The sequence below is a fragment of the Archocentrus centrarchus genome, chromosome 14, assembly GCF_007364275.1.
Source record: "Archocentrus centrarchus isolate MPI-CPG fArcCen1 chromosome 14, fArcCen1, whole genome shotgun sequence".
Lineage (NCBI taxonomy): Eukaryota > Metazoa > Chordata > Actinopteri > Cichliformes > Cichlidae > Archocentrus > Archocentrus centrarchus.
The window spans coordinates 16,270,348-16,414,526 of record NC_044359.1 but is presented as its reverse complement, the minus strand read 5'-3'; the positions used below and the strand labels follow the sequence as shown (position 1 = coordinate 16,414,526).

At 39.1% G+C, this 144,179-nt stretch overlaps 3 protein-coding genes across 8 annotated transcripts; 2 read left to right on the top strand and 1 right to left on the bottom strand.

Moving 5' to 3' along the window:
• Nucleotides 1-24,735: 24,735 nt before the first annotated feature.
• pdlim4 (PDZ and LIM domain 4) lies at nt 24,736-69,802 on the bottom strand. The gene is made up of 7 exons (XM_030746542.1): nt 69,555-69,802; nt 60,522-60,673; nt 50,962-51,043; nt 37,612-37,877; nt 35,555-35,712; nt 29,393-29,531; nt 24,736-27,106 (listed from the first exon to the last, which is right to left on the bottom strand). The coding sequence occupies exons 1-7, from the start codon at nt 69,654-69,656 to the stop codon at nt 26,902-26,904; spliced, it is 1,104 nt and encodes a 367-aa protein (XP_030602402.1). The 5' UTR covers nt 69,657-69,802; the 3' UTR covers nt 24,736-26,901.
• A 27-nt stretch (nt 69,803-69,829) lies between these two features.
• On the top strand, nt 69,830-116,063 carry LOC115792119 (prolyl 4-hydroxylase subunit alpha-2). Of its 5 annotated transcripts, XM_030746529.1 has the most exons (16): nt 69,830-69,970; nt 70,102-70,113; nt 103,340-103,439; nt 105,619-105,715; nt 105,874-106,025; nt 106,879-107,016; nt 107,690-107,929; nt 109,025-109,221; nt 109,769-109,945; nt 110,355-110,425; nt 110,628-110,727; nt 112,151-112,204; nt 112,895-112,960; nt 113,633-113,701; nt 114,290-114,386; nt 115,546-116,063. In XM_030746529.1, the coding sequence occupies exons 3-16, from the start codon at nt 103,358-103,360 to the stop codon at nt 115,614-115,616; spliced, it is 1,611 nt and encodes a 536-aa protein (XP_030602389.1). In that variant the 5' UTR covers nt 69,830-69,970; nt 70,102-70,113; nt 103,340-103,357; the 3' UTR covers nt 115,617-116,063. The 5 variants fall into 5 exon arrangements, with proteins under 5 accessions (XP_030602389.1, XP_030602390.1, XP_030602387.1 ...); XM_030746530.1 differs by lacking the exon at nt 70,102-70,113 and having other exon boundaries at nt 69,833-69,970; XM_030746527.1 differs by lacking the exons at nt 69,830-69,970; nt 70,102-70,113 and adding an exon at nt 97,477-97,611.
• A 5,197-nt stretch (nt 116,064-121,260) lies between these two features.
• Nucleotides 121,261-143,216, top strand: jakmip2 (janus kinase and microtubule interacting protein 2). 2 transcript variants are annotated; one of them, XM_030746523.1, is made up of 24 exons: nt 121,261-121,425; nt 130,121-130,368; nt 130,571-130,825; nt 130,945-131,187; nt 132,078-132,287; nt 132,651-132,749; nt 132,915-133,061; nt 133,167-133,307; nt 134,624-134,680; nt 135,032-135,154; nt 135,321-135,449; nt 136,446-136,529; nt 136,869-136,931; nt 137,073-137,171; nt 138,091-138,192; nt 138,321-138,374; nt 138,457-138,522; nt 138,611-138,679; nt 139,127-139,204; nt 139,306-139,356; nt 139,784-139,936; nt 140,067-140,132; nt 140,505-140,581; nt 141,762-141,887. In XM_030746523.1, the coding sequence occupies exons 2-23, from the start codon at nt 130,240-130,242 to the stop codon at nt 140,553-140,555; spliced, it is 2,469 nt and encodes an 822-aa protein (XP_030602383.1). In that variant the 5' UTR covers nt 121,261-121,425; nt 130,121-130,239; the 3' UTR covers nt 140,556-140,581; nt 141,762-141,887. The 2 variants fall into 2 exon arrangements, with proteins under 2 accessions (XP_030602383.1, XP_030602382.1); XM_030746522.1 differs by lacking the exon at nt 140,505-140,581 and having other exon boundaries at nt 141,762-143,216.
• Nucleotides 143,217-144,179: the final 963 nt, after the last annotated feature.

The following is a 144,179-nucleotide window of genomic DNA, read 5'->3' as shown; positions in this document are numbered from 1 at the left end:
AGCTAAGACAGCTGGGTCAAGTGATGGCTTTTTAAGTAGAGGTTTAATTACAGCCACCTTGAAGGCCTGTGGTACATAGCCAACTAATAAAGACAGATTGATAATTTTTAAGATTGAAGCATCAATAATTGGAAAGGTTTCTTTGAACAGTCTAGTAGGAATGGGATCTAATAAACATGTTGCTGGTTTGGAGGAAGTAACTATTGAAGTTAACTCCGAAAGATCAACTGGAGCGAAAGAGTCTAAACAAATACCAGCAGTGCTGAAAGCAGCCGAACATGAAGATAAATCTTTGAGATGTTTATGAATAATTTTTTCTCTAATGTCTAAAATTTTATTTGTAAAGAAATCCATGAAGTCACTACTAGTCAAAGTGAAAGGAATACTTGGCTCTACGGAGCTCTGACTCTTTGTCAGCCTGGCTACAGTGCTAAAAAGAAACCTGGGGTTGTTCTTATTTTCTTCAATTAAGGATGAGTAGTAAGATGTCCTAGCTCTACAGAGGGCTTTTTTATAGAGCAACAAACTTTTTCCAGGCTAAATGAGCATCTTCTAATTTAGAGAGATGCCATTCCCTCTCCAGCTTTCGGGTTATCTGCTTTAAGCTGTGCGTTTGCGAATTATACCACGGAGTCAGGCACTTCTGATTTGAGGCTTTCCTTTTCAGAGGAGCCACAGTATCCAAAGTCGTATGCAGTGAGGATGTAAAACTATTGACGAGATAATCGACCTCACTAGGAGCCGAGTTTAGGTAGCTGCTCTGCACTGTGTTGGCACATGGCACTGAAGAGCATAATAATGAAGGAATTAGATCCTTAAACTTAGTTACAGCACTTTCAGAAAGACTTCTACTGTAATAAAACTTAGTCCCTACTGCTGTGTAATTCATTAAAGTAAATGTAAATGTTACTAAGAAATGATCAGACAGGAGGGGCTTTCAGGGAATACTGTTAAGTCTTCAGTTTCTATGCCATATGTCAGGACAAGATCCAGAGTATGATTAAAGTGGTGGGTGGGCTCCTTTATATTTTGAGAGAAGCCAATTGAATCTAACAATAGGTTAAATGCAGTGTTGAGGCTGTCATTTTCAGCATCTGCATGGATGTTAAAATCACCCACTATAATGATTTTATCTGAACTGAGCACTAAATCAGATAAAAAGTCTGAGAAATCAGACAGAAACTCTGAGTAGGGACCAGGTGGACAATAGATAATAACAAATAAAACAGGTTTTTGAGTTTCCCAATTAGGATGGACAAGACTAAGAGTCAGGCTTTCAAAAGAATTAAAACTTTGTCTGGGTCTTTGATTAATTAGTAAACTGGAATTGAAGATTGCGGCTAATCCTCCTCCTCGACCTGTGCTTAGAGCATTCTGACAGTTACTGTGACTCGGAGGTGCTGATTCATTTAAACTAACATATTCATCCTGCTGTAACCAGGTTTCTGTAAGGCAGAATAAATCAATATGTTGATCAATTATTAAATCATTTACTAAAAGGGACTTGGAAGAGAGAGACCTAATATTTAATAATCCACATTTAATTGTTTTATTCTTTGGTGCAGTTGATGAAGCTGTATTATTTATTGTTTTTGAATTTTTATGCTTAAATAGCTTTTTGCTGATTTTTAGCTTTGTTTTTTGGTGGTCTGGGAGCAGGCACCGACTCTGTGGGGATGGGGTTTTGGGGGGATGGCAGGAGGAGAGAAGCTGCAGAGAGGCGTGTAAGACTGCAACTCTGCTTCCTGGTCTCAACCCTGGGTAGTCAGGTTTTAGGGTTCATAAATTTGGCCAGATTTCTAGAAATGAGAGCTGCTCCATCCAAAGTGGGATGGATGCCGTCTCTCCTAACAAGACCAGGTTTTCCCCAGAAACTTTGCCAATTATCTGTGAAGCCCACGTCGTTTTTTGGACACCACTCAGACAGCCAGCGATTCAAGGAGAACATGCGGCTAAACATGTCGCTCCTGGTCTGATTGGGGAGGGGCCCAGAGAAAACTACAGAGTCCGACATTGTTTTTGCAAAGTTACACACCGAGTCAATATTAATTTTAGTGACCTCCGATTGGCGTAACCGGGTGTCATTACTGCCAACGAGAATAACGATCTTACCAAATCTACGATTAGCCTTAGCCAGCAGTTTCAAATTTCCATGAATGTCGCCTGCTCTGGCCCCTGGAAGACATTTGACTATGGTCGCTGGTGTCTCTAGCTTCACGTTTCTCAAAACAGAGTCACCAATAACCAGAGTTTGTTCCTCGGCGGGTGTGTCGCAGAGTGGAGAAAAACGGTTAGAGACATGAGAAGTTTGGTAGTGTACCCGGGGCTTCTGCTTAGGACTACGCTTCCTCCTCACAGTCACCCAGCCGGCCTGTTTTCCCTGCTGCTCGGGATCTGCTGGGGGGGAGCTAATGGCGGCTAAGCTACCATGGTCCGCACCCACTACAGGGGCCTGGCTAGATACAGGATTTTCCAGGGTGCGGAGCCGAGTCTCCAATTCAGAAAGCCTGGCCTCCAGAGCTACAAACAGACTACATTTATTACAAGTACCGTTACTGCTAAAGGAGGCTGAGGAGTAACTAAACATGTGACACCCAGAGCAGGAAAGTGCAGGAGAGACAGGAGAAGAAGCCATGCTGATAGTGAGTCGGCTAAGAGCTAAGCTACTAGCTGCAGCTAAGCTAGCGAATTTCTAAAAACAAATAAAGTCAATAATGTGAACACAGATGATTCAGTAAAGAGTGTGCTCTAGATAAAGTAGGTGAAGATTACACTAAAATATATTGTTATCCAGATAGATCGAGCTATACAGATTTAACAGCTAACAAACAGCAAAACACGACTGTGCTCCGGAACAGGAACAGGAAGTGATACAATACCGCAGTGAGAGCCAACACCAAGTGGCAGTGATCATGACACTCTCTTTATGCAGGAACATGTAACTGGGGGAGGATCTCCTCTTCTCTATGGTTGGGTTAAGGAGGGAGAGAAAAGGGGGGGTGTAAAAGAGTATAAGTACATTGTGTTTCTGTGTAAGATTCAGAACTCACTTACTTCTTAGTGTTTGGGTGACTTCTCCTCGTACGAGTAATAAACCATGTAAAGGAATCTTGTCTCTCTCATTTGATAAATAAATTTCCATAACAACAGCCATTTAAATACAGATAATCACTTTCTGTCAAATACGGATCACTTTTTGGCACAACACTGGTAGCACCCCCTGCCGCCTCAACATAAAAATGACAACCAGGAAACGAGGGCGATTCAATCGTGTTTAAGGGCAGCGTTTCCTCTACTACATACTGTCCAACCAACTTCCTAAGCTCTCCCCCACTTACTGGTTTTGTACAGAAGTCCAGCTTTTGCTGTTTGGGTGCTGGGGGGCTCCTGGATTAGCCGCAGTTCTCTGCTGCAACAAAATTGTAATTGTAATGAGTATGTAGCTATTAAGTTTTGAACACAAAAAAATTAGACAATTTTTGCCTCTCCTAGATTTTTCTTGTCTGTTTTTTATGTAATTATACACTGAGTGTAGAAGATATGGACTGGAAAATATAATGATGCTGTAGAATGAAGTCTTGTCTACGTGTATTTCAAATTTTATCAAGATGGCACAAAAACCTACTGTTTTGTAAAGGTTTTTGTGTGTTGATCTCCAGGCGTAGTCTCACATGTGCCACTTGGAGGTACCAAATGGCACGTGAGCCAGCCTTTGATATACAAACTTCAAATGGCTGTAATTCGTCAATGCTTCAACAGTACAGTCATCAATGAGGGCTCTAATCAAAGATAGAACCCTGAGGAATCCTCTGCTATACACAAATTTATTGATAGTGTGAATTAATTATAATTATAGACATATAAATCAGAGGTTGCCCTAATTTATAAAAGAAGGAAAATGTTAGGCCTTCATTCACAAAAAAACCCAGTCTATGTTCAGTGATTCCTTCACACACCCAAAATAAATAATTTGTATATTCATCAAAAGTTACAGTAAATGTAAACACTACATATTCACGTAAAATAAAAAAATCACAATCCTCCCAATAGTCCTTCTCTGATACACAACTTTCAACCCCCTCCCAAACAAATACCCCCACCCCCACAAACAAAACAACTTACACAAAGCATAAAGCTTTTTGTAAAACTTTAGACACTTACTGGTCAAAAAAAGCACTGAGCCATTGTCCTCATCCTGTCGTAATAAAACCTCATGAAAGCCTTATTGAGACCTATAACAACCTTCCCTCCCCCAACACTGCTCTTGTAAATTTCCATATGTAAAGCACACACACACACACAATATAAGTGGCGTAACAATAGCATATGGTGATATTTTCTGTGTAATGGTGCATGTCAAGCTCACCATTACATACATATTTACATCTAAACTGCATATAATATGAGGATGAGCTGAGAATAAAAAGTTACACGTTATCATGAATCGCCTTCAGAGTAACAGCTGTTCGTTTGTGGGATTCTGCAATAAAACCGGTCAAATCAGCAACGAAATCCTCTAATAAATAATCCACTCTTGTGAGTCATTTAGTCACTTTGTTGAAGAAATGTAGCCTGTTTTTGATGCATTCTGACAATCCGTTGGTCAGAAAAAGTATTGTAAACACTGTTTATGCACGACGGCGCACACACTCTTACTTCCTGCTCAGTTTCACGCACGGAGGACGCACTGACTACGCACTGACTACGCAGGAAGTTTATGTTCATTTGAAAACACACCCCATAGTGCCATATACCAACGTGTCAGGAATTTTATTGGCTATACATCTGTGGTTTTGGATTTTGGGTCAGAGTTGACCAATCAGAATGACTGGAGAACCTTTGGGGCAGGTCCAGAGAAGTCACATGATGCTGTCTGCTTATTATTGGCTCTGGAAAATCCATTTCATAACGTGATTGGCCAAATGAGGTGTCAATCCAATTCTGAGGGTCTAGTCTGTCATATAAAAGCATCGTATAAGTGGACTGCAGCGTTACTGTGACGCTATGAGGCTTCAAATTTGGAAAGCACTGCAAAAGGCCCGCAGGCGGGCTGCTGCCAGTTAACAGGTTAATCAGCCTCTGTTCATCCAGTGTGTTTTGGCCTGTAGGAGACTGCACAGGGAATGCAGTTTAGGTGTTTTGAAAAAGCTTATTGGACTGTTTCTTTCAGCTGGTGCAACAGAGTAGATTCCTTCACTGCCAGATGACGCACATCAATTAGTTAAACTGCAGGAATGTCTTAAAGACATAAAAGCCTGTATGAGCTCTAATTTCCTGCTTCTAAATGCAGATAAAACTGAAACTCGGCCCCACAAATCTTAGAAACATGGTGTCAAACCAGATACTTACTCTGGATGGCATAACTTTGGCCTCCAGTAACACTGTGAGAAATCTTGGAGTCATTTTTGACCAGGATATGTCCTTCAATGCACATATTAAACAAATATGTAGGACCGCTTTTTTGTATTTGCGCAATATTTCTAAAATTAGAAACATCCTTTCTCAGAGTGATGCTGAAAAGCTAATTCATGCATTTATTACTTCTAGGGTGGACTATTGTAATTCATTATTATCAGGCTGTCCTAAAAGCTCCCTGAAAAGCCTTCAGCTGATACAAAATGCTGCAGCTAGAGTACTGACAGGGACTAGAAAGAGAGAGCATATTTCTCCTGTATTGGCTTCTCTTCATTGGCTCCCTGTTAAATCTAGAATAGAATTTAAAATCCTTCTCCTCACCTACAAGGTCTTGAATAATCAGGCCCATCTTATCTCAAAGACCTTATAGTCCTATATCACTCCAATAGAGCACTTCGCTCTCAGACTGCTGGCTTACTTGTGGTTGCTAGGATACTTAAGAGTAGAATGGGAGGCAGAGCCTTCAGCTTTCAGGCCCCTCTTCTGTGGAACCAGCTTCCAGCTTGGATTCGGGAGACAGACACCCTCTCTATTTTTAAGATTAGGCTTAAAACTTTCCTTTTTGATCAAGCTTATAGTTAGGGCTGGATCAGGTGACCCTGAACCACCCCTTAGTTATGCTGCTATAGGCCTAGTCTGCTGGGGGGGTTCCCATAATGCACTGTTTCTTCTCATTCACCTTATTTACTTTGTTTATACTCCACTCTGCATTTAATCATTAATTGTTATTTATCTCTGGCTCTCTTCCACAGCATGTCTTTTCTCTCCCCTCAGCCCAACCGGTCGCGGCAGATGACTGCCCCTCCCTGAACCTGGTTCTGCTGGAGGTTTCTTCCTGTTAAAAGGGAGTTTTTCTTTCCCCACCATTGCCAAGTGCTTGCTCATAGGGGGTCGTTTTGACTGTTGGGTTTTCTCTGTATTATTGTAGGGTCTTTACCCACAATACAAAGCGCCTTGAGGCGACTGTTTGTTGTGATTTGGCGCTATATAAATAAAATTGAATTGAATTGAATTGAAACACATCTTCTCAGACACACCAGGGGGCTGCAAACAGGACTCGAGTGCAAAACCACGATTAGACGATTCATCTGCTGGCTCTGGATCATCTCCCATCTGCTCATGTGATTGTTCACCATCACACCTATCAATTTCCATTAAATCAGCCTCATCAAAATCCTCCTCATCCATGCTGTCATGCTCATCCTCTTCATTGTAATCAGGAAGTGTAGGATCATACTGTAGATGTAAGGAATATTGTCAATTTTGTGTGATAACTTTGGCTGCGTTTTCAATAACACTTGACAAAAAGTCTTTCCCCAATTGCTTGGTCCACTAACAACCATAGAACACGGATGCTGTAAGCCACTATCAAAGCACAAATCTAGTTTAATATCCATACGGTAATGTGGTGTAACCACTGAACATGTTTTATTGTACGCCACTTGCACTCTTTTCACATTAGTATCGTTCTTCACATGAAACCTCTTTATCGCGTGTAATGGTCTCAGAGATGCACACGTGCTGCTCTGCCATCAGCGTAATGACACTGTACCATAGCGACATCGTCAGAGATGAAACAAAACGGACTTACTGCAAAATAAACATGATCTGTGTGGAAAGTGTAGGGTCTGTGATTAACTCACAAGTTGGCATGTTGGACCTCATGCTGAAGCAACCCCAGAGGGAGTTCAATAGAAGTTTGTTGCAACTCCTGATTTTGCAGGGTCTAATCTTATCCCGTCTTATCCCATAATACTGCTGAATGTACATCTGTTTCACATTCTTGGGTTAGTCTGAAGCCTCCTGGTTACACTTCATTCATTTTTTAGGCCCGAGCCTCACGAAGTGATCGGCGAGGAGCCTATTGTATTCGCTCGCGCGAAAAACGAAAAAGGGTCAAAGTCGAGCGCTTCGTGCTCGACTTTGACAACGGACCCTCAAACAAGGTAGGTCAGGTCGAACGCTTCTCGAAAACGTATATATGGGGGTGAATGGAGCAGCCCATAATTGAAATCGTTAGCGTCATCAGCTAGCTTGCGCGACGAAATTGGGTCAATGACGAGCGCAACGCGCTGGACCTCATGACAACGTGCGTCGGGTCGAGACGTTTCCGAAAACGTATATATGAAGGTGACTGGATTGGCGCATTATTGGAATCGTTAGAATTGTTCATTATTATTATTCTTATTCTTTCTGAGTAAACGATCGCTAATTTGACCCCCTGAACATATACGAAAACTCACCAATTTTTCCATGCAAGCCAGGTCTGGTGAAACATTTTGTTTTTTTCTGGCGCCATTAAAAAACTCAAAAAAGTGGCGAAACAGCGCCCCCTAGAAAATTGAAATTTTGCATTCCTATGGGAGGGACGAAAAAAAAGTTGTCCACAGAACCACCAAATTCGCGTCACAAAAAGACCATATGAAGACTGACAAAAAATTACATTATGAAGTTGCCGCCTGACAAACAGGAAGTCGGCCATTGTGGATTGAACTTTGACCTTTGCCGAGTCACCATTTTTGCACACCTCGTATTTGAATCAACTTGTCCTAAGGCGTTTAACCGACTGTAACGAAAATCGCTCAGGATCATCTACACAAGTGGGGCATCAAAAGTTATTCGGGGTTTTATAGAATATTTAACGGTGTTGCCATGGCAACCGCATAAATTTGCCCTTCGTTTTTGTGTCTCGCCGCAATTTTCTTTGTGCATTCGTTCGCACAATCTTTGGCCGATCAGCCTCAAAATTTAATAACTTGTTTACTGAACCAGCCTGAACCCACAATTAGGGAATCAAGTTTCTAGTTGCAATAGCGCCACCTACAGAAGCAAACAAAAATTTGTATGGAGGTCCAGAATTTCAGTTTGTCTGAAATGCATCAAAATTTGTGACAACATTCCTGACATCATCCCGATCAAAAAAGCCAATCACACCCATACTCTACTTTCTACCGTGTTGTCATGGCGGCGCCCGAAATGCCCCATTTTATCCCTATGGGAAAAAGCGAAAAATCCCCCATACTAAAGTTTCTGCTTAGTTTGTCCGAAATACATGAAATTTGGTACACAGATTGCTGATGTCAGCCTGATCAAAAAAGTCAATCACACCTATGTCATATTTTGGACGCTGTTCCCATGACGATGCCAAAACTGTCCCATTTTATCCCTATGGGAAAAAATGTGAAATTTCTGCGATGGAAAAATGACCCTTGCTTTCTCAAAAATGCATACAAATGCCTGAAATTTGGTACACGCATTCTCCACATCTCCCTGAACATAAAACCTACAGGTGAAAAAGATGTAATATGTAAGACGTTGCCATGGCAAAGTCCGGAAAATGGCATCTTTTTCGTTGAGTTAGCCAATTCATCCATTTCAAAATTTCACATGTAGCAGCCAAAAAAACGGCTAAAACTGGCACGGCCGGAAAAGCACGGTTCAAATCGGCACCAGCGCTTGGGCGGCGGCCAGCGAGGGCCTATTATCGCCGCTTGCGGTTTTAATTATTCTTCGTATTATTCTTTCTGAGTAAACGATCGCTAATTTGACCCCCTGAACATATACGAAAAGTCACCAATTTTTGCATGCAAGCCAGGTCTGGTGAAACATTTTGTTTTTTATTGGCGCCATTAAAAAACTCAAAAAAGTGACGAAACAGCGCCCCCTAGAATTTTCAAATTTTGCATTCCTATGGGAGGGGCAAAAAAAAAGGTGTGCGCAGAACCACCAAATTCGCGTCACAAAAAGACCATATGAAGACCGACAAAAAATTACATTATGGAGTTGCCGCCTGACAAACAGGAAGTCGGCCATCTTGGACTGAAATTTGACCTTTGCCGATTCAGCATTTTTGCACACCTCGTACTTGAATTAACTTGTCCTAGGGCATTAAACCGACTGGCACCAAAATCGCTCAGGAACATCTTCACAAGTTGGGCATCAAAAGATGTGCGAGGTTTTATAGAATATTCAACGTTGTTGCCATGGCAACCGCGTGAATTTGGTCTTCGTTTTTGTCTCTCGCCGCAATATTGTTTGTGCATTCGTTCGCACAATCTTTGGCCGATCAGCCTCAAAATTTAATAACTTGTTTACTGAACCGGCCTGAACCAACAATTAGGGAATCAAGTTTATAGGTGCAATAGCGCCCCCTACAGAAGACAACGAAAATTTGTATGGAGGTCCAGAATTTTCGTTTGTCTGAAACGCATGAAAATTTGTGTCAACACTCATGACATCATCCTGATCAAAAAAGCCAATCACACCCATACTCTATTTTCTACCACGTTGCCATGGCGAAGCCAGAAATGCCCCATTTTATCCCTATGGGAAAAAGTGATATTTCTCCAATACTAAAATTTCAGCTTACTTTGCCCAAAATACATGAAATTTGGCTCACCCATTCACGATGTCAGCCTGATCAAAAAAGTCAATCACACCTATGTCATATTTTGGACGTTGTTGCCATGACGATCCCAAAACTGCCCCATTTTATCCCTATGGGAAAAAATGTGAAATTTCTGCGATTGAAAAATGACCCTTGCTTTCTCAAAAATGCATACACATGCCTGAAATTTGGTACACGCATTCTCCACATCTCCCTTAACATAAAACCTACAGGTGAAAATACTGTAATGTGTAAGACGTTGCCATGGCGAAGTCCAGAATATGGCATCTTTTACCTTGAGTTAGCCAATTCATCCATTTCAAAATTTCACATGTTGCGTGCAAAAAAACGGCTAAAACTGGCACGGCCGGAAAAGCACGGTTCAAATCGGCACCGGCGCTTGGGCGGCGGCCGGCGAGGGCCTATTATCGCCGCTTGCGGCTTTAATTACATTTGAAACTGAATTTTGCTTTCAAATGTAAACGTGACTTTCTGTTTAATTTTTTATTACCTTCAGCTTCTTTCAATATATACGGACAAGACTGATATAATCAAAAACTACAAAGCCATAATAATTCTGACTAAATCCTTATATCTGTATGTCCCTTGTTTGATATAAAAATCAAGTCAAGCATCAGCCAACAATTCATAGCTTGAGATGTTTTGTAAGGTGTCACTGTGAAGTTTGTCAGAATCATAATAACCACAAACAGTTTCAGTAAGCTGCAGACCATCAGCCAATGCCTTTAACCGCTGTCACACTGATGCAAAATTGGCTGCAGAGCCACAGGAGAGAAAATGCAGAAATTGTCTGCAATGCTCTGCAAGCGTCCACCAGTGTCTGTATAAAGGTGCTGCCTTATGTTTGGCTGTGGAAACAGTGCATGTGATGAGTACTTGTTGAGATCACAGTCAGTCAGTAATTCACATAAAGGCTCTGTAATGTGTGTGTTCAGTCCGCTAACAGTCAGGCTGAAGGTGGTAGCTAAAACAGACTGAAGAAATCTTGTAAAAATACCTTGGGTGTGACCATTTTTATAGCCCTTCCACAACTATTCGCAAGGATTTTTGGTGCAGACAAGCAGCCAATGCTGTGTTTGCTCTGCCATATCCACTGTCAGTACATCCTACCAACACAGAGATCTGCCACCATCAGGTCGTGCTTTGCATGTTATAGATCAGGGGTCATCAACTACATTTGTCCAAGTGCTAGAATTTTTCTTGGCAGACAGTGTGAGGGCCAGATGCTCTCGTAAAGTAAAATAAAATTAATATTGTATCCTAAGGAAATATTATAATTTGATGTTTTCCTTTCAAATTTATACTATTTTTTTAATGATTTGACATGCAAGTCTAACACTTAAATGTTCTTCTCTTCCTGTGAGCACAGGAAACAATAAAATGTTAAATGAGAGCAACATATTTATCTATGCACAATTTACTTTTCAAAGGCAATTTTTTTTTTTAAATGGATATAGGAATATATGAAGAGTTCAGATGCAAAACCCTCTAAATCTAACTCTGTCTGGTCACTTCTTTCAAAAGTCTCAACCCTCATTCCCACCTTTGTTCCAGTGACCTCAATAGGTCACATGAACCAATGGAGTGAAGTCCTACATTGGTTTCATCTGAAACCACTGATTGAAATGACCCATGCGTCCTTTCACACCTTGGCACATGTGATTATGCACATGTACAATAGAGGGTCATAACCACCTCCAGGGGACTAGGCCCACAGGGGTTTAAAAACCTGGGTCTCTCCACCATTTGGTTTGAGAACTGAAGAAGCCTTTTGGATGAGAGGTGAAACGTCTTCAAGAAACAAAAAGAAGTCCAGTTGCCTTTTTTTTTCAAGCTCCAGAGACTTTTAAAAGAGCTTTTTTTTCCTGGATCCTATGGTAAATTTTATCAATTTCATTTTACAGACATTTTTCATTTTTTCAAAACTGTAAATATAATAATTTGCCTACTTTTTAACCAATTATTTTTTATTTTTATTTTTTAAAAAACCTTTTATTAAACAAAGTTCAAAACAATACAACACCAGTATAAAAACAACTTTAGAATACAGACTCTCGTGGAGGATAACAAGCTGGGGGTGGGGGAGTTTGACAAGTTTGATCACCGAACATTTTTTTTTACACAAAACAACGCAAGACTCACCTCCAGCTGTGTTCACAATCTGATCACGCCCAACAAAAGCCGGCTGTTCACTGCAACGAGTGCTGAAAATACTTGAAGTCACATGGTCCGGTCTTGCATTCTGGCTAGGGACACGGAGGCTTCTAAGGGCAATGGGAAGTGGCGTTTGGAGGCTTTTGATAATTTAGACTAGTCAGAGATGGGTATTTAATGGGTTCCCATTTTGACTGCTGCAATCTGCAACCAAAACATTAATAATTAAAATGCCATTTATGAAATCACCTTTAAAATGTAAAGAAACTCAACATTATGATGGCAGTTTCATTAAACAGTAATGAAAGCATGACTTTCTCCATCTGCATAACTGCTCTCAGATAAAGTCCTTTTCAGTGAATTGTATATACCATGTTATACAAAAAAATTACTGATGCAAAATTTGTTTTCTATTCCCTATCAAAGTGTGTATAATAATGCTGTGTAAATCATTCTAAACATGTATATCAATGAATACTTCATAATTCAACATTATTTCAAATATCATATCATGTGTGTAGTATTAGACATAAATACGCTACTAATTATATAGGTTTTTATAATGTTAGTTAAAAAAACAAAATTTATGTTTATATTTTTTGTATCTGATCAAATTTAGTCCATATGGGTATATCTGAGTTTTAGCTCAAAGATTTTTTTTTCACTAATTTTTGTAATAAGTTTTGTAATCATGTGGCATTTTTCAAATATAATAAAGACTCTGTTCTCCTCGTGCTGCATTTAATTTGTGTATTTTGCCATAAAAATTATTGAAACAAAGTAAAGCATAAAGTAAAAAATGTCAATGCTGTTTTTTTCTTTAACATGCAAGAAAATAAAAGGGAGAGGATAAAATTTGATTTGCAAGTAATGCAGTGAACAGCATTGACCACATGATGGGGCCAAATGCATTGATAATTAATGAGCAGTGTGAAAGCGATTCATATTTTACAGTGCACAGTCCATTGCACACCAATCCATTCTGCTTTGTCAAAGAAGTAACATTATACTGATGATCAACTGACAGCATGGTTTTTATTTACCTAATTGGGCCTAATTGGTCCTGAATGCATCTGGGTAAATTGTGCTTTCCCGACAAAAAGTTAATGTTTCCCTTCTTTCCTCTGCAGGTTTATTGTTAATTCTGGATTTTTAACACAAATAGCATCAACATTAATGACAGATCTTCGTGTTATTTTTTTTCATCACTAGAATAACTTACAAACTTATTTTCAAGCTTCATGAAGGAATATGTCTGCCACTTGTTGGATTCAAGGTAGCAAGTGAGAAAGAAAATGGAAGGGACAGCAGGGTTTAATGGGCAAAAACTTTGAACCTTGTGCATAGTTTCTTCAAACTCTCTCTCACATAATTAATTACTCCACAGCATACTGTAGTTGAAACCATATCCTTCTACTGTGTCAGCTCATCTATATTGAGCTTGCACTCTTTTTAAGTTGCCCATTGCTTTGTTTTGTCCATGTTTCCAAATATAGTTTTCAGATTTCCTTCTTTTTATTATTTTAACTCCCTGTGTACTTGACATCATCCGTCAGTGTTTTTATGTTTTTACAAATGTGCTGAAATGAAAAATAAAATTTATAAAACTATTATTATTCATTTACACTTCCTTTGCTGAGAGATCTGCAGGTATGTATTTCCAAATGGGGATTTCTGCGCATACTCATTCTACCATCTTTTCATAAGCACCGTGCCAGCATTTACCCAAAGTCAGTGTTTGATACTGACTTTTTACTGAGGTCATGTGGAATAACACTTAAGATGTCCCAACTTTCTCCCCCTGCTTCTCTACCCTCCGTGTTTTATGGGGTGACTGCAGGAGAAAGAAGGAGGGCTTTCCCCTCTGTCTTACACCCCTCCTTTGAAAACATGTGGCCTGGGAATAATTGGGTTACAACTGCAGCAGTGTTGGCCTTGATTTGGAGAATGACTCCATTTACTTTTGTCTGACTGCCTGCTGCTCCCACAGCTGCAGCTTTTATCCTCTTTTCAGGATCAGGATTTTACTGTATAGGTTTGGCAGACAGCCAGATGAGAGAGTGGAACACAATCTGAGCATTGGTATAGTAACCCACATTCAGAGGGATGAGGTGGCAGAATATGAACCTTTTTTTTTTTTTTTTTTTTTAATAGTGAGTCACAATTTAAAAGAAAAAGTCAAGGATTGTTTTTAGGTTTTCTTTCTTTTTCATAAAATGAGAAAAAAGACATTATCTCAATTCCATTTTTTAAATAATATACCTCTGGATATATTAGGTCCCCTGGAGTCCCAGAAAGTCTTGCAAAGTTGTTTATATCCATTCAAACAGAAAACCAAAAGAGCGTTCTCATAGTTGCCTGTGCGACTATGAGAATGTTCATTAATAACATGTCCTGTCTGCTGTTTAAAACAATAGCTGATGCATTAGTTAACGTTCCCTCCTGGGCAATAAAAAGGAAAGGTGTTATTTTGTTTTCATGGTAACCTAGCAACAAACCCTGCCTGCTGATTGGATGATCCCATATAAAGGCCATCAGGGGTCAAGGTGCAGCAACTGGTCACCAGATATCGTTGTGTTCTTTTCTGCATGTCTCATACCACAGTTTTGAACCTTATGAACCAAGGTTGTGGCAAAAGGTTTCCTCATGCCATCTGTCTTTCTTATCAGAAACTTTTCCACCAGACAAAACAGGCCAAACCTTTTCCAATCCTCCTCCCATTTCCCATTTAGAACCCAGTAGCTGTTGGTTTCTTTTCAGCTGGGAATAGGATACAGGAGGGTCAAGGTCTCTGAGCACTGTAATTAATGTGAGCTCATTCATTTTTGGAATAAGCAGCAGCTGGGGCAGCTTGATTTCAGTCAAATTCTCAGGGTCAGTCAAACAATGAAGGTGCTTATCTTCAAACAAAGCCTCCTTAGTTAATGAAGAAAATAAACATAATGGCATGTCCATCTAACAGCTAATTTAAGATTCAAATCTAAGAAACAATTGAATGAAATGAACAATAAAAACAGCCTTAGAATCAGCCTGTTAAAGCAAAGTAAAATGAATTCTGAAATTGAGCTGTTATGTTTGTTGAAACACTGCACAGCTTTGCAGCTTTGATAGCTTTTCATGCTCTCTGCCCATCCTGAATAGCAAATGAATTAATTGGTGAAGTAAGCATTCATGCCAGTGTGGAGCACAATAAATCCAGTGTAATCTCTGTACAAAAAGGGAACCCACTTTAGCACACGGGCAGACCCTTCTGGAAAGTGTTGTGTCATCTGGGATTTCACAGTAATGAACCAGTGAATGAACCCATGTTCCAAATGGTCTGAATGGTTCAGTAGGCCAAAGGGGATAGTCAGCTAGGTAAGCCCACAAAAGCACAGTGCATGCAAACATTCAAAAATAAATACAAGAGGAAAAAACACATGTACATGTTTAGACACATGCATGATATATTTATGTAAGTAAATACATATGTGTATAGTTCTCTGTTCTCTTGTATACTATGATCCCCCCACTACCAACAGCAACACACGCATGCACGCAAACATACATACACACTTCTTTTATGCTCATGTCCAAAGAAAACCATGGAAATGCCAAGCAAACAAGTGCTCTCATTTGGCTTGCAGGCAGCTTGTTGGCTTGTTTCTGCACCAAGTTGCTGTCTCAGATGTGTGATGGGACATCATACAAGCCCGACTCAACCATTAAACTTCAGTATGGATGGTAAGGTAACCTAGATCGATCCACTTACCCTGGAGGTACTGTATTTGATGCAAAATTGAGCTGTGGGGTGATTTGTATTTTGGTCAAGATAAGTGCTTAACTGCAGTCAAGTATTGAATTTAAGTGTTTTTGTGATCTAACATGGTTATTTTCCTTAAGAGCCCTCGAATGCATGTTGGTGGGATTGTTGAATAGCAATGCATGTGCTTGCAATTAACTGCATATCTGAGCTGGGCAGAGTTGATCTCTCACATCCGCGCACTGCTATGATGTGTCCAAGGGCCACAGTGTTAAATTTTCATACTTTGTTGTCTAATTTTAGCACTCCCTCTGAATAACAGCGCAAACCAAACTTCTTAGTGTGTGCTGCAAAAACACAACATAATTTTTTGGGGGGGAGGCTATTTGCAGCATTTTTATTCCTATTATGGTTGTCATGTTGTTTTTCTGATTGTTTTTGGTTATATAAGATGACTTGAGGCAAAGCTTGACATGATGATTGTGGATGACAAATGTGGTGGTATAACAATTAGGGTATAATTCTCAGTAATGGGACTAATGTTGGCTTTTAGTAAACAGCATGGTCTTGAAATTACTACTTTTTCTATGTTGTTTTTTTCTTTGACAGCTGCAGATGGTCACATCCAAACTTTTGGGTGTTAGCTGTACCCCACATGAAAAATGATTGGAAAAAATGTTGCACTCTGGGCCCCAGACCAAACCCCACAAACCTGAACTGGCTGAGCATCTAAGAAAATGGATGGATTGATGGGCTGCTGTGACTCCTGTGTTTGCACAGTTTAATATGTTAATTCATTTTAATGTAATTAAAAGGAAAATTTCAGACACACAATTTAACATCCTTCTGTTTCAGTCATGAGCAAGACATAGAGTGGTAACAGATGCAGTATGCTCATGTGGAAGAAGACCCTGCTGACAAAAAGCAAAATTTATCCACTTGAGAAATTCATAGTCCAATTGGGGAGAGGTGCACCCCGACACCAGCAGGTGAACAGAGGCCTTGCAGACTGAATACCAATCTTGAAGCAGTTTGGATGCATTTGAAAAGGCTTCTGTAGAGCTACAATACATTCTTTACACGAATGTGCTGCCCCCCTGCTTACTTTAATGGATACCACTTTATTCAATAACTGGAGTTAGTTCAAGAAGTCCCACGCATAAATCTTCCCTCTGGTAATGTAAAGCTGTATTTTATGTTTAAATCACCTTTTGAAGTGAGTATGACTTGAAAAGAAAAGACAGCAATATGCTGAGAGTTTCTGCTCTTCTTCTTTAGGGCATCGATCAGTCAGCAGAGCGAGTCGATGCACCTGGACGGCAGATTCTCTTCCCATTCATATGCAGTACATTTATAACCAAGGATATGACTACATTAAAACTTTGTACCACTTTCATGGTAGGCATTATAGTGGGAGCTGTACAGTATGTCCACTTTACCACACCTGTATTTTTGAAGGATTTTTCATATACGGTTTTTCTGGGTGCTTTTTTGCAGCAAATATGTTTCCTGAGAGGTTGGTTAAAAGTTCTACTGATCCATTACTTGTGAGCTCTTATACTCACGCCTAACCCTTTATGCTCTTTCTTACCTTATGTCACATCTATAATAGTTCTGAGAAGAGTGCCACATGAGCCCTCTCTCATTGTATCCATTGTGCATTCATCGCAGCCTTTCACCAGAGAACATTCAAATGAATTTTTGAGTGCTGGGCTTCCTTCAAAATATTTTTCTTGTCCGTGTGGGATGACCTCTAAATGACATGTAGATGAGGTAAGTCTGAACCTCTGCCCTGAAACTAATCAATATTAATGAAATTCTTTTGCCTGGGTGGCTGCCAGCTCCTCAGGGCAGGGTCTATAATGGCAAAGCAGAGATAGCTGGAAAACCTGGTGATCCTTATTGTTTCACTCACAGACTCCTTTAGTCATTTCAGGTAACATACAAGGTTAAAATATGTCTTTATGATTGTTTTATCATAATGCAAATGAGAAAGCTCTGTTAGTTAATTAGCTCCATTTTTCCTTTATCTTTCTGTGAGTCCCATACACTTTATTCCAAGTAGGATAATAGAGTTCCGCACTGCAAATCTTAATTTAATGTGCTGAACTGAATTGGAAGTCTAGCATGAAATATTCACTCTTGAATGCACATGAATCAAACTTTGTGGCAAGTTTGAGTCATAAGTCTGAATGTGGGGATGAGCTCATGTTTGTTAGCGACATGGTCTAACTCCTTGGCTTCATCAAGGCAGTCTGCAGAAAACCTCGGCACATCTGTGGATCTATCAAACATTATGTCATATTAACACAACTGTAATTACACAATCCCTGTCATTTGCATTGGAATGGAGTAAACTCAGTGTGTGAGAGCGGGTGGTTTTCGAGTTTCTCAGTGTATTTCTTTAATAAGATGTTCATATTGTGGCCTGTAACTCTGAAAAAAATTTTATTTTTTTGGTCAGAGGCTCCTGTTTCTGGTGAAACAAAAGTAGAATCTGACCAATATCATTGTTTCTAAGTCTTAGAGAAGAGTTGCTCACCTTGTATATCTACTTCCTGTCTTTGTTCCTTTTATTGCCCAGCCTAACTATTTCCACCTGTGTTGTTGCCAGTTACCCATGAGTGTGTTAAAATGTTGTTTTCTTCAGTTTTGGTTAAGCATGCCCCTGCCTCCAACATTTGATTTACTGGACTTTCCTTTCAGCTTTGTCCAGCTTCCTTTGTTCATACTTTTTGTTTGTAAATAATTTTTTTTTTTTTCCGTCGAATCTCAAGAGTCAGATTCTTAGATTTGGGTCCAAATAGGAAATCTCTGACACCTTGACTGATTTGGTGGAATGATAAATGGACTGGTTCTTATGTAGCACTTTTCTACTTGAGCATACAAAGAGTGCTCACCCAGTCACCCATTCATATCAGCACTTTTTTCTACACCTAATTGCTTTCTGTCTAAAATTCACACTCTGATGAACCTATCAGAGAGAAACTTGGGGTTCAGTATCTTGCCCAAGGATACTTTGGTACGCAGACTGGAACCATAAGGGATTGAACCACCAATTTTCCGATTAGTAGATGATCTGCTCTATCTCCTGAGCTACAGCCACCCGATCTATAATCTGAAGGTCTCAGGCTTCTGCCTTTGTCTGCTTACCTCAGAGGAACAAAAGATGCAGTGCCACAGCAAGTGTGGCGAGTAGCCAAAAGATTAAACTAATAGCTTCCTCTACAACTCCCCAGTTAAGCTATCAATTGTTTAGTGTGTTTTTTTAAACTATTGCAGCTATGAGATGGACGCTGTCTTAACTTTACTTTTTGTGTGATTCATACTTCATGAACAAATCCAGCAACCCAAATAACTCAGGATGAACCCACCTCTGTCTGTCTCGCTGATAGAATTATGATTCTCTTTGCTCTGTACTTAGCCTTAGATGATTGTACCTCAAATCCAGTTGATTCAGAAGAACCAGACTGAGTTGTTTATGAAAATAAAGGCCTTCTTTCACTCCCATGTCTGGAAAGGATGGAAAACACAAAGGGGAGAGGCTGAGAAAAGTACAAATAATGTGAGAAAAAGCTGGCACCCATATCTGGCACTTGCAGGATCTATAATAAAAAGCCAAGTGCTGTGAAACTTTATATGAACCCACTATAGCAGCCACTGAAACATGTAGCATGGTCCTGTCAGGACATTGTTGGGACTAAGAGAGGGATGTTAAAAAAAGGTGTGGGAATGCATTTAAGAAATTAAGAGAAGCGAAGGAGAGCGTCCAGTGGGTAGGCTGGAAGAGATAAGGGAGGCAGGTGGGAGAAAGAACACGACAGGAGATTTCTTTAAAGCTTGAGATCAGTTTACATTCTAATGTTTTGCTCAGTTTATTTTTAACATATACTGTATTTTTTTTTTTAAAGGTGGCTATAGCCACCATAACATCACCCATTGGTTTATGAAGCAATTCTAGCATTGCATAAATGTCTTCAATTAAGACCCGTGACAGGAATGAATTGTGTCCAGTTCACGGAGTCGTGCAGATAATACGCTAGTCCATAAATTACTTTTTAAACTCATGAGACATTTTTGCAAAATTCAGAAAATAGCACTGTTTTCTCAGAGTAATAGAAATTATATTGGATGTGTACTGTTATGTTATAACATAATAATGTAATAATAAGTTTTATTACAGTTTTTTTTTTGTTTATTTGTTTGTTTGTTAATCAATAGAATATGTGACCTATTTAGTGATGGTTTTATTTGAAGGTTTATCTTTAAAATGATTTACTCTATTTAGTATTCACAGTCTTCGTTTATTTCTTTCATGCATCTTAACCATTTGTGTAATCCAGGATTATGGTGGGGTGAAGCCTATCCCATCTGGCATAGGGCGAGAGGCTGAGTGCACCCTGGACAGGTCACCAGTCAGTCATGCTCACATGCTCACACCAATACAGGCAACACCAATTAGCGTGACATGCATGTCTTTTGGATTGCTGGAGAAAGCTGGTTTCAGCTTAGTTTCATCAATAAACAAAAGTCAGAAACTAAAATCCAGATTTAGGTAATCCTCATATCTGACATAAAAAAATGACTCTCTTTCAATGAAGAATGGCTCCTGCTGCAGATGTTGAGCCACTGCCTCCATCTGTCATCAAATTACCTCATCCAGATTCAAGTTTTTGTGAGAGCATCTAAAACATGGAGCCATATGTTTGCTTTTTATATTCAATTTGATTTAAACAGACTTGAGGGGGCAGATATGTGTTGCACATGTCTGAAAAACCAAAAGATCTTCTAAGTAAAGCCTTCTTGGCAACTGCATGTCGCTACTCTGACCATTTATATTCTTTAGAGTAAACAAAATACCTCACAGGATATTCATTACATGTAGCATATGGCCTGTATATCTTTAACATCATGAATAAATATTGGGCAATTTTGGATCTGTCTTTGAATGTCATCTTATGTCATTTGTTTGTGCAACACTCTGGACTCTGTTACTCTCCGGTCAAGCTGGTCCAAACCTTTAGATACAAATGACATGCTGTTGACACAATTTCCAAGCACTTTATGTTTCTTGACAGCAAAATTAATTTGTCATTTTTGTTTTGTTTAAAATTGAAGTGTTAGCTCAGTTCAGTATAAGTAGTTCGGTTCAGGGTGAGGTGACATAAGATTAGTCAAACAAACTTAAGTAGTCAGAGAGCACATACAGTACCTCTGACAAAGGCTTCACAAATGACAAAACCTGACACATTTAATCTGTTTTGTTTAAAATAAGAGATGTCCATAAGACACGCGCCAAAAGATTTTTTTTTAATGTGTTCACGAGAAGGAAAAAAGTGAAGCGTGCCTATCACATTCCTCCATATTTTACTGAGATCTATCAAAACAAAATGTTTTTGCTAAGCTGGACAAATGTGACTGTGACTGAAAATATCCTCCCGTGGTTTGGCTCAAGAGGATGTGTTTGGTCTCACTTGGGTGTGAAGTCCAAACTTATTTCTCATCTAGTAGCTAAGTGACAGTGAGGTCATGCTGTTGCTGTCTCAAGATCAGTGACTGTCTCTTTCTAAATCCCTTTTTAATGAGAATCAAAGCAAAGGGAAATCCAAGCTTCATATCTTCCCAGGGCCAACTTAAACATTAAGAGAACTGAGGGGCTTTCCTTACACAACAGTCCCTGCAAACAAACCGTGGGGGTACACAAACTGTGTGGCTTTTCATGCTTTTGTGTAGAGTTTATCCCCATTCCCCATTGTTCTTTTTATACCCTATTGAAGAACTCTCATATGCATTCATAAGTAACAAAGAAATGCCCTTGCAGTCTCCCCAAACTGTGGCACAAGATTTTCTCCAAGTCTGAATGAAAACTACATTCAAACAAAACAAATTTGCTTGTAGCTGCATCAGCGACACACAGTCAATAGAACTGAACTTAGTAACAAAGCTTTGAGCGCTTTAATAGACACCAAAGTGCATGTGTTGTTGTTGTAAAGCTACACAGATTACCTCCAGACTCTTTAATCATACAGTCTTCCACAAAAAGCCAGACTTTACTTTAATGAATTAGGTTTTTGTGTGCTCTCTATAAAGGTTTTTGAATTATGGAATGTCTTCAATTTATCTGTGAGAAGGAATGGCTAGAATGCTGTTCTGCTGCATGTGCAGTCTCTTAAACCCAGATCCAGCTTGGCTACTCGTCCAGAGACACTCCACAAATCACGGCTGTCACAGGCAACAGATTGGTACTATATGGAGCACAAAATACAGAAAGTAAATAGGATAGAGTACAGGGTGCATCTATATGAGAAACAAAGAAATTGGAGAAAATGAAAAATTTTGTGTGTGCAGTAGATCATAATTAGATTCTGTATATGTGCAGAAAGAGCAGTCGAGTCAGGCTGCAGAAAGACACTGACACTGTTGCAGCCAGGGATTAAATATATTGCAGTGGGTGTTTTGTTCATTTTTTTATGATTTTTTTTTTTTCCACCATAGAAAGTATAGTGATTATTGTGAGACATGTATAATGTATGTGGAAGTGTTTTCCATACAGGTCAACATTTGGTAAGTAAGAAGACTGCATAGTCAGCATTCACAGTGTTAGTTTTTGATGCTGCAGCCTGCAGGGCAAAGCAAGCTGTGTTTCTGAGCAACTTGAAATGTTTATCTTGAAGAATGTTTATCGCTGAAGCAGAACTCATGCAACAGCTGTATGTCACACTGCCTGCTCTGATTACGCCTCACTGTGCGACTCTGGTAAATTTGGGGTGGGAAGTGCATCTACGCCAAAATTGAGGTAATGTTTGTAGCTATTTCACAAATATAAATGTGTCTGTTGCTGAACCCTTGCAGTACCACAAATATATATGTTTGACATAACTACTTTATTTCTATATTTCCCAGTACCATAGTAAAAAATAAATGAGTGTCATGCCTGTATGAAGGATTAGCAGCTGTGAAGTATTCTGGACATACTTTCTCTCTCTCTCTTTTTCTTCCTCTTCTGTCTTCTTAACCCTCAGGTGGATTGTGGGCTGGTGCTCTCTCTCTCTGCCCACCTGCAGGTGGAGTCTCTTCCTCCCAGGCTTTGTCCACACACCTGCTGCCCATTACCAAATCAGCTCATGGTTCAGCTGGTGCAGTTGTTCTCCACTAGATCGCCAATGCCACTGTGGTAAACAGGCCTACCTTGTTGGTATAGAACACTAGTGATTGCCAGCCAGTACCTGTATTTAGAATAGAATAGAACTTTATTATCATTATACATACAACAAAATTCCATTCAGAACAGCCATCCAAGATGAGGACAGACAAGACTAATATAGGGGAGAAGGTGTCTGCAGCTGCTTCCACTGAGGGCGTCGCCAGCACAATCAATCCCAGGAAGAAAGAAACAGACACACAATAGGGTGGTATCTATCTGTTCTCTGGAAACCTGTTTGACACCTGAAACTCCATTCCTGTTTCCTGATCCATGATTTCTTTGAGTTCTGTGGACACCACCTGTGACACATCCTTGATCTTTACAGTTAAATGAACCTGTTAAAGAAAGAAGGACTCACCTGCATCTCACATGCCCACCCACTGTCCACTGACCCTCTCGCTTCTCCTAAGGTATTCAGTAACAGTCCCACCTCAATCCCTGTTCAGGAAATAACAAGTAAGAATCTCTTCTCACCTCTAATAACTCACAGACTTGCTGGCACACTTTTGGCTGTTGGTGATATTCTCTCTCTCTCTCCTTCAGAGACCCAAGTTCACCTCCAATAAAGATTCTGCTATTCCAATCCACTCACCTCACCCAAGCAACCTGTTCAATAAACTTTAGTTCAATAAACCTTTAGTTGTTGTCTGTGTCTGCTTTGGGGGCGTCTGATTTGCAGTTAAACATGATAGTTCTTCATCACTTTGTGTGCTGCTTGTGCCCCTCCTGGAGCAGCTATGCATATACAGTATAAACAGGGTCTTAATTAAATCTGTTTAGCTACATGTCTATGTTGCCTTCAGTAGAGATGCACACTGATCAGCCACAACCTCAAAAACCACCTGCCTTACAGTATATCGTGCCACCAGAATAAGTCTGATACAAAGGGGTATGGACATGGGACATTACCATGCCCTATATTCATGTGTATAATACCTGTGTACCTGGATCCAATTGGGATTTCAGATGTTTGGAGTTTGAGTCATCTTGTTGGGCTTTTTTTTTGTTTTGCTTTTTAAAAAATTGTGAATAGGCCAAATATCCTCTTTGCAAAGAACACTGCCATCAGGAAGTACCATTGTTAGGTGAGAGGGGTGGGGTGGTTGGGTGGGGATTTAGGTGGGTTTGACAAAGTATTTTCCCACACGAATGCTGGCAGCCAAAGTTTCTCAGCAGCATCACCATTGTAACAAAATGACCAGTGCTATTCATTTCACCTGTCACTGATGGAGGCCCACAACTAACTGTACATATAACCACAGGGAATATTCATTAGATACATCCAGTCAGTGACTGCTGTAGCTTACAGTAGCACTGCGGACATGGATGAAAGCTTGGAAAAAGTTTATGCTTTTATCCTTGATACTTGAAGGATTTTAGAGATTGGTGCTTTGTTTTGGAGGCTTTTTTTTTTTGGTCTGGTCTGTGTAGATCCCAAATTTCCCACTGGTCAAGTACCATCTGCACATGCACAAAAAATAAGAACACTAAATAAAAAACTATGCATTTGATATCATATTTCAACTTGTTCTAGAAAGTTAAGAACTCATAAGAAGGTCATATAAAAGTGAAAGTGTCTAAAACAAGACTTTCTCATTATTTTTATTCCATTAAATGCTTTTGTAATGTGGTCTTGGTTAGAAGGCATATGTATTGCAGCCTTGTGGTCTGACAATATGCAATATAAAGAAACTACTGTGCCAGAATGAGAGTGTAAAATTAAGACAAATTGAATCTCTTGTGCTTTTGCACATTTTTGTGGTAAAACCCAGCAGTTAAGCCCAGGAAAGAATGTGAAAGATCTTGCCATCATAAAGTACTTTTCATTTTATTTAGAACCTAGAAAAAACAAGAGCAAAAAAGAAGATCCAGAACAAAAAACATGTGTTGGTAGAACAATAAGTTAAATACAAGAAGAGGTTTCGTGCCTCAGAAATCATTTAAAGAGTAGACACTGGGTATGCAAAGGCAAGTGAGTGACATGATCTATACTGTATGTTAAAGCAATCACAATGAAACAAATATGTACAATACCAAAGACACAATGTGGTAGCAATAGATTTTTTCACATAATTTACAAATAACTAGCTTGGACAGATACCAGCAGCTAAACATCACTGCTAATATCCTGAAAACAGACTGGATATCAGCGCTGTAAAATTTATTCCCATTTCAAATTACAAGAGTAGTTTTGTTAGAAATATTTCTAAAATGAAAGAACATCACCACCTCTCTGCACAGCGTTCACTCTATTACACAACAAGCTAAGACTGATTGCTACACTTTTCTTACAGAAAGATTTTCTGTCAAGAAAACAAAATACATGTCATCCCCTCGTTTCTCTTTCTCACCCCACCCCATTCCCTAAATTTATTCCCCCCACTTCTCTCCAAGTAAATGTAGAAATGTATTTCATTAGCCTTAAGGGTTTGGCTGTAGAAATCTGAATCCATAGTGGGAACTTCTGTCTTTTGCTCTCTTCCAGAAAGGAACTGTATGAATTTACAGTATGTAGTGAATCACAAAAAAAAGAAGGGGGAAAAAAAAAAGTAACAAAGTGAGTATTATTCCCACATGTTGTAGGCTGTGAAGTCCCATTTTACAAGTTCCTAACAGATTTCTGTAGCTGCGTCTCCAGTCTCAAATGCACACAATCATTTTTAAAAGCTGTCATGAGATGTGGGGAGCATACTGATGTCAACCTGAAGCCCCAATGCCCCGTGAACTCTGTGCTCTTGTGAACAGGAATTCTTCAGTGTGAGAGGTGAAATTCCTCTCACAGTCAGGTGCATAAACCACCCTGTTTGCAGATGTGTATCACCCCTGCTTAAAATGTCAAAATGCATGCACTGCATTTAACTAAGTTACTGTAGCAATAAAGTCTCATTTCTTCACATCTGGGGGAATTTTTTTTTTTTTTTTTTTAAAGTCAATTCCCAACAAGTTCTAGAGTTTCTCACAGAGCTTGCAGGATGTCTCCTGCAGGGATTTGTTTACCTTTCAGAAGGTGGTGCTTGCATAGCTGCATACGGAGGCATTTATTACAAGTAGAAGTTCAGCAAACCCAGTCACCAAAACATACTGACACATTCCAGACACTGTTAGAGATATTCTTCAACTGAAGTATTGCTTATTCTGTTTGCATAACTGACAAGTGAGCAGGAAAAAAAAGAGAAAACTAAACAGGAATGTTCCCCGGTTTTGCAACATGAAAAGTAAATTGCATAAATGTGAGTTAGAAATGCAAAAATCCATCCAACATGAGTATATTATTGAACTATAGCAAAGAAAGAAGCCTTTCAAACCTTAACCAGGATTTGAACAACATGTCACTTAACCTTACATGACGTGGAATATAATGTGGTGAGCAGAGAACTGTGAAAATTAGTCCCCAAAGCTTTAATAACCACCACCTCTGCAAAGTTCATCACATCACACACCACAATCAACTCAAAAATATTTTGTGATAATGCACATGGTGTCTTAAAGTTAGTGTAAGGCTCGAGCGGGATATTATGTTTGTAATAACAGCTTTCTTGCAATTATCTTGTTGCCTGCAGTATTACACTGAATATTCTGTTACTATGCAAGCAATGTGAATGTGCATATACAATTTTAATGTAAAGACTGGTTGAGAGATTAGGGCTACCAGATCATTACATACTGTAGCATAAAATGTTTAATGTTGCTTTTTAATGGTCTGGAGATTTGAGATGCTCATCAAAATAAAAGGGGGGTATTCTGTCAACAGATTGGGATATGCTCAATGAAAAAAGGCATTCATCAAGTCTGTCAGAGTGGAAGCACTGATCTGGGATCACTCAATCACAAATGTGACTCTCCTAAAGGCAAAACTGACCCAAGATAAGCATTCCTGCTTGACAGAGCCCAATTGGTGGAGGCTAATAAACTCAGTAGCCACATTCTACAATATTCCTTGTTTACCAGTTGTATTACAATATATGCACCCTCTTTATCTCAGACTAACTCCACCTTGGAGTTGGGGTACACTGCAACAACATCGTAGCCCTCGGGGGGTTGGACGCGAGCCTTTGCGTGGGTCTCGCAGTACAGATTGTCCTCAATAAAGAAGTAGCCTCTCTGCTTTAGGTTGATGCCACAGTCGTCACAAATGAAGCAGTCGGGATGGTAGAGTTTATCTCGGGCCTTCACGATGGTGCCACTGCATGAAAAGTTGAAAGGAGACAAAGAGGGTTAGCTGTACCATTAATGAATGTAACAAATATAAAAATCCTGCAGATGCAGCAGTGAATTACTGCAAAATTAAGTTCGTGCAGTCGGTTAGTGCTGCACGATCTACAGTTAGGTCCATGGCAATTTTTTTTTTTTTTTTACTTTGCCCCCTGTACGCCACCATAGTGGATTTTAAAACAAACAGTCAAGATGTGATTGAAGTGCAAACTTTAGCAAACAAAGTATCAAAGTTGCCATTTTTATACACAGTACGCCACTTTCAGAAGCTTTGCAGTGAATTACCTGCAAAGCACCCGGCCTGAAGTCTAGCATCTATGGAGATCACCTCCCTTGAGATGCCTGCCTGGCTTTTACTGCTACCTGTTTTTGGGTCTCTGTGTTCAGTTTTGGCTTCAGTAACTGAAACGCTGAGAAGAATATCTCACTTCTTTGCCTTGAGAAACTCTCGGCTTCCTATTGCAATACGTCTTGGGTCGTTATCCATTTGCACTGTGAAGAGCTGTCTAATCAGTTTTGCAGCATTTGGTTGAATCTGAGCAGAGAGTGTAGCCCTTCACACTTCACAATTCATCCTGCTACTTCTATCAGCAGTCACATCAACAAACGCTTGTGTCCCAGTTCCACTGGCAGCCCATGCCAAAACATTGCCTTATGTTTGACAGATAATGTGGTATACTTTAGAACAAGAGCTGTTTCTCTCCTTCTCCATACTTTTCTCTTCCCATAATTCTGGTAGAAGTTAATCTTGGATTCAACCTTCTGAAGAACTTTTTAAAAAAACTGAGCAGGTGCTTTTAGATGATTTCTGACAATGTCTAATTGTTGAATTTGGCCTTCCTGTTCTTGAGTGTTTGCACCTCTGGTTGTAAACACTATTTTCATTTTTGAAGGTGTCTTGATTCTTGTCTTCAACACAGTTATGATAGTTACATACAGTTTAATGGTTAAGAATTCCTCAACTACCATTTTTAAGACATAAATTGGAGCAATCCTGTTAAGCCTGTTATTCAGTCTGTATTCATTAATTCTATTTCCCTCTTTTGGTATTGAGGAAGATGCAAATGCATGAATATATGATTGGGAATGACACAGAATGATAAGCAAACTGCAAAATGCAGATTTCCTTTAAAGGCAGACTGACTTTTTGAAGGCAGGTTTTAGAGGGTGCCATCATCACAGAAGAAGTTAAGCAGAAATGAATGACCCACAGTTGTTCATCAAATGTTGCATTATCTATGCAAACCAGGAATTATCATGCTTTATAGCCAATGTAACCATGCAAGCATTTGAATATATCTAATCATATATTGCGTTTCACCTTGGAAGCAGAAAAGTTACATGTTGTTATGGCTACTTATCAGCGCCAGTGAATTTAAAAGAGCTTCACTCAGCTGTTTGGTGACAGCGGTGTTAGTGACGTTGTCCATTTATAGTCTCCAATTAGATTTTCCTTTCTGGACTGGGGACTGTGGCCAACGACCATTAAGTCATAAACCTGGTTCTTTGCTTTTCCAAAGTGACCACACGACTTGCAGGCTAAACTCCTGACACAGAGATCTATACATGCTTAAAGACTGTAAAAAACACTTAGGTCATAGTGGCTTTATTATACTGCATAAGCATGCACTATGTTCTCGTGTTAACAAGTAAAGTAAGCTTATGACATCACTTTTTACCTGCAGTTGCTTTTTTAGAGGGGGGATTACCGGTGTATGTGGTTAGTTTGGCAAAAGGTGTGTTCAAGTCACAATATGTGCATGAAGTGTGTGCATGGGAAAGGGTGTGGAGGACGTCTTGGTTTAATCATTAAAATGATGAATGGGAATAGAGCTTTCTGAGAGCTTATTGAAAGGCCTGTCGGTGCATGTTGACCTGTGAGAGAGCGCTTCTTTGTTTTCAAAATCAGGGACGAACCCTGACTCACCTCACATACTCTTAAACTTTATGGCAGCAGACTGAATGATAAAATAAGTGGGAGATATATAACTTCCAGGTGCAGCTCACAAGTATTTTAAGAGAAAATCGATTATATCTCCAGCGTCATGTTTAATTTATCTTACGCTGTCTGTACTGCAGTGTTGACCACAGCAATTTTCAGATGAATCAGTTTCATGGCTGGATACATCATAGTTCAAAAACTTAGAATTATGCCTTGAAATGTAAAAAGTAATTTTTAAAAAATATTTTACACCTTTCTTGACAGGAGATATTAGTATATACGTGAAAATCAATATAGGATTTGCACAATACTTACACAATGCCATTACAGCACCGTGTGCACTGGGGTAGTTTCTGAAGGCCAGACATGGGGCTGGGGATGGGGCTTGCCAACTTGGGGATTGGAGACCTGATGGGAGACTTTAGGTTTCTCATTCTCTCCGTTGGTGACACACCTATGAAAAACAATATACTGTTTAGAAACATACACTTAAAAAAATAAGCATTCAAAGCATTATAAGTACATCATGCTGCATGGATTCTAGGCACTGATATACCACAGCACTTCCTCTGTAGCCTTCTGGCAAGTGTATTTTATATATGTCTCCATATTCCTCTGCCTTCCTTTCAGTTAAAGTTAAGTTAGTTCTATTCTGCTAATTGACGATGAAAAGTCACATAAGTTCCTGAAAGGGCAGACTACAGGCAGTAAGTCTAGAACATAGTAGCTGTAAGGTCTGTAGTTTCTGATCCATTTTTTCACTATTTGTCAGATGTCCATGTGAGGTATACTTCTGCAAAGTGTATGTGAGATTAATTCCTTTGGCACTTGTTGGCACAACAGGCACACTGTGACAAATCAAAGTATGCATCTCATTAAGGACACCTGTGTAGTATTTTGGTTGTGTTATACTATACTATAGTATAGTATACGTGTATATCTTGTTCTGTTTTATAATGACATGCTTCTGCTGGTTTGTCCAACAGCTTTTTGTAAAGCAAATGCTCAGTAGCCACCTTAAACAAAACGCCCAAGTAATATTCTTACACTAACAACTACATTGAAATTCACATTTCCCCAAATGTGAATTCTGTTAAAACTGCAGTATAGTCATACACAGTAATCCTACAGACATACTGATATACTTTTCTGTTCTCTGTACATCACATTCACAGAATTCCTCCTTTTCTTTCTCTTTTGTGTGCCTGGCACCTTCCTGCGAGCTCCATTCAAGCGCCACATTGTGCAATGGCATTTCCTGGTAGGAATTCAGTCAACCTGGCTTGACACCAAGCAGGGAAAGCACCTCATGGAACTCAAATGATCACAACGACATGCTACATGCTTTCACGTCATGCATGTGAATGATGCAAGGTGGGTTGTGAATATATATTTCATACTGCTTACATATTGCTTAACAGATTTAGTATACAGCTTAATGTTAATTTAAATTATGATTTTTTTTTTATGATTTTATGATGGTGGACATGGGTTGCTGCCTTCCCATGGATGTAATTTCTTAATAGGAGTGGTTGCTAAGACCATCAGGCATTTAGCTATGCCTGACTGGAATTCACCAAAGGTCTAGAGCCACTACAATGCTCCAAATACGCCAAGGGTGTCCAAACTTGCGGCCTGTGGGCCACTTCCGGCCCCGCCCACTTCCAGTCCGCGAATTGATGTCAAAAATAACATACAGTTTGGCCCTTTAAGTTACTTTTCTGACATTTCGCCTTCCTCTCCAATTAAGAGGGTTAAGCGAAATGAAAGTTTGGACACCCCTGAAATAGGCAGCATGAGTAATTCTTCAGCCGAAAACTCTAATATATGACTTCTTTTTGCTGATGATGTGCCAGCAGAGGCCACTTAGGCCACCTATGAATGTCACTAATCACAATATAATTACTTTTCATCTGGCACTCTCCAATGCATGCGTTGGAGTGTAAATGTCAGATAAAAGCACTTAGCTTAGATACTCATGGAAGTGCTTGTGTGAATGGGTAAATGTAAACATGTTGTGTGAGTGCTCAGACAGAGTAGAAAAATGTTATATAAGAACTAGTCCATTTATCATTTCTTAATGGAAGCTTGACTTTCTAACAACGGGGAAGGCTAATAAACCTTTTTGTACTACAGTTAGAATAAGTGCAGAATGTAGTGCTTTTGAAATTCTTGCCTCTATTATACCTTTAAAAAAAAAAAAAAAACACTCAGGCCTGCTATATCTTGTTGCCAAGCACACCACTGTATCACTTGACTGAAAGTGACAAGATGGCCATTTGCAGCACATATCTCACCCCATCTAACATTCACATTGCAGTGTGTGTGTGTGTGTCCTATAATCTGTGACTAATGTCAACCAGACACACTGTAAAACAGGCACGCATATTGTTTCCCGCAATCCTAACGTAAGCTTCACAGAATTTAAGGCAGTGCGAATCACAATGTCATTTTAGACAACTACCGTGATGCACTGTTTCTACAACTCTCCAAGGATGTCTTGACTCGTTCCTGGCCATATATTGTGTAGGTTTGAATGCATCCAAGATGTTTAAAAGGAAGAATTCTGTCAAAAATAATGTGTTATGACAAAAAAGATCGGAAACGTTTTGGAAAGATTTGCTCTTATTATATGGGGCCACACATGCAGACAAAAAAAAAAAAAGAGAAAAAGATGTGTTAGAAAGTGTGGAAATATAAGCTAATTAATAGAAAAGTAACAAATTACAATGCACTGTTAACACCAAATATTAATTTAATCTGTTGATGTCATATCACTGTAAAATAAAAATAAGAATAAAAGATTATTTAACATATACTGCAATAAAAATGGGTTTTGGTCCAAAGTAAGGCTGCAGACAGTTACAGGGCAAAGCTCCACACTACTTGAATCACATATTTAGCCACACTGGATTAGAAATCTTCTCAGGGCATTTTGCATCTGTAGCTTTTTCTCCTTTTTTTTATGTTCACATTGTCTGGTTAATTAGGACCACAAATGGTTCATCTACATCATTTTTACCCATCTCAGTTGTGGTCATTTTGGAGAGGTCCATTAAACATCCCACATGTTAAATAACCCAAGGGTACTAGTGATATAACCCAAGAGCCAATCAGAAATGTGACGACTGTTATACTTTGTAAGTAAAACAGTCGTGATGATTGATGTGCTCTTTTAAAGAGCTCTTTTCTGAGAAAGGACACAGCCTGAACCCACTTTGGAAATTTCTTTAAACAAACACTTAAGTCTGTAGAATGCAGGGTTTTTTTTTTTTTCCAGGGGTCACTGGCACTGTGTTTATTTCTTTTTCCAACTGTTAAAGAAACAAAGCACCCCCCACCCCCCCCCCATCATATGGTCACCTCAAATTTCCAGCAGTGAAGCTGGAAATCATGAAATTCAATCTGCAACAGAGCAATCCCAGGACTTCGCATTGATCGGCAACTAAGTTTTTCTTATATTTGCTAAAACAAGACAGGTCCATGTAAAGGCCTGCTTTTTAACATTTACCCAGTACATTGACATGTACAATAAGTGGTCTTGTGTGTTTGAATGCATCTTTGCTGCTAAAAGAATGTCCTCTTGTGGAAAACAGGATATGTACTCAAGTGTAATGTTGCTGCAGTATTTCCAAAAACACCCTAACTTTCCTATTTAACAGTCACACCACCCCTCCATCCACATTGCTACCAAACCATGGAAGAGTCTGTGGAATTCTGGGTAAGCTGACACTTTGTTTGCTTTAACTTTAAAAGCCCTTGAAAGTCAACACGGCCTCTACATGAGCTTTATCCTCCAAGAGGGAACCAACTCCAGTGATCTAAGGCATTCATGCAAATGCAGGAAGTTTTAATTGTTTAATTAAAAATAATAATAATAATAATAATAATAAACAACCAAGCTGAGGACACAAGCAGGATCATTTCACACTATCACACAGACTAAATGGCACTTCCGTTCATCAACAAAGAAACAGGTAGCTTCATGAAACTTCATGACTCTCTGTTTCATCAAAGGTTTAGCCTGTCAATCAACCTGTCAGTCACTCAAGCTGAAATGCAGCTGACAACAGAAAAAAGAGGTCCCTTTTCATCTCCTTAATCCATCAGTGTGTCCTTTTTATGCAACCTCCTTCATACTCGTTAGCATCTGTCTCTTTGTTTCTTGTTGCTTTGTGTTATAAACAGTGAGAAATTACGGAAATGGAGTGGTTTGGCCCTGCCCCAGGTCTCCCAGCAGAAGTCTGCATTGTTCCCTCTCCTGTTAATTATCCTGTCAGCTTCCACATCAATGACCGATCCAGAGACCTGAAGCAAATATAGTTGATTCAATTCAAATAACTTTATATACTGCCAGTTCAGAACAACAGCCATCCCAAGAAGGGTTGACTTATTTCTTTGTTTAGTTATTTATTTTACTTTCCAAAAGCATTCTCCCCACAAAGTGTTAAGTTCTGCTGTTTTGACAGATGCTGCTGGCATCGCATAGATATGCATCAGTTGTCCTTAGGCTTTGACAACTGATGGCAGTGGCTCTGGCAATATGGCAAATTAATGATCTTCTTTTTCACTTCTTTTAAAGTACATATTTGGAAGTTGGAGGGGTGGTGACAGAATAAGTCACAAGTTTGTCTGCCAGCCAAAAATGGTTCCTGTCTCATTTAGGAGCTTTGTGTTTTGTTGATTAGTTTACTTTTCCATTTTTATGCTTGCCTACACTCCCTGTTTAAGTTTAGGCACCAAAACCACTCGGTTAGGTCCAGGGGAAATGATCATGTTTTGGTTAGAATATGTCCCTTGACATAATTTACCCTGCGCATTAAAGGCACTGCATCATTTTGTGAGTTATACAATCTAAACATGTAAAGATGGACTTCTGATGCAAAAACACAAACGAAGACACTCTCAAACAAAGTACAACGTGCAAATTTCATGAAATGCACCTCCAGGGGGAGTGATTATGTATTTTTTTCTTTAATTTATTTGTTGAATAAAAATATTTAAATTACAATAAAATAATTATCTTTAATTACCTTATGCAATGACTGTCTACAATGCAACACATCTGTTTAATAATGGTGTATATCCTCTTTGGGTGGGGGTTGGATTCTCTTATTTGAGTGAGAATAAAGCTAAAGAAAAATTCATACATTTCAACCTTTATGGAAAAGATTAAATAGTAGCTATTTAAGTGCAACTATGATTAAAGGACTTTTCAGAATCTTTAGTCACGGGTGACTTGAGCAAACAGGTCTGTTCTCTCACATTCATGCTATTTGTGTTTGAACATACCAACACTTTTGCTCTGTGTTAGTGGTAAACATGGGACCTGAAGAGAAGATTTTAGTTCCAGGAATTAGCCTTCCCTTGCTGCTATCAGCATCACATGACTCCTCCTCAAATGCTGGAATTCCAGGCAGTCAGAAGGCAGACAGGAAAACCATATTTCTCACTTTATTGTCCTTTGCAAAGTTGTTTTTGCAGTAAGTTGCCGTACCAAAACTCCCCTTGTCAATCCACATGTGCGCTATTTAGAGCACTTCATTTTTCTTCTACTTCCTTTGTCCTTTTTTTTTTTTTTCCCCACTTTCTGTCATTTTTCTTCTCCCTGTCTTCCTATCTGTCCCCTAACCTTGCTGTCTGTGTATTTCTATAAAAGGAAAAGTATGCTACTTAGACAGAGGAGTTCATAACAGTCAGAGAAAGACTGCCTGTGCAAGAAGTTCCTTTAACTGGAATCACAAGCCTCATTTGCATTAGAGGAAATAGTTGGTCTGAAATTTCCACTGTTTACGTTTACAGTTACATGTTACATAACAGTCAGCGATCCATGCACTGATGCATGTGGGCATGTGCAGATGCTTGCATTATACCTGTTTGGTATGTGGCAAAGACAACCATTCCATGAAAGCTGATATCACTGCTGAAAAGTAAAAATATAATCTTACTTGGTTTGGTTTCTTGCATAATTGGTTGTCTTAAATAGAGAAAAACCACTTAGGACTTCTTGAGATGCAAATGTTGCTTAGAAAAATTACTTTTTTAACCAACAATTCAAAGCCTTTTTGCTGTAAAATAGTATCTATTGGTTTTCATGCCAGCCAGCCAGCTATCATCCATTTTCTTCCGCTTATCATTTTCACTGTCATTCTTTCTGCTTAAAAACAAAATCAAAATTTTTTTGCTTTGAAGTGGACAAAGAATCTAACTGAGTTGAACACTTTGAGAAATTGTGTGGGATATTTTCTGACATTTAATGGGCCAAATGGTTAATCAACAAGATAATAGAAAAATGACAACTTTCACAATGAAGTCAATTAGTGGAACGATGCCAAGAAGAATCCTTAGCAGCAAAATGGATGGTCTCTCCAAATACAGTCTAAACGGTTTAGTGATTAAACACTCACACAGACGTTTGCCTCATTTTTACACACACAATAAGCAGACATACAAATATGCACATACATAAATCCATACCTCCATCCTCAGCCTCTAGGATTCCCTGTAGGTATTTGAAGGAGCCGGACTGTTTGGGTTCTGAGACAGGTTCCTCGTAGTCCTGCAGCATCTTGTAGACGTCTGACTCTGTGTCAAATCCGTTACGGCCCACAGGAGACTGTATGGAAGGCTCTGGGCTGAAAGATTCAGTGAAACCAATATTGAGGATAACCCATTTTAAATTCAATCTGACTGATGACTCAACATAAATTTCCTTTAGTAATCAATCAAGACCAGCCACTGAGACATCACCTATTGTTTGTGGACTTCTGCTTTGAAGCTTTGTGTTTGGCATTTTGGTATCACGTTTCTTTGAACCCAGATCCAATGAGTCAGGAGTGGATCTGATTAAGAAAATGAGGATTCTGCACGCTTATTAAGTGATGATTAGCAATTCAAAGTTATCCAAGAGCTAAATTATACCCTGCTTAATTGATTAATCTATATCGAAAGAAAACAGATTAATAGAAAAGAAGAAAACATTCATCACTGTGAAAAAGACCTGAAATGGGCGACTGCTGTTTACTGAGGTCACAAATGAAGTGAAAAACATAATTTAGTAGCATAATTTTCTCATAGAATTTGATTTCTTTTGGGATCCAGAGGGTTCCCCCAGGCACTTCTGCATTGGTTTAACTTTTTAGACATGGAGATTTTATCTTCTGAATACAGTCAAGGATAAAAACAATAAGGAATCCCTAAAGGACACAATGTTATAACTCCTGGGAAAGTTTGTTTTTGTTTTTTGGCAGATGTCAAATATAGCCAATTTATATTTTGGTGATGTCATGATGTGTTTTGGGACCAAGGGAGGAGTAGAAGTATCAAATAACTGTAGCCACATGAGACAAGGAGAAAAAGTATGGAAAAACTACAATATTCTTCTTTTCAAATTGAAACAGAATATGTAGAACACATCAGCTAATTTTTTTTCCCCCTTTCTGTCTCAAGGCATGAAGTCTTAATCACAACAGCTTTGTATTATAGATCCGTGAGTTATGTCATTTCTCAAATCATTTCCAAATCGTCCTTTCATTTGGAAACGTTTAAACATTCAAACTTCTGGAAGATGACTCGGGCTGCTGACAGATGTGTGCAAGTCCAGACGCACTTAAATGCAAGTCTGTCTCCAGTTGCCTTTTCAGGAGTGTGAGTGTGTGTCTGCATGAGAGAAAAAGCCTGCGCTGTCATGAAAGTGAGAATGACTGAGAGAAAGAGAGATCAGACAGAATAATTCTGGAATAAGTGTGTACGAGAAAGTGAGTGACAGCAGGCATCAGACAGTGTTAAAATGTTTGAGTGCATCTTTGTGTACGTATGTGGGGGCTGTGGAGGTTTAACGGTCTTGTGTCTGGAAGTGCTCAAGAGGATCTTCACTGGGAGACTGAACATGTACATTTATTGCCCGCTTGAGGGGATACAGGACAGCAAATGCCTTTTCCAGGCCACAAGGCTATCTGTGCAGGTGCATCAAAAGACATCCAGAGTGTGTTTGTTTCTGTGTCTATATGTTAAGTGCCTGGCACAAGATTCAACACATGGACCTGCACAGGTTTAATAATAGCTAGGATGATTGTTTTTAGAGGTAGTGGCTGGAAGCTATTTCATTGTGTGATATGATGTCTGCAATAAGGTCTATGAAAACTCATGTGGGGCTATTTTTGAAATCTGATATAAACAGCCACTGCAAACACACTGATTTTTGTTTTTACAGATTTTCACAAAAGACAAAAGAAAATGCAACAACAACTTGGATTCCTTGCCAGCAAAGTAAGCAGGGACTTAGCAGGAAAAAGGAGATAAGAGAAAGGAAACTCAAAAGAGGTGTAAAATAAACATCAAGTTGCATTTTAAAAATAGGTTTTTAAACTTTATATTGAAAGTATTTTTTTATGTTTATTTGTGCTAAGAACAATGTGAATAAAGACTGGTGCCGTCTCTGTATTTTCTTAAAGAGGAGTGAGGAATACCTGAAAATAATAAGCAATTCATTTATGGTTTACATTCCTGGAAAATCTACACCTTTATCGTCTCACCTGTGTGTGGCACTGAGGCTGAGACCTCCCATCTTGCTTGGCAGAGATCTGTCTCCATTGCTTCCATTGTGAGCATACAGTCCTGCAGGGTTGTTGTACTGAGAGTGCCCGGTTCCATTGCCATACCCATAGCTGTGGCCATTGTTGGGTCTGGAGTGTCCATTATTGAGGTTAGCGGGCTGGGGAATCGGAGGTGACTGGGGTTCAGGGGTATATGAAGGTTTACGGGTGTAACCGGCATATCCGCTGGTGATTGGACGAAAATTCTAAAAACAAGGAAAGAGAAGAGGAGACACATTTACCAAACAGGAAGAAGTGATGCCAGTGTCACAGGAAATGATTGGATTTTTATGGTTGAAAATGTATGCAGTTACAAATGAACTGTGATTCAGTGGTACGTTTGCCACATTAGAGGAAGAATTACTAATGTAATAAGGAAGGAAAAAAGGGCAATGAACCTATTACAGACCATACAACATTATGTTCTGGTTCTTTCAGGAAATGAGAATAAAAAGAGAACATGAAAGAGAAAACAAACCCGGTGGTGTCCTAACTACAAAACCACAACTCCACCGAGGTTGTTTGTGAATGAGGCTTTGCAGCAGTGAGGTTTAGATGAAAAACTTTTTCCACTTCATTTGTGTTTTTCCCTGTTTAATACCAGGGCTTATTAAGAAGGAGCTTGCATTAGATTTCCTGCAGATGTTTCTGTCAAAACAGATTAACTTGTGTATTTTAAATGTTGCTTTTTGGCTACTTCTGTGAGCTGAAGGATTCGTGGTTGATGACAGAGCTGAGATACTGGAGAAGATTAAATTATTATTTTTCTGACATGCTGCAGCAGACTTTTTAGTTTCTTGCCATATAATTTAGCTGCTCAATGTGTTTGGAAGAATGTGCTGGACTAATATTGGGCAGATGCAGAGACATCTACTGTATATGCAGTGTTTTTATGGTGGGGTCAGCACCCTTTAGATGCATTTGCACCAATGCTACACTGACATCACTGAGACACCCCGTGTTTACCACAGCTATCAGCACACTTCAGTGATAACGCCCACTGCCAGCCTGATCCATCTGTATCAGACAGTGAAGATAAGGTTTTATTTCAACACTTGCAATGATGTCACCATTTCTGATGGTGTTTTAGTGCTTTGAATATGAGAGATAAGTAGCAAGTTTGAATGACTAAACAAGCAAACCATGCATGACTTTAGACTATAAGCATTTCAGCTGAAATAAAGTAACTTGTTTACAAGTTAAGCAATACACCAGGATAGGATACAGTCAGATTGTTGTTAACTATGAGACATTAGAATGAGTGTGAATGCACGCATGTGTCTGAGACTGTGTGAGGCTGTGTGTTTTGGGCTAGTTTAAAGTGCCTTAGCCACAGGTGGTGGAGGTTCACTGCCTTTGCAGACAGGACCCCTGTCATTTCAACAGATGGGTCTGCTGGATGTCATCCTGTTCTCTGCCCTCGCCTGGACCACACACACACACACACACACACACACACACACAGGTTTTCTATAATCAGCACTTTAGAAGCCCTCTTCTACACCAACAATCCCACATCCTGATCTTGAAAAACTGCTCTGTCATTGTCTCCTGCAGTTATGACAGACGACTTTCAAGAAATTTAAAACCATCTCACCCCACTCTCCCAACAACCATGAACAATAAAGATAGATATCTTGCACAGTAACTCTCTGAGCATAGTGCTAGCAGATAGCCATTCATGGTAAAGTTGAGAGAAGCAGGCAGGAGATTCAGCACTCATAGAAACCAAGAGCCAAACCCTGTTTGGGCAGGATGTCAGAAACACCCAGTTCTCTGCGGCTCCCTCCTCAAGTAAACGAGACAAGCTGAAGCCTGATTCTTACCACTGAATGAAATAGCCAAACCAGATTCCAGTCGTTATCTTTAGCCCTGTTTGCACAGATGGTGGACTTCATGGGAATTTAATCAAAGTTCCCCTCAAACTCCTCAGCTGCAATTTAGTCAGAGGAACTTTTTGCAAGGAACTAAAAGATTCCCCCAGATCACTGGTTGTATGTTGTCCACAGTGGTCTAAAGACCAACGAAGATGAGGCAAACTCCACATCATTTTTGCAAGTGCGCCAGTCCAGTTCATTAAGTGGAGATAACTGCTGATGGACAACCAACACTGCTAATAAGCATGGAGAAGAGTCATGCAGTTCTGCCATTGACCACAATTTATTGCTTAAATAACGGGATTACTGAGTCAACACTGGAAAACAGACAGTCAATTGAAAGCAAAACCAATTCAAAACACACACAAGGCTAAACTTATGGTGAGCAAACTGATTTTACTGGCTAATCTGGAGAATGATCGTGATATAGATAAAACCCTGTTAATACTCAACCAATCAGAAGTGTGCAGTGTGGCAACCCCTCATCTCAGAAGTTCATCAACTTTCCAAAAGTACTTCTTCTATTCACAGTATGGCAAGAGGTCAGTAAACATATAGCCACATTACTGGTTTAGACAATGTTCATTTGCACCATTTTTCTTTATTTATAGTACCATACTGCTGCTTAAAACCTTTCCCCCCCTCCTCCTCCACTGGATTTTCTTTTAATTGTCAAATAAGATGATTTGCTGCCACCTTTGTTTTTATTTCAACCTGTTAAGATCTTTCAATTTCCTAAGAATATACCCAGCACCACAAGGGTGGAGTTCTGTCCCTACATGTCTTTTTAGTGCTCGTTATTCATTTCCCATATTTATTCAAGGGCTAAATCTGCAGATAAGAATCAGAACTTTCACCAAGCAAGCTCAATCATGTCTGCATTCATAAAATAAAGAAAGAAAGTATAGGAAAATCCCTGAGAGTGTATTCTGTTACATGTTCCTGCAGTGGCATGACAGTAAAAGCATTACATTTATGACACTAATGCGTACAAATGAGATGCAAGGGGCAGGTAATCACATGCTAATGTACAGTACCACTGTACTGTATAAAGTTACATTTACTATCAGAAAGATACTGAACAAATCTTCATTTTTCAACTGAATGCAAATATCAATCTTGCCACGGATCTGAGCAACATCAAACACCCTTTGGCCTAAAGACAAGAAATACTCAACTGAATTTTCACATCAAAGTACATACACAGGTTTTGGGGGGTACAACTGCAACATCCGATAAGCCAACTGAATTAAATTCGGCAAGTCTAATGACTGCCAATTTGAAAATGAGAGTGTAGAGGACGGTGTAGAGTTTTAAAAAAAAAAAAGAAGAAAAAAAAAAAAAGAAGTGAGCTGCTACTAGCATAATGTAACTAAGCCTCAAATTATAAGCAGTCGACTTGCACTGTGAGTGCTTCTTGCACTACTTTTTGCAATACTGGAGACTAACAGAATCACCTTCTTCAGATGGTATCAACTCATTTAATACCAATTATCAGTCATCATCAACTCAGTATCTTTAAATTAAGCAAACTGCACTTAGTAGTAGGCCAGAAGAGGTGCCCATTCCAAACATTAACAAACAGGCCAGATTAGAAATATAATCCCTCTAGCAGGTTGTGGCTTTGCCCTGTTGGGTGTGCCCAGAAAACTCCAGGGAGGCACCCAGGAGGCATCTTAACCAGATGCCCAAACCACCTCACATCTTGCAAATGTGTGCATGTAAAATGAGTTGGTGTTTCCATTTCAGTATCAAGCTAAGATGTGTAATTTCCAATAGGATACCATCTCAGCATCTGTTTTGCCTGGCCTTGGCATTAAAAAAAACAAAACAAAAAAAACCAGGTTTTGTTTGACAAACTGAACTCAAACCATGAAACCTTGCAGAGACTAACAAAGTAGCTTTTATACCCAAACCAAACAGCAACTGAAAACTCAGTGGCAAAAGTAAAATAAAATGCAAAATAAATAGATAACAGTCGGACATGGTTCACAACCCAAGTTTCCTTGGTGAAAGGGAATGAGTAAAATCAGTGCCAGAGTTCTTAAAAAGTCTTGTTAGATTTCTCTCTTGTCAAAAGCAAATACAGATTTACCCATTTTCACCCTGGCACCCTGTCTGATACGGTCTGCTTCCTTTTGTATCAAAGGGAGCTGAACCACTTACTCCAACCATTCCTTTGTCTGTTTTTCCCTCATAGCACTCTTTCCTTTCTGGTTGCGCACGTCTGTTCCACAGATATTTGCTTTGGATGGATGGTAGATTTATAAGGCCGCACATCTGGTCCTTGCCTTATAAAAATGCCAGTTTGGTAACATTCAGGACCTTTTAGTGCTTTCAAGTTGCTCTAAAAGTATAGTGCCTTGGTTTCTGTTTTATTACAAAAATCAGTTTTAAGCCAACTGCCCCATTACTACGATTTATTCTTCTATTTCAAAGGTGTACTTGAGGTTTAATGGAGATTTTGCCTTAAAGTGATAGTCACGTTAATCTTGTGAATGCTTTATCACCCCAGTTCTGCTGATTGCCTATTCTTGCTTTTCAAATATAGTCATAATAGTTTAAAATTTATATGAGTAGCTTCGTGCCATCTTCAACAAAATACATTTACTGAAAAACACTTTTGAGAGTGGCTCCACTTTCTCCCAAGTCTTAACTGCATTCCTCTTGGCTCAGGAATAAAAATCACAGAAAAAAAAAAAAAAAAAAAAAAAAAACGAAAACAACAACTATGGAAAAAGAACCAATAACAGTAACTACTTATAAGAACCAATATCATCTACTTCTGTATGCTCATAATTCAAGCAGCTGTCTGATTTTACTGACCTGTTTTTTGGTGGTAACCAAGCATGGCTAATGCTTCAGGAAGGCTGGCCATGTAAGAACATTTGTGCCAGAGAAGGAAAGAAAGCCATAAAAATAGGCAGATAGGAATTCTGCCATTTATTACTATTATAAGGTACTATGATTAATAAGAGAAAGATGATAGAAGTTTCAGCTCAGATCACAACTATATTCCATTGGCTAGAGAGTGGTAGACACATTAGAGGGGGATGGGTTAAAGAGGACAAAAAGGTTGCGGACCTTAATTGAAATCATATGTCTCTAACTGAGGATCGAGACCAGTCACACATGCACAAATTCCTGATAATGCACACACAGGCACACCGTTTCCCTCTCTGCTGCCTCCTGCAAAGTTTAATCCCCCTGGACATTCAAAATTAAGCTTTTCACATGGTGCTCTGCACCACTACTCAGACACAAACCAGCCCTTTAATTGCCTCCCCTGTCTGGTCCTGGGTGCCTCACTTGGAGAGGAGAAAGACCAGAGCGGCCAGAGAGGAGGGTAGCAGGGAGGAGGAGTGGAGTGGAAGTGCTTGGAGGAAGATTAACAAAGCGGTGGAATGTAAGGCTCTAATCACAAAAATGTGATATATTTGTACCAATTTGTGCTATTAAATCAAACTATTGCGAAAATGTCACTTCCACACTGATTTCTGTGTACTGCCCACTGGGTTGAAATGAGATTTATTATGATGTAGCTAATTTTAGCATTTTAATACATGACAGAAATATCAGATGAACGCAACTTATTTCAAATGTGAGCAATTAGGGCAACACAACTATTTGGTTTGGACTAAGTTTATCTTGTAGAGAAGTCAAATGATGGACTTTTTTTCAATGCAACAACTTTTTTTTTCATGGAAGAAGCTCTGATATTTAAAAAAAAAGCAAATCATAAAAAAAGCTGGATTAGTTGGTTACCAACGAGTGAAAAGACAGTCATACTAACAACTTCTGCTTTACTACTGTTTAGTTACCACATTCTGAGCAGTTTAATAAAGTCTGATTAAATAAAAGTGGATGGAGCAAAAAATGAAAAAAAAAACAAAAAAGGCCCAGTAGCTTTATTTGTTTTGGATGATTTATTCAATTCCTCTAAGTTCAGTACTTTTCATGGCTGACTATTGGCAATCGTGCAAATATGCATGTCAAAGATCACCAACATGACCTCAATATGAAAGCTAAATGCTCAGCCTGCTATCACTATAAAGCCTAGAAAATCAGAAGAAAATGGATGGATTAAAATGGAAAAAAACAAAACAAACAAACAAACAAACAAAAAAAACAAGAACCTCCCTTTATTCCCTGACAAACTTCATACAGTTATTTTAAATCTTCTAAATTTGAATGAGCCTGGACTCCTGCAGTCTCTCTGGACTGTAAGCAGTGAGGGCTTAACAACTTCATCCTCTCCTCAATATGCTGGCTGACAAGCAGGGCAGGAAAGGCCCCATTAAGAAAACCTAGAGACTGATCTGACATTTCTGTGGATTACTGGCTGATTAGTGAACACAAACAACCAAATAGGTGGGGTCACAGGTCTGACAGCTAAAATGCCTGCTGTGGAGCTGCTAAAATGACCTTCTCCTCATACTTTACTGGTCTGCTGATCTGAGATTTCCCAACAGGGGATCAAGTAAAAACTGACCCATTAAACATGTTTTGGCAACCCATAAAAATTGCTGATACAAGGTAATAACTCCATATTATTAAAACACATTCATAATATTTATGCAGTAAATGCCAATCAATTTTGTGTTTACAAAATAAATCACGCTAATAGCTCACCATGATTTACCTTAGCAGAAACTATACTTGTGTTTTTAAAAGGCAAATTGTTCTTAATGGTTCTTAATTGGAAAACAGCTGCCTTGTTCCATTCATTAAAAAAAAAAGAAAAGAATGCATACCCTTTTGTTTTAATAGTAAAATTCAGTTCCAAACCAAAAAGGAATTATGGTCTGTAAGTCATGCAAGGACTCTATCTGTCAGCCCCTGTTAATGTTAACTTGGAGAATTCAGTTCCAGCTGCCAGCTCCTGGGCTGAGACTGGAAGCTCGAGTGACGTGTGATCCCGACCTCTCAGCTTCCGCATTGTGGAGCCTCATTCTTTCCACAGGGCCACAGCTCTCAGCCACAATAACTATCACTATAATAATAGGCCAGTTGCCATGAATGCATTACATACTGCCTTGCCAATTAAATGACATTGAGTGCAAGCCATTCTCACCTACTTGAAGCTGCCACTGTGTAATTTAAGGGATGGAATTCTGAAAACTCGAAATGTAAGTAACCCATGGTATTGCATTACTGCTCCACAAAACTGTTCCAAGAGTAAAACTGACAACCAAACCCTAAAATGCAGACATAAGATGAGATGACCATTCACAAGACTGTGAGGGATTTCCTCTTTGGAAAATGTGATTTGGATTTTTGCAAGTAAATCTCTTGCTACATGGCTTTTACATCAAATTAATTCTCACAAATGCTGTAGTGTGGTTTCATTTATTATTTTACTTTGACCATCACATCATGTTGTCTTCAGTTCACTTGGATTTAAAGTAAGATTGAGCTTACAGGTTGAGCCAGAAAATAAATACCTGTACCACTGAAGATACATAGGATGGAAGATTTACTCTGGAGGGAAACATGGAGATACAGTATATGGGCAAAAGTACTGGGCTACATATCTTAATCTTTGAATTCAGGTGTTTTTAGTCTCATTGCCACAGGTGTATAAACTCAACCCCCAGCCATGCAGTATGCCTTTACAAATGTTGCAACAAGTCAGTTGTAAAATTTGTTTCCTCCTAGGTATTTTACAATCAATTGTAAGTGGTATCATTGTAAAGTGGAAGTGTTTAGGAAATACAGCAACTCAGCCACAAAGTGGCACACATATAAAGTTACAGACCAGGGTTGTAACGTGCTGATGCACATGGTGCATAAAAGTCGCCAAAACTCTGCTGACTCAATAACTGCAGAGTTCCAAACTTTCTCTGGCATTGACATCAGCACCAAAACGGTGCTCCAGGAAGAGCATGTTAAGAATGTTAAGTAGAGATGTTTTCTTTTCTATGTTTGACAAGAAAAAAAGATGCAATAAGAGCTTGGATGTAAGTGTTTTATTTAAAAGGCAACTGGACTCCTTTTTTAGGCTTTTTAGGGAGGATATAGGTCATTAAACAACTTGGACTCCGCATTAGCTTTTAGACCTGATGAGAAGTGAAACATCCACAAGCACTTAAGACTACCATGACCTGGATGACTGAGAAGCTTCTGACAGGTTCTTTTAATTAAGCTGACCTTGAAGATGAAGTTAGAAGGTATTTTTACTGCTTTTTCCAAGTATTGTGAAGCTATTGATTTTATTGGTCAGATAATTCTCCATAATAATCCTCTTTTTGTGCATGAAATTTGGAAGTTGGTCAAAGTCTGTGCAGTAAAGCTTAATTAAAAACTGGTTGTCAAAGCTACCAGTGTTCTTTATTTTGTTAGGAGAGTTATCTCATTACTGCCACCCACTCTTTATCACAATTATTTCTATTTCAGGAAGTTGTGTAAGGTATCCGGTAGTCTGTAGACTGTCTTGCCAAGACATGAGCACTCCCTGGAAACACTTCATACTGTTCCACTGAATTCCCCAAACTTGTAAAAGAAATGCTCCAATATTCTCTGAAAAAACAGCCCCATCACACAACAGCATTGAGTCATTCGCTTACTTAGCACATATCCAAAAATACATCATTTGCTCATTGACTATTATGACAGTCTCCCATGTTCCCAAGGTGAAAGGAAACACTTCATTTCTTCCATGTGTCAATTCCTGCTCAGTAGCAAATTCCCACCAGTGAGACTGGAATTTCCAACAAAGGCAGTTGGTCAAGCAGTTCATGGATTAAAAGGAAAATATTCCATTTGAAAAGGCCTGAAGTATGTCATCAGTGGAATATTAACTAAGAACATTCTTAACTAAGTTAGTCTATAATATATAAGCCTAAGTGTCCTGATATTCTTCTTCGGTTTCACTTCTCACCCTGCTACCATAAACGTACTGCTTCAGCATAAAACCTGCTTTTAAGTTAAGTCTCATGCTGTAAGGTAAATTTTGAATGAAAGTTGAATTGCTTCAAATCTTTGCCAGCACAATCATGTGCTGAAACTGATTTGGATTACATAGGAAAACAAAGAAAGACCGAAATCTTTAAGTGACTCCAGGGAGTGGATGTTTTCTCTTTTAAAGCACAGAAGGTTCCACCTGAGCGTGACAATAAAGTGGCCCTGATTTGGAGGTTTCCAGCTGTCCAGGTTTACTTCATTAAATGAGATGCCAGAGAACATTTTTTAGACTTCAGTAAGGAAGAAAAGAAGGACTGGAAAAGATGTAGAAAGAGATAGAAAGAGGAGATCAACAGGGAGAAGACAGCATGAGAAAGACAGATTTGTTACTCTCATATTGCCCTCACACAAAGCCCTGCTTTCATGCATGTCTGTTTGTAGAAATTCCTGTAGCTGTTGGTTCCTTTCACTCCAATTTTGTATTTTCTTGTTCTAATCAAAACGAGACCTGAGCTGGTAGTCACATTGTGAAATCTGCCTATTTGCAGACTGTTTTTTTTTTTTTTGTCATTTGAAAATGCATAGATTGATGATTTTTTTTTTAATGTAGTAATGCAGGGGTGGGCAACTCCAGGCCTTGAGAGCCGGTGTCCTGCAGGTTTTAGATGTGTCCCTGATGCAACACACCTGAATCACATATAGAAGTCATTAGCAGGACTCTGGAGAACTTGACTGCATACTGAGGAGGTAATTCAGCCATTTGATTCAGGTGTGTTGGATCTGGGACACATCTAAAACCTGCAGGACACTGGCCCTGGAGGCCTGGAGTTGCCCACCCCTGTAGTAATGATTACACATTTTATGAAAACATTTTTTTCTGTAGCACTTTCTACAGAACTATGCATTGGCTTTTTATCCATCATCCATTTTCTTCTGCTTATCCACGCTCACATGCACACCTATGGGCAATTTAGAATCACCAATTAACCTAACCCCACTAACTGCATGTCTTTGGACTGAAGGAAACCAGAGTACCAGGAGAAAACCCACAGAAACACAGGCAAAACAAACACCTCACAGAAAGGTGAATTCAAACCCAGACCTCCTGGCTGTGAGGCAGCAGTGCTGATCACCACGCCACCGTGCTCATTGCCTTTTTAGTTCATTAGTAATACATGCAATAAGGACTTCATTTTTTTGATATTTCTAAGGTGTCTAAAAGTGCATCATCACACTTATATGGTCATCAACCAAAGTCACCATAATAGGCTGTTTTAAAACATCATCCAGATTTCTTTGAAGCCATTATGGGTTGTACTGATTCAATGGGATGACTTTCTGACTTAACAGCATTGAGCATTACAACATCATTTTTCCATGTGGGACTTTTTCTTTTTGAACTTTTGTATCCTGCAAGGCAGTTTTTTTTAAATTAAGTGTTAAGTTTCTGTTTGGTTAGATTGAGGCATTAAAACTACTTGCTTGGGTTTAACCCATAGGGTTTAATATGATGTCAGCCCACCTATAGTTATAGCCATAGGTGGGCCGACGAGTTGAAGCTATAACAGCTTCAACTTTTTGGGAAGGTTCCCCAGGTTTAGGAGTGTGTTTATTGGAATTTTGACCATTCTTCCAGAAGCACATTTGTGAGGTTAGACACTGATGTGGAAGAGAAGGCCTCGTTCACAGTCTCCGCTCTAATTCATCCCAAAGGTGTTCTATCAGGTGAGGTCAGGACTCTGTGCAGGTCAGTCAGTTCCACACCAAACTCACTCATCCATGTCTTTATGGACCTTGCTTTGTGCACTGGTGCACAGTCATGTTGGAACAGGAAGGAGCCATCTTCAAACTGTTCCCACAAAGTTGGAAACATGAAATGTTCAAAATGTCTTGGTATGCTGAAGCATTAAGGAGTTCCGTTCACTGGAACTAAGGGGCTGAGCCCAGCTCCCTGAAAAACAACCCTACACCATAATCCTCCCTTCATCAAACTTTATTCTTGGCACAATGCAGTCAGACAAACACCGTTCTGCTGGCAACTGCCAAACCAGACTTGTCCATCAGATTGCCTAACAGAGAAGTGTGCTTCATTCACAGAGAACACGTCTCCACTGCTCTCGAGTCAGTGGCGGCATGTTTTGCACCATTTCATCTGACACTTTGCATTACGCTCGGTGATATAAGACTTGATGCAGCTGCTCTGGCCATGGAAACCCATTCAATGAAGCTCTCGATGTGCTGTTCTTGAGCTAATCTCAAGGCCACATGAAGTTTGGAGGTCTGCAGCAACCGACTCTCAGAAAATTGGCGACCTTGTGCACTAAACACTTCAGCATCCACTGGGCCCTGCTCTGTGATTTTACATTGCCTACCACTTTGTCACAACTGGACTTGTTGCACAGGTGGCATCCTATCACGTCTGCATGCCTAGGTGCTTGATTTTATACACCTGTAGCCATGGAAGTGATTGGAAACACCGGACAATAGAGAGAGAGAAAAGGAGATATAGATAGAGAGAGAAGAGAGGATTAGATAGAGTAGAGAGAGAGAGAGGATTATAAAAAAAAAAAAAAACGAGAGAGAGAGAAGAGAGAGAGAGAGAGAGAGAGAGAGAAGAGAGAGAGAGAGAGAGAGAGAGAGGAGAAAAGAGAGAGAGAGAGAGAGAGAGAGAGAGGAAAGAGAGAGAGAGAGAGAGAGAGGAGAGAGAGGAGAGGAGAGAGGAAAAGAGAGAGAGAGAGAGGAGAGAGAGAGAGAGAGAGGAGGAAAAGAGGAGAGAGAGAGAGAGAGAGAGAGAGAGAGGAGAAAAGAGAGAGAGAGAGAGAGGAGAGAGAGAGAGAGGAAAAATGAGAGAGAGAGGAGAGAGAGGAGAGCGAGAGAGAGAGAGGAAAAAGAGGAGAGAGAGAGAGAGAGGAGAGAGAGAAGAGAGAGGATAGGAAAAGAGAGAGAGAGAGAGAAGAGAGAGAGAGAGAGAGAGAGGATAGGAGAAAAGAGCGAGAGAGAGCGAGAGGGAGGAGAAAAGAGAGATCGAGAGAGAGGAGCAAAAGAGGAGAGATAGATAGAGAGAGAGAGGAGAGAGGAGGGGAAAAAAGAGAGAGAGAGAGAGAGAGAAGAGAGGAGACCATAGAGAGAGAGAGAGAGAGAGATATTATAAAGAGTAAAGAGTTGAGAGAGAGTATAGGATAAAAATAGATATTATGAAATGATAGATAGCTAGATATATATAGATATATATATAGAGTAGATTCGATGATATATATATATATATATATATATATATATATTATAAAATTATATATATTATATATATATATATATTATATATATTATATATATATATATATATATATATATTATATGCAATTTCTTCAATTGAGAATACCATGGGGCCGCATATGCTGCCATCAGGCCATGTGTTCGTCAAGAAAAAAACCTTGCCTATTTGAGCAAGAGAATGCCAAACCATATTCTGGATGTTTTCCAACAACACGGCTCATTAGTAAAGCAGTTTATTGGCCTGCCTGCCGTCCAGACCTGCCATTCACTGAAAACATTTAACTCATTAGGAAATGTAAACTAACCCTTGATATGCTGTTAACAATTTTTACTTTAAGTATTAAATGCCTTTAAATTCACTTTAAATTACTGGTTTTCATTTAGATTTACCAAGCAACCCAACCTTTTGTAAACAGGTCCATTTGCAAGCTGTCAACATACCAGATAAGAAATTAGTTAAGAACCAAAACCCAACCTGATAATTTACATATGCCTCCTTAACTTTTGGCCCTTCCTTTGAAAACAATACTTTGTTCTAACAGATGCTCCATGATGAGTGGATGGATGGATTTCACTTCAGCTCTCTGCATGCCCATTCCACCCTTTTAAACAAGGATATGCTGCCACAGCGAGGGGTGAGACAGATTAATCCTGACTCCAACACTACCACAACACAATACTTGACAAATGGACATCTCTTACATATCTGAAGCACAATATGCTCATTGTCTGTCTGTTTCAGTCACACAATATCCATACTCACGGCTTATGTGTGCACATGCTCACACACCTCCGGTTCCCTCCATGCTCAGAAAGCTGCTAGCTTGCCAGCAGTGGAAAGCTTGGAAAAGATCATCTGCTAGAGTTCATCATGCTTTGAATGTCCTTTTGGCAGCTCATACATTTGGAGAACAATCAAGATACTATTTCAAAACCATTCCAGTGAACAGTGGGACGCATTATCTCATTTATAATCATGTGAATGATAGTGCACATGCAATTTCCAGATTGCGTGTTGTGCCTGTTTCCATGGATTCCGTGACTGAAAAGACTCGGGTCTCACACCCAGGAAAATATACTTCAAAGTTGTGATGCCTCCTTAACAGCCCTCGCACTGGCTGGCACCATGAGAAATTCAAACAGATTAGTTCTGACCACATCCCACCTGATGTGAATTCAAATCTTAAGAAATGACTGTGACTTGTGCTTGGGGAAATCCACTGTAAACAGTGGTTACCTGTGAGTCGGGTTCCATGTAAGGGCTTGTCTTGCCATCTTCACTAACTGTTGGCGACCACACTCTGTCTCCTGATCCTGATCTGAAAGACAATACCCATGAGAGAGAAAAAAAAAAAGACAGTGTCAGATAAATCTAATGCCATCTGACACCCAAGCTGAAGCAATTATTTCTGCTGAGTATATAGATTTTTCTTTGCTGACAGGTTTTTTGTTTTTTTTGTTTTTTTTTCCCCCCGCGGATCATAAAAGTACTGTATAGGGTGTGAATGTCTGAAAAGGAACCAAAAGCAAAAACAAACAAAAAAACAAAACAAAAGAAGCCTGACTGCTTCGATCATTTTAGAATTACTGTAAGCTGGGAAAGATGATGATTTTAGCTTCGCATGAAATCCCGTAACTGTTACTGAATGTTAGCAGTGCGGGACCCTTCTGTGTGCCAAAACACTCACAGTACTCACTATGAAGACTGAAATGAACATGTATTTCTATGTATATTTGGCAGGTTTCACATTTTTAATGGGATAGAGCGACTTTCCTTCCACTGATACCAAGATAATGTCACCATCATTATATTATAAATTCACAGTATGAACTATCACTGGAAGAGCGTACATATATTGGGCCATGGATTTTTCATAAGTAGTGATAACTGAATTACTGGTATCTGAGGCTTTCCACCCTCCTGTTTAGATTATCAGTAATTGACTCCAGTTGCATATACTCACATAAATGACTTACTGTCTGACAGCAGATAAAACACATTACTTATAGCACTGCCGAATGGGCCTCTATGCAAGCATAAGCAGGGGCACAGCACTATTTCTTCTTTTGAAAGACACAGAATAAAATACTTTGGTGAAACTAAGGGCGTGCAACTTATCTTTCCAACTGCTAAAACGTTGTTATTCATTTCCAACGGCATTACTAATGGTTCACTTGCAATGCTATTTAACTTTCAAGTTTCACATTCAACTAGTGGAGGCTTTCCGGTCACATAAAAGAATCAAGGGGAATTCTTTGGTTCATTTGACTTTTGTTGCTATAGTGTTGGCTGTCAAGTAGGAAAACCTCCCATTTCATTTCAGGAGTAACACCTAGACATGATGCTGAAGGACAGCGGTGTGTGCGTGTGTGTGTTTTTCTTCATTCTCCTATCCTCTGTTCATTTACAGAGACATTAAAACTATTAAACAGGAGCAGTGTGAGTGCATACATGCATTTGTTGACCCCACCGGGGAGAGCGTTGATGCCTAAAGAGATGAGGTCATTGGGCTAGCAGCTGGCACAGCATTGCCTGAGCTGAGGCAATGCTTCAGATATGAGCCATGGAGGTGTTGCTATCAAGGACGCTCTTGTTAGGCGCCGAGTGTCTGCAGATGGACAAGAGCTACTGCGTAGGATGAACCGTGAACCCTGCACCCCCCCATCAATTTCTCCGTGTTTCAGGAATTGAAAGCCTTCATGTATCCAGATTGTTTGGTTGCGATGGCTACCACACACACACACACACACACACACACACACGCACACACACACAAACACACACACAGCTGAAAGGAGTTCAATCTGAAGTGGCCTATTTAAACTGGCATTTTGGACATGAAAAACAAAGACAAGGAATTTGCATCCATCATAACGGAATTTTGAATGCAGAGGCACAAGTGGAAAGTATGAGAGGCAGACACTGATGTGGTCATTATATTTTAGGTCACTTCAAAGAGGAATGTCAAAATCCCTAATTGTCAAATTAAAAAATATGTGTACTGCACTTGAAACAAAGCTGTGCCACAGCTGTAATTTTATTTTTCTTCTGGAAACTATTCTGGCCTATGTGAAATGTAACAACATATGTTAAGTAACATAACAAATAGCCACAGCAGACAGAAACAATCTGCCGCAAACAAGTTTCATGAAGGTCATTGGACTGTATTTTTGCTTCACTTCCTGTATACTTCTATCAGTGTGCAAGAGATTATTCTGGGCTGTATGGGAGGGATAAAGATCCTAAATCTGATAAAAACTGCTGCTAAACATTCATTAATTTGTTAATTGTCTCTGTAACTTTGTTTTTTTCTTTCCTCTAACTTTCCACTTGCTTGTGTGTATCAGTCTGATCTTGGCCCGGGTAGTAAAATCTCTCTGGAAATATTCTTTGAAATGAACTGATGTAATAATGAGAAGACTGATCGTCACAGCAGATCAGTGCATTCATTTCTCATTAAACGGCCATGATGATAAAGGACAGGGATGAATATTCTTAACACAATATATCAACATCAGTACAAAAACAAAAAGTGAAAAAAGGCAGCTACTTCTTCCATGTATTTATATTTCCACAACAAGATTAGAATCAAAAAAAGGAAATCATAAAATACAGCATAAAATAAAATGAAGTCATAGAAGAATGAATACATACCAGTTTATGCTGTATTTTATGATTTCCTTTTTTTGATTCTAATCTTAAAATACAGCATAAAATAAAATGAAGTCATAGAAGAATGAATCCATACCAGTTTATGATAAAACGAGATAAAAGTAACATAGAAAAAAAAAAGAAAAAAGATGGAAATGGAAACATACAGAAAGAAGAACAATAAAAAAAAAAAGTCTCAGGTCATCACAATGATTTTCCTATTCTTTCCTATGGTCATATTTTCCCTTGCCTGACCTCCCCCTGCCAGGTTTAATTTCCTGATTGGAGAGATCTGGATCTTGGAGCAGCGGATGAGTTTACTTTGGCTCCACACGATCACCGTGTTCAAAAAGAAGCATGGGGCAGACGGTTGAAAACCCTCAAATTTAAACGTGGCTGATAACTGATCATTTCAGGGTTCACTTAGAGTCTTGCTCCATTGCCTGACTTCATCAAAGCCATCTGAAAAAGGACAATTTTAAGCCCTTATGGTCATCACTGGAGCTGCCCATATGGCATTGTGCAGTGTGAGGATTTAAGTGTTTTTTTTTTTTCGGCAAAGGGTAAGAGAAGGCAGTAACTCTAAAGTGCAGGTTTAAGAATCTCATTGGCAGATCTCAGAGGGACACTCCACTGATGTTACAGTCGTGACCACAAAAAAAAAAAAAAAAGAAAAATAGAGAGAGACTTTGGGAGGATGTGAGAGGAATGATGAGATGAAGAAACAGGAAAAAAGAGTGCTGGTAGTGGAGGGGCGTGGGTAAGTTGGTTCCTTTGGAGGTTTCTTTTTGTTTTTGTCCCAGCTGGAGTCCTGTGCTCCTTTGGTCCCATGCAGCCTTGTGGATAATTCTTCAGCTGTGAATCACAGGTCATTAAGTCAAAGTGAGAAAGAAGGGGCAAATCTCTCCACCAAGGGGACCTCACTCTCTGCCTTTTTTCTGACCCCTTTCTCTGCTTTCATTCAAATCTTCTGCACCATTTCTTCTTTTGGTTTTACTCTCTAGGTGACGATCAGAATTACATTTAAATTTCTGCCTCTGTACGGTTAAGATATGCACTCATTCTTATTGCATGTCTAACCACACCCAAAAGCATCAAAGCCTCAGTGGAAGTCATTGATGAAGCACATCCAGTACGGCTCTAAGGTCTTAAAAAGCCAGTAAATGAACCCTGGACCTACTGTATTCAATCAACCACTGCTCTTGTTGCAGCTCTTGTACTGACAAGTGTATGTGAAAATAAGTAGTGAAACTTAAGCTTAAGAGATATTTGTAACTTTCAAAGTTTCTGCAGGCATGTTAATAAAAATGTAGACCAGCAGCATTTTATTTATGATGCTTGCTTTCTTTGCATAAAGTATTTTCTGAAAAAACTGGATATTTTTCTTTCAGCTACTGCCGCAACTTTTTATCACAAGTGAAACTGAATTGACCACAATTGTTCTTAAGTGGAAACCAAACCCCAGAGATGACCGAACTGAAACTATATCCATGTTTGGAAATACCTCTTATGTTATTTGGATGAACTGGCCTTTAAAGACCTAAACCACCAGTGGTGCAACCTTTATCCATCGATTTCTTATGTTGACAGGTCAAAATAAGTGCAGTGGGGCATATATATATTTCAGAAGATGTTTTGGAATAGCAGAACAAGACAGTCAGATTTACACATACAGCACAGGCATCATGACTAATTTTTCAGCGCATTTAACTTGCCATCCCAGCACGACTCTTTCCGAATAGCCTGACCAATAGTGGAAAACTATCCCAAGCACCTTCATCTGTCTCCCAGACATCTGAAGCCAAATGGCTCTCTCCAATAAGCTCTGGCAGAAAGAGGGAAACTGCAGGGAGGAGAAGGCTTCATGGACGAGACAGAAAAGGAAAAAAAAAAAACAAAACAAAATGAAGATATAAAAAGAAACGTGAATTAGTCGAGTGGGACTCAGGTTTGGAGAGGGCGATAACAGCATGGTAAAGACAGGTCATGGACAGGGATGGTAAGAGATGCAGAGGTTAAAAAAAAATTAACAAGTATGAGAAAATGGAGCCGCAAGGAGAAGCTTTCCTCCACAGCTGGTTCATGTATTCACAGACTCTATTTATGTCTAGTAAAAGCAGACATGACAAACTCCAAAATGGGCCTCATGAGCTGTCCAGGTCCTCTGACGTTACATGAACTTGGACACTGGATGTCTGCGGAGGCGATATAAGCCATTTTTCCTCTACGATGAGATGACACAACTCCATTTGAACACAAGGAACTAAGAAAAACTTGCAAGGGTGTTTTGCCTCACAGTGGAGCGCTGACAGGCCTGCTGGCTGTGTTTAAGTGTTGACCTCGAAGCACCTTCTTTGCTTCCTTGTCCATGTCATGCCTTTTTTTTATTCCTAATTTTCCCTCTGTTCTTTTTTCTTCTCGCCACTTTAGAGACATCATTCAATCTCTAATCTTTCCTCTTGCTTAACTGATATTTCTACTAAGATGATGTCAGAAATACACACAAGAGCACACATTAACTGTAGGCTGCATTCCATTTCAGTACAATTTTTCTTGTTTCTTTTTTTTCCTTAAAACATCTTGGTAAAATATTGCAGTGATGTAATAAATGAGTACGGGGCAGAATGAAAGGTTTGATAAGTATGAAAATGATGTAAATTTGCTTGCTACAGCCTTCATGGTCGTCATCGAAGCAGCCCCACCTACCCCGACTTAACAATCCAAGATAGCAGATGTGAGCGTAAACTGTAACAAAACTGTAAAACCTTTAATACAGTATTGCCACTGTTGTGTATTTGGAATTCACCAAATAAGCCACATGCAGAGCATTAACCAGGTTCTATGTGCTATATTACTAGTGATGCATGAATGCCTCTACCTTGCTAAGAAGCCTGTTTTTCCGTGCTTTAGTGGAACACGCTCAACACAGGAGTGATGCCACTCCCAGCTCCGATAGCAGAGTTCCGAGGTACATGGAACCACAGCGTAAGTGTGAAAGCATTAGATTTGTCTGTGTTGGTACAAATAAGGTCCCGAAATTAAGAATTATATGAAAATGGCACTACTAGGGGACGGCCAAAGTTACCTGCACTACATTTAGTTATACTTGAGGGTAAAGAAGTTTAATGACAGATATTTTTTTAAAGTAACTGCCATTAAATCAATATCTGTATTAAAAGCAGATATTATTCAGGATAAAAACAAATTCTACATAGCACTCAAACACAGAATTTTCCTCAAAGTGAAAAAAAAACTACACAAGCAACTAGAGCTTCTCATCTCTTTTCCATAATGGCTCTTTACATCTAATTCAGCTTTCCTGAGTTCCCAGGGGCACCTAACAAGAGGCCCCTGATGCTGAGTGCTCTTAAAAATGCTCCATAATAGAAATGATGAAAAATGGAGGCTATGAAAGTTATAAATGCGAACACATTAGAAAGAAGGATTCTTGTGTTACACAAGACCTCAAGCTCAGATGCATGCAGCGTACTGTAATTTTGGTTCGCAGCAGACGTGTAGACTCATATATTTGTCCATCGGCAGCAGCACAAAATTACAGGTCTCCTGTTTCTCGTGACTGTTTGGAGTATTTTATGGAGAACTCTTTTAATGAGGGCTGAGAATTGCTGTCCTCTAAAATATTATTTTCTAGTGAGTCAGCATGGGTTCTTCGAGTCACTCCCATTTGCAGCCATTGACTCCAAATGAATGGTTACAATTAAATAATCCTCAGTTATTTCTACAGCCCACAACTGAAGAGTGTTTCCAATAAACTGAAAAGCCCATATTTTAAATCTCTTGCAATAAATGACAGAAATCTTTTACATATGAACATTACATCGTCATTGTTGGGATAAATCTTAAATCACCAAGTGAACCTTATTCACCAGCCAGAGAATATACTACCATGTGGCTGATTTTTATACTGTAGCTCACTAAATCTGGGAGATTTTTTTTTTTTTTTTTATTTTCAATCCAATATTTGTGATTTGTTCTGTATGGTTTACTTCTGTGGGGGGTTTTTTTTGGCATTTTTGGCCAAAAAAACCAACAATCTTTGCCTGTTGATGAATTTTTTTTTAAGTTTGGTCTATTTTGTTTGTTGTCATAGTGATTGATGCTGTTTATTAACACGATGCCTTACACCATATTTTTCCTGGGAAACAGTGACAGCACACAGTGACTGATTCATGCAATTATAGGTCTACTTTGAGGCAAATAAATAACATAATAATCAGCTGCCTCTCCAGTAAGTCCCTCATGATGAAACTTCAGTTCCATGAGGCACTTGAATGATATTGTGGACCACCACAAGACTGACCTTTTCAACCTGCCAGTAGCACAAGCCAGTGTCCACTTTCAAACTAAAAGCTTTTTTTTTGTTTTTTTTTTAAGTGCATTGCCAACTAATAAATACTTGATTGCAGTGTCGCTCTCTCAGACAGATGAAAAAAAAAAGATTAAAATAAAACAGAATATTTCAAAACTTGTGGGACTCCAAGTTCTTTATTTGAGGCAGAGAAACTGCGCTACACTGTTTTATCTGTTTAACTGAATTGCCAGCAATGCACAAAACAAAAAAATAGTGGCTGTAAAAAAAGCATCCTTGGAAGCGAAGAGGCCATGTGGATTTCTCTCTCACTGAGTCACTGCTCTTTTGTTTGGCTTTAGCTTCCCCGCTCACTGCTTTAGTGTCTCTTTCTGTATCTCTGTCACTGTTACTTCCCCACGACCTCATTTTCACATTCACACCAACTTTTAACACCCCTGCTTGTCTGCGCTCAAGTCTCTATCTCACAATCCTAAAGTATTGCCTCCACTTCACCAGCATTTCATTCCAGCTCTGTGTGCTGTAGGCCTGTCTCTCAGACTTGCTTTGCCCTTCTCCTGCTCAGCAGAAGGGCAGCTCACACTGTAATTATTCAACCAATAACAACACAAAGGTCACATTCCAGCAGCTAGCCTTGTCCAGCCTCTTATTATATGGCCCTGTGTCCAACTGCTCTCTTATCAGGTCAAAAGGGAATTAAGAATTGATGAACAAGCATGGCTGTATCTTGTGGATCACTTGTGTGTGTAATTTTAAAGTGGCAGCTCAAGCATTTTGCCTTCATTTACCTTTAGAGTAGACCTACTGTACAAAACGTACTGAATTTAACTTGATTTTGGCACGTGTTTTGTGCTGTACTCAAAAAAAAAAAAAAAAAAAAAAAAGACACTATTGCGCTCACCAAAAGAATTTTAACCTCAGCCCCATCTATTAAAAAGTTTAAGCATAACACCAGTTTAAATAATGGTCAAGATTCCAGTGTTTCCAAACACCAAATGTGTTCTGCAAAACAATGGGAATGTGTAAAACTTGGGTGCTGCCATAAAAATGGCATCTATAATCTGACAGCCATTGTAAATGTCCTGTAGCTACGCCAACGTGGTAAAACAAACAGGGGAAAAAAAAAGAAGGAACACGAGGCAAAGATTCAACTAGTGGAATCTATTGTACTGCACGTTGGGTCCCATCACCCTGAAATGCTCCTGCTTTTTATCAAGCTGAATGACTAAATTACTTCTTACATTCTTTAATGCGCTAAACACTTCTGGTTACTTTAGGGAAAGTTTAAGCTGAATTTGGGAACATTAGGGTGCCAGTAAAACAGTGGGACTGGCCTTTTTTTGCTCCCACACCTACCGATGATCTCTGTCAGTCTTTGTGCATTATGCAATTTCATGTATCCTCAAATTTACAATCCCTTTGTGGACAAACCACTTAACGCTTAGTTGCTCAGCTTGATATATGGGTACATGATTCCTACTACAGGCTGTGGGGGCAGAGGAGGGGTTGTTATTGCTAGAGTGGATACTATAAAAGACACATACAGTACCTAGGCAGAAATAACTATATATTTAGTTCCTTTGTGTCTTTTCTGATGGGTCTTATTACTTCAGGAATAATTCTTGTTCAAACTCCATCTGCACGTTAACCTCATGTTTCAAACCAGACAGAGGGAAAGAGAGAGGGAGAGAGACTGCGTTGTCTTCTGCCCTAAAAGGAGAGAGCTGAAGCACCAGTTGGCAGTTGTCACTTGTAACTGAGGCTGAAACCACACAGTGTTCTCCATCTGAGGAGATGGGATTTAGTGGTTGCCAGATTCGCTCTGCACTTTCCAGTACTCTGGCAACCCAAAGCAACCATCTAACAGAAATGTGGGAAGCAACAGACATTTCAGATTTTCCTTGGTTTTAACCTCCAACCACCCCTGGCCTACCCCTGCCTCCCACCCCACTCCTTCATTAAATGTTTAGATGGATGATCTCTTTTCTGCTATGTTGACAGAAACTTGTCACTGCTGACCTTCACTTGAGGTCAGTTCATTCATCCTTACACACCAGGTTGAAAATCATGCCTGAGTCTGAAGAGCTGAAGATCATTTTCCAGCTCATGAAGCACAATATCACAATATCGACCTGTATAGTCCATTTGAAAAGATCACTGTCTGACTTACTGTATGTACAAGCCTCATTGATTCTGACAGTGTGTTATAGGAGCAGCAAATTGATCATTTTAACTGCTGTAAACCCATCATCTGTCACTGTGACTCCACAGTGCCAGGCAGAACAGACCAGTCACAAATAGAAGCAATATGTTTTTCTGGACGAGAGGCCGTAAATGACCTTAGTCATTAATTTAAAAAAAAAAAAAATCTGTCAAGGTTTTCAACTCAATTCTCTTAATGAGCCTCAGAGAAAAACCCATAAGCTGTCTCATGTAATGTTCAAAGCAGTGACGAACAATTAGAAAGCTCAACATTTCTTGATATCCAATTATTCTGAACCTTCCAATGAGGTCACCCTTCATGGCAAATATGCTGAAAGTACAGTGTGTCACATCAACACAACTCACAGGTCCCACACAGCTAGCTGGCTTACAGCAAACTACTGTACAGCTGGTACATCAGCATATCAACGACTGCACAAACAGCCCAGCAGTTCAATTTCATTTTTTTCTTCAAAAATTCACTTTTCTTTTCGACGATGATCTGCAGCCCTAAACGCCATTATTCACACAACTAAAAAAGTCTGGGTCAGCAGGTCGATTTATGGTTTGAGCACACCAGTTTTCTGGTGAGGGTGATCTCATGTTTCCATACCTGCTGATGCTCAGTGTAAGCTGCTGAGTGCAGGTTTTGATCTTGTTCTGAGCCTCCATGTGAGTCATGTGCTCTGTTGCGTCTCCATTGATAGCCAGGATGGTGTCACCTGGACACAGGTCACCTTGGGCCGCCTTGCTGCCTGGTGTCACCTAAAGATTCACACACACCGGATGCACGCACACACACACGCGCGCGCGCACACACACACACACACACACACACACACACACACACACACACACACACACACACACAAACCAATCCAAGCACACCCAAAAAAAATAAAAAAGAGAGAAAAAAAAGGAGCCATTATAAGTGGTTTCAAACTGTTGGTGAGGAAAAAAGAAAGAAAATAAAAAGAGAATTAGCCTGAGAGTGTCAACACAGTCAAGCTCTCCTTTGATTTATGTCACAGTGCCTGGGGCAGCACTCTAAGTTTACACTGTCAAAAGGCTTCAACAATGACAAGTGAAAGGTCTTCTCAGTTTTAAAGGTGGTGAAATTCCTGGAAGGAATGGTAACATTTTATACACCTGGCCTTTTGAATTTCAGTAAATTAAAGATTATCTATATCAGGGTTTCCACCAGAAACATTGCTAAGCCACATATGTGGGTTGGGGGCGTAATTTTATAATCAGCGGACACTGAAACAGTGAACAATTTTCAAGTTACTTTCAAGAGGGCTTGCACAAGAACCTTGAACAGCAATGTATCTGTGTAATGTAAGAGACATTTCCAGGCATCTGTGTAATGAGTTCTTTATTTAATTAATGAATTTCTTTTTGTCTTTTTTTTCTGCAAAGCATGTCCTAACCTCTTTAACACAGATTTTCTTTCAAGGGTTAGAGAGAGCAGGTTCTCCTCTGTGATCTTTTGTTCCTAAAACGTTCCTGGTCGGTGAGCCCCACAGAGAGCGAGGGGGAGGGCAGTAACATATGATATCAATTTTCCGTTATTACACACACAAACATGTGGCTCTGCCTGATCATATGCTTTTGTCTGACATTAATGAGAAGAAACTGCAGCTTATTTCCTCTGCAGTAAAACAAGTCATTGTCCTCTGGCAGGCTACAGAGCAAAAATAAAATCAAATCAAAAATTCTTTCATAGTGAAATAGTGAAACAAAAATCATAATGAAAATTGAACAGTTGTCATCATGCCTCTGCACTTCTTTGTATGTGTAATGTGCTATGAAGCGGTGACTTGCATGGCTATTAGTTTGCCTGTATTTTCCCCAACCATTAAATGTGAGATTCCTGCAGCTGGATGAAATTTCTGTAGTCACACTGTTTTGAGGAATATTGAGCAATAATAGGTTACATTTTTGTATCATCTGGACTTGCTTTTTCCAGTTGCGGATCGCTAGGGCTGTAGTCAACCAAGCAAAATCTTGGGTCGACTGAAATCATTATTACTCTTTCACCAAAAGATTGGTCCCAGGAGGAAGAAGAAAAATGGCCTGTTTCCTCTAGATTAACTAAAAAAGCCACAGTGCATGAGCACACACTCAACTGCCAGCCTTATTACCTAAAATAAATTATGAGCCAAGCTAAAAAGCTGTAATCTGCAGCATATTAAATCTTTTATCAGAATAAGCAGATAAGGGAACAGGGGATTTTGGATGGCTCTCCTGTTATTACACCCCCTATACATCAAGGGTCTGTGACTCATCTTTGTTTCATCATGCAAGTCTGTGAGTGGATCACTCTTTGAGCTCATTCATCTTCATACCAGAGCACTCACTGCCTAACTCCACACTTATAATGCCTACTGCCTTGACAGCAGCACCTTAAGATATATTGCCTCTGGAACCCAAAAACCTTGATCTAACACTTTTTCACGGACACTTTTCAGTAATCTGATTAAAGCTAAATAAAGATCTGAGTGGTTAAAATTCTGGAATAATAAACAGAATCCAAACAGAGCTGCTTGTGAAAGAGAAGCAGGCTCACTAACTGGGAGGAGCATTTTAAGAGCAAAGGCATACAAGTTTACGCTCCATGAAGCACTAATAGCTGAGTTGTGTGGTTCAGATGCGGAATTCCTAATTTACAGCCTCTGACCGCCCAATGTCCCTGACTCAGTTCCGGTAAACTGAGAGGTCACTGTGGGGAGTATGAATAGGTTTGTGTGTGTGTCGGTGAGTCTCTGGGAAAAACAAACCCACCTAAGCTTACACTGTTTATAAACGGCTTCTTGTAGAAACCTGGCATAAACAACTGAGAAATTATAATCTAAGTTATGTAAATGCAAGATAGATCCTTTCAAAGAAGCAAAAGCACAAACAAGTCTTTTCTTGGGGCTGGAAACAAAAAAATAAATAAAAAATCTTGTTTGTCAGTGCCTGTTTTGAGAGACACTAACTGGAGGTTATAGTTTGCCCCTGTCATTTAGCACGACCTCCCCTGTGAGATGCATGTCAGATGTTTGTGTGTGTCTTCAGTTTATGCCTGGGTTATGTCATAGTGGAATGAAGATCACGCAACCCCAAGAAACAAAGAGTAACGTCGCCTCAGGGTCAGGCCATGCAGCATAGTGAATAAATCAAACACATATACTAGTACACACACACACACACACACACACACACACACACACACACACACACACACAAATACACACAGTAGTATGTCAAGCACCACAACAGCATGATTGGACCTTAGCCCAGCTATCATAGGACAAGAGGATGAATTCAAATCTAATTTTCCTTTCTCACAGAGGTGCAAGAAATTTGTCAAAAACAATAGTTTTCTTAGTTGCTGGACTTCAATTTCTAGGAATTATGTCAGACGAGTCAATTAACTATCATAGAGGCTTTACAAAGTTGGGTAATGCTGTTTTAGAGTGGTGGATGTTCAGATGAAATGTAGGATTTTCACCCAGGAGACTGAGGTTTATGTTGTGAGACCCAAAGTCAGTGATGACTTGATATAATTAGTGTTTTTTTTTCTTTATTATTGAGGTCAATGTTGCTCTTCTTTCGCAAGTTGGAAACTTTTAGGCAACAAAACCACTTTGTTACATTTAGAAAAAAGTTCACAATACTTTCCACCTGTTAAAGGCTTTCTGGTCAAAAGCACTCATAAGAACCTTGTTATGTGTGCTGAAGTGATCACCCCCATTTGAGTTACCTACAAGGCTATCAGCCTTAAAGGGGAAAGCTGAAGTGAGGAAAAAAGCTTCTAGGACCTCAGACAATTATATTCAAATACGCTGATACAATGTGAATGACGCTGAAACCAAGATCTGCAATATCTTAACACAATATAACCTTCCTGTACTGTGATACATGTGGATGTAAAGCTGTTTACCATGTCTCGTTCAAACATGCTAGTCTGGTGAAACCTGCAACACAAAAAGACTGCCCAGGAAGTGAGTAAACTAGTAATACATCAGAATAAAATTGTTTTTTGTTCTCGATCCAATCACAATCAAGCAATCATATTTTTCTCTCTCTTTTTTTTTCTTTTTATTATCTGTAAAGAGCAACCCAGATTTGGTCAAAGAAATTGGTACAATGCATGTCAAGTAGTGAGAAACGCGATACTGCAGCAAGGTCACTTAAGGTGTTCGAGCATAAGACAGGCAGTCATGATAGATCTGAGGGAACACTGACAGTGTGTAAAGAAACTTTAGCAACTGGTTATTAGGCAATCTAAACATTCACATCATTCCCGTAAGAGGCTACTCCACAAACAGTGACACAGTTAAATGCTAACAGATACAGCGGTTAGCAAATGACAGCCTCATGTCACACAGAGTCATCATGTGGCACGCTGAGGTTTGGTGAATATGCTGGAGTGTGGTTTCACTGTGGAAATGTATTCAAGAGAAGTTGTGAGGCTGAGAACACAGGAAAGAACGGAGTAAATGTGCGAATGTTTGTGTATGTGTACAGTATTTGCACATTATGCACTGTATGCGCTGCATCGACACTCACACTCAAGTGTGACTTCAGCTTCAGGATGAAGTAGTCTGACTGGTTATCACTGTTTTTGTTTGTGTTTCTTGTCAAGGTATTTTTACCTAGACCAAGACAGGATTCCTAAAAAATTAGGCAGGCATTTTTAATATTGTGGACGATCAATGTCTTTGCTCCGCTAACTAACGCTCCCTCTTTGAGAGCAGGCTATAATTTGCATAAACATTTCTAAATTACTGAAGAATTTTCAGCTTTAGTAGAAAAATATAAAATGTACAAGAATTAACAGCTCGCACTGCAGAGCTCGATTTTTTACCCGTTTATCGAATCTTGGTAGCGTGTAACATTCCAAGCACACCTGCTCTCCATCAGACAGGAAAACAGACAGCACCATCTTAAATCACATGTTGTTGTTCACTAAACCATTTCTTATATAGCTCAAACAGCTGATAAACATTCTTTTTATTAAAAATAAATAAATAAATACATTTTTCTTGTGTTGATACATTTTTTTCCAGCTCAGCACCTGCCCCACTTTGTGCTGAGGATGTGCATGGATTTTTTTTTTGGTTTTTTTTGTACCTAAGCTACACTTCCCTCTTGCCTCTATTCTGAAAGTGAACACATTACTGATCGGTGAGCTAGTTCACAGTACAAAGAAGTTCACCTCATAGCACTGTTATTTTGTTCCACCAAATGTTAAAGGGCTGTGTACTTAGATCTGACTCACAATGAATTATAGCCATTTAAAATACTGCTGAAGCAGCAGTTGTGTTTATCTGAGGAAGTTTCACCCAGAGCTTGCTATCTAAATGTCTCCTCACCTGCAAATCATCAGATCAACACTTACATGAGAAGGGCCTGTCATTTTCAAATGTTGTACTTATGTATTAACTCCACAGAGACACTGTGCTGGGCGGGAGCGCAAGTCACTCGTCTCAGCAACAGAGAGAATAATTCCTGGCAATGCGTCAGGCCTTTGTTTTCTTGTTGGACCTGTGATAGGAACCATGGTTATGACCTTGGAAAGCCAATACATAGCCTGGGGTGTGAGGTTCCAACTGGTGTGTGTTATTCACACTCAAACAAAGAGACTCAACCTGCCAAGACCAAAAAGCAACACTGCAGCTGATGATTAAAGATGTAGAGTCAGACTTAAACGAGAATCTAAGAAAATGGGAGAGCCGCCTGATTTAATTGAAGTTTGTAATGTACTGAAGTGCATTACGAATGGCAGAGGTACTCTGTATCAACAGCAGTCCCCGTTAAGCTGATTTGTAAGCTGATTAGTAGACTGACTGGTTTTTGCACATGTGGTGTTCTTTCCCGGAAGTTTCCTTTCACCATGTGATGCTTTGGCACATTTTACAACAGAAGATTCCTTTTAAAATCTTTGACCCTAGAGAACACTTAAAGTATAATTGCAGCATAAATATCATAATAACAATCATAGAAAGCCACTTTCATACATCAGATAACCAGATGAACAGGAAAAACTCAGAAACCACCCAAGGACTCTCATTGTTCCCTCTGCATTACTGTTTCAAGAGCTCAGCAGCTTCACTGACAGCAGGAAGTTCTTCAAGGGTATCCATCTGTTATATTTCCCTCAGTTTGTTGTGGAAATGCAGCATCTGTAATTCTAGCCTAGAGAAAAAAGGCTGCCAGGCAGCAGCCTAAAGCTGATTATTATAACCAGCAGTGTCCGAGAAATAACCCATGTGGCTTTAGGTCACATGTCCTGTCTCTGCTATGTCACAGATATACAGTAAGAGTTCAAAGGGTACAAAGGTCATGTGATGTATACCTGCAATGCACTCAAATTGTATTTGCTCTTAATTCGTTTTCAGTGATTCCAGGGCCTTACGCAAGCAGCATAAGAACTGTGGGATAACATGAATTGATTGAATCATCCCACAATTTAGCCCACTTTGACTAAAGATATACTCTATAATATTCCAGAAATAGCAGAAAAAAATGATTAGGGGAAACTTGATAGTGTAGCAGAGAGCAAGCAAGCAATGATTCAGAGTATGATTGATTTTCTCTATGTCCCTCATTTTGTAAAGTCAACAAACATCAGCCACAAAGACAGAAAGTGACTAGTTCCAGTTCATATAGGTTTTTCTGAGAGTCTAACCCTAACTCTAACCCTACCCTTGACAATCAGAATCAGACTTTGACATTCATGAACAAAAACCAAATCCCTAGTTTGGATTGTATGAAAACTTGATCTTGCAGAGGCCGTGCAGCAGGTTGAGCATAAAGAAGGAACTCAGGGAGTCTGTGCACTGCTTGGATCATTATTCATCCAACACTCGCTTGTGAATTCTTCTCCAGGAAGGTGACTGTTTTCCAGCTGGCAAATCTGACAAGTGTCCTGCGTCACCTTCTGTCTGGAAGTCACTTTAACACTGAGTTGCAAAAGGTCTTATAGCGCAGCTTCCACATTCAACATGTTGTTTCTAAATGCTTCTGCAGTGATATCAATATTTTTTTTTACTCTCATTCACACCAAGCCATTTGATAACCATACCCACCATGCCCACACACACCATCAGTGCAAAAGTTTCTAGAGTCAAACAGGCATCCCATTAATAGGCTCAAGTCCTAAAAAGCTGGTAGAGGACTAATCAGCTTACCCTGGAAGATTATCACCTTACGCAAACACCCAGCTGCTGCCATGATAACTTGTTTTCTGGTATTTACGACTTTCACAGTGCAGGTGTTGCATGCCATTCACTTTTATACATGCTGAAAGACATCAGACCAAAGGAGGGTTGTGTAAAATAATGTAACACTCAAAACCAGCAAATATTTAGGTCTCATCTTCGGCCTTCTTCTTTTTCTTGGCAACACCATCAACTTTCTGAATATTCTGGCTTGTGCAGTGCTTACATGGTGCTTAAACAGTCTCCAAGGAGGCGTTCTGGATACTGCACAATATGAAGTGTCTTTCTCTGACACACACACAGACAAACATGCTCTTCCTCTATAACTCTTTCTGTGTCACCATTCTGTGCATTCAAATTGCCGTCTTGGGCATGCAGCGTGCAGCAAGAATGCAACAAGTATGTGAACTGCAAGTTTACGAGATACTCCTGTACATCAGCAGCAATGAATCACTTCACGCACAAATTCCTAGAGGATCCCAGGTAGAGAATCAGTTTCACATATTTCAGTTTTTTACATCTCCTTGAATTTGAATGACCAAGTTTTGTTATTAAAACACATTTTATGCTGATGTTTCAAAGCCAGTGATATCAATTGGAAATTGAAGAGCTTTGTAAAGATTGGCAGAAAGCAAAAAAAAAAAAAGGTCTTTAAATGCTCTATAATCATGAGACTTTCTGCCACAACACTTTGTATTTATGCCTCTGATATTACATATTTGACTAAATATGCTTACATCTCAGCAGCTGTTTCCTTGTCTAAATTTCAAGCCAAGATTATGGAGTTATCCAAAAATCCCCCATTACTGTTGCGAGTAACTCTTCCATGTGAGCCCTGGTTTTTATTGCCATCTCTGCTATGTAACTGTCTGTAAAATATAACCTGTAATTAATTTCACTGATGCCATCACCACAGAGTTATGAAACTCTTTCACAATGCATGCCATGCCATTTTTATATTGGCACCCACTCATACATGCACAGATTCATCTGATGAAAAATTGTGTGATTAATTACACTGAAAACCACAACTTGCTTGCTGAACAAATTATTTAAGATGTTAGGCATGCACTGGAAAGCCTGAGATGCCCCTGAACTATTCTAAATAACGCAAGAGGGTTGCAATACGCTGTTGACTCTCTTCCTTTCCAAGTGAATTAGTGTCTTGGCCACTATACTGGTTTGAAAAGACACAAAATGAAACATAAAGATTAAGGCTGGTACTCTGTCCACAGAATGCTGGATGCTTCCCAGAGAAGACATAGTAAGGTGTGTGCATTTGCCGATATCATGATTGATTGATTTTTGTTTGTTTTAAGCTGTAGAATTCAACTACCTTTTAAAGTGATTTGCAGAGCTGAAAGTGTCAAGTTAGCAAGTCAATCTGTCAAGTTTTACAACACCTTCAGAGATCATCTGCTTCTCTCAAAGTTGGTTATCGGCTGCCGTAAATTAAAAATCTGCACTTCCAGTCTGAAGTGCTGGAGCTCTGTAGTTAAAAGGTCGGTTTGGGGCTTGTGATACAGTTGAGCACAACACCTGGAATCCCTCAGCAACACCAATGAGCTCTGATGAAAAACAAATGTCAGCGCCTCCCCTGTGTCCCTTCTGTAAGGCCTGCAGCAGCACCAGGCTGTGTTTATCCTGGCCAGGATGAACCTTTGGCTACTGCCAGATCCACTGCCAGCACACTGACTCTTGACCCATATTGTGAGGGTCAGGGAAGTTCATAAAGCTTTGTCAATACTACCATCAATACTTCTAGTCCCACTGCTCGTTCTACTACAAATACTATCAACAGTAATTAATTAATATAGGATAATAATACAAAATAAACCCTAATGCAAATTCCAAATGACATCTCTTTAAAAACATATGTTAATTTAAAAAAAACAACAACAACCAGGAAAGTTGTGGTCAGTTGATTAAAATGTAAAATGCATGGCTTTATATATAGATATTAAGTATTTAAGTCGCTGCGTTTATATTACTATTAACGGTAAACTCACTGGCATGCGCTATCCTCAATTTTACTATTATAAAATACTCTTTCTACACTATATTAATATAGCCCTGTGTTGTTTCTTTCTGTTTATGTTGAGACTGATGATTGTGAACGTCTATAACTGATGGTCGGCCAATTGCAATGACTCACTAAACCGTACTGGCAATTTCAGCTGCCAGAAATTAGACGGCCCCATCTGTCTGCTTTTAGAGTAAAGTTCCTGTTTATACACACTCGTTAGGGATAGCAGACCTCTGAGACCCGCTAAGATTAATTCATTGACCAACTTCCAACCTGACTCAAGTTATATTTGTTTGTTTGTTTGTTTTTCCCTACATCATTTATAACGGCCAAATACCCTCCGTCTGTTCGCACGGCTCAATGAATGGATACCCACGCAGAAGCAAGAGACAACAAAGTCACTACCTACCCTGGAGATAGTTAACGGGGTGCTGAAATCTCGTCCTCCAACCAGCCGAAAACCCCAGGGAGAGGGTCCCTTTAGTGTCACGGTCTGGGTCATGTTTGGCATAAAGACTGCGAGAGAATAAGAGGCAGATGACAGGGAGGCTGAGAAGGGGAAATGTCCGCGGTTCTTCGATATACGGATAAAAACAGGGAACGTGAACTAGCCACAGCCTAGCTGCTAGGCAACGCTGTCCCGGCGCTTAAAACTTTCCTCCTCTCCTGATTCAAGTTTAAATAACGAAGCCGCCTCTGACGTGGGACGACGGGCTGTCGTGCCCGCCTTCGCCCGGTCTATAGCCGAAAGAGTGGGAGGGGACGACGCTGGGTGGCGTGGCTGCTGCGGGGGGAGACTTTCGGTGCTGATATGTCGAATATGAGGTAGTGTTTTTTTCTTAAAGTGTGCAAATGTAAATGGCCTCAGCATAGTATGTATCTTATCATCAACTGAATAGTGTGCTTCCTGTCCCGCTGACTTGTCGTTCATTCCCTTCTGCTCCCTCTACCCCCAGTGAACTTACAAGGTAAGACTTTAATCTACCACTTTCTGTTTTTAACTACTTATGTAGTAGGCAAAATGTTTTAGCTCATAATCTCTTTTTGATTTATATGAGTTATAGCTGCACATATAATTCCCAGTAGACTAGTTTAAGCCATAATTTGCTGGACAAAGGCACAATTTTAGTAGTTTGGGATTTTAAATCAAATCTGAACGAAGTGCAGACTTTCAGTTTCAATTTTTATACACAGTCTCCAATTTTCAGAGGATCAAAATTAATTGAACAAACTAACACAATTCTAAGTATGAATATTGTTTTTAATACTTGAATGAAATCGTTTGCAGTCTTTGCAGTATGACTGCTTGAAGCCTCCAACCCTCCCTTGTGATGCCAGGCCTTTACAGCAGCCACCTTCAGTGAACTGAACAGCATGCTCTGTTGTGTTGGGATCTGACTTGACCATTGAAGAATATCCCATTTCTTTGCCTTGAGAAACCCTTGGGTTGCTTTTGCAGTATGCTTTGGGTTATTATCCATTTGCACTGTGAAGCACTGTCTGATCAGTTTTGCAGCATTTGGCTGAATCTGAGTATAGCCCTGTGCACTTCATAATTTATCCTGCTACTTCTATCAGCAGTCACACCACAATAAACACTAGTGGCCTGGCTCCACTGGCATCCCTAGCCGACCACGCCATAACATTGCCTCCACCATATTTGACAGACTGTTTCCTTCCCCATACTTTTCTCTTCCCATCATTCCGGTACAAATCAATCTGGGTTTCATTTATCCAAAGAATGAATGAAAAGCGCCTGTGCAGACTCTTTTAGATGTTTTCTGGCAAGGTCTAATCTGGCCTTGTTGTTCTTGGGTGTAACCAGAGGTTTGTACCTTGTTGTAAACCCTCTATTTACATTCATGAAGGCGTCTCATGATTGTAGACCTTGACAATGACATACTAACCTCCTCATGAGTGTTCTTCACTTGGCTAGATGTGGTTAAGTTGTTTTTCTAAACCATGGAAATAATTCTATCATCATGCACTTTGGTAATAAACCAATGCTTGGATAGAGTGATAGTTTGGTCTTTTGATAGTGCTAGTATCAATTTATCCTGAGGAAGTGCCATGTACCAGATTCCATGATAATTCATCCAATAGGTGCTTTTGTGACATAAAAAAAAAGAAACATGAATTTTGAGGAGACTCACAAAATGGCCTTGCCTTTAGGCCATTGGAGGATAATCTGTGCATGCATCTAAAGCTAAGGCAAGTCTGTAATGTGCAGATCAAGGTCTTAAGAAAAAAGTTGTATAATCAGATTATCATAGAGTCACAATAAAGATGTTATGCTGTAATTTGAATGCCTCACTAGCGGAAACGATCAATCCCATCTGTCAGTTGATATTCTAGTATCCTCTCTGCCCCACTTTTTGATTCCTTCATCTCCCCAGCCAATTTCAAAGTGAGTCACTGAGCTAGAGTATGATTTTTCTGCCGTAGAGGGGGATGATCTCATAGACATTCCTGGGAATGTGTCTTTGAGACAACTGGAGACATGTGGAGCTTTGTCTGAAAATATGAGTCACCTTGAATCAGACACTAGCCTATCCCAGTTACTGTGTAAGAAAGTGGCACTGATGTCAGCACAACTGGATCACGCCATCAGTTATTTTGTGATTGTTCCTGAAATCTTGTATAAACTTTTCACAATGAGCTGCTGTGATGTAACAGAGTTGTGAAAATAAGAATGGATGCAGATTGTAATGATGCAAGGTGTGTGACTGCTTTAACAGGAGAAAGTTTGACAGTCAGGGGGCTCGCTGCCAGAACATGAAAGAAATATACATTCATTGGAATTATTTGAGAAAGAGGAGATATCAGGTACAATAGGCTTTACAATTCCATGTTATTTCTAGTCATATATGTGCTTCAGTTGTTCTTCTATTTAAAGTTGAACTTCCATACTTCTTGTTTCATCATACTCCCATCGCAACACTGAAACTTTATGTCTATGGATAATGGCTGTTATGTTTTGCAGAACATTTGGATACATTTTATCCTATTAAAGATTTAGGAGAAATGATTTCTTCCAGTACCTGGCCAGAATTTAAAAAAAAAATGTTCATCACTGAGTCCAGTCAACAATTTGTCCCACCTAGGATTTCCTGCATTAATGCCCGACATTCCCAAGGCACAGATGTAAGGTCACAGTGACCTATTTTTGTACCTAGTTCAAGTAACAAATGCATTTTTGATTTAAGGCCATAAACACATTTTGTGACCTTAACTTTTACTTTTACTTTTAGTTATAGTTAACTCAAATAAATAAAGATTTGAAACTAATGAAAACTGACTGAAATTATTTTGTGAACTTAGAAAACAAACTAAAATAAACGGAATACATAAAAGAAATATTCTTAGTTTAAATATTTGTTAATTTGGTAAAATTAACAAACTTGTCTGATGAGGCTTTGATGGACGTGTTTGCTGAGACTTTGGATGTCTACAAGACTGTGAGTCAGTGGCTTTCAATAAATTCTGTTTTTATTATAATACTTATACTGATTTTCCTAAATCTTGCCTCTGGCATATGCCCTAAATACAATAATACTTAAAAAGACTAAAACTAACACTGAAACAAATTAAGGGCAAAACTAAAAGTAAACATTTTCAAACAATAAAAACAAAACTGAAAAAAGCAACCCCACTCTGGAAGCAAACTGAAACTAAACTGAATTAAAAACAAAAAGTCAAAATTTGACCCATGAACCACCCAATTTGAATTAGTTCATCACTGAGTCCAAATTGGATACTTGTGGCAAATCGGAATCAAGGCATTACTCAGATATTGTGTTCACAAGAAGAAGGCTGATGGGGAAAAAAAACAAAACATGTACTGGTGATAGCCATGCATGCTTATCACTAGTATATATCCATGCAGTTGTAAACAAAGTAATCATGTTTCCAAATGTTTCATCAAACAGTATTCACAGACTGTTCTTTACTTACTGTCCAGGGCACATTAAAGGATGACTAACCAAAAACCAAAAGAGGCGAAGACGGTTGCAGTCAAACCATCAGGCTGACATCTTCTTCAAAGCCTGTCTGCAATAAATCTGAGTCAAACTACAGAGAGCTCCCAGCTCTCTGTTCTTTGTTCCCTGGACAGTCATCTTTTTGACATACCCACTGCAGAGTCAAAGAAGCCCTTTAAAATCCCTACAGATCTATTTACTCTCTTGTTTTCTTTTACATAGCTAAGAAGAACCTGAGGGGAAGCAGGTAAGACAAGCGGTGATGCAGTCATGAGCTGTTTGCCTCCATCTGGTTGTCTCTCTATGCGGTCTGGGAGGAATATGTCATCTATGATGTCACACAATCGCACAAATCCTTCAATAGTAATAGTTAGAGCATAATAATTATGATTATCATCAGAAAATATCTGCAGATGTCTTGTAAATGTGTTCTCATGAAGTGATAAATATGTCTGTTGAAAGAGTTTTTTTAAACAGGACATGTCCAGACCTTAACATTTTTTCATTGGTATAAATATCCAAAGAAAAGAACTCTATGAATTGTATTTAAGCTTTAAAACAACAAAAACCATAGATTGGACAAACATTAACACTCACTGACTTTAACTAGTAGCTATTAGAGTTGCAGTAATCTGAGATCTGACTATAAGTAATGTGAGAAAAATGATCAGCCAAATTTGCTGGTCTCTTCAAGTCTAGGGACTATTTTATTCCTCTTTGGCTCAGTCCCACTTTTTTCACGAAAGCAATATCCACAGCACAGCTGATTTTGGCATGAAAAGCTTGAGAAACCAAATGAACATAACCTGCCCAACACCACACAGTAAAAAGACACAGTTAATATGTAGCTGGTGGACATAGTGGAGCAATTAGTAGCTCAAGAGCCAGATGTTTCCCCCAGGAGCTGATGGACACCAAACAGGGTGAACATGAAAACAAATGTTGGATTTTGTTAGAGACATGACTCAAAGTGAAAATCAAAGCTAATAATAGGCCCTCCCCCCAGATGAGCAAGGGCAGATCCTAATAAGTCGATGCTGACTTTTAATTCAAATTTAGCTCTCCCAAGGAGAGAGTCCTTGATTTAAACGATTGCTTAACAAAATCTTTCATTTTCTGAGTGGCCAAAGTCTCATGTCATGACCTAGATTTTCTATACTCTGAAGCAAGTGCCTAGAGGCGGTACAAGAGTCTAGTTCCCTGTTAGACCACTTGAATTACATGCACTGAAAGGATGGATTGTTTTGCCCAATGTTGCCAAACAGGTCATCTACCCACAACCTTTCGCACCAGGGGAGGTGATCAAGAGCTGGAATAATAAAAACAATCACCATCTCTCTCTCCTTTCTATGGGAAGAAGTGTCTCTTTTCTTTCTTTTTTTCTTTCTTTCTTTCTTTTTTCTTTCTTTGTCTTTGTATTGTTAACAGAATCCTTAATTGTGTTCATTTTCTACCCTCTGCTCTTTCTCCCCATATTCTTTAGTAGTTACAACCCTCATTCCCTAGTTTTTTTTAGGAATTACTTAGCAGTAATTAAAAGCTTACATGAATCATTTTAATACCAGAATCTCATAAGGCAAGCTTCAGAATTAAAACCACAATTTTGAAATTTGCTTCAGACAAATCTTGCAGCAGATGTACCTCTTGATTGGTAACAGCTTTGCCGCATTGAGAGGAAAAAAGTTTGATCCTTTTTTTCAGATCACACCACATTTGGTAGCTGTATGTCCCTGTGATGAAAACGGTTAGAGCTTTGTAATAGCAAATGCTGGAAACAATGGTGACATGTACAGTGCTGTTCCCTTGGTGCCTCATGGGAAAGCAAAAACTACAAGGAAATCATGAAGCTTAATTCATGTGGTAACAATATTGCTGAGTCAGAAATGAAAAACAGATGAAGCTGTAACAAAAGACCACTCCAGCCCCATGGCTGCATCAAAAGAATGTTGCAAACCTATACACCTAACAGCAGCAAGTTGATATATGTTTATATTAGGGGTGGGACTTTAACGCGTTAATTTTGATTAATTAATTACGGGGAAATTAACGCGTTAAAAATTTTAACGCATTTTAATCGCACTTTGCACCGTGGAACGTTTCTCAGTGCGCGAGTTCCCGGCATACAGATTATATCGACGCACAATATCCAAATTAGGGGCCGCATCCTGCGAAGGACCCGGCCCACGTCTTTCGCAGCCCACGAACACCACAAAGGCCGGAAGTGAGCGGCTAGCCTTCATATCAGCGTCACCTGCCGTCACCTCTGCGTAGCTCATGTTGCCTAGCAACCGTGAGTGCGAAGCACAGCTGTGTAAAAGCAGCTGTTAAACGGAGAACGAACTTTTTCTCCTTTTTGTGGTTTAATTTTAAGTCTTTAATTCAAAATAAGCTGTTAAAACAAGCATGACACATTTCAACATCAAGGAATACAGCTGAGAGAATGATTAATTTCCAACTATAACAAGTGAGACATTAATGTTGAATAAAACTGTCCAGTTATGATGCTTAACTTTAATTTCAGGAGTTTGCTTATCACAGGAGCACTTCCACCCTTTGTTGGTCTGTGTAGTAGACTGGTGGGAAAATAAACAAAATTTTGAAGTTTAAGCTTATGTATATTGATTTATTCATCAACTAAACTTAAATTAATATTTCTCATGTCAAATATTGAAATGCGATTAAAATGCGATTAATTTCGATTAATTAATTACAAAGCTTGTAATTAATTCGATTAATTTTTTTAATCGAGTCCCACCCCTAGTTTATATATATGAAGTGTGTAGTTCTAGGGAACAGTAGGTCTGGGTTTGAATTCTGGCCAGGGCATGCATCCAGTAAGGGTTTGCCTGCTAGGCCCCCTGTACAACCCAAGCCTACTTCGGAACATGAGCGAGAGATATATAACTGTAACCTTGCCGGCTCAGACATTGCTTGGATTAACAAGGTCAGCATCAGATGTTGAAGAACCAGAACATACTGATGAGCAGTGGGCTACTGGAAGGCTACAGCACAAGTGGACAAGGGATGAGAATAGGGAACTGTTGGAATGCTACATGAAGAGGATGTCAGACTTATGGATTTTTCAACACCCAACATCTAGATTAACATTTAACAAGTAGCTCAGTATTCCAACATCCACAAGAAGCAACTGCTATTGCAACTAGAGACTAATGAGGTACAACACAAATGCTCCAGCAAGGGGGAGCCAAGACATCAGATCAGAGGGGAGATGTCATCATCCCCACATTCCGAGACTGGGTACCAAACCCCAAGAACAGCGGGTTCATTGAATGCCAGGGTAGCTGACCTTAAGGAGAAGATCATAGCTAAGCTGGAAACCTGGACCCTCCATGGCCAATTGCCAAGAATGTGTGAAGTACCCTCTGGAAGTCTACTAGAAGGTGTGAATGCAGCATTAGGAACAGTCCCTACTGCAACCATCACTGAAACCAACCAGCTGATCTACACCACAGCAACAGTGTTCCTTGAGATGCTTGGCTATAAGATGAACAGCAACAAGCAGCAGTACCCTCCATGGAGAAGAAGACTAGAGGCCAAGATCAAAGCAGCACGAAGGGAAGTTAGCCAACTATCAGAGCTGCAGAAAGGGGTGATGAAGAAAGGCATGCCTCAGCACAAAATGTAAACTCCTGTCAGGCATCATAGCAGCTAAGATGAACAGGCAGATGGCCCAAAAAGGAATCAGTAGAAACACCAGAGGACCAAAACACCAGCTACTGGTTGATAGACTAGTCACTCAAGACTGTAAGCTGTAACCAGCCTGACCAACCTGTGCACCACCTGGATTGACTACAAGAAAGCCTAATACTCAATGCCACACACTTAGATTGTGGAATGGATAAAACTGCACAAGATCAACAGGACCCTTAAATCCTTCATCAGGAAATCAATGGGGATGTGGAGATCATGTGCTTAGTAAATATCTCAGGCAGCAGAAACCTGAGAAAGAAGAGGTGCAAGAACAGGAGCCATCATGGAAGGACATGCAGGCTCTGGCATGGCGTGTACCCCTGGCAGATAGTAGAAGTAGCTGATATCAAAAAATCCTACCAATGGCTGGACAAAACTGGGCTGAAAGATCACACAGAGGCACTGATCATGGCAGCACAGGATCAGCACAGGATAAGCACAAGATCAATAGAGGCTAGGGTCTAGCACACCAGGTAAGATCCCAGGTGCAGGCTGTGCAGAGATGCCCCTGAGACAATCCAGCACATAACAGCAGGATGGAAGTTGTTAGTAGGAAGGGCATACACAGAACACCATAACTAAGTGGCTGCAATAATATACAGGAACATTTATGCTGAATATGGCCTGGAAGTCCAAAGGTCAAAATGGGATACACCCCCAAGGGTGGTTGAGAATGATCAAGTAAGATCCTCTGGAACTTACAGATACAGATGGACAAACTAGTGCTGGCTAACTAACTGGACATAGAAGTGGTGGACCAGCAGAGGAAGAAGGCCATAATGATAAATGTAACAATACCAAGCGATAGCAACATCAGAATGAAGGAACACAAGAAGTTAGAGAAATACCAAGGTTCGAGAAAAGAGGTAGAGAGGATGTTGAAGGTGAAGGCAACAGTGGTCCCCGTGGTAATCGTAACACTTGGGGCAGTGATGTGATTTCTGGACTCTACGGTGGTTGCAAAGGTAGTCCAACTACTCCGGGATGGCATGTCAATACATGCCATTCCCAGGTTTACTGTGTCTACCAGGACAATATCAAGAGCATGGAGGAAATTCTAGGAGACAGGAAGTTACTCTAGGAGAGCTGGACAGGGCTGTAGAAGGTCCTTAACCCATCAGCAGAACCGGATATCTGCTCCAGAATGAGCACTGCCAGAGCCCTACAAGATGACCTCCAGCAGGTCACTGATGTGAATGTCTCAGACCAAACAATCACAAACAGACTAGTGGGCCCTGTGCTCACTGTCCTGCACCACGGAACACGACTGGTATTTGCCATAGAATAAAAGAATTGGCAGGTCCATGACTGGTGCCCTGTGCTTTTCACAGATGAGAGAGCAGGTTCACCCTGAGCACGAGTACAGACATGAGAAGCACGTGGGGCCATGCAAACTACTGAGTACCATTTGGAGTTGCTGCAGTGAAATTTCGGCAAAATGGACGAGCCTGCCATGTAATTTTTTTCACTTTGATTTATGGGGTGTCTTTGAATTCAGCCCTCTGCGGGTTGATAATTTTCATTTCCATCAAACGATGTGACATCCTTTTGTTCCTAACACATTACCCAATCCATTTTTTAGCAGTATATACATGCCTTTCACATGTATGTCTACATCAAAATTTTAACCCCTATACTGTATGTTGTGGTTAATTGGTGAGTTTATATGTGTATAAAATACTGCTAAAGCGTGATGTGATGACCATCAGCTTCAACTCAATTTTACACACTTCACTTTTTTAAAAAACAAATTGCTGCTTTAGTCCCGGGGTTTTCGTTTGCCAAGCTTGTGAGAAAGTTGTGTTACAAAGTAATTGATCATCAGACTGTCTACATTTATTGGCCACACACGTGTCATTTTAATACCAGAATCTCATGAGGCAAGCTGACCAGATGCTGGCAATTAATATTTAATGTGGTGCGTGGCTGTTTTTGGAATAACTAACGGATGTGAATGGATCTTTGAAAGTATTGTCCAATAATATGAGTTACAACTGAACAATAATACATTCACTCATTGTTCCAGCAGTTTGCTGACATGAAAGCAAGAGAGGCTAAGTTAAAAAAAATTAATTCCGTTAAACAACAAATTATGATTGTGAAATATCTTATCATATAATAATATTCATATTGCAGTATAATTCTTTCATTCATTTATATAAAGTCCTTTTAATCTTGTAGAATTTATTTTTCTTTCTCAGCATCTGATAGATGAATGAAAACTTCTCTATAATTGATTCCATTCTTTTTATTTCCAGGCAGGGTACAACAACTTGATATAAAACAGGCAAAAAAATATGGAAGGCCTGGGCCTGTTAGTTAATTGTAGTTAGTTAAATTCTTCAAGCTTATCAGAAACGTAATCATAGGTATTAACAGTACAGTTCTTAAGGTGTTTGTATTAGGATAACTCTATGCTATTATTTAATTTCAGTTTGATGAAGTACATAAACCATGATCTTAGATAATACTAAAGCTGGTTATGAGAATAGTTTGATGAACAAGCTGGTATAGGGATTGGGACTTTTATCTGAGTATGTAGACAGGCGGAAGTATTGTGACCTTTATTAAGTGTTTCAACTGTAAATGTCAGATCATTTGCATTTTTTCCATACAGCTTTGTACCCCTTATTTAATCCAATTTATGTTTCAGTGATGATTTACAAATGTGAGAGGCATGGACAAAGAGAAATTAGATCATCTGCTATTCTGGAGACCTTAAAGCATAGAAAAAGTGATACCTCAGATCATTTCTCAGTTCTTATATTTGATTCTACATTTTTATTCAGTTCAGTTTTTTCTTCTATTTTTCCACTACTCTGTTTTTCTCTTTCTGCACCATCCTTTTTCTCATATACAGAGAGTATCAGACGATAACCCAGATAAATTAACCAACTGAACTACCCACTGAAACATAAGAGATTTTCAGATAACTTACCTCTGCTGTCACAAAGAAAAACACAACCTGACACTAAGCTCCCTCTTTGTACCTGAATGAACCGACTAGCCACAAATCTTGCAGCTGCAAATTCTCTCTCTCTCCCCCTCATAATTTAATACACATATTGCACATGGCAATCATGAAGATCGCAATGGGGGAAAAATGTGCTGAGACTTTTAATGGCGCTTTAATGTGCTTTTTCAGACGTGAAAATTTCAGGTGGCTGTCTGCTATACTTAGTGGGAACGAGAATACTGGAAAAAGTAATGCAGAGTACACCTCTGTGCATTTTAAGGGCCTGTATCTCTAAATATACATAGAGTTTCAGCTTTATTAAACATTCTAAAGTTATTGTACAAAAAAAATACCTGATTCTGAGGGGGTCAGAGGAGGCACTAACTGTTTTTGTTTTGTTTTTTCATGGAATGACCTAAAATGAGTTGTTTGAGTCTGAATTTAACTGAAGACATATTAAGTTTGCACTGTTTACAGTGTGGGGAATATGCATGCAGTGGGTAAATGTTAATCTACACATTTTTGTGTACAGTTGGGCTGTTTGTTAAACCAGAGTTTGTGTTTATACAACTAGCCCCAGTTTATGAATAAAGGTTATCTGAGTAGTCTTGAAAAGGCATTGAAGAAAACAAACTACCTACAGAGATAAACAGTTTGCATCTTGATGTCAGATTTTATCTACCAGAAAATAATTGAATGCAGTTGTGGTTCCATGTGGAAGATGCCTGACTCCAGAACAAAGTAAAATTCAGTTAAAACCAGGAACTAGAGTCCTGCTGGTGGAGATAAAGAGAAATGAAATGAAGGGTAACTGTGCTCCAGGCCTCTAGTTAGCCTTTTGAGTCATCTGATCCTGGTTCCGCTCTAAATGAATCATTAGCAAATACCCTACATGCAGATATTAAACCAGATCAACACTCTAACAATGCATTCTTTGTCCTCTGCTGGATGTTTCTGATCTGGGAAAGACAAACACATGTTTTCCACGTGTACACGTGCCAGCTGTTGACAACTGAATTCAGCACATTCACAGCTTTGTTTGTATTTACAATAGGACAACACTGCAGCGTGAGCTGTTGATCCCAGCTGGCAAACCTTCTTCTGTGAATGTCTGTCTGTTTATGTACATATTTGAAATACATTCTAATGTTGTATATGGGCATGTATACAAAGTGTATACTAAAATGAAAATTATAGCACACATAAAACAACATTTTGATTTATTAAATAATCAACATGAATGAGTGCAATCAAATAATGATCCAGCTGTCTGATGGACAAAATGTGTACATTTGTGGAACTTTATAATTCAAAGGAAAGAGATGCCTTATTAAGCATTAAACAAAGTAATAGTAAAGATTAAACAATAGATATATTGATGGATCTTACATATGGTATGAAAATGCTTGCTGCAGATGCTTCCATTCAACAGCTGTTTGTTCCCTAGAAGGAAATGGGTCTTCAGAGATTCTACAAACTCAGAGCTCTATGATCGCTCTGTGATGGCTCTGTTAGTTGTGGAAGTTAACTGGAAAATTTTTTTTGGTTTGTTTTGGGAATGTTACCAAACTCACTGGATTTTTGTTTGGCTCCTTGTATTCCTAATAAGTATACAGTGTGCTGCAATTATTACTTCTAAAAAAAAACTTTCTTGCATTAATATGCTTTTCAAGACGAGCTTTTAGTTCAATTTATGTTGCTGTAAATCAGGGATCCTCAAATCCAGGCCTCGAGGTCCGGTGTCCTGCAGGTTTTAGATGGGTCTGTTCTTCAGAGTCCTGCTAATTACTTTTATATTTGACTCAGGTGTGTTGAAGCAGAGACTCATCTAAAACCTGCAGGACACCGGACCTCGAGGCCTGGATTTGAGGATCCCTGATTTAAATGATGAGCACAAAAGCCAAACATGACGATTTTTGAGTCTAAAGCTTCACAAGTGGAAAAAATGTCATAAACCAGGGTGAACAGATTGCGCACACCATAATCCAATGGGTAAGCCTTCTGTTAAATGGACTGGTTCTTATATAGTGCTTTTTTTACTCTACTTGAGCACTCAAAGCACTTATACAACATGCCTCATTCACCTTTTTCCATATCTCAGTGCTTTCTAGCTCCAGTGAACAGAGAGCAACTTGGGGTTCAGTATCTTGCCTGAGGATACTTGGGAACGCAGACTGGACCAACCAGGGATTGATGGCCTTCTCTACCTCCTGAGCTACAGCCACCCCAAGTTAGACGCTGCTATAGAGAGAGCTTAGACTGTGTCACCTGTGTTGCAACTAAATACGGGTTACTTTGATCAAGTCACTTGTCAAACATTTGGGAATTCTTATGAGGGCTGCTGTGGTTCCATTTAGAAATTGGATAGTTTTTTCATTTTTTTTTTTTTTTGTTTTGCCAATGTCTTGGAAATATGATGTATGAGTCATCAACGCTGTAACATGAGTCTAGCTATTTGACACCTGAAAAGAGCACGCTTCATTTACCGGTTAAACCAAGCTTCCTCTGTATTTCTCATTTTATGACCGTATAAGTTGATATTTTTTGATCTAGTGGCCCACGTAGTAAACCGAGCGCTTCTAAACAGGAGAGTCTGATTTCATCACAACACTAATGCAACTAAACAGTGCGTGACCACACACACAAACAAATCTACACACAAACACATTTTTCAGGTATGGTCATGAATTTCAGATAAGCAATTGCATTCTAGGCTTTACAACAAGACCAGGATGCTGAAACAAGACTTTCACATGGACGGTTTGTTATTCCCAGGAGTCACTGACACCAACAGTCAGTTATTTATAGCAGTTCCTGTCAAGACTGTGTTATGATGATCTGGTCTTGCCAGGATTTATTATTTATTACCTAAAGCCAATCAACTTATGTATCTACAGTATGTGAGGCCACAGTGAGACTTCAGTATCATGAAACACCTACTTCTGTAAATTTGAATTTATATTTATACAGCACTGTGTAAAAGTCTTGAACCACCTCTCATTTCTTTATATTTTGCTTCCATGGAGCCAGACTTTGTTGTAATCTTTAAAGTGGTCTTAAGCAATAGTTCTCCAGGTTTTTCTTGGGACACTGGCTGATTTTTCATTCATTTGCAGTCCAGTACATGTACTTGACCATTTTCAGAGGAAAGTTTTTTTTGTTTATTTGTTTTTTATTAAGCCACTTAACACTGACCTATGAATCACTTAGGCATAAAAATAACTCAGTGGATAAACGAGTGTTGTGTCTACACATCACAGATATCTTAGCAAGGAACCCATTTTAAATTGTATCTTTAGGCTCTTTATTACTAGCAGCCTGTCACAAAAACACATGATTTGCTTCCATTTTGTTAGTGGAATCTATGAGAATTTCCAAAGATAACACAGTTTTAGAGGCATGAAACTGTACTTTTGCACCAAAAAGTGATTCTCTAAGAGCTATAAGGATTATATACTTATAAGGATTTTATATATATATATATATATATATATATATATATATATATATATATATATATATATATATATATATATATATATATATATATGCTCAAACAGCATGGAAATTTGTTTTCACTTTTCAGTTAACCTATTAGAAAACAGAACAAGACCGACTGTTTAGATGAGACGTCTGAACAAGAGTTACCACTTATTGTTGGTAACTCTGTGTGTGTGCATGTCTGCATCTTATAGTTTGTGACTGAACTGTAGCTTAACCTTTTTTGGTCCTGTTGTGGAAAATGAGCATGTCCCACAGACCTCTTAATAACACTTATTTTAGCGTATGTATACAGCCAACATGTAAGTGAGGGCAGCATCCAAATCATAATATTACAGTGCTGCAGAATCTGAGAAAGGCTTGAATATGGGATGAATTACAGCTACTGGTCAGCAGCTGCTTTTAAAACCCACCTTCATCACCCACACACTACACACAAAGGCACAATAACAAAACCCACTAACAGGCAGACCATAGTGGTCCACCGAGGGAGTTCTTGTTTAGATGAGACGTCTGGCTTCCCAAAAACATCCAGGCCAAAACATGTTAAAACAAAAAGAAAGCATCTGTGTGGTCTTAGATGAAAAACCCTGAAGCTAAAATAGTTTATATAAATGTGACTGCATAAACCATCTTCCTCCTAACCTTCCTATTACTTGCGTAATTTCCCTTCATCATTCTGACTACTCGCTCTGCGCATTCCTGCACAGAGCAAGGTTCACTCACCCCCACCACACACACACACACACACACACACACACACACACACACACACACACACACACACACACACACACACACACACACACACACACACACACACACACAGAGATCTAAAGCCATATACCCACAAATTCTCAGGAAATTACTTTGTCTGTTTTTTGTTTAATTTTATGTCCTGAAAGCTTGTTTACGTGCGTTCACCTCTTTGCACTTAAAGTGTTACCTGCATTGAACCGGGCCATAGAACGGAGAGGGAGAGCCTCCAGTGGGTTTGCCGGGTTTTTTCAGTAACAATACTTTGGATGCTGTTTCACTATTAGAAGTGTTTGTCACAAATGAATAAAAAAAAAGTACTATCTCAAACCATGCAGACAAATTAGTATTTGAACTCCAAATATTGTGTGATTAATACAATTAAAAGTGTCAAGGCTTTTACTGCACAAAACAACAAAAAAAAAAACAGCTGAGTGGTCTCAACATTTCACTTTTACCATTTGTATGCTTACATGCCACTTCCCTGCACTCTCATTTAAAGCACTTCCACGCATGCACTGTGTATGTCTGCAGGATGTGTGTATTGTTTGGATGAGGGGGAGCAAAACATTTCTGAGATATCCCTGAAGAATGCTCTTAGAACCTGTTTATAGCCTTCTTGGGGCTTCAGGGACTTCAGTGGCTTTAGGGAGACTAAAAGAGGGAGAGTTTAACCTTCTTTGCATAACGACTTCCAGACTATCGCGTGTTGCTTCTCTTTTATGATGCATACCCCTGTCAGGGTCCATCATCGAGTTTATCCCTCTGTGAGACAAACGTTTTATGGCACAGATTTGGGATTTGACTGATTTATGCCTCAGACAAAACTGCTTGGCTTACTCGAAAAACAAGAGCATACAGATACATTAACACAATTTTTATTGGTTAAACATTGGTGGATTAAGAAAACAGACAGTTCGCACTGGATTTAAAATATGTTTAAAAATATATGTGAAGTTAAAGCTTCACAGCTGAATTCCTTATGAAATCTAATTACTACTCCAGGCTTGAAGATTAAAATCACACACACACACACACAAATCATGTACAGCTAAGTTTATTTTTTGTGTGGGATAGCATCAGAGCCTTGCAATAGACTGACAACCTGACCAGGGTGCACCCTGCCTCTTGCTCTGTGACGGTTGGCGCCAGCCTGTCTGCAACCCTGAATGGGATAAGGTGTCAAGAAAATAGATGGATAGATGGAATAAGACAAGGTTGTGCAACTACAACAGTTCTCATTTTGTGACTTTTCCCCATCTTCCACCCTTAGTTAAACATCAAAAACTCATATTGTATAGAATAAGATGCTCTGTAGTGGCCACATTTTACAAATATGTGTTCATTTTCATTTTTTTTCTTTAATCTGATTATAATGATGTTTCGCCGGCTTCAGTGCAGAGTGTGCAGAACCTGCTTCCTTTCCACTGAATAAGTCAGCGTTTTGTCCGTCATAGTCAGCAGTTAAAATGGGTCATATGAGTTTTGGGTATTGTGGCGGATCGACACCTGCCAAGAGTAACAATGCATTCTTGTTGCACCAGTCTCCAGTAAAGATGAAACTTTTCAAGTAAGTTCCAGTAAAGTCAAATATATTTTCCAACTACATTTTCAAAAAAACCCCCAAAGTGCTTCATACACATACACAACAATGGCAATTCTTCAAACAGACTGGGAAAACTTAGGAAACCTGTCAGTAGCTAGACTTCAACAGTCAGGCCACTGTAGGTGCATTACAGGCTTCTAGTGAGATGTAATGATATAACTGAATCTCCACTCCCTCTACACTGAAAACAATTCAGTTACAGGTGCACTAATGTTTGCCTTCTGGGTTGTTTTGGTTAACTTTTCAGATGGTTCTACTGATTTCAGTGACATCATGTCTGCTCTGGTTTAAAACTGCGAGAAAAAAAAAAAAAACAGGACCGCAGACAGACACAATAATTTCAGTTTTGCTTTTGAGTGTTTATTTCTAGAGAGACAGGCATGTAGAAAGCACCTAAATATAGCTGACTGAATTCACAATGATATATCTGATTGGGACATTTCAAACATTTTTCTTTATCTTTCACTTCTGCCTGGCTCTTCCACAGTCATTCTCCCAGAAATCTGCCTTACTTCCATTAATAGCCTGTAGTTTTAAGACACATGCAGTTTTTTGGACTCAAGTGATCAATTTGGTTTTGTATGAAATGTTAAGAACACCTAGGGGCCTGCTGTCTTACTCTCTGCACAAGCTCCTCTTTGAAACTTGCCATCCTCCCTCCACTCCTTGATTGCTTCAGCACATGTCTGAGGGAGTATATTTCTCTATAACTCTCTGTGATGTTACCAGTCAAGCACCCTTTTCTAAATGAGAACAAAGCACTCTGCATGTCAGTGTAACCTGACAGCCAATAGCAGTGCTACAACTCCAGGGTCACACAAAACTACGCTTTTGTGGATTTAGTGGGCTCATAATTTACACAGTGGAGAGGATCTGACCACCTTGCTCACTCGGAACATTTTCAGTGCCAAGCTGTGAGTCAGGTTTAATGTAGTCTTGAGTCACGAATATGGTCTCATAAGACTTTGCATTACTCACATTATAAGTGTAATGTATTCATTTTTTTTAAAGTTAAATGTAATCTGAAGATAAAGACAATAAACATGTTAATAATGAATGAACCAAATGCTCAAACACAAGAGAGCTACACGGCCAACTGGGTCATGGAGCACCGGCAGTTCTGCCAGTACTACAAGGAAAGTAAAAAAGAAAAAAAAAGGTGAGCCAGCGTCTGTTAATCTGCCTTTTTCATTTGTTTCTTTTATTGCTGTGGGGACTACTGAAACTACTGAAACGACAGAAGGGAGGTTTCCAGTCCTTGTGCAGTATTAAGTCTGCAACCAATTGCCCTCTGTGGACTAAGAGTTGCTCTCTAGAGAAACAACCTCCTGGGTCATGTTTGTTACGATTTGCTTGGTCTTCCCCCAAATGACGACTGCTTTGTTTGTCTTGTGAACCAATTTACACACTAAAAAAAACAAAAAAAAACAAAAAACGTAAAACTACAGTATGGTGCAAAGTTTTAAAATGAAGGAATTTTCCATATAAATTTTTTATGGATGTTTTTACATAGTTTGTAACCACACACTGAATTTTACACTTTACCTTTAATGGAAACTTCAGAAAAAAAAAAAAAAAATTAATGGCAGAAAATTGCCAGTATTTTTCTGTTTTGTTTTTTATTTTCTTATTTTTTTACAGTGTGGGACCAGTACTTAGACAGAGGGGCGTGATGGCTTCACTATTGTCACATCATGATCCTGGGCAAAAAGCACTCTTGCTTTGGGTAAAAATGAACTTGTTGACATAAAAGATTTATAGTAGAGATTGATGCAGGAGAACATCAAACATTTTTATACGGATTATTCTTCTTAATTTTAAGAACAAATATTCTTCTTAAAAGCAGTTGTGTCATGGTCCTGGGTCTTTGACCCAGAGTTTTGTGTTTTATACTTGTATTGTTAATTTTTTGGCATCTGAGGTGTTATTCCTGTCTTTTGTTATGGTTTATGGGTTCTGTTTAGCATTTATATTCTCAGGCTACCTTAGTTTTGGTTATCCAGGTTCTGTCCTTGTTCATAGTTTATATTCTATTCTTTGTTCTTTGTATCTTCGTCTTCTTTTTCTTCTTGTGGTTATACTGGTGGTTGGGACACCAGCTTAGAGGTGCATTACCGCCACCTCTGTTGGTTATCCTGCCTCCCCTGTGTCTTGTCAAGTCTCTGTCTGTTACTTCCTGTTTTTGCCTGTGCCTTGTCTTGTGTGGATTGTGTTCAGTTTTGTTTCCCTTGTCTCATTAATCAGTTAGTCTCATTCAGTTCACCTGTTCTTCCCAGCTGTCGCCACTCTCCCTAATTACTGTGTATGTATTTAAGCCTTCAGTTTTCCTCCCTTCTTTGCATTAAAGCTGCATTTTTGAGTTTAGGTCCTGTCTCCCCAGTACTGCATTTGGGTCCTACTCTGCCTGCTACAAAGCTATTCCTTGACAAGTTGCTGTGCTTCCTTTATGGATTCTAAAGCCATGAAAGGATACATTATAATAGGAGACAAAGTGTTTTTGTTGCACATACATGCAATAATAATAAAAAGGAATAACACGCAACTTTCTGTGCTTTTTTTAAAGTTGCTTTTATTTTTCCCAGCAAAACACCAGTTTGAGTCAAACTTCTCATTAATGTCAGTGCAATATATATTGTGTCATATAACATGTATCTTGAAGGGAGTTTCTCTAAAATATATTACCCACCTGGGCCTGGTGGGCCAGGGAGGGCCTCACCCACATGCCCTTCCTCCTGTATTTCACAGCCATAAGAGGTTACGACCTACTGGTGCATCTGCTTAAGCTGTCTGTTCAATGAGCTGTGTCAATATTGGTGAAGTCATAATTCACTGATATGTTGAATGGTTAGATAATGCTTCTGTGACAGGAGCCTTTGAGGAGTCAAATGAGGTGTGTGCCAACATATATACTTGTGTACAAGTGCTCACAAACACACTCACATGTACTCACATGCTTGTACAGTACCCACAATTTGGGGGTGGAGGGAGGACAAAGATAGAAAGAAACAGAGGATAAAATCATCAAATGTACAGCAACTTATGAAACATCAAGGTGTGTGTGTGTGTGTGTGTGTGTGTGTGTGTGTGTGTGTGTGTGTGTGTGTGTGTGTGTGTGTGTGTGTGTGTGATTAATCTGTGTTAATTCTGTGTTACAGCAGCAGGATAAATAAAAATATAATCAACAGCAAAAACAACACTGTAAAAAGTAAAAGCTTGAAGTGAAGGCCTTCTAATGTGATGTAGTGCAAAAAATATATACATACAACAGTGATATAAATAAAGAAAATAAAATCAGTTAAAAATATATTAATTAGACTACAGTTGTGCAAAAGAGTAGTGCAAATGACATTAATTGCAAATCACATTATATATACCAGAGTTATTAATTTGTTTGTGGTTTTATTCCTGACTGATCCCATATTTCTGGGGTTGTTTCAAATTTTGCCTGTTATTTTTCAAGTGTGGTGGTTAATTTAGGGTTGTCTGAGTTTTTTGATTTCTTCTAGCTACTTCAGATTTCTTTACTGACAAATCACTGATTTTCCATGTACGTGCTGAACTGTGTTTAGTCTGTCACTCTTGATTTTTATTGATTTATTGCTCTTCTTTTCAGTCAAACACCTTGAGGCTGCTTATTTTGATGGTATCATTCACAGACTGGGACTGACATGCACCCTCGCAAAGTTGGACATGTTGTTGACCCTAAATGACCCACATTTGTGAATGTGAGTGGTTGTCTGCCTATCCAGGGTGTAACTCTCGTGCAGATGAGATTCTTGCTACCCTGGACACAGTAAGTGGGTCTCAAAGATGAATAGGTTCACACTGTGTCAGTGTAGCTGTCAATAACACAACAGTCATGCTAACTTTGCAGTGCATTCCTGGGATTTTTTTTTTGAAAGGTATCTGGTGTCAGACACCGACCATTTGGGAATCCTAGCTGCTAAAAACAAATGTTAGGGATTAGTTCCAAATACTATTTGACATCAACACATTACCCCTCCTGTCCTGAGGGGGCTCATTTTGTGTGTGCTGATAGACAGCTTGTGTAATCCAATCCTCAGGTACTGCAGCCTGTCCAAAGTCATGACTTGTTGCTGAAGTACACACAAAAGCACTTTTTAATGGAAATTGCTAATGATATACTGGACACCGTAGGCTGCAAAAAAAAAGAGCCTTTTTTTTCTTTCTCTTTACCAGATTGCAGAAAAACAGGACACACACACACACACACACACATGTGTTTTCTCTGTGTCTTACACTGTTGTTTAAACTCCCACCAGGGTGGAATAAATGGCACAAAAGCTCAATTCAGTGTCCAGCTATTGAGCTCAGCTGATGAGGGGTGATTAAAGCAGCTGAAACTTAAAACGTGCTCTGTGTGTGTTCACTTTCAGTCATTCTGCCTCACACACATGGTGCACACCAGAGATAAGACAAACAGTACATAAAAAGCCAAACTCATACATTCATGTGCTACACTGTCTCGCTGTGTGTGTTCTCTCTAAATTATCCCTACAAAATAAGGGAGCTTCTGTCACCTTGTGGCCTTTCTGATGCACAGATTACCAGCCTGAACCTAGTACAGGATGAGCTTTAGTGCAAGGAAGCACTTGAAGCATTTGGAAAACTTTAAACTCAAATAAAAGAATAGACGGTTGGGTTTTTGTGGTTATTTTGTCATCTTGTGGCACGTGATGGCATTGATTCCACACGGAACCAGAAAACACGTTTGGTAGCACGTTTTCACAAAGTGTCTCCTAGAACGTAAATCAAAAAGGTATGACATAATCGTCATACTTTCTAATGGGTTTCTGCTTGACAGCATGACATGCCAAGCATTCACGCCCCTGCATATAATCACTAAATCAGTTTCACGATCTTATCAAATCAAACAGTATGTTGACATATGAAAATCACCTGCTGGTTTGTTTTCATTGTTGAACCATGACAGCTTGGGAAACTTGCTGTCATTATTTCCAAACAACAAAAAAGTTCCATTATGTCATCAGCAAGTTTCATTCTGTATTATTATCCTATAAGCAATCAGATAAGCTGTTTCATCTATATTTTATTGGAACTGTAATAGATAGTGTGTTCAGTGTACTAAATCCAGCACAATGTTAGACAATGTTGTTGACCCTATGACAAGGTGAAGAATAATACCTGTTGACCAAACATCAAGAAAACTGTTTTATGGGTCAAAACTTGAGCTGGTCTTTGGCACAGGTTGGATAAGTCTTCTAGCGCTGACTGGTTCAACTAATGAGTGATTACTCCTTCCCCAAAAAAAAAAAAAATGTTGCAACTGACCAGTAATAAATAAATATTAGTATGAGAATGTAAACAGTCAAAGTCATGTGTCATTTAATAACAATGATAGTCTAATATATTTATTGTATTTCTTATTTTATCCCCCCACCCCCGTCACTATTTTTTTTCACTGTTAACTTAGCATGTGAGGCTGGCATAGCTTGTACTATAAAACATTATAATAACAAAAAAAGTCTTGAAACTTGAATGTGGCATCATTCATTTCCAATTTTGATAAAGTATTTCTGGGAGGTACAGTGAGTCTGCACAAATTCCTGTTTAACTTAATAACGTTGTGGAGGTTCCTGAAGCTGAAACGTTTGTGTTTCCACATATTGAACACTGCCGACACCTAGTGGACATTATTGAACAATGCAACTACTTAGCTCAAAAAGCAAGGAAATTTGTGTTTGGTCAATTATTTCTTTGTTGTAACAATGCTTCTTGGCAATAAGTTGTACACTGTTGGAAAGCCTGCTTCTTCTTCTTTTTTTTTTTCCTCCTGGTGCCACATTTGTGAGGAAAGTGCATTTGTGAGTTGAGCAGCAGAGTTGAGCATGCAGGTTGCGCCCATGAAAAACTTGGCAAATCTTCTCTGCCAATGCCAAACAGCTTATTCGGCTGTTGACTCTTCTTTGGTGTTGTTTATTGGATTGGATGATTGATTTAACAAACAGGGGCCTCAGTAGCATGTGGAAGAACCATACATGGCCACAACAGCCTGCCACCGCCTCCTCATGCTGGCCAGCCAGTGTGGTTGTAGTGGTCCCTCTGGCACAAATGTTCAGTGGGTTTGAGGTCAGGCCTTCTGGCAGCCCTATGAGATTGGAGACTGGCTGTGTGCAGTCTGTTCCTGAGAACAGAGAGCAGTCGGCCATATTGTCATGCAAACCCGGACTGCAAATCTGCAGAAGACTACCTACAGTTCCTAAGTACTGACAGGGTGAGAAAACGGTCTTGTGGTGCCATCTCCTTGGGACACCCAGTTCACGACCTGACTCTGACAAGAACTTGACCTTCAATTTGGAGATTATGCTAGGGCTCACGCCAAATAACACTGAAACTTCATTTTGCAGAACACCAGACTGAAGATGCCCTATGGCTCGGGACCTATCCTGATCAGTCAAATGTAGACACCAACTCATTGCAGTGTCCAGGCCCACAGTTACACAGTTAGCAGCACCCAGGGTACCGGAAGCTCAAAACAAGAGTCAGTAGCAGAAAAGGCCTTTTGGCGTTGGCAGCCCACAGCTCTGCTTCTCAACCCACAAATGCCTTTTCCTTACAATTTAGGGGAAATGAACAGCCTTTCCAACAGTATGATTTAATGCCATTGTTACAACAAAGAAATAATCAACCACACACAAATTTGCTTAATTTTTTGTGTTAAGTTTATATAAGTTTATGCCCAGAAGTTTACATACACTCATCACTGACATGAATGGTAATTTGGGGCTTTTAATGATTGCTCTGATTTCTTACTTTTTGTTTTTGTTTTATTCCAGGGTGGAATGATTGGACAGCATACATCTTTAATGGCTTTAAAACAGTGGCGGCGCCGGGGGGGGAGGGGGGGGGGGGGGGGGGGGGGGGGGGGGGGGGGCTAGGGGGTGCTATAGCTCCCCCTGGAAAAGTCATAGCACCCTTGTAGCACCCTGAAGAAAATAGCTTGTGTCTGTGATCCTTTATAGTCAGTGGGGGTTCCTGATATGGGCGACATCGGCAGCTGCCCAGGGCAGCTTCTCATCTAGGGCGGCATGACCACCCCCCTCCCCCCTCCCCCTAGGCATTGCATTGCCGCAGCAGCGCCTACCACGCTACTCCACTTGTGGGGTAATGGGCGCCCTCTGCCTGCTGTGTGGTGCATGCAGCTTTCTGACAGGTTGTAACAGAAGGAAAGGAGCAGGAAGGGGATTCTCTCGTCTCGGTTGCTGAGCCTAGAATGAATCTGTGCATCTAATAAAATTAGATGCACACAATTGATAGAACACAAAGCACATTTCATTTATAATTAGTGATGGGAATCGAGAACCGGTTCCCAGTAATTCAATTCCTTGGAATCGTTAGTCTGCTTACTTAATGATTCCGCTCACCGATTCCACTAACATGAGGACACATTTGCGTGATTACATCACACACGCGCCTTATTAGGTTCGGAATATATTCAACAGCGTCAAGAAAGAAGCATCAAGATAATAAGCATTACAAAATTATGTTCACAGTTTTTCAACAACAGCAACAGCTGTTATATGTGCAGTCTGTGCACACGCAGCAAGCGCAAAAAAGGCGGAGCCGTTACCGATGAGCTCGGATGGAGCGAAAGGAAACGTTTTTCTGGCGTACAAAGCAGCAGCGCTTTTCCCTGTAACCACCGTTAAAACCTTTACTTTGAAACAGCTGGAGGTCCTTCATCAACCACCTGATCAGTAACGTGAAGAACAGAGAACTTTGTAGCTGCTCCATCCACCGCTGTTTGTTTCACAGCAAAAAAAAGTGCAGTATGGAAGTTAAAATGAATTGTTAATACGAGAAAAGTATTTCTAATCCGATCACACACCTTACAGTTGTATTTTATGTTAAAATATTATTAGTATTAATTTTGAAAGAGGAATTCTGGTTTTTTTAATACCAGTTTTAATTTTGTTCTACTTTAAATTTAAAAGAGTTAATGCAAACCAACCCATTTGTGGTATATTTTATTCACTAACCCAATGAGAATCCATAAGAGAATCCATAAGGAATCGAATTAATAAGTGACATCGATAATGGAATGGGAATTCTTATCAATTCCCATCCCTATTTATAATATGGTCATTAATTAACAGTATTTGTGTGAACCTGAATCCTGATGAAAAAAATAACCCAAATATGAATGTAGACGGTTCAGACAAATGTTGGTGGATGGCGCAGTGTTGCCCAGTTAGGCCAGATTCTACATTATTTATTTTTTTAGTTGGTTGTTATACTTTTAACTTACCCAGTATTACAGTTTGTGTTTTGTTATGTTTGTTTAGAGTAATATTTCAGTTTCTTCCATGTTTTTTTTAAATAAAATTTTAAAAGAAATTCTGATTGTGCCTGTGATGGTGGTGGTGGTGGTGGGGGGACCTTCTGTTAAAACCTGCCCGTCAGACCATGGCAGAAAGCTACATGCACCACACAGCAGGCAGAGGGCACTCATTACCTCCCAAGTGGAGTAGTGCGGTAGGCGCTGCTACGACAATCGCTATGGTGGCGGGTGCTCGCTCACGGCGCCAAACAGGCTAGGACCGCCACTGTTCATAGCACCCTCAGTAAAATGCTTAGCCCCCCCCCTTAGCACCTGCAGAAAAATATTTATGGAGCCGCCACTGCTTTAAAAATCAAGAATTGGGAGCACAACCGGATTTTCCAGTTTTGTTTTTTTTAACTTGCGATTTTTTCCAAACCACACAGAGTCAAAGGTACACATACAGGCACAAATATGAATGTATGGATATATTTGGGCCTGTATGTATCCTTTTGACAGTGTGTAGATTAGAGAAAATCCAAAATAAATTCAAACTTGTGCAGCCAATTCTTGTTTTTTAAAGTCATTAAAGATGTATGCTGTCCAATCATTCCACCCTGGAAAAAGAACAGTTCAAAGAAATCATTAAAAGTCCAAAATTACTGTACCATGACATTCATGCCCATGATGAGTGTATGAAAACTCCTTTAAATCTCAGATCCAATCTGTGTAAGTCTTTGATCCAACTTAAATGTTAAAATAACACAAATGTGTGAAATCATTTCTTCAGGTTTCTCATCAGTTAAAAAAGGGATCCACTGGGAGTAGGGATTTCTTTTCTGCTCTTTGTAATACATATTAGTTTTGTCATCCTTCTGTTAATAAAGAAAAAAACTCTCCTATGAGTAATGATGACTCATGATTTGGAGGAAAAGGGGCAATAAGAATTATTTAAGCTCTGGAGAAAATAGGTCAGATGGCAGGAAGCGGTTGGGGGGAGGAAAGATGACTACATTTTGAAAGATCAATTTAGCTTAGGCTGGAGCTGTAACAGCAACTACATATAAAGTAGTCCAGTTTTACCTTTACACTTAGCTTAGCTTTCTCTCTGTCTATTGCATTGTATGCAATATACTGCATTGATACAGTTGAGATAAGCTATATTTTCTCATATAAGCAGCCAAAACACACTAAAGCATTTTATTCACTGCAGAGACAATGCTAGGGCGCTCTGCAATTCCAGTGAGTGTTTCATCAGAAACGCCTTCCACGTGTTGCAGTAGATTGCTCTGCATTGCCGTTACTTGCCTTGTAATCATACAAGTTTTAATTACAAGGTAGGCCAATTAAATCTTATTGTGGAGGTCTTGTCTTCCATTGGTCGCTTCTGAACATAATACACAAACATAAGTGACGGGGGAAAAAAAAACGAGAAATAGAGACATGAACTTCAAAAATAGCAGGTAATTGAAAAGCCAGATACTAAATTACTCCAGATGGCTTCAGTCCACCCAGAGAACAAGCCCTGGAAACCCAAACCCAAACTGTAAACGTGCCGAATTGCAGGGATCACATTACCGTAAATATTCTAAAACGGGAGGATTGCAATTGTATTCCTGGCAAAATGGTCTTCACTGCTTTCAATTTCATATTTTTGCTTTCTGCCAGAACAAAATCTACATCTGTTAAAGGGCTCTATATCAAAAGTCAACTTTTAAAAAGTAAAAACAAACATTATTATATGTGGTGTATTGATGTAACTATGTTTGCAATGGATCAGAGTCAGTTACAGAAAATACTACAGATGTGTTTTTTGATAGACCTACTGCTTAGACATGACAAAAACAAAAAAGTTGTGGTACAGTTTTCTTTCATGTGCAGCTTCTAGTGAATTGTAAATGCAGTTCTTGTTACTGTTGCTGTCCTCACAAGTGAAGTAGCTGGACACCACCTTTGGGTTGTAAACTGTACGCAGTGGAGTATCTTAGTGCTCTTAATTTTTAAGATAGCTGTATGACACAACTATTTAGTATGTTTAGATCTCTAGTGCAACATTATCTTCTTACTTTTATTATAGGTCTACATTTACTTAAAGGTCTACTTTGTATTTATGGCTGGTCAGAAGTTTACAAGCACTCATCATGGGCATGAATGTCATGGTGATTTTGGGCTTTTAATGATTTGTTTGAATTATTCTTTTTCCAGTCTGGAAGGATGTAATGACTTTACAAAACAAGTACTGGGTGCACAAGTTTGAATTTATTTAGGATTTCCTCTAATCCACAAAGTGCCAAAAGTATACATACACGCTCAAATAAATCCATACACTCACTTAAATCTTTTAATAAGTGGTGCTGAAGGTTCTACAGTGTCTTTTAACTTGACAAGGCCAAAGCCCATTGGTGGTCATAATTGACTACAACTGGTAGTTTCTCGTTTCCAGCATTAAAAGGATTTGTTTGACACTTACACTTACTGGATTGACCAATGCTCAGAAAGATGGAAAAGTCCAAGCAACTCAGTGAAGATCTAAGTAGGAGAGCTGTAGATTAACATAAATTGGGAAGGTATCTTTGAGCCATTTCTAAACAACTACAGATTCCAAGATCATCATCAAACAATTCAAACATGAACTGGAAACTGCTGGAACACCAACGTTACTGTCCACAGTGAAGCGGACTGAGAGGGTGCCGACCAAGAAAGAGGTCCTTGCTCCAGAACTGACACCTCTGAGCTTGACTGAAATTTGCAGCTGTGCCCATGGACGAGAAGAGTTTTGTGGTAGGACAAGATAAAGATTGAGATTTGAGAATTTGGTGTTCCAACTGAACAATAATCTCAAACATACATCAGAACTGATTTTGGAACAGATAAAGCAAGCTGAAATTAAAGTTCTGGAAGGGCCTTCCCAAAGCCCCAACCTCAACTTTTTTGAAAAATTTGTAGACTACACTTAAAAGCTGGTCCGTGCCAGGAAACCAACCAGTTTAAAGAAACTACCATTTCTTCCAAAAGGTGGTCAAATTTCCAGCCAGAATTATGCCAGAAGCTTGTTGATGGCTACCAAAAGTGTCTGCTTGAGGTGCAACTTGGCAAGGAACATTTAACCAAATATTAGTGAATGTATATATTTGTGTCTGTATGTGTACTTTTAGCCCTGAGTTACTGTCACTGATGACGTGGAACTATTTTTTTTTAACTATAGATATTTTCACCACTGTAAAAAAAAAAAAAAAACAGTATTATGCTTAAGCTGGACAGTAAGCAAATCAAAATTAAGGCTACAAATGAGGTGGAGTAGAAGTATAATGTGACATTAAATGGAGAAAAAAAAAACTCCTATTCAAGTAAAGTTGAAAATGTGCACATACACATACTAAATAAACGTGTGTAATTCTATTTATTTTATGTCTTTATGTCTTATTCTTCGCTGTCTAAATAAGAAGCACCGACTCTTCACCCTGAAGCTCAGAAGCCGTCGCAGGAATGTCCCTGCGCAGCTACTCTAAGCATTAAGGTGAGCCCTCCGGGAGGTTCTGTACGTGGCAGCGCCTACAACCCCTCTCTGTACTGTTCATAACCCCTGGGTAGCAAGTGGATTTGCGTCTATATTCCAGAACGTGACTGCTCTGTTTAAAAACCCCGAGAATCAAGGTAAGCTGCCATTAAGTGCTGTGTCGGATTAGCTAGCATGTTAAATGCTGTGTAGGATTACATCATGCCTGAGTCCTTGAGCTCGCGTGCCTCCCGAACATGCTGGGATGGTTGTCAATACTGAGTCCAACAGACTTCTGTTGTTTTTTTCTTTTAGTACGCCAGACTACAGAGACTCTCTGGTTCCGAATGTTAAATAAACGAACACTGTTATTCACTGAGGTCCGTGTTTCCGTCCAGTCTGTGTAGGCTACCTTGCACTGCGAGACACAGCTGAGTTACAATGTTTCTCAGCGGACAGGGAGAAAGTTTTGAAAGTTTGCGCGAAAGTTTGTGAGCGAGCATCTTGTCATGCGTGTATGGCATTTTAAGTTTTATAGACACACACCCTTTAAAGCAGAAATTAGAACTTTTTCCGGCATAGTGAATGTAACTCTCTTCAGCACAGTACGGACTGCTGGACGTTTACAGGACACACCAAAAAAAAAAAAAAAAGTAATTTCTAGAAACTGTTCTCTCGGGCTGACGTCATTCGGTCTGTTCCTCTCTCTCTCTGGAAATGATGATCTGCAGACTCGGTGTCAGTGAAAGAGTGAGTTTTGCTCATCTTTACTTACTTTGTGTCGCACGCAAACACGTAAACAGAATAAGATGCGCCGGATGAAAGCTTGTTATCAGTTATGTGGACGGAAAATCCCGCCTAACGGTAACATTGTTTCTATTTTATGTACCACAAACGAAACATCTCAAGCGCAGCAACTAACGATTATTTTTGATTGTTTCTTAGCAGTTATGTTAAAAATAACGATGTAAAGCGAAACAGAAAACAGTGACCATTATACAAAATCCCGAAATATTAGTTTACTAAAATGTAAGACCAATTAAAAAAAGATCAAATTATGACATTAAAGAACAAGTAACTATCAGTTATTTATAACTGTCTGAAAATGAGTGGAAACATATCAAAATAATTCTTTTAACTTGAGTAAACCTACTGAATGCGTTGATGCAGCTAGATATTACAATTGTAGAAGTGCTACCATAGGGCTGTTCTCTTTATTCGCAATATAAACTAACTCTTCTGTCCAAATGTCTGAAACTCAGAAGTATCCCACAATCAGAGAAGCTGAAACCAAAGCATGTTTTCTGCTATTTGCTTAAAAATTATTTGCAAGTCAAATTTCTCCTCATGTGCTAGTATGACTGATTATTTTCTCTTTAAGTTGAATGAATTCACTGTGGCTCATCGACAGCCTTGTGTTCACTGGCTTACATTAATAGCTCCAAAAGAAGGGCTTTGTTCTCCCTTAGCAAATGGCACAGTGCCACTGAACTCACAGTTCATTTATAGAGGGTTGTATGCCTGGTAGGTAAGTGATGCCCTCCAGTGATTTATAGATAGCACAGTGCAAATAATTGTGGCAGCTATTGGAGTGTGCATAAATGGGAGGCAACAAATAAAGGGCTTCCATACATCTGCCAGCTGTAATAAGGCTGAAAGGCAGGTGACATGCACACTCAGACTCTTCCTTTATTTAATAAGCTGCAGCCTCTGTCCTGAATATTTGTCTGTAAAAGCATTGAAGGAATGCAAACTAACTGCCTGGTTGATTTTTTTTTTTTGTTTGTTTGTTTTTTATATATATATATTTACTACAGTATTTTTGGCTTGTTGTTAAATATCATTTATGAGCACAGTATTTACATACATGCTTTTGCACATGGAAAGATCCTGTGGTAATGTCCAACTAGGCAGTTGCTTGCCTAAAGTGTTTGCATCTAAACCAAATATCCTTTCCTCTGAAGTCTAACTTTTCAATACTATAATTTTCTGCACTTTTCTCCTGATAGTCTCCCATTACAGTCAGCAGAGAAGGATTGGGAACTTAGATTGGGAATGCTCACTTTCACTCTATCAGAGGAAGGAGCTATGTCATAATTAGTATTTCCACTGATTTGCTGACCATGTGAAACTACAAAATTGCTTCACAGCCATGCTGTACTTCACTGACCTCCTCATGTGATATCTAGTGGAAGTGAAAGCCAAATCGGAGTGGCTTGAAACATTTGTAGTTTAACTCAGAACTACTCTGTCAGTAAAGATCTTAAAAATCATAAATTATAACCAGTTTAAGTTGAGTGTAGCAGCGTTGAGGAGGAAAATCTTTTTCCTCCCACTGTGTAATTTAAACTGCACAGCAATCACCAGTTTGAATCTGGAATTTTTTTTTCAGTGCTAGAGGAGAGTTCTGCGTCTCTTAGACTTACAGCCATTGATTGCCTGGGCACGTCCACATTTTGTGGTTATAGTACGTGAATGCGGTGCACCGTGCAACATGCATGTGTGTATATATATCTATATCTGTGTGCGAACAGTCCATTCAGTCCTGTTTACTGATTACCATCAGTAGTTAAAATATCGGATAAGCATCAGGCGTTTACTTTTCTTCTTAGCGCACCAGAGTGGAAGCATTTGGCAAGCACAGTAGCTTGCCAAAGCTTTTTTTTTTTTTTTTTTTCTCCTCTTCAGATTGCAGTTTTCTGGCATACAACTTCTATATGTTTTTTCTTTATATGCAAAGGAGACTGCCTTTACTCCCAACTAGGTTTATTAAAATGCTGGAATTTGGTCTTTGCAGCTAAAATCTTCTCAGAAATGAATTTCTTTTGTGATCTTCTACCTCTTTCGTCACCCTAAAGTTTCCATTCAAACTGTTGTGTCACAAAGACGGTCATGTAGGGGTCGGTGATCTGACAGTTTAATATTGCTGAATACAAAAACATTTTGTGATCATGATTTCAGCTCAGTCTGTGAAAATAGATGGTGGGTTGTGATTCTACCACAAAAGATCACCATATGGTCTTTTGGCCAGACCGTGCACCAATGCTGTCACAGAACATATGTCCTGCAAATACGAGCCATTCAGATGTAAGGTTAGAATGCTGAAAAAAAAAAAACTTGTTCAAGTTTTGGCTGAGATATTTTGCTGCAGTTATGAAATATTGCATCATTGCTTCAGACAGCTCTGTCCTCTTTGCTTCAGCTTGAGTGCTTTGATTTTTCTCTTGTTCGCAGATATTTTCTTTTTGCATGTTGACTTGTTGTTTTTTTCCCCCCCTTAAAATTCAAATTTTTGTGTTCTCCCCAGTCAGACAGCTGTTGCTCAGAGTAGCCACATTTTTTTTTTTTTTCTGTTTAGTTTTTGTCAAGTGAGGTCCAGCAGAAAAGTGTAACAAGAAGACCATAGATGTTGGAAGTCTCACTCTCAGTGTAAACATTTGCTCCTAATGGGAATGCCTGCCCCACTGCAGACCTTGAATCCTGATGTCTTTGCCAAAGACTGTGCTGCTTTGGTTTCTTATCTCTCACAGGGCCACGCCTCCATGTAAAACAGCTAATGTTTGGACAAACCTAACAAATTGGCAGAGATACTTTTAGGCTGTTATTATTTTTTTATTTCAGGCCAATTTTGCCAATACAGAGCATAAAACTGATGCTCACTAATGCAGTGTCAAAATGTTGTGAAAGGTCTGCCTGCTGCATACCCGCCTGAGGTGCATGCACACAACTTTGGCCTGTGTACAAAGTGCAGCTGTCCATATCTGCCCTCTCAGGATCCATCACATCATATTCTGTCTTCTCCCCCTCCTTTATTCCGTAGAAATACCAGAAAGCTCTTGAGTAGTAAGTGTAACAGACCTCTTTTTCAGGAATGTGACACGGGTGTTACAGCCTGCAGAAACAGGCCAGACTCTGTTTGAGCTTAGCAGTGATACAGGCTGTAAATTACAAGGTGATAGACTCAGTCCTTTACTTTTTAGTTTGAGACTTTGGTGATGATTATCTAGCCAGTATTTAAGTCAACTTAAAATGCCCCAAAGGGAATACACAAGGTGAATTAGTACTGCAAAGAATATATTTAGACCTATATTTAGTAAGAATCTTGGCAGCAAGCAAAGGTTATATTAAAGAACGTGTTGATCAGTGTGATACTTTTCAGCTAATATGCATGTGTCAGCTGAGCGTAAATGCTGAGCGTCCATAACAACCATAAGTTTTTCGGGGTGTTTTGTTAGTCATGTCACTCAAATGCAAATGTATTTATTGTGCATAAATAGAAGTTATTATATTTTAATTTATTCTACAAGTCTCCTACATTCAGGAAGAGACGGGAGGCTTTTTTTTCTTTGTTTAGAAAATGTATAACATTTTTTAAATCCCAAAATAAACAGTGTGACTAAATATGTGTTGCTCTGTGAATTTTGGTCCAGTTATATCTTTTTTTTTTTTTTTTTTTTGATCATACGGGCTCTGACCTATAAAGTTACACCCTCTGTGGTACATTCCAGTGTAATAGCTATGATTGGAAATGTTAAACCTGAAGATGAGGAAAAATGCTTCTTTCTTTTTACCAGTTACAATTTGCACTGACTTGCATTACGTGTTAAAGAAATTTCACAGCCTCTCTCCAGTCGTGCCGGCGGTAGGTTATCATACGGCATGTCCGTGTCAGATGTTTACGCCACTGAAAGACTCGGTATGTCACAGATGAGCCACATTCTATCTGTGATTGTGTTTATTTTCACAAAGGCCTGACGCTGTCGTTGGCAGGCAGATGTGGTGCGTACGCGCTGACATTTATTTCCTGTAAATTTATTGTGCCTGTTCCTTTTGGACACCATGCTGCTGTGTTACTGTCACAATAGAAAGTCGCTGCATTTTGTGTGTAGGCCAAATATTTTTTCTCCCCTGGAACTCAATGTTTTGTTTTGTTTTTTTAAACAAATATATACGTACTCCAACATGGTTGTCTGTGCTTGCAATTAGAAGTACAGATGTGTATGGATGTGCATGTTTTAAACAGTCATCACTGACAGGTGATGTGTTAAAGCAGAAGGAGAGGAGAAACTCACACAGAGTTGCTTTTTGCAAACGAAGTTACTCTCAGTCTTCGACATTGAACAGTTTCTGCTCAGTGATGTTAATTTTCTCCTGCTTTTTCTACTTCAGCCATGTAATTAGCTTTAATAGTTCATCCAGCTCAGATCATTTTGACCTGCATAACACCACTAATGTGCTGTGGCAAATTCAGACAGTAAACACTAGTGTTTTGGGCTTATGTTTTATTTAGCACCTAATTGTATATGAATTATATAAATGGAGGGTGAGGTTACAATTTTGAAAACAAGGCAAGTAAGTAAGGAAGGTAGCTCATTTACAGAATAAACTGTCTGTTTCTGGTTGTCATGTTGAATTTTAGAGCAGAATGCTGAATATGAACTTGTGCAGACTTTATGTGACCCAGATGGAAACTGAATTGAGTAAATTGCACACAAACATAAAAGTATACTGTTCTATTACAGTTTTGTCCCTTATTATTCTTTCTCAGTGAGAACTGGGAACAATAGACTGTAGTGACTCATTTATAGGAAACAGGCTGGAAAATTTGAGAATTGTTTGGCAATCTGCAAATTTAGCCTGGAAACACGGAGTCACTAAATAAACTGCTGACTTGATGTAACACAAACTTAAAAGTCGAAGCTGTTTATAAGATAGGGTTACAAAGGGTCTTAAACTTGTCAAAGAGAGGACTAGTTTTTTTTTTTTTAAGTCACTTTATTCTCAGATTAATGTAGACAGCAAAGGGTAAAAATCTCTCCAGGTACTTTATACTGTTCAGAATTACTAGTTCATGTTGACATGATGTGATTATGGTTGTCGTTACAGGTTATTGAACAAGGCAGAATGAGCAGGTTCCTGCTTTCTATCTCCTCGATCCTGCTGTGCTGCTTCTGGACCACACGGGCGGAGATCTTTACATCCATTGGTAGGTTTACAGGTTGGAAGGGCAGGTTGTCCACTAATCACGGGGTTGGTGGTTTGAGCGCTGCCTCCTTCACATACTGAAGTGTCCTTGGACAAGACACTTAAAACCAAGTTGTTCCTAATGACAGATCTGTGTCCTGTGTGTGAGAGAGATGGACAGGAATACTGGGAGAATGAGAAACACATCTTTGGTATCCTCTTGTGCCTCCTTTTTATAGATGTATTATGTGATCATCCATGGCAGGCAGGCAGGCAGGTGTCCAGGTGGTGTCCATTGAAGTGTCTGCTCAATAACTCAAGAACCATTTGATCTACATTTACCAAACTTCATGGGTAGATGGGTTATGACCAAAGCAAGATTGGGATTGTATATGGGGTCACTGAGGTCAAGGTCATATGGTTAAATCTTTCATCTTCATGCACACTTCATATCATCTAAGAAATGGTTGGAAGGATTTTCATTAAGCTTTGCATGATTATTCTCCATATCAAGACATTATTCAGAGATCAACTCCTGGAGGTCAAAATCAAAAGTCAAGGTCACATAATTATAAAATCTTTGTTTTTCATGTGAAAACAAAAGGATTAATACAGTGCGATGGGCATATTTTTCCCCACTAGGCAGTACTCTTGTATTGTAAATCAGAGATTAATAAACCTGGGGGGAAAAAAGTCCCATTTTCTTTTTTTTTTTTTCTTTTTTTTTGTTTGGAAGGCATCGAGAAATCCCTACAAACATTGACACATTTTATAAATATGTTCCATGAAAGGTCAAGACAGCCAACAGAAAATAAAGCATTAACTCTGTTCCAACAAACATCCTCTAGTAGATTTATAAACTTTAACAGTTTACAAGTAGAACTGTGGAAACCCTAGTAAGCATTAATGAATGAACCTGCCATCTGTCAGCAAGTGTTTGGAAATACTTGGAATTCATTTACAGGACACATTTACATTCATTCATCCCCAAAATCCCCAGGGTCGAGAGCTTTTTTTAAAAAACAAACCGTACCCATCTATTGGCTGTGTATTAGTTTTAATCTGATCCTTGTCCCTTTGGCCACAAAACTAGGATATCGAATCCCTCAGGAATGCACATCTGTACTTTTGCTGTAAAAATGTGTTAAATGGAGGATGTGGCCAGGGGAGTAGTAAGTCTGATTTTATGATTCAACTATTTCTCTAAATAACTTTATAGAGAAAAAGTTGCGGTACATGTGTTCATGTACATGTATTCTTTTTTTTCTTTCTTTAAAAATCAGTGCTCAGCTATTCAGCAGGATTTCTGTAGAACATTTTAATCTCTTGAACCGGTTTAAAAGGAAAAAAAAAAAATGTTTCTTATGCAGCTTTCTTTGCTTGAGTGGGTTTACTGATCCACTGTTGTATCAATTTAATGCACTTAGCTGGTCATATATGATGTTTGCATGCAAAAACAAAGTCCTCCTCTTTTTTTAAACCTCTGTGAAGCTGAGCAATCCCATGAAGATGTTTACTAAGCATACGACACCCCATCCAACTCTTCCAAGTGCCTAACTGTAATTTGACGAGTAATTCTATACTATTAAAGCCCCGCAGTTTGTGGCTGAGGATTTATTTTCAGCCTGAGGGGAGGGGGAGGAGGGGGAGTGTTGCCAGAAATAGATTTTTACTCACTTTTAAAGCAAAGAACAACAGAAAAACTAAAATTTCTCATCGGAAGTGGACTGGCATTTTCTAGTGCTTTTTTCTTTTAGTTGTACTGGCCACTCAAACCACTCTTACAACCCTTATTCACCTATTCTTACACACACACACACAGAGCACTTTATTTTATGCAGTCTGAGCACTTTGTCTCTCTCATCCACATGTGAGGCGAATATTTATTTACCATTTAACCTAACATGCATATGGTCACTGTAGGAGGAAACAGCAGTGCTCACAGAAAACTCACAGCCATGGGGAGAACACAAAGAAAGGTCTCTACACCTTCTTTTCATGAGACTGAACACAGCACCAGTGTGCCACCCCTAATGGCATTGTCACTAGCACTGTGCATGATGGAGTTTTAATGAAACTGGTTGTTTTGTCTCAGAAATACTAATCCTGCAAACTACCTGAAATTGTAGTAATAAGCTGGTATTGACTTTATTCCCAGTGAAGCCTCTGATTTATCTTCATATTGCTGTGTGTGTCTGCAGGCCAAATGACAGACCTGATCTACACAGAAAAGGAGCTGGTTCAGTCTCTGAGGGAGTACATCAAAGCAGAGGAGTCCAAGCTGGCTGCTGTCAAAAGGTACAATCTGAACTCTATAACCTCGTTTATCAACTGTCCGTTACTTTTACTTTAATCCTCTCTCATGTTTATAGGGTTAGTTGATATGAAGTGCAGTGCAAATGTGTCCAGTCTCTTTATAATGTGTTTAGTAGAATCACCTTTTGCCTGTTTCTTAGCTGGGCCAGCAAACTTGATGCTGTGACCAGAATGTCCACCGCTGACCCAGAGGGCTACCTGGCTCACCCTGTGAACGCCTATAAACTGATGAAGAGACTTAACACAGAGTGGTCTGAAGTGGAGAGCCTGGTTCTTCAGAACCCTGCTGATGGTAAAGGAAATATCTCCAAAACAGTATTTTACTAAAGGAGGACTTATTGAGTATGCCATGATTTAGCTTTGCTTGAAAAATGTTTTCTGTGTGTTTATGAGGTTGTACAGTATGTTAGCCTTTATTCATCCCTAACCAGTAGAATTTTATGTACTTTTGACATGATACAATCTGTAATATATCTGAACAGGAGCGTTTACTATACTTTCCATCAAGCTTCTCTCTCAGTCTTTCCTCTCAAAAAGCAAGTAGCACAGAATGAATATGAAATCCAGAACGGATGTGAGCAGCGTGGTTACAGCTCTGACTGGAGAGTGGAAATGTGTGCTGTGCTGCTCTGCTCGCCAAACGACCAGATCAAGGACAGAGCTTGTCATGTTTTAGCTGCAGCTGTTCCTCATATCTGCATATTTTGGCTGTGTGTGTGTCTTTGTGTCTGCGTACTTGGACCTTAAACTGTGTACGTGTTTAAACATGGGACCATATCTGTGTAAGGCAGATAAACTCAGCATAAGTGTATACAGTCTTATAACCGTGTCTTGCATGTTTGTGATGCTATTGTATGGTACAGTCTGCACCATGTCAGGAACTGATATGATGGCAAAATGTGGTACACACATGCTTGCACAAACACATAAAGACTAACTCACAATGTGAAAACACATTCCAGCTATGTCATCACAGCTGGTACGTGTAGAGTGATGATAATGTTGCTCTTCATCTCCCGCATGTATAAGAAAGCAATTAAGTACCAACATGTTTGTAATGACCTAAAATTTAATAATATGGAACTGTTCCATGTGCTACATATAAATGGCCTATTTATCCAAAGACTTTCTTACTTTCTGTCCAGGGTTTGTCTCCAACATGTCCGTACACAGGCAATATTTCCCAGATCAGGAAGATGAAACGGGGGCGGCCAAGGCACTGATGCGTCTGCAGGACACGTACCAACTGGATTCTGAAGCCTTCTCCAAAGGAAAGCTGCCAGGTAAGCATCGAGTGTGCGTCGAATATTTAAAAAAGCATGAAAATATGTTTTTTGTTTTTTTTTTTTTTTTATGTTGAGATTCAGTGTGTTGGGGTTCAGGCAGGAATCGAATGACCTCCTCTACCTCTTGAACCATAGCGACCCCCCCAATCTACTTATTACCAAATTATAGTGGGTTAAAACACATTTAATTAATATTCATATACTGTATTTTTCATAATTGGGGGGCACTTCAAATGTCCAAGGCAGTATATCTGTTAGCTGTTAAGTTCTAAGAAATTTCAGTTCCAAACTACTTTAATTAAAATGTTACCTGCCTGGTACATATCTTTGCGATCAGTGAGTTAATTACTTAATAAATGTATACATAATCAAAAATTGGTATGTGTTTAGGTAAAAGATTTAAAAAAAAAAAAACTGTGGGGTTTTTTTTGTTTGTTTGGTTTTTTTTTTATCCATTTGCAAACTTATTCTTCTCAACGTGAAACGCTTTTACTGAATTAAAAAAAAAAAACAACAACAAAAAAACAACTCAGTAAAACACAATTAAAACACACAATAAGAGGAAAACCACAAGAAGAACACTTTTGCTCTTTATTCAGTGTAAAATACAGAGAACTATGTCATAAAATAAATGTTGAGTCATTTAGTCTTACTGGATCCTTCCCTTTAGGTGTGCACGCCAATGCCGTATTGACAGTGGACGACTGCTTCGACATGGGAAAGACTGCTTATAACGATGTAGATTATTACCATGCTGTGCTGTGGCTGCAGCAGGCCTTGAAACAGCTGGATGATGGTGAGGAAGCTGTGGTTTCCAAGGCAGACATTCTGGACTACCTCAGCTACTCTGTTTACCAAATGGGTGACCTGCCTCGAGCCATTGAACTGACGCGGCGGCTGGTAGCTATTGGTAAGATACAGCATGGACAAGTGAAACAGTTGGCATGCACACCAATACACATTACACATACTTAATTTCCAATCTGAGCCTGACACAGATTTTGACCTCTTTGTAACTATAAGCACTGGATGAACGGGGTTCATAGGACACTTATTTAGATAATTTTGTTGTTTTAAGATCTTTCATTGAGTTTTTTTTTCCCATTTGTTTCTAATGACACCTACTTCTACAACTCAATTTCTTTACTAATTAATGGTTTGTCTTCTTATGGTTTCACTAGTCACTGCAGTTCATCCTCCTCTCTGACTGTTGTGGCACTCTGCTCACCACAGCAGCTGGGTGTTGCCCATTCCAAAAAAAAATAAAAAAAATGGCCCGTGGGTTTAAACTGTTATTTTAGGGCCTGCATCACAGGCTCTTTTTTTTTTTTTTTTAAAGCTGTGGTATACTTGGTTACTTGCCAAGGGAAATGAATTGAGCTACTGTAGAGCAGAGGAGAGGTGAAACTTTATGCCATCAAATGCTTCAAAAGTATGCTGCAAATATGCACATACCACACCTCAGACAGAAATACTCTAATATGCCCCCCCCCCCCCCCCCCCCAAAAAAAATAAATAAATAAATAAAAATAAAAGTGGAAACACAAAAGAATTTAATTTCTAGCTTAGAGGTGCAACTGTTAAAATTTCAGCAAAATAAGGCCCATAATGTACAGCATAAAAACACGTTACAGGGACAGTTTATATTATACAAGGTAGAGCACAAATGAAATGCAGGGGAGGTTGTAGTCAACCTGGACATTTCACAATTAAGTATGTAATGATGCTGGAAAAAAACACACATGCTGATTCACATTGTGTGTAATCCAACCTTATCTGTCCCATGAAAGATTACATCCAACAAACTGCCCATCTGCACATTTAACCCCTACAAGAAGAACCACAACTGGATTAATACTTATAATACACAAGAACTAAAATGTACTTTTTAAAGTAAAGCAGTTTTAAAGTGTTTCATATCATCAGGTTATTCCGCCTCTCAGTTGACCGAATACTTTAATAACCACGTTTTTCTTTTCTCTTTTTTTTTTTTTTGTACTGGCAGATCCCACCCACCAGAGGGCAGGAGGAAACCTCCGTTATTTTGAGCAACTACTGATGAAGCAGCTCCGTGAAATGAACCAATCTTACCAGCCTCCATCTGAGGAGCCCATTCAGCTGGGAACCTACAGTAGACCTAAAGACCATCTCCCAGAGAGAGATGCCTATGAGGCTCTGTGCAGAGGAGAGGGGATACAAATGGTGAGCCATCGTGCAGAGAGGCAGTGAGAATGCTTAATATTTTTGATAAATATCTCAAGTGTCACTATTTTCTGAAATCAAACCTTGTAGTAGCTACTGTGAGTTTAAACTGAGCATGTATGATTCATTCATCTTACGGACACACATACATGTCATCTCAGTAGCAGTATGGCTGAAATCAAAGTCAAGTTGAATGCTAGTAATACATTACTTGTTAAGCTGTTTTTGGGTTGCTGCTATGTAAACTCAGCATTAGCCAAGCCAAAAACTTCAACAGTGAATTAATATGTATTTAATACTGAAAAGCAAAACACAAGAACCTAATTATAGCATGAGTTTGGTCTAAATTGGCCTGTTTGCAAACTATAACCAGACTATAAAGGAGTATTAGACACAGATGATGCTGCTATTAAGCACACAGACAGCTGTGCTACTGTGAGGCTGCATTGTAAATACATGGCACAATGCATTGTTCCCATTAAAGTAAGTTTATAACATTTTTTAAAAATGACAAAAGTCAGAATTTTTCTTTTTTATATTTTATTAGAATGAAGGAAGGAGGAGTCGTTTGTTTTGTCGCTACCAAGATGGTAAAAGGAACCCTCGTCTTCTGCTGAAGCCCATTAAAGAAGAGGATGAGTGGGACAGCCCCCACATTGTGCGCTATCTGGATATGTTGTCAGATGAGGAGATGGAGAAGATCAAAGAGCTGGCAAAACCCAGGGTGAGACGAAGAAGCAATCCATAAAAGAGCAACTGAATGCTTTCTTGTTGAGTGAGCTTGTCATTGACTCCTCAAAATGTCGAATTAAGTGGTGCATTCCTCTAAAAAGTGAAGTGAGACCTGTAATATCGACTGTCTGCAGCTTAGATGCCAAGGCAGCAATGTGCAGGTGAAGTTCACACTATATCCATCAAAGGTTAATTAGACTAATGCATAGGAGAAAAACCTTTGCCCATTAACTTCTTACTGGTGCTGATGAAGTGCAGTTTCTTTGATGTAAAGTAGGATTAGATGTAAAGTAACTTAATAGTTATGAGTGCATGAAAAGACAAGTGGCACAATGTACTCTAGATAGCTATTATTATTATTATTATTATTATTATTATTTGTGCTCATTTATTTATTCAAGCTTGCGAGAGCCACTGTCCGTGACCCCAAAACAGGTGTCCTGACCACAGCCAACTACAGAGTCTCAAAAAGGTAACACATCCGGGGGGGGGGGGCACCTTATTTATAAGTACATACATTCTTGTGAATGTTTAAATGATGAAACAGTACACAAGCTTTTGTCACATTACAATAGCTTGTAATGACGGACATGGACGATGGATAAAAGTTTTAAGTGTGTGTGTGTGTGTGTGTGTACACGTACACACTATGTTTTTATACATGTTTGTTTCAGTGCTTGGCTAGAAGCAGAGGATGATCCCGTCATTGAAAGAGTCAATCAGAGAATAGGAGACATCACTGGCCTCACAGTAGAAACTGCAGAGTTACTGCAGGTAATGAAGTTTATTTTACAACTGTGCATTATTTACTAGAGAGTCTCAAATTTAACCTTTGCTCCTAACCCTCACTGTAGCCAGTAGTTACAGTTTGGGGAGTGTTGCTGCATTCCCCAAATACTTTACTGTACTTTACTGTTATTCTTTAACTTAAATATGAATAAACTACTTTTTTTTTCTTTTTTCTTCTTTTTTTTTTTTTTATTAAAACATTTCTCTTTAACCACATTTCAAAACCCCAAATAGAGTTAATGATATATAAAAACACCTTCAATATATGCAGCTTAAACTTTAGATGTGCCTCTAAACAATGAGGGCATCGTACTCCTAAAGGCTCCACTGAGACTGGTGCTTTGGGCTCCCCATATAGTGCAACTTTGCCAAATAGGAGTTAACCCCAAATGATTATTCATTAATTATAATCAGTTACAGCTTTGAGCATGTTTACATTGTACATCTGCTTAGGATTTATTATCTCACAACAGCCTGTGGAGTCACTCTGTGAGGTTACTTTTGAGTTGTTAACTTTATTAAGAACTATCCACATCTGTGGCTGTTTCTGACTGTTTACATTCACTATGAACTCTATTTAAACTTTGTAAATGAAATACAAACTTTTTTTAAATAGTAAAACAACCTGATTTGGGACCTGCAACAGCTTCACAAAGAGGACATCTGATTTTCAAAGTAAAATTTTCTCATAAAAACACATATATGTTTCCTCTCACCGAAAGCCAGTATTGTAAAGGGCTTTATATGATTTTCTGTGACTCGTATACAGTAAAACTCAATATAATTCATTTTTCTGAATTCAAATAATTAATTTACTTTGAAAACCAACAATTTGTGCTTCCAGAAACATTCACATGAGTTTATTTAGAAACACATTTAAAAATAGTTCTTTACACCTAAAATAATGTAATTAAAAAAAAAAAAAACATCAAAAATTGGAGAGAAAAAAGGCAGAAGCAAATGTCAAAAGCTTAATCCTGTTTGAATTTTCAACTATAAAATGAGTTTTTATTGCTTATTTGTTTTTAACAGTTTCCAGTGTTGGTAAAGGGTTGATATGGGAAAATGTCTATTCCAGTGTTTCAGAGTAGCCACTGCAACAGCTTCATCTCTTATGCTTTGATCTGAGACCGCAGTGATTTATTAGAAAAGTGCATATATGTAAATCTTAATATCAGTATTAAGTGTGTACCTGTTAACAGTCAGATGGCAGGTTTTGGACCAATTGAGTGACCGAGACATGAAAAGAAACATTCACAGCAGTTGAGCCTAGATTAATGAAGTCTTAAATTATACATAACTTCATTAACGTATCCTGTTGCTCTGTGTATTAACAATCCAGTACCCCGTGAACAGGACAGTTTATTTATTGCCTCTTCCTAACAATCATTTGTCATTGGCTGACCAGGTTGCAAACTATGGAGTGGGAGGACAGTATGAGCCACATTTCGACTTCTCCAGGGTGAGTTCACTTTAAAGGTGAATGTTTGTGTGCGCTTTTGTGTGTCAGAGTTTCTGTGGTTTGTCTTGGCATGCTTCCCAGCTAAACTTTACTTAAATATTTCTGACTTGTGCCTTGAAGATATGGGCTGTGTTCTCTCTGTGCATTATTTATGCTAATCATGCATAAATTTAAGTGATCTTAGCTGTGCAGTTGCTACAGAATAACTGACTGACTGAATATTATTATTATTAATTTTTTGGTCTACTACCAAAAAAAGGTTATTCCGTCCCTCAGCTGAGGGTAAGAATGATCTAAATGAAAATAATTAACAGCTTCTCTCTTCTATGAATTCTCCCTGAGACATAACTGTTTATGATTAATGTATGTTCTTTAACAAAAATGTCACTATGTTCTTTTTATATACTGCGCTTTGACACATAATGTTCAGCTCTACTAAGCTCTACTAAAAAACACACACTTCTGACAAATAACAGGATTGAATTTGATTTAAATGCAGTTTGTGCCCTTAATGGCAGGCTCTAACTGTGAGTCTTTTTGGTGATTGGTTAAATAAACATCTGTTGCAGCGTCCTTTTGACAGCAACCTCAAGCACGATGGAAATAGACTTGCTACCTTCCTAAACTACGTAAGTAATGTGTGTGCAGTTTGTTACTGTGTATCTTCACTCTTAAATTCTATCTTCATAGAAAGATGAGCCAGATGCTTTCAAAAGATTAGGCACTGGAAATCGTGTGGCAACTGTTTTAAACTACGTAAGTACACGTATCTAGTTACTACTGACAGAAGGTGGTGGTGGCAGTCTCCTGACTTCCACTCTCCATCCTTTTGCTCCAGCTTCCTGCACATAAGCAAAAGCTCTGGCTCAATGTTGGACTTGGATTGATTGACTTGCGTAGATACGGCTGGTAGTGTGGCATTAATTGACCTGCTGTATGTCGTTACAATTTTTAAGTTTTAAAATCAAGGATTACTTGACAAGTGGCAAAAGGTTTTAACATTTCTTTGGGAATAATACTCTAGAAAATATCTGGATAAATATCAGTTCATGCCTAAAAATGACTTTTTTACCTGTCAATCAGTTCTGGTACATATTGTAGAGAGTTTTGTTGTCCAGTCCGCATTAACATTCTGGCAAAGAACCTAATTTTTCTTTTGTCTGTGCTAACACAGAGATGTCCATAAGAAACGATTTTGGCAGTGAATGAGGTTCAGCATGTAATGTGTGGATTGCTGCACTTTTCCAAGTAAACAAGTTTAAGGATGAAAAACACTGAAGGAAGAACCTTACAAAATGAAATCTCGCATTCTTATTTGAATTATGGAGACATGGTGTAATGTGAAAAAACATATTCTAAGGAGCCACTGATCACAGCACCCTGGTCAAGTGACATAAATGATTATCTTATCTTGTTGTCTTTTCTCAGATGAGTGATGTTGAGGCTGGAGGTGCCACAGTCTTCCCTGACTTTGGAGCAGCAATCCGGCCCAGAAAGGTGACATTTTGTGTGTGTGTCTGTGTCTGTGTGTCTGTGTGTTTATTGGACCAGAACTCTTGAGATTAAGAATAGGACTATCCACTGATCTCCTGTACTGCGCGTCACTACAGTGATATGCAGTAGTAATGTTAAGCTGTATTGCAGTAATGTGTACTTTACATGCTGAGCTCCTTCAGTTTTGACTATCCTTGGACCATTTGTCTCACATCAACAAAACTGTCTTAAAGTGCCTTTAAGCTGTGCAGAAACAATGATTGACTGTCACAATGTTAAACTGTGTCAGATATGAGATTATTACGATGCTGTCAGAATCAATATTAGAGGCCAGTCTGATATATCTGTGCTGGTGCTGTCCCTGCACCATATTAATATTGCTCCAGTACCATTATTCCTGGTTCTTGTCCAAGTCCTGGCCTCTTTGGATACTGACTTTCTAGGCATTATTTTCTCTTTAGCTCACTCAAGTCCAAAATTATTCTGGTGCCCTTGAATTATTGTACTCTCAGTATGAAACCACTTTTACTCAAAGTACTTTTAACACATTGATTTTGTCATCATATTTGCCTATGTTTAATTTTTCCACAGGGGACATCAGTGTTCTGGTATAATTTGTTCAAGAGTGGGGAGGGAGACTATAGGACCAGACATGCAGCCTGTCCTGTCCTAGTAGGAAGCAAATGGGGTAAGCCAAAGTTCAGATTTATAAAACCATATTTGTGATGCATTAAAAGGGGTTAGAAATGGCCACATTCTAACTAGCAGAGAACTATACATAAAGAAAAGAAATTAACTCTTGGAGAAAACAGGAGGACAATGACAATTACAGTTGGACAATCAAAGTTTGATTGAAATCAGTAATTTAAATATTTGATATAAATTAAATCCTATTAGTCCTGATATGTGTGCTGTTAACACATACTGATAGTGCTTGGTTCTGATCAGAAACGTACTGCAGAACTTTAACTGTCCAACCTCAGCTTGTCATAAATACAGGCTAACAGAGGTAATTAAGAAAAGAATGGGATGGGAGACTTTGGTGATCTTCGCTTCATTATTGGGCTTTCTAGCCTGTGCAAGATGTTTTTCACTTGCATCCGTTTCCCACACTCTTCTGTCTCTAGAAGGATGAGAAAGTGGACCTCTCAGAATCATTATGGCTTGGTCACGGTGTTTTATATCTGGCATCACATGTCCTTCATCATTGTGATCAGTGATAAGAGAAAATATTTTATTCGCCTTCTAAAGAAGCACAAAGCAAAGTGATTTAAGCACCTTTAAATGACTGTACATTATCAAAGATGTTGACATTGCTTTAAGAGGGCAGCTGCCCTTTTTATTTTTTATACTTGCAGTATTTGTGTTTGTTTTTATTTAGCATTATAAAATGATGTTGACTTTCAGAAGTGCTCTACTCTGCAACCCCACTTTCCACTTCAAATACAGTATATTTGATTTAACAGGTTCAAGATTCAAGAGGTCATTGCACAACATGAGGGAGCATGAGGGGGAACATAACTAAGTAATGAGGTTCTGATAAAACGGCACTTTGAACAAGCAAAACAACCGATTCCCCAATAAAACTTAAAGCTAAAAAAAGAAAGTTACCAGGGATATAAATAAGAAGCCAGTAGGCAGTCAAATGTTTACTTTAGATACACGCACAAGCAGTTCATTTACAGTAGAACTGTTAATACGATTAAAATGACAGGAAAAGTTACTAGTTAAAGTTAATGTTTAATCATGGGAACATTGTTCATATTGTGGCCACTCTACCCAGTATCTTTTTCATATTTTACGTTAGGCTTTATTTAGTTACAGTTTTTCTTTGTCTGTTTTGTCAGTCTCAAATAAGTGGATTCATGAGCGAGGTCAAGAGTTCAGAAGACCCTGTGGCCTGACAGAAGTGGACTGAGCCTGACTCCATACCTACACAGCACTCCACGCTATCTTCTATTGATAGATCCCTTTAGGCTGAAGATGTAAAATATTATTAACATGCATTCTGTTTTGTGTACTGACTCACCAGCAGTGCCAAAGTGAGATGATGTGTGTGTCCACCCTTCAGTTTGTCTGCCTGTTCACAGAAGAGGATGATTTTTGCAAGTTTTGGTGGCTGGTTCAAGTTGTTTAGTTTTTTTTTTTGTTTTTTTTTTCCTCAGCAACAATTTCTGTCTTCACAGGGAAACCTAAATCCCACTACTGTGATATTTTTTTTTTAAACTGAAGATGAACTCATTTCTTTGTTGTGCAGGGTCACACCACCCAACCATCATTAAATGGGCAATTTAAATTAAGACTGAAACAAACTGGGTTCTGAAAATGGAATTAAAAAATAATAATTAAAAAACATTGAAAAACACACAACTGTATTGTGTTACTGTTTTCCAGCATATCAATTTTATAAACACCAAATTAAGAATTGCACTGAAATCTTTGAGTCATTGCCAAGGCTTTTCTTTCATACCAAAAACGAATACCATTGTCTGCTGTACTGCTGCTTTTACAATGTGAAATTATTGGTGTCCTTTATTATGGAACTTTATTATAGTTAATCTCAGCTGTTTAAAAGTGTAACACAAAACATTTTAGTTTTTCATTGGCCATTGGCTGCTTTTTCACTCCTCTCTGTACCTTACTTAAACTAACCTAAAACCGTAATATGCAGGAAATGTATTTTATTTTGTCCCTGTGGTCAAATTTGTCAACACAACATCCATGAGGAGGTACATCTGTTTATTGAGAGTGGAATGGCTCTAAATCATACTCTGAATTTAATACATCCTGCAAAACATTCGTATTATGGAAAAATAAAGAACAAACATTTTCAAACATGAACAAACTGGTCAAGCAGAACAAACATTTGGACAGGATGTCAACCATCAAGATGCAGTCACAAAAATTAACAGATGAACAATTCAAATAAAAACTATGCCTGAGTTTGCAGATGGGTGTGATGTATCCCATGAGTACTACATGAGTACTTTAGTACTGACTACTGAGTAGCTTTCTAATGGGTCAGAATGCCAGCATACTGATCCCATCACTAGATGGTCTTTTTTTTTTTTTCTTCATTTACATCAAATGATGATACAGCATAAAATTATATGTATTTTTTTCTGAAAGTCCTTTTAGTTCAGCTTTCATAATACAGAATATATAAAGAGTATATAAGCTTGTATATATGATGATTGCTATTGAATCTATTAAAGACTGATAAAATATAATTAGATACAGGTAAAATTCCTTTAAAGAGGAAACGCGGCAGTTGTAGGTAACATTTTCAGGGCATGATTGTCTTTTCAAAAACAGCCTTTAAATCTCATTTGATGTATACAAGCCCAGAAGACCCCACAGTAATTTACAATATCCCTCTCGGCTGAACAACCTCGTGCGTTCACTGAATGTTTTCCCTGGTGTACGATAAAGGAGTGAGCTCCGTGTGGGCAGTTGTGCCATCGCTTCCCAAAGCAGGAAGGAATTTTTATTCCAGTGGGAGTTCATCTACAGGCCAGAAACACTGAGGAAAGAAAAGGTCACTTGTAGATTATGATTGTTTTGAGGATTAAAATAGCTCATTTATATTCTTTTAATTGGCATTTTTAAAGCTTTACTTCTTAGCAAGTTTCCCTACTTTTAAATATGAATAAAACTGAAATTAAATGCAAATGTGCAACTTTACACCCAATGAATGAATTGTATTCAGTTTTCCCGTAAAAGATCAATTCAGACAATGATATAGGGAATTTTGCAAAAGCAACTTGGCTTCCACAGCCTGTTGCTTTAAGCTCCAAGCTTGTTAGTCAGTTTTATAGCTGTCCCTTACAGACATAACAAAGAGTCCATTGTTTTTCCAAGTATTACTTCTATGAGTGTTTTACCGTAAATCAGTTCATACGGAAGATTCTTTAAGATCTCCTGCTGATATTCCTGGTGAAAGGTCAGGAATTCAGTGTATCCAGAGCCAAACAACACTGAACATACTCAGAGTGAGAGAAGTCCTCTGTCTCTGTCCAGATTTATACAAAGCCAACACGAATACATTCGGTTGTGTCATTCATCCCCCAAAGCTCTTTAAAAATAGTTGAACACTGAACTGAATAATATGAGAAAATCTAAACACTTTTCTCAGATGTATCCCTCACAGCATCACTTACATTTTATCTTCCAGAAAGAACAAAATTACCCTTATCTACACTCACTGGACATTTTATTAGGTAAACCTTCCTAGTGCTGGTTCGGATCCCTTTTTTTTCTCCCCCCCTTCAAAATGACCTTAATTCTTCATGGCACAGATTCCACAAGGTGCTCGAAGCATTTTCTGAGATTTAGGTCCTTATTGACATGACAGTTTCGCACAGAAAATGACACTGTCGGCTACAAATCCCACCTCTTCCCAAAGGTGTTCATTACTGATGAGGCCATCTGAATACAGTGATCTCACTGTCATATTCAAGAAACCAGTTTGAGATGATTCAAGCTTTGTGACATGGTGTGTTATCCTCCTGGAAGCAGCCATCAGAAGACGTGCACACTGTGGTCATAAAGGGATGGACTTGGCCAGCAACAATATTCAGGTAGGCTGTGGCATTTAAATGATGTACTGTTGGTACAAAGTGTGCCAAGAAAGTATCCCCCACATCATTACACCACCACCACCTGCCTGAAGCTTTGATGCAAGACAGAATGAATCCACATTTAATGCTGTTTCTTTTTGGCAGGGCTGGTGATTCTGTGCAGATCAGGTCTGAATAGGTTGTTCTCAGTTCAAGAGTGGTCTCCTTAATTTCTGTCATAGTCATCCCAAACATCCCAAGGATCCCAACAGAATCCCAACTTACTTCTCTTCTGTGGTTTTTTTCAAGCGATTTTTGCATAGCAGACATTTCTTTTACCCTTATTTTTCTACAGCAGCTCCAGGTGTGGTACACCAGAGATGCTTGTGTTAGAGTTTGTTTGGCCCCTCTAGTTACCATAAGAGATCAGGTCTCTCATCTCAAAAGCATAAAATTATTACTTCCCCAATACTCTGCTTTAACAAGAGAATCTGGCACATAAGTGGCTTTATCATAATTTTTCAAACTTTTCTCATTATTTCAGAATAATTTTCCTCAATGTAAAATTGTGAAGACTTTGAATATCTTATCATCTACATGTACACGTACAGAATATTATCAAAAGATTCCAAGAATCTACAGAAATCTTGTAATCTTGCAAAAAAAAAAAAACAAGGCTGGAATTAATATTGGATGTCATTGATCACTGAGATCTCAGACAGCTAAAAGCAGGCATGAATCTGCCATGGAAATCGCTGCATTGTCTCAAAAATACTTCCAAAAATGTGAACACAGTTATCTATGCCATCCACAAGTGCTGGTGAAAGTTCTATCATCCAAAGAAGGGCGCACGCTGTATGTGAGCATACAGCATGCGCCCTTCTTTACAATGTTGCTTTAATTCATTGAGGTTTGTTGCCATTTGTTTTATGCACGCACCCAGGTGGAAAAAAAAAACAAAAAAACAATAGACTAGCATACAAGCCTGCTGACAGATATAACTGAAAATTTAGTTGACATGTGGGAGAAAACTGGGGAAGAAAACTATTTTAATTACTTTGGAAGAGCGGACAAATCCTTCTCCATTCCCCCCTGGCTTGTGTATTGTCCCAAGGCAGCCTCATGGAAAAATAGGGGGATCCCGCATGTGAATATGAACAAGATGTATGTGATGAAAAACACAGCTGTAAGAAAGGCAAGATGTCTCCTTTTTAACGGATTAAAAAATTACTTCATAACAAAATGTGCTTGACAACTAAGAGCGTTTCTTTATACTATCACCCACCTCCTCCGCTAGCACAGGTAGGGGAACCTCCACACACTCCCGTGTCCGATGATCGTGCCCATCACAGTCAGTATGAACTCTGCTTTGGTTTTGGCTCAAAAATAAATGTGCAAACCTTGATGCAGACAGAAATTTGTGACTTCAATTTATCATAGTATCATAGTCTTGTTTTTCTGTATAACCCCTGAATGGTTCTGGCAATTGTGCACAATTCTGAGATCGACCTTTAGGTGGCACCATTTATCACAATATTTTTAGTTTCCATACAGCTCACTGTAACAGGATAACATCCACGAATCATATACGAACGACTGAACGGTGTTTTTGAAACAACCCCCAAAAGATATGCTTTCTTTTAAAATATGAATAAAGATTTTTGTAATAATGCTGCATCACATATCTACAGAACTAGCCTATATTTATATTGCCTATATTATATTCTATATTTATCTGAAAATGTGCTGAATGTGAAATGTGTTGATATCATATGCTGACAGTTTCAGTACCAGATAAATTCTCTGGAAGAAACCAGGCTCATCTGCCGCGATCAGTTGGGTGTGAGAGGAAAGAGAAGAGAGCAGAGGGAAATAGGACAGAGCCAGAGTTTAAAATTGATAACTGATGATTAAATGCAATAGTGGTGTATAAACACATGGAGAGTGAAAAAGCGGTGAGTGAAGAAGAAATGGTCAGTGCATCATGGGAAGCTCCCAGCTGTCTGAGCCTATTGCAGCTTTACTAAGAGAGGGTTCGGGGTCACCTGATCCAGCCCTAACTACAAGCTTAATCAAAGAGGAAAGTTTTAAGCTTCCACAGAAGAGGATCCTGAAAGCTGAAGGCTTTGCCTCCCATTCTACTTTTAAGTATCCTAGGAACCACAAGTAAGTCATCAGTCTGAGAGCGAAGAGCTCTATTGGGACAAAATAGTACTATGAGGTCTGTGAGATAGGGTGCGGTCTGATTTTTCAAGACCTTGTAGGTGAGAAGAAGGATTTTAAATTCACTTCTGGATTTAACAGGGAGCCAATGAAGAGAAGCCAATATGGGAGAAATCTGCTCCCTCTTTAAAAGCATTTTAAGGAACTTTTAGAACTACCTGATAACAATAAATGTCAGCAGCCTAAATAAATAATGTAGTTTTTCAGCATCACTCTGAGGCAGGATGTTTCTAATTTTTTATGCAAGATGCAAGAAAACAGTTAGATTTGTTTAATATGTGCATTGATTAAGATTAAGATTAAGATAGTGTTTATTTGTCACATGCACAGTTATACACAGTACAATGCACAGTGAAATGTATTTAATTTTTTTTTTTTTTTTTTTTTTTTTTTGAAGGAGATATCCTGGTCAAAAATGACTCACAGTGTCACTGGAGGGAAAAAATTGATAAAAACAACAAACAAAACCACCCCCCCCAAAAAACAAAAACTACTGGACAAAATCAAAGGCAAAGAAAAATGACAGGCTCTATACAGAAGTGCTGTTGCACGCTTCTTCTGTGCAGTACTTATGCACAAGAAAAAAAGAAGAAGAAAAAAAAAACTCCAGCGTCATCACAAAAGTCTGCAAATCTACCGCTGGAAAAGTAAAGCCTGTGTGCTGTGTGCTGTGTGCTGGTGGACTGCAGCGGTACCGGAGCCGGCTGGACTGGAAATCAGTGAGCTCATTCTGGCTACACTGAGAGGAGGGCGGGGCATCCAGCATCATCACCACCGGCCATCACTTCATTGTACGGAGCTGCTGCTGATGCAGAGATCATAGCAGAGGAGGCGACTGTGTGTGTGTGTGTGTGTGTGTTTTTTTTTAATTCAATAACCGAAGCATGACATGGACACGGTTCCTCACAGATTAGGACTACACACTTGATGAGAATCACTTACGAGGTAAGGCAATGAAAACTATCGGCAATGTAGCTGCTGTAGTTTAGCTTGATCACCGTCTGAACTGGGAGTTACTGAGACTAGCGGGCCTGTTGGTTTGAGTCACACTGATCATCTCAGAAGCGCTGCGAGATCTTAGACTGGTTTTTAATCTCACCTCCGCTTCACAAAACCCTAACACTAAAGCCAGCAGAGGCCACCGTCGTGAACTATGCCCTAAAACCCGAAAGCGTGTCTTATTTGGCCCGGCATCAGACACTGCCTGAAGGAAGTGTCAGGGCTCGGCCTACACCAGCAAGCCCTTTAAAGATGACGGGGATGGAGCCTGCGTCCGCTTCAGGATTTTCCTCGCCATGCAGAGCCTTCGTGCACACGACGGATGCTCGCTCCGCATCGAGCATATTTCGAGCTTTTAGTAGCTGTGATTGCTGTGAAGTGAGGATCTCAGGTGGTGTCGCTTGCGGCTCTGGTAAAGCCAGAAAAGCATCGCCTTCTATAAAGATCAGGCACGTGTGGTATTTCTGGATGTGTTTCTTTTTTTTTCTGCTTGACAGATCGTTACACATTGCTGGCCATCTCGCGAAAGGATGCTGCAGTGATGCTGCAAGAGGATGCTAGTCCACAGTGGGTTGGCAGGGCCTCCAGACTGAAGCACAGAGTCTGTAGCCTACAACTGCCTCAGGGTGTTATACTGGCCTGATTTAACAGGCATCACCCTAGCTGGGAAGGTGTTTGTCACACTATTGTTTTACGGCCAGGACAGATGCACGTTATCGACTGACCACAAGTTAATTATAGATTGCATTATAATTATAATTATATCCAAGAGTCATCCAATAGCATACGCTGATAGCAAAATGTGGCAAGCGGAGATAATAAAAACCAGGAAAATGTTGATTAATCCTATTTTATGCAAGACATCAGAATGTTTCTCTGTCTTTTGGCTGAAGCTGTAGGCTTATTAATAACAGTGATGCTCTACAAATTTGTTAAATGTGCTGTTGTTCTTGGAACAAGTTGAGCAGAGGTGACAAAGTTATATTTATCCCTGTGATATTGAGTCTTGATTCCTGTGTATTTTCAGAGACCTATTCTCCATGGGATGTTATTCATGCACCATCAGGGGTTAATTTGGGCACAAAGTGGAATTTGCTGTCCTGCACAACTGCAAAAGCTTTCTGTATGGCTTTAAAATCACCGTTAAAGCCAACAGCATACCTTATTACATATTACAGCTATATTACAGCTGTATGGATATTTAGCCAGGTATACAGGAAGAAAAAAAAAAGACAAATGGTAATTTGAACAGTGAAGATGCAAACCACCATCTGTTTTCCAATTTGTTAATCTTCTAATATACACATTATTACCCAGTCGTTTAATACAATTTTAAAAAATTATGTTTCCTGTTTGAGAACTTTAATTTGAATGTTTTCTTTTAGTAGTGTTAACCATAGTCATTTAGGTCCATGTCCTGCAGTATTTCCAGTATTAGCAGAGCTCTGCTTATACACAGGGTTGGTAGTTTGGCTTCAGGCAAATGGATTAGAAGTCATTTTTTGGTCAGAACTAAAATGTAATGTAACAGCGCTCCTTCACTCTAGCCAGTGTGATGACACTTTGAACCACGTTATGTCACAGCTGCATCCCAGACCGATTAAACTTGGGTTGCTCATCGACGTTGGGGTAATGCTGGCATTAGTCCAGCTATATTTCACTGTGGGGGTTGCATAACGAGGATTAACTAAATCAAAAATAGTCCTGAAATGCAAGTATTTGTTTGCTGAAAAAAGAACATGGCAGAAAGACAGAGCTAAAAGTGACAGTTGGTTGAGCAGTCTCAAACACGTGGACGTAAAAATCTGTCTGTCTAGGTCTGGTATTAGGGATAAGGTTGGGCTTCTGCTTCACATGTGGGTGTGCAGCTGCTCAGTGCTCCGTCTGTGTTTACAAAATCATATTGTATATATTTTTCTGATTTAATCCAGAACAAAAGTTGATGTAGATCTTACTGACTTTTCTCACTTAAGGCTTAACTGTTAGATGGATTAAACATAGAGTGGCAATTCTCTGGACCAGAGGTCAAAGGAGGATGGACAGACTGCTTTAAGCCGACAATAACTTAAATAACTACTCATTACAACCAGTGTCAGTCATATGTAATATATATTTATTACACATATACTGTATAAATACATCAGTACAGAAATCATAAATGTGTGTAATCTCTTCATGATGCATAAAATCAAATGGCAGTGAATGAGCTGCATTTGACAAAACTGGAACATACCTCTCTATGCAGAATCGGCATGTAGTCCAGATAAACATTAAACCAAAGCAAAAGTACATCTTTGTGACCACCAACCATTTTTATTTGTGTCTTTTTTTTTTTTCCATCAGACTAAAGCTGCAGCAGTAAGGCTCGTATTTCTAATGCTCCTCTGATAGTCTGTCTGGAAAATCCAGCGCTAACAACCAAATTTCATGTCTGAGGAGTCAAAAGTGGGTCATGGTGCCAGTGTGCTCAGTTTTGTAGTATTTAATGCACCCAGCTCACACTGATACACCAACATCATGATACATGTGTGAACACTCTCAATCAGAGTGCAAAGAAAACATGGGCCATCGGTTCTTTCATTACCTACAGTACGTATTTTTTTTGTCCATTCAGCCGTAAACATTTAATGTATTAATATATTGCTTCATGTGCGCATGCTAACCTGTTTTTCTGAGCATGCATGGTTTTAGTTAAGAAACGTGTTCCACTTGGACAGTTTGTGTTTTAATGTGAGTGTATGAACAGTGGTTGCTGAAGTCCAGCTTGTAGGATTTTCTTATAAAGTGAAAGCTGTCATCACACTTTAAATCCCCAGATCACTGTCCAACTGTGCGTTCCCTTGGAGCTTTTTCACTTCCTTTAGCTCTCTGTTCTGTGTAATGGACTCTGTTTTGTTGCACATTGACTGTAATGCATAGTCTTGGCATTCTACTCAACACTGTTTGAAGTTGCAGGCAGCCACTTTCAGTGAAAAACTCAGATAAGGATACTATTCTGCTTGCTCAGCACCAAAACGCATACTTAGCATTTAGACCCCCATTTTTTTTTTCTCAGTATTTAATGGAAACTTGAAAGCAAACAGGACAGTTAAAAATGAATGCCAGAAGAAATTCAGCTGTATAAGCAGGTAATTGTTGCACTCACATTTACCATAATAGCTTCAAAAGGTGATAACAGTCACTGAGTACTTTCAGCTGTATTTTTTTCTGTTCTGTTTCTTAGTGAAGCTTGGTTTTTGCATATTGTGAAAAGTCTTGCAAAACAAAGTGAAGTATAATACATTTTTTTATTCAAAGGTCGCATGAAAATACTGGGCAGTTTAGTGCAGGCTGGTTAAACTGGTTAGTTTGCAGTAGTGTGGTGAGTTTACAGTAATGCACTATGGTGGACTGATGCAGAACGGCTGTGGTGTACTCTACATGTTCAGTGATAGGTTACATCTAGGAGCAGAAATCACTTTAATTTTAAAGTGATGATGCTGATTAGATTCACTTGGAAAATTCTACCTTTTATAATAACTTTATGCTGTCTAGGGGTTGGAAATCAGCCATGATGGCTCACGTAACATTGCTTATCTTGTTGAATTCAGTTGGCTAAATCCATAACAAGGAGAGAGAATCTCAGAGCAGCAGCCCAGGTCAGCTGATGACAGCCTGTACATGAAGAGAGACCTACTGGAGTTCACAATACAAATTACTGTGAGTTGTTTCTGGGGGATTCTTTTCCCACACTGCACTGCTACACACAATCTTGGGGTTCCCACACCTGTCAAATCCCACTATAACCTCAGTTATGTGTACAGTAACATGACACAAAATAACTGCTTATGATATCTGTCTGTGGGACAAAATAGTAGAAGTTTGGTTAAAGAAGCATGTTCAGCATGTGTGTGCTCCTATTGCATTAGCATCCTGCTTTTCTCACATAAAGTACCCATTTTAGAGGTAATGACAGTTTAAATCTCTATAGCTAACATTTATTATCCAAAGGATGCCAATGTGATGGATGCTTGATCTTCTTGAGTGCTCACTAGTTCCTAGAGGAACGCTGTCAACAGATTTTGAAAGATTCGGTTCCCTAAACCCTTCTTGGCGTGAAAGATGCATTTTCATTAACTTGTGTTAGTCCATAAAGTGTTACTCAGTTATGTCATTGCTTATCCAAGAGGCTGCTCTAGCTGTCAGGTTTCTTACAGTTAGTTTTGACAGCTACCAGGAAGGTTGTGTAAGGTACGGGCACTCTAAGATTTTCTTTTTAAATTCTTTCTTAGTCTTGTATGATATTGACCACTGATATTGATGTTGGAAAGATTTTGAGCTTTGAGTTGTATTAAGTAAGTTGAGTACTAATATTGTACTTTTTGTAAATCCCTGCATGTTATTGTAGTTATTATTTTTTTTTTTTTTTTTTTTTTTTGCTGTAAAAGGATTTAAATCATTCTCCTTAGAAAAGATTCATTCATTCATTTAAAAGATTCATTAATCATTTATTGCTTTATTTATACTCTATGAGGATTTCCTCACTTTAATCTACCAGTAGAACTTTTCTGCAAAAAAAATTATTATTTGCTAAATGGCTTGTAACCAGTAATCTTTGTCTAAAGATAAGACATAGGCTTAGAATGGATGGATGGATGGATGGATGAATGACTTAGAGTTGCCTCTAAGGTGGCTCAGGGTAGCTTGAAGCCTCTTAAATAGTGCATTACCTGCCATTTAGCAGCTTCTAGCAAAATCTTTACTTTATATGTCAGGCCTCCCATGATAAAACTTCCCAGGTTTAAATATTAAACTGTCTGTCATTGGAAAAGAGGACAGCTTTGAGTAAGAATATTACTTGGGTGTTCCTGAGGAAAATAAAGATCACAAGTGACAGCTACGAAGGATTTTTGCTATTTGCTAATCTTACAAGTAAGGGGACAAGACATGAACCACAATCCTTGCCTAAAAATCTGTTAAGAACCATCAAAGAAGTCAGATACTGAAAGTCATATATTTAAAAATAGAAACTGAACTCATTAAGGTTAGAAAGAGGGGACCTGTGTTGCACTGACCAGTGTTACCTATAATGGGTAATGTTCATTTGACTAGTCAACAGATCGTTTCCAGATTGCTCCGTCTGAAAATGTGAATGTGGTGGTAATCAGATTGACTCGGGCTCATGGCAAATACATATCTAGCCTGCACCTCCAGAACAGTATCTGGCCTCTGTGGATGGTTTGTAGGTTAATACAGCATTAGTAGTCATGGTGAAGGGGTTGGCTTTGCATGATGATGGTATAGTCAGCTTAACCAAAATGAAAAGAGAGAAATCATCAATGAGTCATCATCATTAGCACCACTATTGTTTTTTTTTTATGTTTGTTTGTTTTTCCCCTTCTAGCACAACTATGGTACATTTTGACTTACTGGTATTAGTTTATTTAATTATTTATCTTAAAAAATGTCTATTGTTTAAGCATAAAAAATTACAAATTTTATTTTATGAAATTAGATGCACACCAGTTGTACAAATGGTTGAACTAGCAGAAATAAGTATGAGAAAAGTTATTGCCACATAGTCTTCTAAGAATGTTAATGGGCAGGCATTGGGTAAAAACTCCCCTTAATGGAAGAGGATTTGGCTCCAATAGTTGTGTGTTAAAATATCAACCTGATTCTAAATGTCCAGCCTATTGTAGGTGGTGCTATAAATGTACTGTATGTTAACTGACTTATTTATAAAATAAAAACACGGGCATTAAGTAACCTATCCAAATTGTAATGTATTTTCCTTCAGTTCAGTATTTGTTTGCACTTTCTGTGCAAGAACTGTGTTCATACGCAAGGGGTTGAGAAAAATGTGCTCACACAGCCTCAGACCTGTGGCTCTGGAAAACCTGTCATGATGACATGTTAATGTGCCCAAATTTTTCATAATAGCCTACATAAGTAATTCATTATTAAAAAATAAATATATATAGAATTTTATTGCCAGGAAAAAAATTAGTTGAAATATAGAATAGAATAGAATAGAATAGAATAGAATAGAATAGAATAGAATAGAATAGAATATATTTCCAGGTGTAACTGTGGCTATTCTTTGATCAAATTTGAGAAAATATGGATTTTGTTCCAATCCCCTTATGCAGTGAAATTATTGAAGATGAAAAACTAAATCACGTAAACTTTCATTTGTAGATTACAGGCAGTAATGTTAGCCCAGTATTGTACATTACATAACTGTCCTGAACTTTTTCTTATTATAAATCATTTTTGAAGTTGCTACTTGTTTTGCATTTTATGTTAACTGCAGTACTTAATTACTAATTCACGTGTTGGTTTTCATTAGTGTTACTTTGGACAGCCTCCTCAAGTGATGCTTAATCAAGTCATCAGCACTTCTAAAAGGCCCCACTGTAAACTAACTGAGCCCATGTGGACTAAACGTGATAATTGCTTAATCTCTAATCCGCATCTTCAAATCTGCTAAGCAATGTTATGTCATTCCTCTTCAGATTGTGAGGGACGTAGTCCAGTTTCTTGTGAGTCATCGTGGGAATGCACAGTTTTTGCCCTTTCTGTGGGTAGTGTATCAATTAGTATACAATTAGGAAATCAGTCAACATACATATCTGTGCAAATGTGATTAAGCAGCGACCTTTTCACAGTGGTAAATGGACTGGTTCTTATATAGTGCTTTTCTACTCTACTTGAGCACTCAAAGGGCTTTATACAACATGCTTCATTCACTCATTTACATACAATCACTGTTTTCAACAACTAAGTGCTTCTATCTAACATTCACACATATTCACACTCCAATCATGCAACTTGGGGTTCAGTATCTTGCCCAAGGTATGCAGACTGGAACAGCCAGGAAACGAACCTCCAACCTTCTAAAGCAGTTTAATCTACAAATCTGTGCTTCAGTATACTTAGCACGGGCATATTATATACATATATACTATATGTTGGAGTATGAATGTCTGTGGATGTTAGATAGAAAGTGCTGAAGTGTAGAAAGAAGTGCTTGAGCGCTCAAAGTAGAGTAGAAAAGCACTATATAAGACCCAGTCCATTTGCCATTTAATATACGAGACCACCATTTCTATGTTTTCTGCATCAGGTTGAAGTGATTATATTTTGGTGGTCAAAGGTCAATGTCACTGTGACCTCACAAAATGCATTTGTGGCTGTAGCTCAAGAAGTCTTATGCAAATTATGGTGAAATATCATACAAATAAGTCTAATAGGATGAAAATATGAAGCGATTTTTATGACAGTTTTGAATCAAAATTTTGTCTATTCACTCTGACAATTGGATCATTTGTTCCTTTTATTTGATGACATGTAATGTCTGGTAATATTCCTTCCTACACTGCACCTATGTCAGAGAACTGTTACACATAATCTGGGGTTAAAGAGGGCCAGAATGATCCAGAACAGCATTCTGTCACCTTCAGTAAATGAGGAAGCAGCCTGTACACAAGGTGAACTCTACTGAAGATCACAATACAAATTATTATGTGACTTATTTCTGTTTTATTTCTCTGTTCCTTTTGTCACTTTACCTTAGATTTTAGCATCACTCATCAATTAAGTGAGTGAGTACAAGATATTATATGATATCATGTGAATAAAAAAATTCTTGATTTAAAGTTGAGTAGGGAATCTCTGATGCTTTGCCAGTCTTTATTGGTATATACTGATATCTATTTTTCTCTGCCATTGAGCAAGACCCTGAAGCCTTAAGCCTTAAGTAAGGCTTGAGGTGACTGCTGTTGTGATTTGGCACTTTATAAAAGAACTGAATTGAAAATTGAGTTGAAATGCACATTATTTACCCTGTAGTGCCTTACTATGTCCCATACATAGTCTATTAAGGGACTACTGTGTGAACGTGTTCAGGTGAGGATGTGTGAAAACAGAGAGCTGCTCATGTGCACAGATAAAAAAACCCATCTCTTTCTGTCTGATTTTAGCCCAAATATCCTATATTTGCTGTGCAACTATAAACCCAATGCATGTCCGTCTGTGGCTTTCAGCAGGCTTTCAGCTGACCTCAGGGTGTGCACGTAGAAGAGTCAGATAGTTGGGCAGGAAGGATTACCACTGACTCGGCATATCCAGACAACCATCTGTTCCAAAACCACTTTTTGGTTCGATACTCAGCCAGTATGATCAGGACCATTTCACTTCCTGCTTGCTTATCCAGGCTTTATTTGCACCATGGAATTTCTCAAATTGTATTGGCCTCTTTCTGTTTAGACACATTTTCCTATGACTTATTGGATTTGTATGACCTTGTGTAGGTTGTCCAGTTTGTTCACGTTTGCTATACAAATGGTACCTCATTTTGAGTGTGCATGCATTTGTGCCATCTACTTCCAGGAAGTGACATCAGACTGCTTTATTTAGTTTTAATTTAGTTTTATTCTAAAACTAAATACACAGCAAAATGCTTTCGTATCAAGAAAGCAAGAACAGAGGCTAAACATAAGGATTCCTCTCAGGTTTTATGATTTCAGAGTCAGTAAGATTCTTGTCAATAATCTATTTCTGGAATCTTTCATCTTTCTCAATATTAAGGCTAGTCCACAGACTTCTGCAGTACCTTTGTCTCACTCTGTCCCTCTTTTGTCTGTCCTCCAACCCCAAGCCCTTGTGTCTAATAGGAGAATGAAGAAGAGGAGGAACTGGAAACCTTGGGAGCACCTCGGAAAGTTTATATGAAGTCTCAATGAAAGCATTAGAAGAGCCTCTCTAGTTCTTGAATCAATGGCTAAGAAAGGGCGTACGAAGGGCGAGAAGCCCGAAGCTCTTATTTCTGCCTTACAGGCAGCCAATGAAGATCTCAGGTCCAAGTTGACTGACATTCAGATAGAGCTACACCAAGAAAAATGCAAGGTACTGTACAACATCCCATGTACATACATTTGTCCTGACTATTATCTCTTAGGTCACTTTCAGTGTAAATTTAAAACCTTAAAGTCTTGACCTCATATTGGAATATTTTAATGTAGAGTAAAACATTCAGTCACTGACAGCTGTATCATAATGGGTATTTATTGAAAATAATCAAACTCTTCCTCTGTTTCTCCTCTCAAAGGTAAGTAAACTGGAGCGTGACAAGGTGCAAGAGGTGAAGCGGGTGCGAGAGCAGGAGCAGCACCGTCACACTGCCATGCTAACAGAGCAGCGAGCCAAGTGGCATGAGGAAAAGCAGAAGGAGCTCCAGGCTCTCAGGGAAAGCCTGACACGGCAGCATGAGCAGGAGCTGGCCCGCCATGCTAAAATCAAAGACCAGGAAAATCAGAGGCTCAAGGCTGCACTGAACGCCATGCGTGATGGCAGTGGAGAGAAGGTCAGTTTACAGATGTCTATTAAACAGAGTTTTATTTTCACCTCCACATTACACCCACCTAAAGTGTCTTCTGCCAGGCCTCATCAACACCCTTCCTCTTTCTGCCTTCACTTCTTCAGGTGCGCACGGCACTGACCCTGGAAGCCAAGGAGGACGCACGGCGCTTCTTTGACCAGGAGAGAGTAAAGCTCCTGCAGGAGATAGCAGAGCTGAAGAATGTTAAGAAGCAGACTGACGAGGCTCTCAGCAACATGATCCAGGCAGACAAGATGAAGGCTGGAGACCTGCGGGTGGAGCACCAGCAGCACCAGGAGCAGATCTCCAAGATCAAGTGGGATTGCGAAAGGGACATCCGCCGACTGGTATGAACAGTCACTGCAAATAAACACTGTAATACTAAAAACTTAACACCTGTCTCAAAGATAATCTTCAACATATGATTAATGAGCATGTTACAATTTCTGCATCCATGAATTTGCTACATCTGTGACTTAAATCACAGATCTCTGTGAACCTGATCATTTTTTGTGACATGTGGAGTAATCCACATACACACTGGAGCCCTCAACGGATACACTTGCCCCACTGACATATCAGACCTGGAGATATATAGGTTGAAATTAGCAGTATATTATATATCCTAAAAATCCTTTATCGGTCGGACTCTAGTAGACACAACACTGCAATGCACTGACTACAGTGCAAGCAGACTTCAAAGACCTTTAATAGGAATCATTCCTTGCCCGGTTTGTCTGCAGATGGTTTGTCTGTGTCTGTGTCTACAACAGAGTGTAGTCCACACTTTAGTGCAAGTGGAACGGAGAACAGTGGGGTAGATTTGTGACCTTGCATGTGACCTATGTGAGAGCAAAGGAAGAGCAGGGAACACTTTTTCAAACAATGATGATTCTTAATTTGAAATCTGGTGCCGAGAGCTGAACCACATATGCACGTGTGAAAATTATGGACACATCTAATGCTCTCAATTTCAGTAATTTCAGCCAAATTCTCTATCAAGTGGGTGTATTATCAATTTTATATAAATAATTAAATTAAATGAAAATACAGGTAAAAACTTTCTTTGCTAACATTTAAGAACCTGAAATCTGAGTGAACTAAATCATAAATGAACTAAATAGTGATGGCAACAATTAGGACAGCATTGGAAATAAAACCACCTTCCCAAAGAAGTCTCTTATGTCCTTTTAGCCACTTCTTAAGGACATCTTTCTTTCCTTCTCCCACACCACAGGTGGATGAAATCAAAGCTAAGGACCGCACCATTTTTGCTCTGGAAAAGGAGCTGGAGTCAACAGCGGGTTGCTTACAGAAGCTGCAGCTTCAGAAGGATGCCCTGGATGAACAGTTGTTCCTCGTCAAGGAGGCTGAGTGCGGCCTGGGAAGCCCGAAAAGAGAAATCCCAGGCAGAGCTGGAGACGGTGCAGAGCACTGTGGCAGCCCAGTAAGTAGAGCGACCATCAAGAAGAAGCTCAGTGAATCATTATTCACCTCCAAATAATTTAATTTTAATCAGTGCAAAACAAAAACCACCACAAGATGTCGATTATAACTGCATTAAAACCAGGAAGGGTTCCTCCTGTTAATGTGAAAACACAGATTTCAAATTCATTCCGTTGCTAGCGTGTTAGTGATTCTTACAGATATACTATTTTAGTCTAGTCTGATTTAATGCACTTCTGTTGTAGTGTGAAGTGCTTTCAGTGGTCACTAAGACTAGAAAATCCGAATGCCATTACATCATATATTCTTCACACCTGCCTTATGAATAGATTGGTCCAATGATAACGGATTGTGTTTGTTTCAGGATATGAGGAGAAACCAGAGGCGTATGGCTGAACTCAACTCAACCATACGCAAACTGGAGGACCGCAACTCGCTGCTGGTGGATGAGAGAAATGAACTAGTATGATCAAATTAGAAATTCAATAAGAAAATGAAACCTTTTTTTTTTTAAATGTTTCTGCTTTTCCTTGAAATTTCCTGGCTTCTGTTTTATTGTCATCTCTTGGCTTATGGCTTTTCCTCAATCACCATTTAATCCATATCTATGCATTTTTCTCCCCACCAGCTGAAACGCGTTCGAGAGTCAGAGAAGCAGTGCAAACCCCTGCTGGACAAGAACAAGCTGTTGAGTAAGAGGAATGATGATCTGACCCAGACTATCCAGAAGCTGGAGGAGAAGCTGAAGAGCCTGTTGAAAGAAAACCTCGAGATGGTGCGCACAGAGTATCAGTAGCATCTTTCTGTACACACAGGCTGACTTACAGTTGGATGTTGTGATCTCAGGGCACATTTCTCTGTGTTTGTTGTGGATCTGCAGAAGGAGAGGATAAATTCCCATCCTCCACTGAAGAAGCCAAAGTCTCTCAATGACCTGGACCAAGCACACGATGACCAGGAAATAGCCTTTCTCAAGCTTCAAGTCTTGGAGCAGCAAAACATGATTGATGAACTGACAAGAGTACGTTTTTTTTAACAAATGTATGAATTCTAACATTTTGCAGACAGGGCTGATGCAACACACATTTCCTAGATCAGATATTCAGATAAAGAGACCATTATGACACTTTGGACAAGATGACCCACACTAGGGATCCGTTCTAAACAGGAAATAATTTGTAGGAAATTGGTGCAATGCAAGTTAATCATGTGAAAATGTATTATGTGCTCTATCCTGACTAGAAAACTGTATAAAATATATCTCTGATTCTATGTTTTGGGTTTTATAAATATCTCCCACAGCAGAAAAGAATTTTCAGTTCAGTCATTTACCTACAATCTCCTGTTTTGATGGTATTTAAATCGCTCATATTCTAAAGTCATATATGTGCTGTTCACTTCTGTAGTACAATACTGCGCCAAAGTCTTGAGACACTCATCATTTTATTTTAAATTGCTAGGAAAATGTAAAATACTGTATACAATACAGTATATAAGGCAAAAATAGAGTTTCTACAATTCTAACAAGCTTGAAAGTCAGTATTTGACCACCTTTATTCTCCAACACAGCCTGAATTCTTTTTCTTTCTTTCACAGCTTTTTTATAATTTCTTTAAGTAGTCTTCACGAATAGTTTTCCAAACCTCTTCTGTGGATGTTTGCTGCTTTTTTGTTGGACGATCTCTCAAGATGATCCTACACTGTTTCAATGTTGAAGTCCGGGCTCTGGGGAGGCCAATCTATGACTAATAGTGTTCCATTGTACGTTTTTCTTTGTCCTGGCATGATACGACTGCATTGGCAGTGTTCTTGTGATCTTTGTCATACTGAACAATGAAGCTGTTGCCAGTCAGAAGCTTTCCAGACGGTATTGCATGATGCATCAAAATCTGACATCTTCAAAATCTTTTCTTCATAAGTCCATCAATTTTGACAGAACTGCTAAGAATGGCTTCTTGACAGCCACTCTTCCATTGAGGACATTGTTGATGAGGCTTCATCAAACAGTAGTTGGATCAACTAGATGGCTCCTTGGAAGCAAAATATAAAGAAATGAGGGGTGGCTCAAGAGGGGTGGCTCTTTTGCACAGTACTGTATTAACTGTAAAACTATTGACACATAAAATGGCAGCAATTAGAGGGCACCTATAGCACCCTTGCTGTAGGGTAGCTCTGTTATTGTTCGTCTTCTTCTCTAATTAAACTTTATGGTGACGATAAAGATGAACTCCATCAGAATTGGATTACTTGTTTCATCTGTTTGTCATTTATCGGTTTGTTTAGTGGCAGTGTTAAAGTGTGTGTGTTTTATTTCCTCCCATTTGTCTGTTTTTCCAGGACCGAGAAAAACTGCTGAGAAAGAAACGGCATAAAAGAAGTTCGAGGCCGATAAAGGTAGGATGAATTAGACTGGTTGATGGTTACTTACTTTAAAGAGTGATTTTTGAATAAAAGCTGCTTTCTATGGAAGTCAGTCCTGTTTAAGGTTTGCCCGTTGGTGAAATCATTCTTTGGCTAAGCGTGTAAATTGTAATTAAACAAATCAATGAGTGGAAGGAAAAATTCTACCTTTTAATAACGCATGAAACGAAACTTAAGCTGACAGTATTTAACCCAAATACATGCAGCTTTTTGCTGAATGCAATAATGTAAACTACAAAATGGAGAGAAAAGTCTGTTGATTGCTGGGCATCTATCATGAGAGATTGTTAGATCTGGAAATATTTTAATACTTATTTTCTGCAGAGGCATATCGTGGTCGATACTTTCTTTGGGTACGATGAAGAGTCTATGGACTCCGAGACGTCCTCAGTGGCTTCATTTCGAATGGACAGAACCCCTGCTACTCCTGATGAAGACCTGGACGATGTATGAACTTATATTTATCAAATCCTGAAGATAGTCTAGCATTTTAACTGTGATCTGATTTATATTCACATCAATATCCTCCATTCTGTAATCAAATATATTAGTATAATGATGCCATCCCATCAAATCATAACCTTTGATCTTTTGCCTGTGTGTATCAAACAAGGGTCTAGCAAACGAGGAGTCAGAGTTACGTTTCCGTCAGCTCACCAGGGAATATCAGGCCTTACAGAGAGCGTACGCTCTGCTGCAGGAACAGAAAGGAGGCCTACTGGATGCTGAAATCGAAGCAAAGGTACGTGTATAAACAGAAAAGCACCTCCATATTGATTTTTAATTACTGCTTTTAATTACTGCTCTGACTGTCACTGTTTGTCTGTCACTGTTTGTGTCTGATCTGAAAGTTGCAATCCCAAAAACGTATTATTTCCCCCATGGACCATGTTGGAGGCGGGAAGAGTGAGATCATCGTCCAGTCACAGCTGCGTCCATTGGCTGTCTTAATACTGTGGAATTGGGTTATGGACAATTTGATTATCTCTAGCCTGAAGCATTTATCCAAACACACAATTTTAAAAATAACTTTTGTTCTGTTGAGTGAGGCTGGTCATTCTGAGACCCTGTTAATTCTGACAATGTAGATTTTTCTTTCCATTTAACTGCAGTGGAATTTCTTTTTTGCATGAGTGAGGAATGTTTATCAGCTAACACACATCACAGACACCCCCCCCTTCCTTGAAGGCCACACAAATCTATTGATTTGTGACAACACTTAAACATGAAAAGCCACATTCAAGTCAAGCCATTTGGCACTTTTCAGTTTACTTTTTACATTGATCCATGTGAATGACAGAAAGAGACATCAGCATACTGTATCTGCAGCCCAATCGCTAACACCAACTAGCTGCCAGAGCACTTGCCCCGGGCACACACTGTGTGGTCCGGGACATCTGACATCATGTGGACGTCAGATACTTGAATTTTAATCAGTACAGCTGCCTGCATTGAGTGGGTCATGTCCCACGCTTCGCAAGGACACAAAGCATTCTTTTAGACATTTATCTTTTATGTCATATTCTTTTCACAGCTGCATATAACTACTGTACGTTGTACTGTACTGTACTGTGGAGGGCTGAAATGCTGCCAAAAAAATGTTTATTCATCTGGTGGTTTTGAACAGATCCTGTGTTACAGAGTCTAGCCACAGTCAGGAGTGAATGCCAGACAAAAACGAAGCACCTTTTAAAATCTCATAAGATTCCAGCTATTGACCGTCTGTTTTACTCATCAGGCTCATGAACAACTCCAAGCAGATGTTCTCAGGTATAAAGCCAAAATCGAGGACTTGGAGAAGGAACTAACCCTAAAGGGACAGGTAGGACGCACAGGGGATGGAAAAAAATAACAAGAACAACTTACAATATAATGAAATTCAGTAGCTCAAATTATGAAATCATGAACTTGAATTATAGAGGGCAGCTAATGTAAAAAAAAATTGGTGTGTCTCTATGTATGTGTGCCATCTAGTCATGTGAGAAGGGGCTGTTCAATAATGAAGTCTGTAAGAGGAATGCCAGGTTTACTCTGAGGTGACTGGTCAAGAATATTTTAGGATGTTTCTCCTCTCATTGTTGTCCAAAGTCGTTTCACTGTAATGTTTATGTTTATGTTAAATTTGTTTATTAAATGCGTGAAATGGGTTTCCACCTATCAGGACTCCAAATGGGTTGAAGAGAAGCAGCTGTTCCTACGAAGGAATCAGGAGCTGTTAGAAAAGGTTGGGCTCACCTTTGTTTTCTAATAATTTCTTATGATGTTGATGTTTACAGAAATGAGCTATCTCCCACTGTATCTAAGATATGAAATAGAAGTGGAAGTGGCAACAGGCACATTTATTCTGATTCTTTGTGGTGCCCAGGTGGAAAAATTGGAGTCAGACTGCAATCGGCTGCAGCAGGAGCTTCAAGACTCCAAAGATCAAAATGAACTATTAGAGTTTAGGATACTGGAGCTAGAGGTAAGTCAACAAAAAGGTTTTCTACCAAACAAGATAAAGATTTTCTGTGGGATCAGCCTGAAGATGCAAGTTCACTCCTTTGAATGTTTGTACCTAATAATCAGATCCAGCAGGGTGAGCCTAGATCACTTTGTGTGTTTTTACTGAGTTCCAAACATTTCCTGAGAGCTGAGAAAATGTCCTCAATTATTCATGGCAAAAACAAGACTTTAATGATTGAAGAGAAATCTCACATTAACAAGTAAGAGTTGTTTAATATGCAGCCATATTGGTTTTACATGGGATTTCTTTTAGTAAAGTGAATTAAGCCACAGATATTCCATGCAGATCAGGGGGAGTCAGTTGCCGCCCTCTAGGGGGGGAAAAAATTGCCATCTAAAGTGATTTCTTGAAGGCTGGGGATTATATAGTTTTGTAAAGGTAGAAACTTTGAGATGAAGGAAGTAAAACACAGGGAGGTTCAAAAAGCAGTGGAGCGTAATCCCTGCTTTAACTGAAGGACTGTGGAGAAGAGCAGAATCATTGTTTAACGGGATAAATGCCTCATTTCTTGCCGTGGCTTCAACGGGCTCTGATTTTCCAGTGTGATAACGAGCTGACAGCAGTCTGTGTGCTCTGGCTGTGCTTCAGCGCAGAGACTGACGGCAGGCTTTACCTGCCACCTAGTGAACACAGAGGAAACGTTATTACTCACACGTGCTCTGTACCTGATTTCAACTCTGGCAACATCAAAGTGATTTAACCTCAGTTTAAACGAAAAATCTTTAATCACTGCTTTCAGGTTTGTCAATATTGATTTTAAGCTCTTATGATACATATTATATTCTAATGCTGTTATATTTATTAGGAGGCTTAGGATCCGACTTTACCTTGCAGAACACCTTTTGCATAATGTGTTTTTTTTTGTTGTTGTTTTTAGGAGCGTGAGAGGAGGTCCCCTCCGTTCAATCATTTGAGAATGCATCCCTTCTCAGAGGGAGTCAGTGCACTGCAGATCTACTGTATGAAGGAAGGAGTTAAGGTGCGCAGTGAGAAGGACTCTGATCCTTTATCCTAGTTTTTCTTGAAGTAAATAAAAACAGTAAAGAAAATAAATACCATTTATATTTTCTATGCTCTTAATCGGTTTTTATTCTGTTCCCTCCATAGGATGTGTGCATACCGGATCTCATCAAACTACTAGATATCCTTGGAGACAACGGGGTAAATTCATACGGAACTTAACATTTTATCTCCCATTGCTAAAACAGGTACATTATTAAGGTTTTATTTTGTTTTTGTACAGAACTTAAGGAATGAGGAGCAAGTGGCTATTATTCAGGCTAGCACTGTTTTGTCACTAGCGGAGAAGGTAAGGCTGGAAGCTGCATCATGTTTCAATTAACAGCAGATCGTTTGGCACTTTTATAAGTCATGTTTTGCTGCTTGTTACCCTCCAGTGGATTCAACAGATTGAAGGGACAGAGGCAGCACTGCACCAGAAGATGATGGACCTGGAGATAGAGATGGTGGGACACAACAAGGAGCATACTGATGATACAGGATTTTGATTTGGGATGTGACTGATTTAGATGTTTTATGTTAGTCAAAGGATTCGATTTTGACAAAACCCCACAAAAAATTGCAATTTTTTTCTGCTTAACCTTCTGACTTTAAGCTATATAAATAATACTTCCTTAGATAAAGTCATCATCCAGTGTGATAAACAACACATTGATTTTTAGACACGCACCATGCCAATTAAACATGGAGGCATTAAATGTTGCAATGTGCAATAAAAAATATGCCCTTAATGTCTGGGTTTTTGCACAGTTCCATATCCTATAGTTTTAAATGTGGGCTTGTACATTAGAATGTGGTGTAAATTTAGCGTTAAATTACAGTTGCGCTAAAACCCATTAACTTTTCACTTCCTTCATCTTTATCATTTTACCCAATGTGCACCATGTGTGCAGGAGATGTTTTGCAAACAGAAAGGATATCTAGAAGAGGAGCTGGACTACAGAAAACAGGCCCTGGATCAGGCCTACATGGTGGGTTTGGTTTTTCAAATCATGACAATGTAGGTTAGGCCTGTAGTAGTTTAAAAATAAGTGGAACTAGTAACAGCTTTTCACGTTTCTCCTCTTCACAGCAAATCCAGGAGTTGGAAGCAACCTTATACAACGCCCTGCAACAAGACAAGGTCTTTTATTTCCCATCATGCATTACAGTTCAGCCTTATTGATCAGATTAAAAAAAAATTACAAAAACAGACCAAACAAAACAAAAAACAGTTGTTGCTTTGTTAAGTCGCACAGATTTTTTTAAAATGTCACTACAGTCATCTGATACAGGGGTGAGATTTATCAAATTAAGATATAAAAATCTCAAATTCCTCATCAGTAATTTTGGGTCATCAGAGCTGTTGGCATGGCTGGTTCTTGGTAAACAAATGACTTTGAAATTATGAACAGAGATAAAGAAAAAAGAGGCTTCTACTAGCACTCAGGGAGTCTCATGATTCCATAAAACCTCAGCTGATAAAGAGAACTAGTAACACTCTAAGTGTAAGGAGTTTTAAATTAATCATGGTCCAGTGTTTGTGCTTGATACCTGTCTCCTTCCACCAGGTGATAAAGTACGGCGAGCCACTGGATGAGCTTCAGAGGGACGAGCTGCGTACGGCGGTGGAGAAGCTGAGGAGGCAGATGCTGAGGAAGAGTCGAGAGTACGACTGCCAGATCCTCCAAGAGAGGATGGAACTGCTGCACCAGGCCCATCAGGTCTGTCGCTGTCTGTACCCGTGGCAAATGTGGCTGCGTGATGATACATTAGAGCTTTGTGTGGAAGTAGGTTTGTAGGTCACATGGCTTATAGTGGGGATTTTTTTTTTCCCTCTGCGACTAATTGCAGAGAATTCGCGACCTTGAAGACAAGACGGAAATCCAGAGGAGGCAGATTAAAGACCTGGAGGAAAAGGTAGGATGTGTTTGATGGTCTGTAAAAACAACTGAATATGACAATTACACTGTAAAAAGTGTTAACATTTTTAAGTGACTTCAACTTTCTGCACGTACACTTTTTACTGTGTGGCTCCGCTCATGATCAGCAGCTTGACCATAAACTCACACAGGAATGCTAATTTAATATTGAGCATTTAGGTCAAAAAGAGAAACACAAAAGCAAAGCATGTGATATTCAGAAATAAAGTTCCATAATTCACAGTGACCCACTCCCACTATACAGCGAAGCTCTGTTCCTGTCCCTGCTGTTACTAACATGTCTCAAGTGTTCCTCTAATTCTCTTCTTCTCTTCCTTTGTCCCTTCTTCATCTTTCTTTCTTCCTGCAGTTCCTGTTTCTGTTCTTATTCTTTTCTCTTGCCTTTATCCTTTGGCCTTGAAGTCTTTGGCGTGTCCTGTAGCAGAGGTGAGTCCTGTGGGCTTTGAGTAGGAAGTTCAAGCCGCCTCCATCCCTCTTCTAGACCTCGGTTAAATATTTTTATTGTTACGGCAGAGCCTACGCAGCAAGTATCTTGGCTCTGTGCAGCAGCCAAAGTAAAAACTGGGAATGCTCAGAATTGGCCTTGACAAACAGTCAGGGCACAGTCAGACTTAATTATACTGGCTTCTGACCTTTAAAACAAGGGCAGGAGAACATGTAGCATTTTAAAGTAATGCAGATTGTTTTCCACTTTGATAGAAAGCATTGAAAGATAAAACATCACTTCTAGCATCATCTACTTTAAGTGATGCTGCACATAGAAGACTGAAAATCAGCCAGTCAGTGCAAAGTCCTTCAGTAATAACACGTGTAATAATACGCCTTCAGGCCTGGACTTAAATCACACAACACTTTATCTGGAGTGTTTTTACAAGGAAAACCAGAAACCTCAAACTATTTTATAGTGTGACCACTGGGTGGCTCTGCATCTTTCAGAATCAAAAAAGATTTGACCCTGGTCTGCACACTGTCCCACCTTCCCTTCATTTATTATTTCTTTCTCATTAAGCGCTCATCCTCTTTCCACTTACATATTTTTGTTAAAGTCTGGTAATTTTTTTTAATATGTTTTCCATCTTTTGCTATGTGTTTCTACTTACTGTCTTGGTCGCAGATATTTCAGAATCAGTGCCATCAGCATCACCACCTTTCCATCCATTATGTATTCATCCACTGTCACCTCTCTGGTTTCCATTGTTCATCCCTGTATTGCAAAAACCCTTTGAGGGTTGTGAATTGTTCAAGAGGATTTTTTTTTCTCCCAGCAATTCCTGTTTTTGCAACAAGCACCTAAAGTTACCACCGAATTAAGTTATTATGGCTGATGTATAAGCAAAATGTGGAGTAAAATTCATGTACCTAAAGGGACAGGTAGGACGCACTTTACCTAATAAAGTGACCAGTGACTGTAGTTGTGGACTGCGAAGCAAAAACAATTAGTTGTAAAATTCTAATATGCTCATGAGAGACTGCTCACAGCGGCTACTCTATTGTTATTGATCGAGCATACTGATATCTAAATATAATCAAATGTGCTACATTCTCTTCTGACAGCACGTTTGTCTCCTCTAATCTTTCACTGCCTCTGTCTCTCCCTTTCTCTCAGGTGGTATGTCAGCTTGGGGATCTTGTTTGTAACTGCAGTGTTATTTATTTTCCGGACAAGTGTGAAACAGTGTGTGTAGCAGTGGCTGCTAATGTCTCAACATCAGTGACTGCTGTCAGTATAGCTGGATGTATTGTGTTTTGGTTGGTTCACACTTCAGATTTTTTTATTCTTATTCTTATTGTTTTGTTTTTTTTAAACTGGGTGAGGTTCTCTCTCACCCTGCTGCCCAGGATGATATTTTTAGAGCTGTGCTGGACATTAAATATCTCTCCAAGCAGCTGAGAGTGCTGCAACAGACTGCAAGAATGGCAAGCAATTGGAAAAACAGATATAGTGCATCCAGACACGTACACACACACACACACACACGCATGCACGCATATGTAGTTTTCAGACACACATGCATTCACTGACATATGCAGATGCAAACACATGCTTTGACAATTTAAAAACCAAAGCCCGGGATGTGTTCTCTCTGCCATGCAGGGTAATAATATATCACTGACCAACATTTAGCCCCAGTGGGAATATAAACAGACAGAAAACTCATAAACAACAAGGAAAACAAACCACCAGACCACAGACGCTCTTCTTTTTTCCCCCTCTTTCTTTTGGCATCTGAACCTGAAAGGAAGTTCGTCTTGAATGCAACCACTCGGTGAACAGAAGCCAACTCAGGGCCTGCGAGTGCAGAGGCCGTTTGAACAGCGCTGGTCTCAGGTCAGATTATAACAAGGAACTTTCGGGACCTGGTTTCTCACCAACTGCCCTGCCACTGCTGTTTAGAGAATGGTGCTTACACACTGCACAGTGCTTGCACTCTCCAGAGGTCACTTCTGCAAAAAGACAGAACTACACTGCAGAAACTGGTGTGTACAGACACTAATGGGATACGGGACACTCAGGTTGACATGTCTTCACTGGATACAGATAAGCAGAATTGAGTGAAGGGAGATGAAAATAGATTTTTGGGAGAAATGACACCCTTGGATCCAGTTCCACTCAGCCAGGCTTTATACAAGAGAACATATGGATTGTCAAACTGCATCTTAATTTTTCTCAAAAGCCAGCAGACTGTAAAAGCTTTACTCCCTGGTTGTCTTTTTTTCCCTTCCTTTCTTTTTTTACAGCTCCTACCACTCACACTCCCAAGATTTCCACCCAGAAAACATCCCCGTTCTGTACTGTAATATATACATTGTTAATATGTACATGTGTCTGAATAATTTCATGTAGTCTCCCCTTTTTCTGTGAATAGTGGAAATGTTCTTTTACTCTCTGATGCAGCTTGAACAGTTGATGTACTCGGCAGTTTATAAATGACTTGACAGGGGTATAAATTGCTCTGTTTTATTGTGGTGATGGCTGCAAAGATGAACATTGTTTCCTTGAAAATTATAAATGAAAAGTAATTTTAATATGAATGTGGAATAATATAAATATTTGACACCCCTTTCCTTTCCCCAACCTTTATCACATACACTGTACTGGATTTGTTGTTCTACTGTCTATATTGTGTTGCTCTGGTTGGCCAGCAGTGGGAGCTGCTGTCACCTGTGCGACTTTTCCAGTTTGCCCTTTAAAGAAACGCGACCTTTTACCAAACTTGTAAATACTTTCAGACTGGTTTGCAAAGCATCCTGATCAACTCTGGTTGAAAAGAAGAGGTAAGAATTGTGTTGTCTGTATTTGCCGGACAAAAATGAATTCAATCAGTTGAATTTTATATGAATGAAAGGAAAATAGGATAAAACAACACTACGACATCGGCCCTTGCTCCATCCCAAGAAAACTGCAGGTTTCCTCATTTTCTACTAATCAGAACGTCTTTGATACTAATAACCCTCTTTTGCTAAACTCCACCGGCCACTTAGGTGTCCACTTCCCCAAAATGAAACAGGAGAAAGTGAATGCAAGACTAGACCTGCTTCACTTCTCTCCTGTGAAGCTGACTCTGCCCAGTCCCTAAAATATTTACTACTAGTCTCTGCTTGTTCCCCTTTTTACCCGAGCTAGTGTATCTGCCATTGTATCACCCCTGTGACCCTGTTGTCAGGCTGAGGGTACCTTCACATTGGATCTCATTACACAACAGACAGTAACTACAGCCTAGTATGTTCACTTTTAACTTATTGAGTGGGGATGACTGAGAATATTGTGCAAACTCAACAGCAGTTGCCTTAAATGCACTTTCCCCCTTTTTCTGCCTGTATTTTCATTTTTAATCTTTATTTTTTTCCCCCCAGGTTGTTTATGTATCTTACAGATATACATTACGACAGTGTAATGTATGGCATTACATGTAATGTATACATATATATATATATATTTTTGTTTTTATTTGACAGAGATTTTTTTTAATCTTTCTCCTGTCTGTCTTCCAAGGAGAATATGTAATCCCTCCTAATTTAGATT

Bases quoted from the DNA above. Each gene is read 5' to 3' on its own strand.
- pdlim4 (XM_030746542.1), bottom strand. From the start codon at position 69,656: ATGCCAAACATGACCCAGACCGTGACACTAAAGGGACCCTCTCCCTGG. The intron at 35,713-37,611 runs GTGAGACGATAA...TGAATCTTTCAG, and splicing joins AGCCTCAGTGCCACACACAG to CCCAGAGCCTTCCATACAGT. The intron at 29,532-35,554 runs GTATGGATTTAT...TGTTTTTCATAG, and splicing joins CCTAGAGGCTGAGGATGGAG to GTGTGTCACCAACGGAGAGA.
- LOC115792119 (XM_030746529.1), top strand. From the start codon at position 103,358: ATGAGCAGGTTCCTGCTTTCTATCTCCTCGATCCTGCTGTGCTGCTTC. The intron at 105,716-105,873 runs GTACAATCTGAA...CCTGTTTCTTAG, and splicing joins AAGCTGGCTGCTGTCAAAAG to CTGGGCCAGCAAACTTGATG. The intron at 107,017-107,689 runs GTAAGCATCGAG...CCTTCCCTTTAG, and splicing joins CTCCAAAGGAAAGCTGCCAG to GTGTGCACGCCAATGCCGTA.
- jakmip2 (XM_030746522.1), top strand. From the start codon at position 130,240: ATGGCTAAGAAAGGGCGTACGAAGGGCGAGAAGCCCGAAGCTCTTATT. The intron at 132,288-132,650 runs GTAAGTAGAGCG...TGTTTGTTTCAG, and splicing joins CAGAGCACTGTGGCAGCCCA to GATATGAGGAGAAACCAGAG. The intron at 138,523-138,610 runs GTAAGGCTGGAA...GTTACCCTCCAG, and splicing joins TTTTGTCACTAGCGGAGAAG to TGGATTCAACAGATTGAAGG.